The 108,439-nt window shown below is 50.0% G+C and overlaps 1 protein-coding gene across 1 annotated transcript; it reads right to left on the reverse strand.

The window, feature by feature from the left end:
* Positions 1-7,825: 7,825 nt before the first annotated feature.
* Positions 7,826-108,121, reverse strand: Dnmt3a (DNA methyltransferase 3 alpha). Its single transcript, XM_051181724.1, has 23 exons — positions 107,969-108,121; positions 80,204-80,446; positions 66,590-66,694; positions 47,627-47,894; positions 40,951-40,994; positions 40,391-40,537; positions 18,828-19,043; positions 18,422-18,580; positions 17,845-17,952; positions 17,472-17,628; positions 17,094-17,243; positions 16,968-17,012; positions 16,561-16,640; positions 16,127-16,239; positions 15,791-15,974; positions 15,486-15,570; positions 14,221-14,366; positions 13,496-13,586; positions 13,161-13,309; positions 12,276-12,361; positions 11,370-11,439; positions 10,138-10,256; positions 7,826-9,412 (listed from the first exon to the last, which is right to left on the reverse strand). The coding sequence occupies exons 2-23, from the start codon at positions 80,264-80,266 to the stop codon at positions 9,271-9,273; spliced, it is 2,727 nt and encodes a 908-aa protein (XP_051037681.1). The 5' UTR covers positions 80,267-80,446; positions 107,969-108,121; the 3' UTR covers positions 7,826-9,270.
* Positions 108,122-108,439: the final 318 nt, after the last annotated feature.

Genomic DNA, 108,439 nt, shown 5'->3' on the forward strand with positions numbered 1-108,439 from the left:
CTGAGACCTGAGGCTGAAAAGGCAGAGGAAAAATGATGGAGGGTAGGAAGGGATGGAACCAGTCAAAGGGGCACAGAGCTGCAGTCTGGAACCTTCTCCCTGGCTGCCTGCCCTGGCTTCTGTGGTGGTGCTTCATGCAGTTCTATGGGTAGTCTAAATCCCTACAATGTTGGCCACTAAGCCAGCCACATATGAAGTCTGCAGGGAAGATAGGAAGCAAGCCCTCCAAATACAGAAGCCTGCCTGCCTTCTTTGGCTGAGGTTCCTTCCTCTGCCAAGGCTGACTGGGCAGCCAGGACTTAGAGGAAGAGAGTGGAACCAGGGCCGAATTCTAGCACTGGGAGAAACAAAAGCTCAATACTAATACCAGGAGATAGTGCCCATTTTTCAGAACACAACACATTTTACACCCTGACAACCTGGGGGAGGTTCTTCATTGTGCCCATTTCACAGATGGGGAAATCTAGCCAGGCTTTGAACTGGTCTGATTTCTTCTGCTTAGTTTCACTGAGATTCCACCCACTCCTGAATCCCTGCTCCTCAAGTCTGGCCCCCACACGGGGCCTGAGCCCATCTACAGAGCAGTGGAGGCAAATGATACTGCGGTGGCGCCTGGGTACTGTTCTGGGCAGCCAACCACTAGAGTTCTCGACACCTGCAGCCTTGACCTTTTGCCAACCACACTGTTACATGGCCTGGGAACAGAGGCACTGTCACCAAGCAGTCACTAAGAGTCTCAGGTCCTGTGACCCTGGGTGGCTGCTAACTGCATCCAACTGCAACCCAGTGTCTGGGTCTCAAGGTGACATTGACTGTTCAGAGTGAAGATTCACACTGGGTGGGCATGCAGAAGTCTGGGCAGGCTGCCTGTGCTGGGGAGAGCGGGGAAATCCATCCAGGGTGACACATGCATGTGTGGGGACAGCCCTCTGAGAACCTGCCACAATAAGTCAAATAATATCATAGTCAAAGGCAAACCATCACATTATGGTGTGTTGTTTTTGTTTTTTTGACTTTTTTTGGGGGGGGGAACCTACCACCCAGCTCCCAAATAAATCACATGTGGAGGCTTATTCTTAGTTATGAATGCCCAGCCTTAGCTTGGCTTGTTTATTGCCAGATTTTCTTAACTTAAATTATCCCATCTACCTTTTGTCTCTGGGCTTTTACCTTTCTCTTCTGTAAATCTTACTTGCACTCTTACTCCGTGGCTGGCTTGCTGACCCATTGTTCCCTTTATTCCTGGTCTGTTTTTGCTATTTATCCTCTCTGCCCGCCAGCCCTGCCTATCCTTGCTCCTGCTATTGGCTGTTCAGCTCTTTATTAGACCATCAGATGTTTTAGACAGGCAAAGAATCACAGCGTCAAAGAGTTAAACAAATGCAGCATTAACAAAAGTCATACACCTTAAATATTCTACAAAGCCTGTCTTTGATGGAATGGTACCCTGAGCAAGTTTCCCTTCTGAACCATCTTGCTGACCCCACATCTGGCTTATTAATGTGGATTCTGAGAATTAAACTTAGGTTGTCAGGCAACCTGCTATCAATAGATATTTTACTAACCAAATGGCAGGCAGCTCCCAACCCTGGTTTGGATGGCACTTATTTAGGAATGGCTTTCAGAACCAAGCAGATCTACATCTGTCTTTCCCACCTCCCCGTCTTTTCCTTTCCTGAGCCTTAGGGCCAGTCTTGGAGACTGAGGCTGTGTTGTCTGTGCCTGGATTCTACCAGGAAAGAGGATTTGTTAGCCCCTACCCAGATTCTCCTTAATGTCCAGCTTCTCAAAAATAATAGTAATCCTGGGCTGGGGAGATGGCTCAGTGTGGAAGCCTGCTTGCTATTTAAGTGTAAGGACCTGATTTTAACCCCAAGAACCAGTGTAAAAAGCCAGGTGTGGCTGCATACCTGTAATCTCAGCACTAGGAATGGGTACACTGGTCACTGGTGGGTAGTGGGTAGATTGTTTATCACACCCAATGTTGTGCTGACTTCCAGTCATGCAATCTGATGTGCACATGTGCAAACACACAAACACACACACACAGTCTTCCCCATCGGGACTAACATGTGTGCCACAGGTTCTGTGTGGTTTGTTGTCTTTGTATAGCTTTGTAGCAGCACACTGGAGAGCCTTCTCAGGAGTGGCTTCCATATGAAGGAAGTGTGAACTCTTCCTTCTGCCTGTATCTGTCACAACAGCATAAGGTCCCTGATCCTGGATGCAGACTCCAGAACACTGAGCGAAGTCATTGTCTTCCTTTCTAGGTTGCTCAGCTCTGGGGATCCTGTGATGCTGTAGAGAACAGGCAGGGTCAGGGTCCTGAATTGCTCACTAAGGGCCCAATTTATTTCTTGCCAGACAGAAATTCAGAGCTGAAGCCCACAGCCTGTCTCTGACCTCTTGGGGCAAATTAGGCACCAACTGAAATGTCCACTGTAACTTTCTCCAACTGGTCTCACTTCTGGGACTCTATTTCAAGGGGGTAAAAAATACAAAAAGGGGGAAGCCAAAACATAAAGATGTTTATTGAAGCTCTATTTATAGCGAAAATAAAATATATATAAACAAACATTCAACAAGAAAATGCCATGCAGCCATTTGAAAGTAAGAGTCCACATCAACATTGAAAAACATCAAGAAAAAAGTAGAGTAAAAGTCAAATATACATTTACAATCTTGTCAAAGGGGAAAAAAAAACAAAAAACAAAACGAGAAAAAGTGCCCATGGGAAAACCTGTTCAGCAGGGCTCTCCCCATTTGCTCAAGTGCCCCAAACAGTATCTCTGCCATTCTAACCTCCCAAAAGCCTGATGGAAAGAACAGTCTGAACAACCCTTAGGAGTCAAGCCTGTGTCAAGCCTGCCTACGGGGTACTCCTGGAGATATTGTAGGACTTGCATTCAGACTGCCCCTCTTGATAGCTAGGACAGGGACACCATGTGCAAATCCACAGACCATAAGACCCTGCCAGGCAGTCTGGAAGTGCCCAGCAATAGGCCTGTTGGCCATTTGTCCTGGCCCTTGGGTCACCTGACAAGTGTTTACAAGTATCTCTTTAAATGACAAGTTCTTCCAGGATTCCCCAAGGCCCAGTTCCAGCTGTCTACCTCCCAAGGCTTCTTCCCTTTGGACCCTGGAGTAGGTAAATCCCCACTGGGTCCTCCTGCCACCTGACCAGGAGGCTGGTCTGTTTCCTGCTCTGGTCTCAAGACATCTGTTGTTTCCATAAGTCAAGCTACCTTTCTAGACACCCTTATCTCAGCCTAACTCATCTTTGAACTCGAGCCAAACTCCCTCTGTCCTTGGGTCCCAGCCCCGAGTTACCACCCACACGGGTGGCATTTTAGAAATCCACTGCTCCCCTGCAATACCTGCACCCACATGGGTACTTCAGTCCCTTGGGGGACTGGGAGCTGTCACATCAGGGGAAAGGAGACGCAGGACAAAAGGACATTTTGATGGGTGCTTTTTTTTTTCTGTTTTTCTTTTTGCACAAAAACAGTCCATTTATTCAAGTGTTCTCCAGCACAAGTACATCAGAAAGGAGCTTTATTATACTCTTCTGGGCACAAAAAAAAAAAAAAGAAAAAAAATGTGATGAAAGCGGAACTGACAGACTTTCTACATCTGCTGTACGTATTGACCTTTTTAATTATTTTATCAACAGCTATGTCACAAGCATCACGTACACAGAGATACAACGGGACACCGGGTGGTACAGCAGGCTGCATAGCCCCCACGCCATTCCTGGCCGTCCCAGAACCAGACTGTGAAATGTACATTATCACTGTCAATAAATAGAGAAGTAACCCTAATAAAAAATACAGCGGTAGAAGGATGTTGGGACTAGGAAAAAACAAACAAATGACAATTTAAAAAATAGGAAAAGAGAGAAAGAGAGAGGAAGAGGAACCAAAAAGAAAGAGGGCCAAGGGAGGAAGATTCTGGAAGGTCCTGCATTTAGCTGCGTGGAATGTGGAGTAAAAGCCACCGGGGTTAAAGCGAAATCGCCCGTAACAGTAAACGTTATTACCAAATCAGCTACGGAGTTTACTTTGCAGTATGAATACATGACTTCCCACAAGAAAGCACCCGCTACTTCGATGCCTCAGCTAAAACACGTAAAATCGCTCACTTAGTTTTCAAGTACAAAGTTAAAATGCCTTTTTAATAATAATATATCAGAGTAAAATAATAGTCTCTTTTAAACTCCACTACAAGAAAACAAAACAAAACATCATTGTCCAGACAGCAGACTTAATTTAACAATATATATTTTTAATAAAATGTGTTTAGCACCTTGTTGAGTCACCTCCTCCCCTCTGCATATTCTAAAGAATTTCAACTTTTGTTGTTGTTTCTACAGAATTCTAGGGCTGGGCAATCAAATTAGTCTGTAAAATGGGACTAGGTGATACTTTAGCCACTGCTCATGTCCTCAGGCTCAGGTGCCGGGCAGGATTTAGGAGGACCACTCTATGGGCCCACAAATACAGCTCATTCCAACAGAGGAGCCAGTTACTGGAGTTTCTGGGGTCCCCTAGAGAAGCTGCCAAGTCCCTAGCAGCTAAGGGCCTTCCGTATTTCTCCCTCTGGGCCTGCTTCTTGGTCTCAATGACAAAATTCCAGTGCCTGGGGCTAGGGACTCATCTCCAAGCAAAGGCCCCTGCCTTTAGCTAGGTCTCGGAAGCCTTATTTCCCAAAGGTCTCAGCTCTCCTACCACAAACATGCACGCGCTCACAATGACCCTCAGCAGCCCTTTCCTCAGGGGTCCCCTGACCCATGCTACTGTTCCTTTGTGTTGACACTGACTGGATAGGGAAGGGTCAAAGGGGACATCCTAACTCAACCTCATCACTCAGCAACAACACCTTTGCCAACATAGTGGGGTGAGAGGCTGCAGGGATTCCTTGCCAAGTGGGACAACTCAGTGCCACCACCTCATCACAAGCATCGAGAGCAGTCAGGTGTCAGACTCAGACCTAAACATGGGCCTGCTCGGAAACTCAGCTGGGCTGATCACGTGACTCTGGCCCACCGCAGGGGATCCTACAACAACAGCTCCTGAAGACACTGTAGAGCTATAAAAACTGCAACCATCTGAACAGAGCTGGGGATTCACTTCTACTCTCTGGACCAACTATCTGTAGTTTTCCTGTACTCACATTCTTTCAAAGTGGCTCAACTCAACTCCCCCAACTCCTAAACCAGACGCTTTACCCTGGACACAGCATATGGTGACCAGATCATAGCATCCCCAGGGCAGAGATGCTGTCAGAGGTTGTCCTGTCTTGCTACCTGTTGCTCCCGAATCCACACTCATTTGCCAAAAGCCACAGGGATCTTTACTAGCAATCTCTACCTGCTGCCACACGCAGCCCTGCTGCCAAAGTGAAGAGGTCCACGAGGCTCTTTAGGGAATTTTTGCTTTCTAACAGGGCACCTGACAGCAGAGAAACAGCCTACTGCAGGCTCCCAGGCTTACTGGGTCCTACGGGAGGAATTAGCACCAGCTTGGGACCCCGCTGGCATGTGTGCCTCCGCAAGAGGCCTTGGTTCTGTGACCCTGGCGCTAGCACCGGCTACCTCCCCTGGGCAAGGGCCACAGATCTTTGGCACGAGGCTTCACATGGCACCTGCAGAAGGGAGGCTGTCACTCAGTCCCTAGCACCTTAATTCCCAGGGAAAACAAGCCTTTTCTTTGGAAAGGGGTTCCTCCCAGGACCTGACTGGAGCCTCAGCTCCACCTACAGTGCGCTCCTAGGTGCACAACACAAACTTCTCACAACCCTACCTCAACTACCATAGCATCCTAGCGGCTCTCCTTTGGAGGTACTCCAGAAACCCCACTTAGGAGAAATGTGGAGGAAGGAAATCACAGTTTTGCCAAGCTGGCACATTCCCAAAGACCTCAAAAAGAGAAATTTGGGGGCGTCAACGGCTAACAGTATGAGCAAGCCCACAGACTGGGCTGGAAGGAAAGCTGGTGAAAGTCACCAGATGCCCCATGAGGAATCCACTCTAGGGAACTTGTCAGGTCAGTACTGGTCAGCCTGGAAGCCTCTACTCAGTTCTTTGGGAATGCCACATCCTTCCTCTTGAGCCGTCGCACTAAGCCCAGGGACTGGGGAGCACCAGCTGAGGTGGTGCTGGGCTACTGGGAAAGGCTAGCTTCTTCACATAAGCAGTGGGCAGAAGTGGAAGGTGAAGGCCCTTGAAGACAGTCCTGATAGTAAGAGCTGGGAAGACCTTGGCATTGGCTAGAGGGGGAGAGAGCACCCTGGACTGCCTAAGGCAGCCCTCCTCCCCCCCCAGTCCTCCTGCACGGTGCTGGTGGACTCCAGGTCAGAATGGAGCCCTGCTGGAGCAAGGGAGGACATCACATTTAACACAGGGACTCCAAGGGGGCAAGCATCCCCATCTTGGAGATGCTCCAGCCCCACAGCCACAGCAGGGAGAACTAGCTGGAATCTTAAAAATCTATCCAGAGAAAATGAGCAGAGGTGGGCAGGACTACACAGCCCAAGAGGTGTAACGAGCCACCAGCTGGGCTTACTCCTGAGCAGTGAGCAAGGGAGCCAAAGCCTTTGTTTGGTTTTATCACTAATTACTGATTTGCTTGACTCCAAAGGTGAGGTTCCCTGTCCCATTTTAATTTTTTTTTTTTCTTTTCCCAATGGAAGCCCAGTGGCCAAGACAGATTTCAATTTGATTTTGGTTGGGAAGAATAGGTAGGGGGAGTTGAAGGCTGACTTGACTGGTGCCTAGAGTTGCAGGTCAGTAACCACAGGCTGCTAACAAAAGAATCTTTGACATCACCAGGGGCAAAAGGGGTAGAACACAGACCTGCTAGAGGAAGCACCTGCTCGGATCAAACCTCCTCTTCCTAACTTCAGCACCTAGCAACTTCGGGATCGAGTCTACATGTCACCAGGGCAACAGAGGCGTAAGAGCGGCATGGCCAACTCCAGCATCCTGATCCTAGGGAGAAGTGTGCCAGAGGCTCCCTGGTGTGCATCCAGACAGAAATAGGTTCCTGTGCATATGTTAGACTGACTGACTGGCATGGGGCTGTCTGAGGGAGGGACCCAGGCTCAACACAGAGCCCACTCCCTCCAACCCCCACTGTGTATACATACTTCTTATACATGACCCTATCTATGTATTTATACAGGGCCTATCATAGGCCCCATCTTTCTAGGGATGCAGTCTTGGGACCATGTGCTTGACAGCACACCTCCCAGCCCCTGCTGGTCCCAGGAGGTGCCGTCCCCCCTCCCATTATAAAATATATATCTCTATATGCCACATATCTACACTCCATCCATCCAGGCAAGCTCTGCCCTATGGGCCCTCACCCTGGGGCCAACAACACCTTCCCTTCCCACCGCCAACACCAGACTGCCTGATCTGGGCAGGAAGTGGGACAAAGTGCTAGCACACGGCCCCAGGTGACACCGACTCAAGGTGAGAGCACAGCTATCAGACCAAACACTAGAAAAGAAACACACGCCAACCCACCCACACACACGAGGAGAGAGGCTGCCCTGGCCTCCCTCCAGCCCTGACACACCGGACTCATGAGGAGGGGAAGAAGAGAGAAGAGTGACTGGCCTGGAGGGGCCTCAGAACTTCCTGGCCGCCTAGCTTGTTGCTGTACTGCCCAGTGGCCCACCTGGCCCGAGGGGTGGGAGCCAGGGCACCAGAGCCACTGAGCCTGAAAAGCACCGGCCACCCCACCCCCTGCACCTTGGTTAGAAACCTAAAGGGAAGGGTGTTGGGTTTTTGTTTTCTCAAAGAAAATTTCAAAACAAACAATTATAACCAGAACCGTAAGAATAATTATAATAAAGGTGTCATCAGCCTTCCAAGTATGAAACTGCAGTCTGTAGAGATGACCAAAAACATCACATTCCAGGACCAGAGCTGCCTTGTGCAGAGGGGATGGGGGAGGGGGCTCATAAAAGAACACACAAAAGGCAACTTAGACAGAAAGCACCAGTACATTTTGTATGTTTTTTTATTTGCTCCAGGTGGGGTTAATGGCAGATCACTTTCCCCCACTCTGGATTCTTTCTGACCCCACGAGGAGCCTTCAATGTGTCTGACAAATTCAAATTCGGGGAAGTTTACTCGTGCCGTCTCACCCAGGCAGTCATTTTAGATTCTATGCAAAGGTAATTATTGCTTGAGTCTGGATAAAGGTCCACACTCAGCTTCCCCAGGTTCCAACTATCTCAGCTCCACCCCCTGCTGGGCAGGGGGGAGGTGGGCATGGGGCAGGGGATACCAAGAGGGAAGCCACCGCCCCTCTCTCCCTCAGATGGAGAGCCCTTGAGCTGCCTCCCTCCCGCAGCCTGGTGGAAACCCTTTGCACAAAAGGCCAGGCGGAAGCTGATGTTTTTACTCATCTCGCTGTTGGAAGCACCATTGTGAAGTCGGGTTGTACAGTAGTTAACAGTACCTTTATATATATATATCTCATAGCTATCATATATATATAAACTGTAAACAAGAGGTAACAGCGGCTTCTAGAAACTGGTTTTCTCCAAGGTTTCCTGTATGGTAGGCACCTGAAATACTGTAGAAAAGCTCGGTCTGGTGTGGTGTTCTCAGCGCCCTGCTGCTAGCTGGGTTCTGTTTTGCATGACCAGGAATGGTGCTGTTGAGACTGCTCAGGGCTGGGAGGGGCTCTACCTCCCAAGGGTCTCTACTCTGTTCCTGTTTGTGCTCCTATCTGATCAGGCTAGAGACAACCAAAGAGATATATAGAAAAAAAAAAAAAAAAAACCAACAAAACCAAACAAAAACCAATATATAAATTTTTGTAGAATTTTCCCTCTCTCCCTTTCCTGTCCAAGGTATTACTACTTTCTGTTGTTACTGATTTTGCTGCTATAACCCTCTTGTTTGTCAGTCACAGCAAGAAACAAAAACCCAAACAGAAAACCCCTCTGAAAAGAGCAGAAAACAAAAGGTTCACCTCCTAGGAAAAGGAGAGGAAGAAGGGGAGGGGCCCATTTTGCTTTTTAAATAGGACTGAAGATTAACATTGAAAACTCAGGAGATGATGTCCAACCCTTTTGCAAGGCCACGCCCTCCGGCATTTCCTCCTCTGGTTTGTTTTAAATTCCTTTTCTCTTCTGGGTGCTGATACTTCTCTCCGTCCTCTCGTTCTTGGTGTTTTACTGTGTTTTTTTTTTGTTTGTTTGTTTGTTTGTTTAACTTTGTTATCCTCACTACTTCAGTCTGCCCCATATCCCTTACACACAAGCAAAATATTCCTTCAGTGGAGCGAAGAGGTGGCGGATGACTGGCACGCTCCATGACCGGCCCAGCAGTCTCTGCCTCGCCAAGCGGCTCATGTTGGAGACATCTGTGTAGTGGACAGGGAAGCCGAACACCCTGTGGGAGGAAGGCAGAGAGTGTTGAGTGAGTGTGGGTGCCCAGGGTAGAAGATGTGTTAGCTCACTCTGCATCCCGGTCCTCTCTCTTCTTTATGGCCCAGTTCAGCCACGTGTCAGGCACTCTGGATTTAAAGACAGGTAATGTAATCCTGGCCGTGAAGTTCACATTCACCAGAAACAAACAAAAACCTGTATCTCTGAAAAGCCACTTGGACATGCTCTACAGATCCCCTGCAAATGAGAGGTGAGGGCTACCCACAGCCTGAGTCTGAATACACTCAAAATGCCCCTTCTGTGAAGAGAGGGGCTCCCAGAGTGGGACTGTGGCGTGAAGAATTCCAGGAATCAATCCCGTTTCTCAGGGTGTCTGTGTGAACGGCCTTTCTGTCAGGCTAAATCCAACTCAAGACCCCAGGAGGAGGCCACCAGCAGTGAGCCATCTGGTGTGGTCCACAGGCATCTGCACTGGCTTGCAAAACATACAAAATACCCACAAAGCAAGTCCAGAAGGCCATGGACTTTTACCAGGTTTCATTGGGCTCTTTGGGTGATTCCAAGATCCCTGCCATAGACTGTGCGGGTCCTCCCCAAGAACCTGGCATTCTGGGAAATATTTGCTAAAATTTACTTACAAGGAATTGGGAGAAATGAGAATGTGGTGGTCAAGGTAGTCTTCCTTCAACCCAGCCCTGGCCAGTCACAAGCACCTCAACAAAGCTATACCTTTCCATCTCAGTGCACCAGAGGATGTCCTCCTTCTCGTTCATGAAGACAGGGAAATGCTGGTCTTTGCCCTGCTTTATGGAGTTCGACCTGGTGGTGATGGTCCTCACTTTGCTGAACTAGAAGATGAAGAGAAAGAGGAATAAGCAGGCATCACTTGCTGATGACTGGCTGGCTGGTCCAGTTCATTCAGGTCACTAAGTATAAGCCTCCTTCTTGGTCCCCATTTCCCTTCCCACTCTGAGGTCACAGGGGCATTCCTGGTTTAATTGGGCTCATTAGGTTAGAGAGGCAGCAGCTGTGGCTAACTTGATCCTCAAGACTTCCAAGCACTGACTTTCTCAGGGGTGAACAACTTGCAGGCAGAAGCTGTCAATGACTCAGCAGCCCAAAGGCACACTGTGGGGATCTGCAGTCCAGAATGCTACATTATATGGGAGAGCTACTCTTTGCGCATATAGGGAGACTTCTCCAGAGAGAAACGACATTAGAAGAGGCTGCTCTCCCTGCTGCAGGCTTTCAGGTCCGAGCAAAACACCAATGAGACAGAAACTGTTCTTTCCCTTTTAAGCAAAGAACAATTTTACTAGAGCTTAAAAGAAAAACTCCAGAAATGACAAGCTGTAAATTTCAGCAGGTGCCTGGATGGGGGGAAATGGAGAAGAGAAGGGAAAATGCAAGCGTGTGGATTAGAAACATGGCAGGCAAACAACCACGGGTCGAGGAGGGAAGGAAACCCAAAGAAAAGCATACTTAAGCTCCTAGTTAGCATTTAACAAAAGAGGGGAGAAAATAGAAAAGTTGCCACTTTTCTGTGTCAGAAAGGGGTAGACCCAGCCAAACCACATAACACATAATCTAGGTAGTAGGGAGGCACCCAACTTAAAAAGCTACAAGGCTCTGAGATTAAGAGCACCAGCACTGGCTAGGTTGCCAGAGGACCTAGGTCCAATTCTCAGGACCTACACGGAGGCTCACACCTGTAACTCCAGTCCCAGGGGATTTCATATCTTTTTTCTGGCCTTTGCAAGCATACATGTGGTGCAGAGAACATGCAGGCAAAATGTCCATATACATATACTAACTTGGCCCATTCCCTGGTCAAGAGGCTACTGAGCCCACACCATCCCAAGAGACAAGCAGTGCACAGCTCTGCCATGCACCACCTTAGCCTGCCATCGACCACTCCCTCACCCCCCCACACACCCGTTGTCCTGGGTGCTGAGGCTGACCTTGGCTATTCTGCCATGTTCCAAACACTCTTGCAGCTCCAGCTTATCGTTCACAGTGGATGCCAATGGCCTAGGAAGCAAGAGGTAACTGTGGCAGCAGAAAGCAAGGAAAGCCCGGTCTGGGTACCAACCCACAGGGCTCCAGGAAGGTCTAAAGCCCTCTACCCCAGAGACATATAGCATAACCCTCTGTAGACATGCCTACCCACAAGCCAACAAACAAGCCTTAATCCTTACACACCAGGCATCTAATGCCTACCTAGGGGAAACAGCATTTAAAAAATTCATTATACTGAGCTTAGAGTGTCCTGCCACAAGTAACCTGTATCTTGATTTGTGGTCATTTATTGAATAGGTGGGTATTACGGTGGCTGGAGCTGATTGGAACATAAACCCTAAAGGTACACTTAACAACTCAAGTCTCTCCAGGAAAGCCCAGCACCAGGGAGATGGAGGTACAAAAGAGTTAGACATTCAAGGCCAGCTTGAGCTATGTAGGACAAAAGTTTTGCTCTAAAATGTAAAATTCTGTGTCAATGTGTTGTATCTCAGGGGCAGCCCAGGGAAGTGAAGACCTTCCATAGGTTAAGAGTTAGCTGGGGGCATTAACACATCATCCCAACACTCAAGATGGGGAAGGCAAAAGCATTCCCAAGTCTGAGGTCTGACTGACCACACAGTGAGACCCTGTCCCAGACACCAGGAGTGGGGTTGTAGCTCAGTGTTAAAGCACTTGTCTGCTGTGTACAAAAAAGACTAGGTTTAATCTGCAATATCCACTTTCTCAATAAAGTATTTACACACACACAGAGCAAGCAGCCTAGGCTGAGTCAGTGGCCCCCCTCCTTGGGCTTCCTGCCTGCAACCACTCCACCCATATCCGCCATGCCAGGAGTGCTCACCAACCTGTTCATGCCAGGGAGGTTACCCCAGAAGTAACGGGCCCTGTGTGCAGCAGACACTTCTTTGGCGTCAATCATCACTGGGTTGGACTGTAAAACAGGAGGCGGTATCAAGATGAGCAAAGAAGGAACAGTAATCAAATACTTCTAGGCAATTGGGCTGGCCAAAAACCTTACAGCTACAGAGATAATTTTTAGGAAGCCATACACTGGGCTAACCTGAAGGCCCAACAAAAAGCCAGAAGTAAACCTAAATATGCCCCACATGTATTTGCTAGAGCATTTCTAGATAAACCAGCACAATCCAACTGAACTTTCTGTAATGACAGGAATAATTACTCCAAAAGCCACTGTACACTATGTGTCTCATTCTTGCTAGAACAGCCACAAGGGTGGTGGCTACATCAAACCACACAGGGGCTCAGGAGAGCAAGCTCTGATATGCCCATGTATCTACTACACCCAAGGTTTTCCTGAGCTAGAGAGAACACGGCCACAGGCTGACAGCTGCCTTGGGCAGCAGCAATTCCCTGTGTGTGTATGGCTTGTACTTGGCTCAGTGCTAAACTGGGGTTCACATCACAGCAAATGAAAGCAGAGATAAACTTTGATTTCCTCTCAGGTGTCATCCAGCACCCATGAGTGCCTGTGAGGAAGCACAGGCCACTCTGGTCACAGAAAACCGGAGGCCTACCACCATGCCACCCCTTGAAGTAAGAAAGAGCACTCCCTCTCCCCGGAGTCTTCCTCAAGCTGCCCCTTGCAAACAGAAGTCCCCAGTCCCCAGCTCCAATCCCCCAGCTCCACAATGCAGACAGGACAGGGATAAAGCAGCACTCCAAGGTAGAAGCCATTAGTGAGCTAGTCAAACCAAGGTTGCTGGCTATACCTCAAGAAATCGTGAGATGTCCCTCTTGTCACTAACGCCCATGGCCACCACATTCTCAAAGAGCCAGAAGAATGGGCGGTCATCTCCCTCCTTGGGCCGCGCATCATGCAGGAGGCGGTAGAACTCAAAGAAGAGCCGGCCAGTGCCCTCTGAGGGTTTGGAAGAGAGAACCATCAGCTGGGGCTGTCTGTATCAGACAGGGATGAGGCCTGGGCATGGGGAGGGTGAGGGGAAAGGGTCCCTGGAGGAGCTGCCAAGGCAGAGATGTCCAAAGAGGACACCTAAGACCTGCCTGAAGAGCCAGTTCTGAAAGCAGGGGCGAAGCGAGCACCTACCGTAAAGTCCCTTTCGGGCAGGGTTGACGATGGAGAGGTCATTGCATGGACTGCCCCCAATCACCAGATCGAATGGGCCCCACTCCTGGATCTGGGAGGACAAAGGTATGTGATGGGCCTGCTGTTGCAAAGATCTGAGTCTAACAGTCACTGAGGCAAACAGACCCAGCAAGGAGCCCAGGAGGTGCCAAGCACAAAACAAAACAAACACACACACACACACACACACACACACACACACACACACACACACACACACACACAGAGTTTTGCCCAAGGTGGGGAGGAATGGCCCCTTGGGATTGTAGAGATAAATCTAAACAAGGGTAACTAGGCTCTAAGGAAGACTGCCAGCACTCACTGGGCCCCCTGAAATGGAGACTGACAAACACCCAGATTGCAGACACCTCCCTCTTTCCAGTCCAGAACACATTACCACAAGGAGCCCTGAAATCACCAGGGGACAACTGACCCAAACAGCAAACACTCCATTTTACACAGGGCTGGGGACTGGACCAGGGCTTCAAGCCCTCTGGACAAGAGTTCTGTCGTTCTACCTTTGGCTCCCAAATTCCCATTTCCAGTCTGTTCATCACCCTCACAAGCCACAGAAGTAAAATGGAAAACAAGAGAGGCAGGAGGAGAGGGTGAGAGGGAAACACAGGCAGAAGGGCAACACCCCCAGCTGAGGCACTGAGGTAAAACAGACAACCCTGCGAACATACATGCTTCTGTGTGACGCTGCGGACGTCCCCGACGTACATGATCTTTCCCTGGTGCCGCACCATGCCCACCGTGATGGAATCCTCACACACCTCTGAGGCAATGTAGCGGTCCACTTGGATGCCCAGGTCCTTCAGCACCAGGAGGCCTGTGACAGCCAGCAGAGCGCAAGTACTGTTATTAAGCCTTCAGCTTAATAACCTGGTCTGAAGACTCATCTTGCCAACTGCACACAGGATGTCACGTGTAGGCCTGAGTCTCACCTTGCCCACATGAAGCTCCCTGGTATCTTTTCCCAAACAAAGCAAAACGGCAGACAAGTAATATGGCTGTGATTCAGTTCTGCCTATGTGGAAGGTGGCCAAAGCCAGGAGAGACTAACCAAAACAGCAGGTGGCTTCAGGTCCAGAGAGAATGGCCACTTCTCTGTGGCCTTCTCATGCAGGTTTCATGCCCACACTGTGGCCTGACTACTACCTATTACTTCCTGTTGAAATTCTATGCTGTCACATGACACAGTGGAATAGCACCCGCTCTAAGAAGGGACCACCACTGGCCCAGCTCCCCAGCAGGCCCCTGGAACCACCTCTGTGGCCAGGCATCAAGCACTTCATACTCCTCAACCTCAGTCTGTTTTTCCAATCTTGGATTGCAAATGTCAGGGTCCCTTCAATGCTTTCTCTCTTAATTAGCTATGGTGTCTTCTTTACCAGCCTCACTCCCCCCCCCTTCTCGCCCCCAGTGCTGCCTACTGACGCAGGAAAGCAACAACACCCAGGGAGGGGACACAAAAAATGAGGGACACCACTTCTACTGCTCCCAATAGCTCTCCCCTGGGAGTTTCTATAATCTTAGGCGTAACATGATTGATGGCTTAATTTTTTTCAGACAGGGCCTCACTATATAGCCTCAACTGGCTAGAACTCACTATGTGGACCAAGCTGGCTTCAACTCAGAGATCTACTTGCCTTTGCCTTCTGAATACTGACATTAAAGATGTGCACCATAAGATCAGTTCTAACAATCAATAATCATTCTAGTATTGGTTTATTTGTGAGACATAACCCAGGGCGGCCTTGAACTAGCTATGTAGCCTACATCCTCTGATGAATAAAACCCTGACCTTCGTGCTTCTGCCCAAGTACTAGGATGGTGTGTGCCCTGTCAGGCCTAGTTCTTAAGCCATTCAGTTTTATCAGCTATACAAACATACTACTCCACTCTCCAAAGAAAAGCAAGCCAGTCCCTTAGAACCCATGCCACTGACCTGTAGCAATTCCATCAAAGAGAGACAGCACCCGGATAGGCTTTCTCTTCTCAGCTGGAACAGGTGGGTAAACCTTCGGGGGGTCCTAAGTAGTGAACACCATTGGTTAGGTCCAGGCCTGGGACTTCCCAAGCTCCCCATCCCATTTTAGCCCCCCCAGCTGGGAACTATAGCATAGGCCTTTTAGATCCAGACAACTTCACACCCTTTCTGTAGACCGCCGAGGCCCCACAGCCCACTGCAGTGCTCTCATGGAGGACCAGCCTCAGAAAGGTGTGAGACCACAGCGGGGACCCGGCACTCACAAACTCCTGGTCATGGTTATTGGCAAAGAACATCTGGAGCCTGGACGGCCAGTCTTCCCGTCTCCGCAGCAGCCCATAGGTGCCCTTGTGCCCGCACATGTAGCAGTTCCAGGGGTCTTCCTTAATGGCAGCCTGAGCAGCTCCTGGCCCCACCAAGAGATCCACACACTCAACACAAAAGCACCTGGAAGAGAGCCCAGTGAAGAGGGCAGAGTCTCAGAGCCAGCCTAAAGTACTGCAGCGGGCAGCAGTGCTGGCTGGGACACAGATGGACGGCAGGGGGCAGGCGCTGAGGACCCAGAATGGAGCTCCATGGGTAGGGACCAGGGCCCTCACCTGCAGCAGTTATTGTTCCCACACATGAGCACTTCACGGCCCCCACAGCAGATGGTGCAGTAGGACTGGTACCCATCATCGTCATACTGGTATGCACACTCCAAGAAGCAGTTCTAGGGAGAACATGAACGGTCAGAATGTGTGTGGGGGAGAACAGAGCCAAGTGTAGACAGGCCCTGAACCTGATGGCAAGGTGGAGAAGGGAACTGCCCACCAACAGCTCCGTCCTGTAGCCTTCTACACGGGTTCAGTCAGCCTGCCTCTCTGCCTCCCACCCTCACCCATCACAATCATGCCCACATAGGGCCAAGACTCATGATGTAAAGCAGAATGAGCCTCAATCTTTGGATCCTGAGTGCACACAATCCAGTCAATTGTTGGTTCCCAATGGCAAGTAACAGCGAAGAGATCACCTCTGTAGGTGACATCCCTACCTTACAGTTCTGGCACATTCCACCGATGAAGAGTGGGTGTTCCAGAGTGACATTGAGGCTTCCACATGAGATACAAATGTCTGTAAGAAACAGGATGCCATGAGCACCCTGGAATTCCTGTCCACCACGGACTCGAGCCCAGCAAATACAACAGCCACAAAGAATGGAAATGGCAAGGTTAACGTCAGTCAAGTTCAATCAAGGCCACAAGGACCACCCTTTCCTGAGTCCACTGGGACTCAGAAACCCTAAAGGAATAGGAGCATCATACGGAAGGAGGCAGTGGGGTATGACGATAGACCTCTGAGCCCACATTACTTCAACATTCCCAAGAACCCATGCCAATGCTATTCCACAAGCACAGCTATATGAGGAGCAAACCCATCCAGCTCCCCAGCAACACTCACCTTCGATGTTCCGGCACTTCTGACGCACCTCATACACCAGCCTCTCTGCAGAGGGTGAGAGCCCGAGTTAGGAGGCTGTGCAGCCCCTCAGGGCTCCCAGTTCCCTCTCCAGAGTCTGGCTCCTACCTCTTGTGCGCTCATCAATGATCTCCTTGACCTTAGGCTTCTCTGTTGTGCTCTTTCTGGGTTTCTTGGCTGGTGGGGGTGGGGCATACGCAGCTGCCTCGGGCTCAACCCACATGTCGGTGTAAACTTCCTTGTATGGATTCTTCTCCTCTGCACCAAGACACAGGTGACCACAACGGTCACAGGCTGATCCTAGCCCAGTACCCACAGTGGGGTACCACACTGCCCCAGCTGCTTCCCAAATCCTGGTTCTGGGGTTCTGGTGAGCCAATGGATGACTGACAGAAGCCTGGAATGCCATTTCTATCTACCCCACTGTGGGGCCTCTGCAGCTCCCCAAGGGTGGCCTTCCCAGTGTAGACCCATTAGCACATTTACCTTCTGGTGGCTCTAGGCCCTTAGGACCAGAGGGCTGGAAGCCCCCCAGGGCCCATTCAATCATCTGCTTGTTCTGCACCTCCACAGCCTTGCCAGTGTCACTTTCATCACTGTCATGGCAAGCTGGAAACAGCTTCCCAGCACGGCTGCTGGCCACCTAGAAGGGAACAAAAGGAGGGACAGGTTAGATGATAGGTGATCCCCAACTCAAGGCAGCAAAAGTAGACGAGCAGGGGGTAGAACTGACAGGAGGGAGAGTAAAAGTCACCGCCCAAGGGCCTCAGTCCTGGCCAACCAGGCTCCAGCTTCCAGGGACCCTGGCACCCCCCCCCACCCCCGCGTAACTCCCTGGAGCTGCTGGGGACATGCTTACCTGGAGGACTTCATAGATAGCTTTGCGATACATGGGCTGCTTATTGTAGGTGGCCTGGTGGAATGCACTGCAGAAGGAGCTCAGTGGCATGAGCTTCTCGACGCACACCTGGGGACCAAGCCACTTTCAGTTTGTTCCTTCCATGAGACATGGTCTTATTACTCTACATGTGCATGACCTGGCACTCTCTGTGTAACTCAGGTTGGTCTTGAACTTGTGATCCTCCAGCTTCAGTAGGATTACCATACCTAATTGTTCCCTAAACAGTTAAGCCATGTACCTTGTAACTGTTAAGCATGAGGAGTTACTGGGTCCTTGAGGGACCAGAGGCATTGACAAAAATGACAATTAGTAATGGAGGAGTCTGGATCAAGAGTGGGAAAATATCTGAAGGGTTCCTGGCAGCTGATAGGGCAGCAGCCTTTCTGTCCAGTTTAATAATCACTGACTCCAAATAGGAGGGAAAACAGTATATTTTCAATGCCCTTATTGCAGGCTGCCCCCAGTAGAATCTAGACCCCAAGACCAGGCCCCCTTCTTCTTCCCCACTACCTCCTGATCACCAAGCCCAACTCACCACTGAGAACTTGCCATCTCCAAACCACATGACCCAGCGAGTGCCTTCAGCTGCTCGGCTCCGGCCTGTCATCCACCAAGACACAATTCGGCCTGGCCACCAGGAGAAGCCCCGAAGTTTCCCCCACACCAGCTCTCCAATGCCAAAACCCCGGCCATCCTGGAGTCCCAAGGAACCAAAGTCATTTAAACAGCAGTCACAAGTTTAAGTCACCCTGAACCTCCAGGAGTACAACCCAAGTCTTGGGGTTGAGCGAAAGAGAAAGCCCCATGGGTAAGCAGGGGACAAGGCTCTACAAGCAGTCAGGAGGCTGCAGAAACCGTCATGAGGAAAGAGGGAGGGATTGGCTGGCAGCGGCAGACCCCAGGAGAGTTAGTCAAGGCTACTGGAAAAGCAACCTGCTCACCTCATACTCAGGCTCATCATCAGCTGCTTTGGTGGCATTCTTGTCTCCAGCATCAGCCCCCACTGGCTCAGGCGTGGTGGCCACAGTAGGGGATGCGGGGTCAGTGGGCTGCTGCACAGCAGGAGGGCTGGCCTCTTCTACTTTCTGAGGTTCTCCAGAGGCCTGGTTTTCTTCAACAGCATTCATTACTGCAATCACCTTGGCTTTCTTCTCAGCCTGGGGAAATGGGAATAGGAGAGCAAGGTCACTTGACATTCAGAGACTCTTCAAAGCTCTTCCCTCATCAGCCCAAGCAGCTCACCATGGAGAGAAGACCAGCCAAGGCTAGAAGACCTACTCAACTCTCCTCCCTGCCTCCAGGAAAACTCCCTCTTCACCATACATCTACACCCCTGGCCTTTTTTGACACAGGATCTCACATGGCCCAAGCTGGCCTCAAATGTGCTTGTAGCTGAGGATGCTGAACTCTTGATCCTCCTGTCTCTACCTCTTAAGTTCTAGGGTTATAGGCTTATACCACAGTGCCTGGCATTTCAAATATTAATTGTGCATCACTGTTCAGGCAAGGGGCTTGGCTCCAGCTCCTCCCAACTGAGAACATGAGCTTTCCATTTTCCTCTCACATTGAATTCCTTCCCACCTAGTTTCCAGACCACAACTGGGTGATGCCTCTATTAAAGAGTACAACCACAGTATCTGCTCCTACAGTGTAACAGAAAGCTCTGTAAATGCCTGGCCCCACACAGATGCCACTGAATATCATTCATTACACAACCATATGCTGTTACAGGTGCACCTTTGCGACCATCAATAAAATTGATGCTCATTCTGTTATCTGCTGAGCACACTGACCAATCAGGAGCCATCTCTGCTATGTGGCCAACAAACTACCCACTCTCACTTAGTCCCCCACTGAACACCCTCTATCACACTTCTGACACCAAGGACCTTGAGCTCAATTCCTTCTCAAACCTGCTCAAAGTCAGTCACGATGGTATATAACTTTAATTACAGCACTTGGGAGGCAGAGGCAGGTGATCCTTATAGCCAGCCCGGTCTACACAGTAAGCTCCAAGACGGCCAGTTACACATAGTAGATAGACCTTGTCTCAAAAACCAACAAACAAAAACAAAACAAGTCAGTGCTCAAAGATTCCTGTGAAGTGCAGGCTTGACACCAAGTTCTAGGAACCATCCCGCTCACCCCATCAGTAAACCTAGAGCAAAATTCAAGGCTCTGCACCTACTTTCACCAACTGGGAACAGAGAAGGGGGAGGGACCATGGACTTTCCTCTGTTGGTTGTAGTTTTGTTGAGACAGGGTTCCTCTGTGTAGCCCCTGCTCTTCCAAAATTCACTGTGTAAACCAGGATGGCCTCACACAGACATCCACCTGCTCCTGCTTCCCAATGCTGGGATCAAAGGTGTGGGATAGCACATCCTGCCCAAGCCTTTTTTTAATCTGTGCTGAGAACTGAACCCAGAGCCTGTGCACACCTACACACGTGTTCTAACAACACCCCCCCCACACACACACACACCTTATTTTCTGCACATAGCTTTCCCCAAGAACCTGGAGCTATGACAGCCAACCCACTCTTAAGATTAAAAGAGAGAAGGGGAGGGGACTAGCTAAGCAGGTGAAGGCTTCCTGACTTGAACTGAACTTGGGACTCAGGACCCACTTAGTAGAAGAACCAGCTCCAGCAGGCTGTCCCTCTCATCTCCACATTCATGCCATGGGGGTGGGAGGAAGCACACTCATAGAAGTAAATGTAGTCTTTTAAATGATCAGAGAACTCTTGGAGCCAGGTATAGCAGGCACACCTATAATCTGATCACAAGCAGCACTGCTCATCGGGAGGCCTGCCTGGGCTACATTGAAATCTCTCAAAAAAAAAAAAAAAGTTTCTAGCTTAAGAGCTACTGAGACTGCCTATGTGCCTGCTGTCGGCATGGCAACTCAGCAGCTAAATGGCTCAGTCTTGTGAGTTGTTCCAACCTATACATTCAAACTTCAAGGTTTCTGGATACCTTTCTTGACCTGATTAAGAGCCCGAAACACTCAAGTATCTAAGATCCCAATGATGCTCCCAAGACCTGTCAATGCACCACACGTGCTTAGCTGCTCATAGGGTCACCTTTTAAGTGAGTGACCTTATTCCAGCCTTCCTGTTTTTGCCTCAGGCCAGCAACCCAACCCCTTTTCTTTCCTTGATCCCTGAAACACTGAGGGTGGTGATTTTGAGTGCTTGCTCTCCGTTCAAGAAATCCCAATGATAGCCCAAGGCCGGGAGTAAAGAATGCAAGGCAATCGCTCAACTTTCCCCAGCCTCACTCTCACCTGACCAGGGCTGCTTTCCCTTCCTTCCTCCCTTCAATTAGCTATCATCACGCCCCCCAAAGAGGTGCACCAGGGCCGGCTCTGGGGTGAGGCTCCTGTCTCTTAAAAGCCAACCTCCTCTTATGGACTTACTGCCTGCAAAAGTTACACACACAGACCCACACGCCCATGCCCAGATGTTGCCTCTCTTGTCCCTGCATGCATTCCAGAACTTGACAGATCCAGCCTTTGGGTGTAAACCTCCAATGACCCAAAGGCCCGATATGCAGACCCGCTGAGGCGCCTCAGCCAGCATGAGGAACTCAGCCTGCAGAAGGAAAGGCCTGCCACCATTTCCATAGTAAGGAGTAGCTGGTAGGCGAAGGCTCCCCCGCCTCAGGCTGCCAGGTCTCTAAGGGAGCTGTGCCTGCCACCACCCTCATTATTCCCCCACAGCTCCTTTGTCTTTCTCCTCACCCCCTTCACCACAGTTCGTGAAAATTCTTCTCCCACAACTTCCCCTACCTAGTCATATGCCACTGCTGATAGCTGCACAGCACCCCCAGTCCACCAGCGCGGAACATGTGCCCAGCACAGTTTGGTCTGGCAAAGGAGGAAGGGGGCCCTCCAACAGGACCAGCACAGCAGAGGGGTTAGCAGCAGGAGGCCAGGGGAAAGGGGAAGAGGGGGCAGTGCGGCCGGTGGGGGAGGGGCTCATTAGAATAGTGAGCCTGGCAGCAGAACCACCCTCCTTCCCACGTTCACTACCCCTGCTCCCCAAGCAGACAATAGGAAAGGGAAGGGTTAACTAGGGGCTCTAGCATTTGGTCTCCCAAAGCCCCGAGTCTAAGCAGTGTCCAAGAGGGACGCCGCACCATCCCCCAATACCCATGGTTCAAAAAGCTACTTGGCCTAGAGTTCCTTCGGGCCAGGAAAGCCGCTGGTAACTACTGCCTACAGCTTCTCTGTCCAGTCCCACCTCCTCAAGGCAGCTGTATCGGCTCCACCTCCCTCTGCGACTCCAATTCCAAAGGTCAGAGGTCTAAGTGCCTCCTTCCCCAAGCCCACGCGGCTTTGGGCTATCCCAGTGACATAAGACACCAGGCTGCCCTTCTCGACCCTGAGGGTTGCACTACTCCCTACCATCAGCCACCACTTTCTGGATGCCGGCCTAGTGATACAGGAATATTGGGATGTATCGCGGGAGAAAACTCCCTCTCCAGAGTTGGAAGGGCCTTGAGGCCAACATGGTACCCCAAGAAGGCGCACACGTCATCCAGAACTGCCAGGCACCCATCTGCCAACAGCTAGGCTGCTTCCAACCCAACTCTTCACAGCCTTTAGCAGGGCCGTCTGCTCCCAGCCTGCAGCAATCACTGCCGGGGGCTGATCTTCCAGTCCCTTGAATGTGCCGGGTGACACATGAGACCAGAGAAGAGTGGGGCCTTGAAGCTCCTAAACACACAAGTGAGTGGGACGACCTAAGTGAGTACCCCCGGGGCCCAGGTGGGCCAGGCAGGCTGACTTGACTCTTCGCAACACTGAGGGCTGCGGGGACCCTCCCACCGGTCCTGCCACCTCCCCGCCCCCGGTATCCCCAGGGCTCCGTCCAGGAACCTACCCATAAGGCCAGGTGCAGCCCCTCTGCGGTCCGGCTCAGGTGTGAGCCGCGGCCCGAAGCTCGGTAAATAGCTGCCCGTCTGGGGGGAGGGGCAGGGGGCGCTGGGGCTGGGGGCGGAGGGGGCCAGAGGGAGGGGGAGGGGGCGCTGGGGGGGAGGGAGGGAACATTTTCTTTGTCTAGAACTCCAGGTCACGTGGGCCCCGCTGGAGTTCCTGGTTGGCTACGCGCGGGCCGGGGGAGGGGGCCGGCCTCCTACGCTGGCGCCGGGCCAGCCCCTCAGCCCGGCCCGAGGGGCGCAGGGGGCCTGGGGGCGAGCCTGGCCAGCCCGTTCCCAGGGCCCCGCCCCGCCTGCCAGCTCCTGCGAGCAGTCTGCCCTGCCCCCTCCTTCCCCCCAACTCTGCGGATGGGGGGCCTGGGGGAGGAGGGCTGTGTGCGGGCCGCGGGGGACCCAGAGCGGCCTCGGTGGGACAGGAGCACCGTCCTCAGCCTGAAAGCGCCAGGAGAAAGTTATGGAAAGTGAGTTTCACAGAAGTATGAGCAATGGGGAAAAAGAGAGCGCGCGTGCGCGAGCGAGTTTACAGATTAGACTTGAGGCCTGGAGTTTAAGGAAACGAAGTTTAGGGAAAGGATGTAAACACGCGTGTCAGAAGGTATCGCACGCAGGTTAGGACACCCCAGATCTGTTGTGTGGGGCACAACCCCCCTACCCTCTCCGTTCACACTACAGAGGTGAATGGAGGTCCGTGCTGTAAAAGTGGAGCAGACAAGTCAGACTATGGGTCTTAAGGAGCAGTGCCTTCATTCCCAGCCAGGAAATCTGCAGCCCAAGAGAACATTTAAAATCCTGTGTTGGTGACGTATGCCTGTAATCCTAGAAATCAGGAGACAGGAGTTCAAGGTCATCCTTGACCTAACACAAGTTCAAGACCAGCTAAAACATAAAACCCTGTCTTAGCAATTATGGGATAGAGACACACACAGGAACACACACACGTGTGATAAGGCCATTCTTGTCAAGTCACTCTTAGGCAAAGGCACTATACCCCAAGACAGACACTCCTAGCCCCCCAGTAGGGGAGTGAAGCATCAGTACGGGAATGGACACTTGTCCCTGCTCTCAGGAAGATTCCATTAGACTTGGGGAGAGGCTATTGGGGGATGGGGAGTGTGTGGGGTGTCACTGGAATCTAACCCCTGTGTTGATAACTACCAAAACCACCAAGCAGATGGCAGAAGACAACATCAAATGAAGAATGTGGGTGATAGATGAGGCAACAGATCAGAAGATAGACAGGAATCAGAGGAGGGCAGGTTGGTAACATAAATCAGGTAGTAATTAGATGGCTAGAAAGGAGAAACTCTCCCACCCTCTCAATTTTGACTGAAGCTAAATGGCACTAGGAAAAGATGAGGTTGGATAGTGGGAATGGGGTCAAGCAGGCGAATGGACGTATTTTGGAGCATGGCAGATGTTCTGAGAAAACAAGGTGAACGGGATTTTTACAAAGATTAGCCAGGATGCCATCTGCAAGATGAATTAGAACAAAGAACGGAAGTTGGGTGATCTCAGCAGGAGACTGCTGTGTGGCTGGTATGCTTATCCAAAGATCTGGGCTTGAGTTCTGATTCCACTACCATAACCTTGACACAAACCACTTAACCCCAACAAGTCTGTTTTTCACAACTGCAGTGGGGGTGACATCAGCCCTCTGCAGCCCAGGGAAATCAACACCCTAAAGACAATGAGGTCACTCCCCAGGTGCCTGGCTCCCAGCCAGTGAGCTGGCACATCCGGCTGTAACAGGTATGGGTATGAAATGAGGTGCAGGGATGAACTATGAAGGAGACCATCTCTCCCATCTCCCCTGGAGCTCTGCACACCCTTCCAAGTGAGCAACTGAAAGGGTTTTCTCCATTTAAAACTTGATGGGTCCAGGCTAGACCTGTAGTGCTCACTGTAATCCCCAGCATTTAGGAAGCAGAGAGATTGGAAGATCACTGCAAGTTTGAGGTCAGCCTGGGCTACAGAGTGAGAGTCTGTCTCAAAAAAAGAAAATAAAAACCTTAGGAGTACCAATTTGCCCTACAAGGAAAGGAGCCATTCCCTCCTGCCCCAGGAAACGCTCCAGTTCCCCTGCTGCCTAGGACAGCTTTCAGCACCATCACAGTATTTGGGCCAGCTCTTCAGCCGGCCCAAGTTAGGAGAGCTTGGGGCTGGGGTGTAGCTCCATGGTAGACCACTTGCTCAAACCATGGTTTGGTTTCTAGCTCACACCCCCTCCCAAGGAAGGAAAGAAGTCCTGAATTGGTTCCTCTTGCTGCCCTCTGACCTTTAAGACATAAAAGACTCGCTCACTGCAACCTCTGAGGCACAATAACACCCCAGACCTCTCAAAAAGAGAGGTCTCTGGCTTGGCTGTTCTTTTCAAATGCAAACTGTGCTGGCTTCTAACTCTTTATGTAGCCAAGGCTAGCCCTGAACTCATTTCCCTCCAGGTGTGCATCACATAATTCTTCATGTCTCACCTTCCCACACAATGTGGCTGACTACCTTAAATTCTACCCTGTGGACTTCTTCAACTTCCTCAGACAGACAGGCACCACATACCAGGCCCACATACAAAGCAGAATCTCTTTGACTTTTCAAGGTAGTTCCCGTGCTGTCTTTTGACTCAGATGAAGCTAGTCAACCTAAACTAGCAGCATCAGGCAAGACAAACCACGTTCTTAAAACTGCTTTCAAGGTACACTCCTGGATAGAAGATGTATGATGGCTGTCAGGAGCCTAGAAGAGGCCCTGAGACAGGGGTGGGGCGGGGAGGGGAGGGGAAGAGGGGGATCGGTCAACAGAGAAAGTGACCTCAAAACAGTGCATGTTCTGTCTTGAACGCCATCAGCTGTGACTCAAGAAGCCACCAGAGCTGATAACACACCTCTTAAAGACAGATGACCCTCAGCCCTCATCCTCATTCATCAGGCAAACTTCATTTTAATTACACTTTCCAGTGACACTCATACCAACAAACTACCAGAAAACATAGGGACAGATGTTATGCTCTGAGGGGCATTACACCACTGTGCACCACTTTCCTGGGTCACTGAAGCAGATTATGACAAATGTGTAAACTTGATGTTCCAGTCGTACAGAAAGAAGATGAGACTCCAGGCCAGATCACCCAGCAGAGAGCAGTACCATGTGGAGGTCAGTGGTCAGCAGCCACACCTGCTGACTCAGGGTCAGCCATGGCCTTGAGTTTGGTGCCTGCAGCATGCAATGCTCAGTGAGGGAGGGATTGTGGTCACTTGGTCACTTTCACATAGAGGGCAGGAGCCACTGACGACTCCTACAAAGCCACACAGAGGAAGTCACTGTATCTTTCCTCCCATACACCTATCTGCACTGATTCCAGCCGGAGCAAAGGCTATGAGGTCAGGGTGGATGTCAGCTCCGAACTTGCCCTTCAGTCCACAGAAGCCTCTGTGTGAAGCAGCCAACACTCCAAATGATATTCAAGGCCCCCACAATGCTGTTCTTTCTTCCCACAGTGCCCTTCCCTTTTAGCTTCCACCAGCCGAGACCCTAGCTAGCCTTCTATGCCTGTTTCCCAGTTCTCCTCCTCTACCAACAAAGTTCTTCTAACCCAGGGCTGTCCAGGGAAGGAGCATTAATAAAAAATGAGTAAAAATTAAGACAGCAGTTCCTCAGTTGCATTAGCCACATACAGCATGTCCAAGAACCATTATTCTGGGTTCTCGGTGTAGAATGTAGAACAATCCCATTATCTCAGAAAGTTCTGGGCAGGGCTGCCCTGACCTCCTCACCCTTATCTCCCCCTACTGCTCCTTATCTCCCAGTCCTTTCCTGCACCCTGCCATTCCACTGTAAAATCTCCCAGGCCATCAGTTTTGCCTCTTAGGAAGAGACTGGACTCATCTCCCTGAGATTACAGCTCCCTAGAGGGTAGGCATGGTATCTTCCTCAGCTTCCTGTGGAAACTATGAACAGAACACCTTGCTAACAGTGTTGGAATAACGAAGCATTGGTGGAACTGAATGCAACCCTGCAGGGGAGCATCATCTACATCCACCCCTGCATCCCAGGCTGTAGGCAGGTCCTGTCCATAGCAGGCATTCTAATGATTGCCAGGAGGGTCCTGGTTTAGGGCTCTCTAAAGCTGCCAGAAAATACTCATTTCCTATTCCCCTGCAACCCATATGGAGGCTGCAAGCAAATGACCAGGACCTGGCTGCTGGCAGTGAAGCTAAAAATAGCCTTAGAGCCAACAGCATGGAGTTAGCAGGACTTGTTGCTAAGGAGACAGCCACAGAGAGAGCAACCAAGCAGGAGAAGGTGTCAGACATTCACCAGGAGAGCAAGGCTGGGCTGGGGGACTCAAAAGTTGACAGGGGTCCAAGGCTCCCGTCTAGGGATGGCCTGCCTTCTGGCAGCTACTGACTACTGTTCAAGTGGGGGTAAATATTACCCCCTGTCCCTCAGTACCTCATCTCCATGGCAACCACCAGGACTGGGGTAAAGTACCAGCCCCTGGAAGGGAGGCCTCTGCCTGGAGCTGGTTGTTATGGCAACATCCCCCCTTTCCTGTCATTCTTTCTCTCCTGGCTTCTTCTGAGGGATGAGGTGGGGGTCAAGACTTAGCTTTAACCACTAGGACCAGGAAATACCTGCTTCCTGACAAGACTAACTAGTCAAGGGCTCCAGAAGCTCCTGGGAGCTCAGGAAGGCCAGTGGGTCCACAGCACTGGGCATCCTTTCCTTGCCCTTAGTTCTTCACAGGTGACCCTGCCAGAAGAGGCCCAGAGGGAGATTTAAAACTACAGATGTCTAGCCCCTGCTGACATGGACCAGCAGGTGTGGATGGGGGCCAGGACTCTTAAACCCACTGTAGGTAATTCAACTATCAGCCAAGTGTGGGGCCTCAGAAAGCTCAGGCTGTGGGCTTCTATCTGAGTCCTTGAGGGACTGAAGCCCACCACAAGGGGGAGGAAGTAGGGGCACTCCCTTACCTCAATGCAGGTGTCCCAGGAGGGACACCACACCTCTTAGGCCTTTCCCACAGCCCACCGTCTGACTAGGTCCTGAGCTGAAATCAAAGCAATGGACAAGTTGTTTGTTCCCTGTGGCAGAGAGCAGAGGGTGGGGTGGGGGTGGGGCTGAGAAGCCTGCTTTCCAGAGAGCACAGAAAGGTGGCAGCCCAAGCAGATGATTCAGACTAAAAGAGAGATCTATCTTCAAAAGTAAAGGGGTCACCATGGCAACCATGGGTGCCAGCCTGATTGATTCTACATAGCCAGCCCAAACCTGGGCCCTGCATCAGAACCTTGTCCCCAGCTCAGAAGAACAGCATTTGGCCTAATGCCGCACACCCTGCCCCCACTGACCAGAAGAAATCCATTTCCTGGAGCCAGCTGTGAGCTTGCCTGAAACACACCTACACCAGGGCAGTTGAGTCCGTAGCACCTGCAATAGCCTTGCAGTGGGAGGAGCTCTGAGGAATGGCGAGAAGATGGAAGAAATGAGCTGCCATGCTTTTGTTACTCATAGCCTAATTGCGTGCTCAGGACCCACCACACATAAACCACAGGCCTCATTCAAGACAGCATGCAATTAGATGGTAAATTACGTGGTGGTGATGCTTCCTACATGTGCTGAGGGAAATCAGGGACTGGCAGAGCCAGCAAAGGCAGGAAGATGTCTGGCATGTATACCAGGAATAGACACAACTTCTAAGCTTTTAGGGGAGGCTGGGCAGTGGGGGGGGAGGGGTCACCTGCAATGGCATCATCTTCCTGGTAGCGGATGCAGAGAAGATGTGAGAAGCATGCGGTTAGTCATATATATTTCTCCTTGGAGAGGAACAGAAGAGGCCTGGGGCTGCTGTACTTGAGGGAATTCTCATTAGCAGCCTCTAACAGGAAGATCAGCTAGGAAGCCAGTCCTCCCTTCTCCATGGGGCCCTGTCTCTGCACCAAGCATCCATGCCGAGTCCTCCCCAGCTCCTGATCCTCTTAATCCTTCTACACTTGAAAGACACAATCCGCCAGGCCCACCTGTGGGCTCCTGCTACCATCTTCCTCACACCACTCTGGAGCCAGTCCCCAAACCAGCCTCTCTTCCTGGTACTGTCACCCTACATCTCAAGGCCACTAGGTCTGCAGTAACACTCATGTCTATGTCTGAGGACCTGGGCAAGAGACACTGAGGAGTCTGCAGAAGTGAGGGGAGACTGTGATACAGGCCTCCCTCCCCCTCACCAGAGAAAATCAACAAGAGGTGTGTGGGGTCTGAGACTGTACAGGGTGTGGCAGTGGTAACAGGGTTCTAGTGACCACCTAACCAGCTTCTCTGACCAGTCAATGTAGACGGGAGGGATCAAGGGAAACCCAAGAGGCTGCTGACACTTGGGTAGAAAGACTCTGAGGCCAAGTTTGCTCAAGTGGTGGATGTTGTCACCCTGGAGAAAGCTGATCCAGCAGAGGTGTTAATCACGCTCAGCAGGGAGAGTAGGCCAAGAAGAACCCAGTACACTACCCTTCCCCCACCCTTCCTCCAGGAACCGGGAGTCAGAAATAGAGGCAGAGGGACCACCATTCTGATTCAGGCATGCAGACCCTCTCGAGTTTCAGGGTCCGAAGATGGGAGGGGCCAGAGCAGACTAGCTTGGCTATTGCTCAAAACAACAGGATGGCCTCCATCTCCATCCGAAAGAGAAAATTTAAATCAAAGCCTTCAGTCCTTTCCGGTCTTCCTACCCCCAGGGTTGGAAAGTGAGAGCTGCAACACCAGTGGCATCTTCCAATCACCCGGAAGACCTGAGCTGTCACTCAATTCCCCAAGGTGATTAATCCGCCCCAGGCAGTGATGTTGTGATGTTTAAGCAAACAGCTTCAGGTGACCCTAGTGCTCTGTGAGGCCTTCTCATGAGTGATACAGCATAGGGGGCTCTAGGCTAGGTTTAGTTCTGTTAGTATCAGAGGCCAAGTGCTTTTCAAACATTAGTAAGCCCGTCCTCCATGGGTTGGAACTAATACCCAAACCTGCTTAAGCAAAGCTTCAGAGACTAGAGCTTCCATGACTCAGCAAAGGTCAGGAGCCTGTCTCTGGATGCCTGCAAAGGTGACTGAGGGCAACACACACTTTAATACACTGGTCGTTGTTACAACAACACTCTCACTCAAGCTGGCCTCACCTGGGCTCAGATAACCCTCCCACCTCAGGCTGCCACTGGGCCTGTGAGATGGACAGCTGAGCTCTGGCTTCTGCCAGCACCCTCGGGAAGTTCACTGTCTGAACTCCCCACTCCCAAATTTTCTTGCAAATAGCATTGACATTTAAATATACAGAGGACTTTATTGTTTTTGTTCAAGCCCATCTGAGCTGGAATACAAATAAAGACAGGTGCTGCCTGTTGGCTAATAGAGGCAGGAAGAGTGGCAATTTCCATGGCAATGCAGAAATGCCGAGGCATGGTAAACAATTAAAACTGCATTCCTTGTAGCTGAAAAGATGTGAACCTTGATAGGTCAGGGTGAGGGGCAGGTCAGGAAGAGCTCGGAGGACAGCTGGGGCTCAGGCCGGGTGGGTGGTGGCTCACACCACTACTGCTAGCCCTTTGGAGGTGGAGGCAGAAGATCAAGAGTTCGATGTCATCCTTAGCTACATGAATTCAAGGCCAGCATGAACTGACAACAGACCCCCGCCTCAAAATACACAGAAACAAAAGAAGGAATGCTCTCTGGCTAGTCCAGGAAGTTCTTCAGGAAGCCATCTGTTGGTGATCAGCTTCCAGAAGCTTAACACTACTGTCTTTCCCTGTCTTGGTCTGTCTGCCTGTCTGTCTTCCTATTGTTCACCCATGGTCACTCATGGCTTAATGCTAGTGGCTCAAGAATAGCTTGCCCCAGACTAGGCAAAAATTACCCCTTCCTGCAAGATAATCTTCCTGACAGTGGGGTAGAAAACTGACAGGTAACCCCCAACCCATCACAGGAATGAAGGGGGAAAAATGCGTTGGACTTCCAGCCCTGAACTGGCCCTTCTTCCAGAACTCAGGACATCTCCCTAAATACCAGATTTCTCCTTTCCTCCCCACCTTTTTTGTGTTTTATTTTGTTGTATCCAGGTACCATTCTGTAGCCCAGGCTGGCCTGGAACTCACTCTGCCAGGCTGATAGTTCTCTCACTTCTGCCTTTCTTACTTGACCTTCAGTAAAGGTCAAAGTGCCCTCCTACTGGCCCGCTCCTGAACAGTCTGAGTCCCCTTACACTGCACCGAGGGTGGGCATGTTAAATGTATGCCAGGCTCTCTGCACCTGCAGGTTCTCCAACCAGCAGCTTCTCTGGTTTCATCTCGTCACACGTGCCTACCCTTAACCCTGTACTACATATTTCTTGTCTCAAATGTGCCAACCGCTCTGAATCTCCCTCTCTTTGCCCATAGTGATTCCTTTTCTGAATCGCCTTCATTAGGCTTAGTGATATTCTCCAAGGAAGCCTCCTCCCAGGAAGCCATGGTCCTCTTCCTCTAAGCTCTCTATACTGAGCACATGTCAGATCTGGTTTGCCTGACACAGCCTTGCTCAGAGCCTTCCACTGTGTCTCTGGTAGAGTCCGTGTCACTTTGTCTCGCTGGCTACCAGCACAATAAGCTGTATCTTTAGGCAATACTGAGTCTATTAACTCCCACTTCTAGAACCTGTGTCCCTTGGGGAGCTATAGAGTATGAGCACCTGTACCCTCTCCCCCCAGGAGTAAACATCACTGGGACCTCCCTGATTAGTGAGCAAAAACTTGTGGTGTTGTTTTTTCTGGTTGCTTATTTTGCTTTTTTCGTTTTGTTTTTTGATTTCTTTTTTTTAAACAGTCTCACTTGGCCTAGAACTTGAGGTAGACTAAGCTGGCCTAGAACCTGCAATGCTCCTCTTGCCTCTGACTCCTACTTGCATCACCACAACCCAGATTCTTTTTTGTTTTTTGAGACAGGGTCTCATTATGACTGTGTAGCCTTGACTGTCCTGGAACTCTCTCTATAGACCAGACTGGCCTTGAACATGGATCTACCTCTGCCTCCCAAGTACAGGGATTGTACTCATGATCCCCCCTTTAATCTGCCCTATCCATCTCTGGTCCTTTAGAATCTGTGTCTAAAACAATAGAGAGGGAAGGAGCACAGTGATGAAGATGGGAAAGCAGGGCTCTGGCTCCAAACCAAATGATTTTGTGAACATTCTCCTAAGGATGCTTTCTATATGCATCTCAGGGAGATCGTGGGCTCAGGGGCTTCTCTTAAAACTTTTAATGTAGAACTGATGTTTGCAGTAGTATAGGTAGGTAACAGAGGGAGCTGCAGATCCTGATTCCAGCTCTTCCCACCCCTGAATAATAAATGTCTGGGATTCCTAGAGTTGGGCAATCTATTTCTATCACATTATAAATCAGGAAACTGAATTGATCAACTAATCTGGAACAGAAGCTAAGACTAAAAACCAGGCTTCCAGAATTTCACTCCAATGTTATCTTAATCCAATTTTACAACTCCAGACTGAGTCATGAGAAAACAGCAAGGCAAGGGCAAGGCAAGGGCACCAGGAAGTGGTGGGAAGGGGAACAGTCTAAGTCCACTGAGATGGCCTGGAGGGTCAGCACAGATAACAGGACCTAGGCGGGCAGCAAGCTACAAGGTCTCCCTTCAGGATTTAAGCCTGAACTTGAAGACAACCCCTGCCCCAAATTAAAAAACAAAAACAAACAAACAACAACAACAACAACCCCCCCCCCAAAAAAATCCAAAACTAGGAAAGCCAGGCCAGAATGACAGACAGAAGGAACTTCAGAAAGGGAGTTGAGTTGGTTTTGGCCAGGGGACCTTCCTAAGGCCATTTATGGCTGCGTCTTAACTTGGAACATCTCTGTGTGTGTGTGTGTGTGTGTGTGTGTGTGTGTGTGTGTGTGTGTGTGTGTGTCTGTGTGTGTTCTCTCTCTCTCTCTCTGTGTGTCTGTGTGTGTTCTCTCTCTGTGTGTGTGTTCTCTCTCTCTCTCTCTCTCTCTGTGTGTTCTCTCTGTGTGTGTGTGTTCTCTCTCTCTCTCTGTGTGTGTTCTCTCTCTGTGTGTGTGTCTGTGTGTGTTCTCTCTCTCTCTCTCTGTGTTCTCTCTCTGTGTGTTCTCTCTCTGTGTGTGTGTTCTCTCTCTCTGTGTGTGTGTTCTCTCTCTCTGTGTGTGTGTCTGTGTGTGTGTCTGTGTGTGTTCTCTCTCTCTCTCTCTCTCTCTGTGTCTGTGTGTGTTCTCTGTGTGTGTGTGTGAGTGTGTGTGTCTGTGTCTGTATGTGTGAGTGTCTAGGTCAGAGGACAACTTGAAAGAGTTGGCTCTCTTCTTTCACCAGGTGCAAGTGTTCTAAGGACCAAACTCAGGCTTGATGGCAAGTCCATTTCCCTGAACCACCTTGCTACCCTGATACATTTCTTATAGAACTGGGGATTCAGTTCAGTGGTAGCACATGTGCTTGGTGTGCACATGTACACATATGTGTATTGTGTACACATATGGGACCCTGGGTTCTGCCCCAGCATCAAGCCAAACATGACCACTGTCAGGATATGCTTCAGGTCTGTGGTGACGTTAACACTCTTGGCACAGGCTGGAGGTCGCCCCTTCCCTGAGCGCATCTGTAGCTGTAGCCAGCAGCTGTACCCTGGCTACACTAACTACCCCTCACTTATTTTCTCATTACTAAAAAGTAGGGACTATTCAGAAAGCTGCTCTTTCTGTGCCCAGAAGTGAATGAATCCTCCAATGTGCAAGCTCATACCTTGGGCTGGAGACCAGCTTGGGCTATATATACCTAGTGAGTTCCAGGACAATCTGGGCTGCAGTGGGAGACCCTATCTCAAAACAAACGAACTAGCCAGAGCTAAGTCTTTTTGCACCTGTAATCCCAGCATTTAAGAGATGACAACAGGATGATCAAGAGTTCACAATCCCAGAGTCAAGTTTCAAGGCCACCCTGGATTACCTGAAACCCAGTTGCCAGTCCATTCACTTATCACAGTGGCTGTCCCCTTTGACATTTCCCACAGCCTGGTGCAAAGGCCAACCTAAGAGGCTATTTCTGATTATGGCCTTCATGGAAGCCCCTTTAAATTGCACTCAGTCTTTTGGTAATGTTTGTTTTAGGCAAAGCTGTTTTAGGTACAAATGTTCCTATCCTCTCCAAGGTAGCCAGGCACTGCCCAAAAGCAAAAGTTGGGCGTGGCGGTAAGAGTGAGGCGCATCCGGGCATGTAGCAGCAACTCTTCAGGCTGCACCATTGCACTTAACTTTATTTGTCTCCTCTACAAACTGCTCAGGAGATCACGCCCTGCCCCTCACAGGAGGACCCCTGCTCGGGGTGCAGAGTGATTGTTTATTAAATGGCATACGGCCCAACCAGAGGTGACCCTCTAGACAGTCACAAGCTGTTCTTCCAGGACACACAGGAAGCAGTCTGTCACAGCTTCAGGTTGTAAAGCAAACGGAAGCCACATTTGTTAAAGCTACCAGAAACAGCAGCAGCAGCACAAATGGTCAATAAACATATGAACAGATAACTTAGCCTCACCTGTTACTTGGGAAATGGCAATTAGAGTCATCACAAGACACTGCTTTCCTACCCCAGTTGGCTGGGGTGTAAGTCAGAATCGCTGTGGCCCTTTTCTAGCAATTTGACAGATTTTATGAAATGCAAAATGCATACTCCTTCCACTGAGATTTCTCTTTTTAGGGGTTTGTCTTATGGAAACACAGAAGCACAAAGAACAGAGAAGCAGGCTAAGGGTAGCATGCATGCAGACCTGTAAACTGGTTTGGAGGCACACAATATCACCCAGGCACCTAGGAAGTGAAGGCAGAAAAGGTTGAAGGTTACTTAATTCATCTTCAACTACCTGGGCTACCTGAGACCTTCCTCACAGATATCAACCATGTTTTACTGCTGCAGCATGCCTGGATAGCAAAATACTTTCACATAAATGGTCAACAAGTGTCTGGTTAACTAAAATCTGGCAATTCATACAGTGGAAACATAGTAGTAATTATGTAGCTAAACTGGCCAGTCTTATTGTAAGTGAGAAACCAAACTGAAAAATGAAACTACAGAATTGTTCCACTCAAAAGCACAAACCTGGGAGGCAGTGTTATATGCTTAGACACACAGATAAATAGAAAAGCTGACATGCATACACCACACAGCAGCAAAGCTCTCTAAAAGTATTTTGTTACCCATTTGTTTTTGTGTAGGGGTTTTGAGACAGTCATCATACACAGTACCCAAGCTAGCTTGGTGCTCACAAGGGTCTGAGCATGTGGTCATCCGCCTGCCTCTGCCTCCTGAGGTCTGCTCTGCTCTCTGCTCTCAGGCATGCATTATCATGTCCAGCTCTATAGCATATTAAAAGAATTAAAATGGTGTTGGGAAGACTCCTTTAAAATAAGAATGTGCTTAGGTAATACAATTTTTTCTTGATTTTCCCCCAGGAAGTCCAGGTTTCTCTGTGTAGTTTTGTAGACCAGGCTGGCCTAGAACTCACAGATATCTACCAGCCTCTGCCTCCCAAGTGCTGGGACTAAAGGTGTGAGCCACAAAAGCCAGAATACTTACAATTTTAAAGTTACTTTAAACAATGTATCTAATCTGAATATGGTAGCTCATACCTGGAATCCTAACCCTGGGGAAGGTGGGCAAGAGGACTGGAAAAGTTCAAGGCCAGCCTGGACTGTTTTACAAGGTCCTGTCTCACAAACAAATAAAAACAGGAGCCAGCAAGATGGCTCAGCTGGAGCATCTGCTGGATAAACCTAGGGCTTGTGAAAGGGTGGGAGAACAGACTCCACAAAGGTGTCCGACCTCTACATGCACTCCATGTGAACATATGTAATACATATGGCATTCATGTGTACATATATAATACATACAACATTCACGTGTACATATATAATACATATAGCATACACATATACACACTGGTGAGGTGGTGCCTGCCTTTAATCTGAGCACTTGGGAGGATCTCTGAGTTCAAGGCTAGCCTGGTCTACATAGAGAGACTGTGTCTCAAAATAAAAAAACAGCAACCGAGTTCCTGCCCATGCCAGTCCAGAAAAGAGCCTTAAATGTTGTATGTTCTTTATTAATTCATATATTTCTGTGTTTAGAATTCCTTCTTCATGCAGCCCACTCCAGGCAAGTCTGACCATGGGTAGGGCTTGGTGCTGAAGTCTGAAACCCCAGAGGTGGAATTACCGAGAACACCATTTGCACAATGTCTCCTAAGGCCTAAGAACAAAACCCTCCCTCTCCAGGAATGTGATGGTTTTATTCCTGGCTGGACAGACAGCCTAGGGTGGGGGCAGGGTGCACCTAAGGGCAGGAAGGAGAGGGGAGACTGGGATTCTCTGGTCAGACCACAGATTGTTCCTATCACAATGTAATAATATTATCTGATAACCATAAGGAGCCAAACCTTCAAGCTGTGAGTCAAGGAAGACAGCACACACCGTAGGGCCTGGAATATGGGAGGCCTGCCTTGAAGAGATTTACAGTCTTGAGGGTGAAAATGTTAAGTGAGTCCTAACATCTATCAAAGAGTCCAATACTGGGCTGATTTTTGGAGGTCACAGGGTTGAGACACTGGGAAATAGCCAGAGTCTGTATATGTCTCCTCCCTGAAATCCCATTTCATCCTCTAAAAGCCCAAGGCTGCATCTTGCTCATGTATTAGTCTGAGGCCTACTCAGAGCCCTATAGTTTCTATAGGGCATTGAATTCACAGGGCTTCTGGCAGGGGGCTCACAAAATACCCAAAGGAAGTTTTAAAGCATAGATGAGTATTACATCCCATCTATGTAGAAAATGCTGCTGGGAAGCAGGTGCAGCTGAGGCATGGAGGGTGTGGTCAGGCGTGGGGAGGACAGGTAGTTAGTGAGTCTGCTATAATAGTAGGGAAATGAGGGTTAGTCCAGAGACACACACATGTGATCCCAGTACTTTGGAAGTAGAAGTAGGAGGATCAGAAATTCAAGGTCAGCCTTAGTTACATAGCAGAGAACAAAATCAACCACCACCACCCCCGACAAACCAACTACCCAAACCAAGAAAGTGAGCCTTAGAAAGGGTTGGAGGCTGGAGAGCTAGCTTAGCAGTAATGAGCACTTGTTCTTGAAGAAGGCCCAGGTTCAGTTCCCACACCCACATGGTGCCTTATAACCATCCATAACTATAGTTCCAGGGGACCCCACACCCTCCTCTGACCTCTGTAGGTACCAATCACACATATAATGCACAGACATATATATATAGAGAGAGGCAAAGCATTAAATAAATCTAAAAGAAAAAATAATAAACTAAAAAAAGAAAAAGACAGTGGGCCCAATAGCATCAGTTCCTGCTCTGAGGTCTGGAAAGTTACCTGTGTTTTACAGCAGCTAAGCCTTCCTTGCCCCCTGGCTGGGTGTGGCAATTAGAGCTAAACTCTCTAAGATTAGAAAACCTAAACTCTTAATTGTATTCTGGTCCCACTCCCCACCTGTCCTGGGAGCTGGTGACCAGTCAAGGAACAAGGGATGTGTAGTTACAACTTAAAACGATCTGTAGGCCTAGTTGCACTAGAAGTCACAGAGTTCATTTTATTGTTAGGAAGTACATTTTGTTCTGAGATCTCCAAGCTGCAAATCATAGGCAACCCCAGCAGTTCAAACTGAATCAGTGTTTCCCACTTTTCTGTTAGCACTGAAAGACTGGTTGGGGTGAGAAAGCCAAGGCCCAAATCTAGCAGACTTACTAGGAAAAAAAAGCTGTTGATAATTGCTGAAGCAGGCGATAGACACCTGCATATATAAATATACTGATATAGATAGATGTAGATATATGTATATGTTATATAAATTTTTTTCTCATTCCATGTGTGTTCCTAATTTTTTTTATTTTCTGAGACAGGGTCTCACTATGTAGGCCTAGCTGGCCTTGAATACCCTAGGTAGATAATGCTGGCCTTGAACTCCGAGAAACCCACTGTCCTCTGCCTCTTGAATCCTGGAATCAAAGACATGCACCATCACACCTGGCCAAAGTTCCTAACTTTTTTTGTTTGTTTGTTCTGTTATTTTGCTAGTTTGGGATGTGTTACATTTGTTTATGCTGTGGAATATTTGTTTAATGATACAAAGATGTGTTGCATTTTTATGTTGCATTTGTTTAACTCTGTGAAGCTGTGTTAATTTGCCTGCCTAGAACACCTGATTGGTCCAATAAAGAGCTAACAGTCAATAGCCAGGCAGGAGAGAGGAGGATAGGTGGGGATGGCAGGCAGGGAAAACAAATAGGAGGGGAAGTCTGGGGAGAGAGGATCCAGAAGCAAGAGAAGGAGGAGGAAGACTCCAGGCACCAGCTACCCAGCTAGCTATACAGCAAGCCATGAAGTAAGAAGTATATGGGATAAAGATAAAAGCCCCGAGGCAAAAGGTAGATGGGATAAATTAAGAAAAACTGGCAAGACACAAGCCAAGTTAAAGCCAGGCATTTATAATTAAGAATAAGCTTCCCTGTATGATTTATTTGGGAGCTAGGTATCGGGCTCCCCAAAAGAGTAAAGAGTAAAAAGCCAAAAGAGTAAAATACAAACAACTACAGGGTTTCACTGTGTAAAAGCCTTGGCTGTCCTGGAACTTGCTCTGTAGATCAAGTTGGCCTCAAACTCAGAGATCTGCCTGCCATCGCCTCCCGAGTGCTGGGATTAAAGGCGTGCACCACCACCACCTGGCTTCTTACTATTTTTGTTTTGGGGGATCAGGGCTTGCTGTGTGTGTGTTGGGGGGCAGCTTGAACTATGTGGTGACACCAAGCTGGCTTCAAACTTGTATCTTCCTTCTTCAATCTCCCAAATACTGAGATTACAGGTGTGTTCCATGACACCTACCTTACATGTTCTGAGTTTAAATTTTCAAACTGTTACCTACACTTGTTTATTTGTGTGTGTGTGTGTGTGTGTGTGTGTGTGTGTGTGTATTTGTGGGTATTCAACACCTGTGTGGGGGATGGAGGAGTTGACTCTTTTCTGTGTGAGTCCTGGAGACTAAACTCAAGTTGACAGGCTCAGTGACAAGTTCTCTTACTGGCTGGGACCAACTTGACCACTCAGATCTTTTTAGCAAAAGCTTAAAATTGATTAAAAATGGAGCTTCGCTTTCTGGGAGTGGGATAAACTCTTCTTACTATGCCTCTGGGTGACCTCCACGTGCTGCTTGAGGGAGACCAGACCCAGGTAACCACCTCAGCAACTCTGACATCAGGGCTCAGGAGCAGAAGCACACACAGAGTCTTTGTAAGTCCCAGGGTCCCAGGAGAAGAGTGAGAGCAACTTGCTCCCTGAAGGTGCACCCCAGTCTCTGCGCTCAGAGCTAAAGGCGGCCCTCTTAGACCTTGACCAGACCCTTTCTCCAGTCTTTCAGGAGGATGATTTCCATCTTCCTGGATCCCAAAGGAACTAAAAACAATACAGCAGCCAGAACAATGTCCCCTCCCCCTTGTTTGGAACTTTCTCTAGGGCCAGCCTGCACACACTGTCAAATAGCCTGAGGTCAAGACCCTTCTTCTTCTCCGTCCCCATGGGAGTGGTGTCCATGACCCACCCTTCCCCCTTCCCACAGCTGAGCTTAGAGGACTGATGGCAGCCTAGGCCTTTGTCTGGCTTCCCACCTCCTTTCCCTCTGCAGTTCTCGGCTGCCTCCAGCTCCCTCCTAGATCCCACAGAAGTTTCTCAGCAAATGCACCAGCTCCCTCAAGCTTGACCAGTGTGGGGCATGCCCCCACCCAGTGCAGCCACTGTCTAGAGAAACTAGCTTTCCCAGACATACTTTCTCTTCTGGTCCCCTGTGGTCCCTCTCAGGCCCACAGCTGTAGCTCTTTTCTCGATGGCCCAAAACCTTGGCATTTCCACACAGGAAATTCTGAGATTCGGCCTCTCTGTCCTCTATGGAGTAGGTGCCACAGCCTGTCTTGCTTGCCCCTTGGGATCGGCAGGCCAGAGTCCACCTTGCTGCTCTTTGGCATTGAACTCTGAACTCTTGATCCCAACCACTATCCTTCCCAGCAGAGCAAACAGCACAGCTGCCCCCTAGTGTCTGGGTTGGCCTTGACAGTGGCCTTGCCACTGCTGTGGCAGTTTTCTGGCCTTCTTATTAACATGCCTTTGATCCCATCACCGGAATATGGCCAAGGCTGTCCCCACCTGCCACCTGCATCTGAGTCATTTCTCTCCATAAATACTGTCCACACCTAGACACTCTTGAGAATAGAAATGTCACCCAGGCCTCACTGAGCCTTCAGTCCCTCAGTTTTGTCCTTCTCGCCCATCAGAGCATCAACTGAACATGGGCAGGAGTACCATATACACAGACTACCTCATCCACAGCTAAATCCCACCTACTGCCTAGTAGCAGTTTTCTGGAAATTCTCGGAGTTAACCCAAGGGGGAAACAGTCTCAGCTACAGCCTGACAAGAGTCCCAGAGGGCAGTTAGAACTGAATTCTGGTTTGCAGATCTCCCACTTGGAACTGAGGACAGAAGACATCTCACCTCCCGTTTCCAACGTGCCAGCCACTCATCCCGTTTCCGTTTGCTGATGTAGTATGGGTCCCCTGCCTGGAAGGTGAGTCTTGGCATGGGCCGCTGACGGAGGCTGGACTCCCAGCCCAAGCCACCCCGCAGTCTGCCTCGGGAGCCCTAGGACAGAAGACAGACAAGCATTAAGGTAGGCAAAGATACCCCTGCAAGGATTCCCCTCCTGGAGGGGAAACTGAATGTGGGTCACTCATCCCAAACAGAATATAGAAATTCTGGCTCCTGGCCAGAGGGGTCAACCTCAAAATACTGAGGAGCGATTCCAAGTTGGTGGAGACACATGAACAAGGCAGTGAGGGGAAGTGCTTGGTCTCCGGAGGGGGATGAGCTGGCTGCCTGGCTAGGGGACTTCCAACCTGCACCCCCACTTCCTCTCCTCAAGAAGGGACACCAAAGAAGGGGCAGGGACCCACCCTCCGGCCCCCCTCACACACACTCGCCACAGTCCGTCAGAGAGGTGGCTTTCTTCTAGAATCAGGATCCACAGAGCCCCTGGGGGTGAGGAAAACACTTGCCTCCATTTTCATGGATTCAACGTTGGTCTGCTTCTGTTCTTTGCCTGTGGAAAAGGAAGACCAAGGAGGCTGTCAACCGAGTCGCAGGGGTGTCATCCATGCTGGCCTACCATGTGCCAGGCTGGCTCCAAGGACCCAGAACAATGGAGCAGAGGAAAGTCCTGGCCCACATTCCAGGCCCAAGAACATAGAAGAAGTAAGAGGAAAGTCGGGGGCTCGGTTTCTGGCCCACGGACCGGACCCTGGGCTCAAGTACACAAAAGGGGCTTCAAAGCAGCTATCCTCCACTGCTGGCCTCCAGCCCTCCTCCAAAGCAAGCGGGGGATGTGAGCAGCAGAGCAGGGATTGGACTGAGGAAACCAGAGTGCTCACATCTTTGTGTGAGGTAGGAAAAGGTGCCCAGACATGACAATGAGCCAGCTCGACTAGACCCCAGGGACACAGCCGTATTTTCTGTGAGTTGCTCCTCACTTTAAGTTCTAAATAGTGTGGCCTATTATTAATATGTAAACTGTCCCCCCTTCCTGGCCTATTCTCGGGTCACCAAGACCAGTCTAGATTCTAACTACCTCAGTATGACCCCCTAAACTCTGTTGTTCTCACCAACAAAGTGATGCACTGGTGAGCATCTAAAGATTGGTGTGAGCACTGAGTGCATGGAATGGGGCTTGGCATACAGTAGTAGGTGCTCAATATGTGTCAGCATATCACACCCACCCCCCAGACTCCTCCCCTGAAGCACACATTCCTCTGTTCTGGCTTTTCTCAAAGTTCCTGATTCCGGTTCCAGGGAGGGACATCTTGGGGAACAGCAGTCCCCACAGCGCCATCTTTAGGAAGGACTCTGGGCTTCCTTTCTGCTTCTGCCTGCCGGCCTGGCTCCTCTCTCAACCAGCCCCGCTGCAGCCAGCTGTATGGCTTTTCCTAGCAAGTGAGGAGAATTCAGCCGCCTTCACCTGGGTGCCGCCTGAATGCCTTTTTCTGAGGCTGAGAAAACACAGCGCTTGGACCCAGACCAGGAAGGTCACTGAGGCTCACATAGCATGGTGTGTAAGGGGAGGGGGGTCCGGAGACAAAGAGCCCCAAACGGAAAAAAACAGCCCCTGCTGCATCGCCTAGTTCAGGAACGGAAAACACCCGCAGCTCTTAGGACTCTGAATTTTTAGCCTGGACGTTTCCCTCCTGTTACCAGACATGACCTGGAGCTCCTCTCTGCACCTGTCCAGAGCGCCCGGACAGCCACATGTGCCTGGCTCCCCTCCACAGAGGTGGTAGGGAGGCAGAGCCCCTGCGGGACACCCCGTGGGCTGTGGACCCCGTGGGAGGCAAGCATGTCCCTGGGCGGGCTCGTGGAGGCGGTGCGTGGGAGGAGCGTGGTGGCTGTCACCCATGGGTGGGGGCATGCACCCTCCGAGCACAGGATACGAGGTTGGCCTTTTAAGGCATGTCTCACCCTTCACGTTTCCGGCTCTTCCTCCACCACCTCTCTGCCACCGCAATCAGCTCCCCACTTTCCACGGGGTTCTCCCTCAGGCCTGCTCTGGGCCTCCCGCCTCTGGGGCTGTCTCCTCCCTCAGACCTCGGTGCTCTTGGCTCAGGACCCAGGCAGCCAGGAGGGGGCGCCCGCCCTGGTTCGCATTCCATGCTCCTGCTGAGACTGCAACAGCTGCTGCAGCCATGCATCAAGCTGCTAAGGGTGGTGAGCGAGGCCCCCAAGCTGCCCCATGCTATTAGACTGTCTACTGGACCTAGAGTTTCCTGAATAACACACACACACACACACACACACACACACACACACACACACACACACACACACGCGCGCGCGCGCGCTTTTGATTATGTTTACCAGGAGTGATTTGTTTACTAGAATACAAGGAAATCTGAGCTGAAAATATGGTTGTTTCCTGAATGTTTTACAGGAGGAAACTGAGGCAGATGAACAGAGCTGTAATCGGATTTCAAGGCTCCTGCGCTACCACCACTATTCTACTTTCTTTGCTAGTTCCCCAGCCCCCAAGGTCTCCCGAATGGAGACTTCCTGAAATAGTTTCCAACTGGCTTCTTTCTGGAATTTTCTTCCTGACAGACTGCGCATGCCCACGTGAGTGATCATTTGCTCAGTTGCGCGTGCGCGCACGCTCTCTGTGTCTCTCTGTGTCTCTCTCTCTCTCCCTCCCTCCTTCCCTTCTTCCCTCCCTTCCTCCCTCACTCTCTCTAGCCTGGCTAGCAGAATGCTGTCATAGAATGCTGGGTGGTCACCGGCTCTCTGAGGGTTCGCTCTGCAGCCTGTCTCCTCTGGCACAGAACCAGGGTCCCAGAGCCAGGTGGCTGAATGCCTTCCAGAGTGACCCTGGAGGATAGGAACTTGGGGACTGGGGAGGTCAGGAGCTTCAAGTGCTATCCAGCAAGGAGCACCCCAAGTTCTCTTTATAATGAGACAATATCCCGGTGACAGGCCAGATGCCAGATTTTTTTTTTTTTTTTTTTTTAAAGTTTGACACCTTGACTTGGGTCAATAGCTTTAGGTTTTGTTTTCGTAATTTTTTTTAATAGGTTACTTAACTTGATTTTATGTGCATTGGTGTGAAGGTGTCAGATCCACTGGAACTGGAGTTATAGACAGTCATGAGCCACCATGTAGGTGCTGGGAATTGAACCCTGCTCTTTTGGAAGAGCAGTCAGTGTTCCTAACTGCTGAGCCATCTCTTACCCAAGATGCCAGATTTATTATAAGCATGGTTACTAGCCCATATTTGTCCCCATGCTCTGCTGACCCTCACCCAACTCCTCTGTCAACAGGCTTCACATATCCCAGCGTGGCCTCCAGTGCCTTAAGTAGCTGAGGATGGCCTTGGACTTCTGATCCTTTTGCTTCCAGCTACCATGTTCTGAGACTACAAGTGAGTGCTTGTACACCTGGCATCCCTACTTTCTTCCCTGGAAGCAAAGCAGAGCCAGTAACATCTTGCTCGCATAACACAAGGCTGAAGTCACACAGCATGAGGGTCTCTAAGGTGGAGCTAAAGAGTCTACGTCTTGGCTTCTCAGGTACAATAGACATAGCCAGCATGGACCACTGAGAGGTGAGGGTAGAGCATATTACAGTAGAGGCAGGTATGGTGGGTTTCCAGGAAGGATAGATGGGACTCTATTGTGAGATATATGATTGTACCGTGCAAAGACATGTCAATGTGATTGGTTTAATAAAAGGCTAAATGGCCAACAGCTAGGTGGGAGGTATAGCCAGGACTAGACAGAGAGAGATCTGGGAAGAAGAAAGGCAGAGTCACCAGCCGGATGGGAGGGAGCAAGGCAGGCAGGAGAGGTAAAAGCCATGAGCCACATGACAGGATGTAGATGAATAGAAATGGGTTAATTTAAAAGAGCTAGTGGGGTCAGGCGTTGGTGGTGCATGTCTTTAATCCCAGCACTCGGGAGGCAGAGGCAGGCGGATCTCTGTGAGTTAGAGGCCAGCCTGGTCTACAGAGCTAGTTCCAGGACAGGCTCCAAAGCCACAGAGAAACCCTGTCTTGAAAAACCAAAACCAAACCAAAACCAAAAACAACAACAACAAAGAGCTAGTGGGACAAGCCTAAGCTACAGGCGGAGCTTTCATAATTAATAGTAAGTTTCCATGTCATTTTATGAGCTGGTGTCCCAGAAATTTTCCAACTACAACTCTCTGAAAAGAGCCTGGGAAGGAGGGCCTATGGCTGAGCCTCTACCTTCCTCATAGTCCTCATGTGAGCACACATTGTCAGCTGACTAGTGGAGCAGGACCAGTCTCCATAGAGAACAGGCCAGAGCCTCCAGAAGCCACTGCATACCTCTCTTGGATACTCTGGAGTGAATGTCCCTAAGGTCAAATGGGAGTTGAGCCTGAGTATCTACCTATCATGCTCAGACTTGTCTGTAAGTTCCCAACTCTGCTGTTTCTTTCCCTCTTAGACTGAGGCATTTGTTCACCTCCCTCCATCTCTGTGGATCCATTTTGCTTATTAGCGCAGACTGCTTCCTCCCCGTGCCTGCAGCAGCCCCAGAATTTCTCACCCCACTTCCTAGCCCTTTCTAACCACTGTGGAATCTACCTGGAAAGTCATCTTTTCCAATCACAACCTGTTAAGTCAGCCCTGAGAAGGCAGCTAGGAAAGCCTGGCTTGGCTACCTGCCACCCACTCCCTGCCACATCCTTCCCCCTGGTGGCTCCTGTCGGGTATCCATGCCCCGTTATGTTATCTTGGAGCCATTCTGTTCCCACTATCTTCTTCCCCCAGCCCTAGTGATGGGCTTCAGCACATCCCTCCATTATGACAGAATAGTGAGGACAAGCTTAGGACCTGATGTCCTAGCTCCTCCTGACCCTGTACTTCTTTACTCCAGGAGCATTGTCCTTTGTGCACAACAGTACATTTGACTTTGTTATTATTTTGTTTTCTTTCTGAGAGAGGAGGCTTGCCTAAAAATTGGCGGGTAAAGAATGACCTTGAATTCCTGACTTTCCATCCTTTTCCCAAATCCTGAGATTTGGACACCATGACAGTTAGTGCAGTGCTGGGGGTTTAAAACCCAGGGCTACATGACTAGCTCTAATGACATATCTGAAAGGTCTGTAGCCAACTATGAGGTCCTTGGGACAAGAGCCAGGTTCTGTTCAGGATGATTTCCACAGGCAGGTATAGGACCTGGCACACACCTAACTTGTTTAAGGAACACTCATTGGTTGACTGAATGCTTAAGAACTAGAATGCAGACTGGGAAATCCTTAAACCCTCAAGGTCAAAGAGCAGTCTTGGAGCTCTGGCCCCATCCTGCCTGGCTGCAGGGACTGCCCTGGGCCTGTCTCTGGGCACCTGCCTTGATGTGATCCCTGAACGTGAGCCACAGAAACACAGCATCTGGCTAAGGACACTGAAATCTCCTGCATACCTGTAATTGTGAACTGTAGGGAGTTAACTCTCCCAACACTCCTCTTGAGGCCTGGATAGCTAAAGAACCACACAGTACAGAGCACCAGGGCAGAGCAAATGCTCAGAAGCAAATGTTTATCAATCCTGGCTAGAGGGTTAGTTTGGTTGGTACAGTGCTCGCCCAGCATACATGAAGTCCAATTCCCTGGGTCCAATCCCCAGAACTACACAAAACTAGGTATGGGCAGCCAAGATGGCTCGGCAGATAAAGGTGCCTGTAGCCAAATCTAACAGTCTGAGTTTGATCCCCATCCATAAGATGTACATGCTGGAAGGAAAAAACAGAATCAAGTTGTCCTCTGACCTCCATATATATGCTATGGCATGCTCAAGTAACACACACACACACACACACACACACACACACACACACACACACACACACAAAGTATATAAATGAACAATGGGCCTGGGGATGGATGGTTATGTGATCCCAGAACTCAGGAGGTGGAGGAAGTAGGTTCAAGTTTAAGGTTGGGGTTAGGCAGTGATGGCCCATGCTTTTAACCCCAGCTCTCAGGAAGCAGAGGAGGGTAATATTTGAGTTTGAGGCCAGCCTGATCTACACAGTGAGTTCTAGGACAGCCAGAGGTAGAACAACAACAAAGAAGTATCAGAGGCCAGGTGTAGAGGCACAAACAAGTCATTTTCTAAGAGTAAGGAGAGGAGCAAATGCAGAGTGCCTCAGAGCCTGCTTTGCACACAGCGGAACATCACAAATATTTGCTGAATAATGAATGAAAGATATTTCAAAATCAGTTTGGAAACCCCTTTACTGGAACTATTCCCTCTTCTGAATAAATATTAGGTTTGGATTCATGCAAAATAAGTTATGCCAATTAATCAATTTACTCATTTCATCATACACACTTGGAAGGAAGACTTTTTGAAATTAAAATGCACATATGCAAAACAACCTGGCAAGGCCCAGGAGGATCAAATGTGATAATGGCGAAGGAGGCTCGATGTAAACTGTGAGGCCTGGTACAAATGCTAGCTGTCCTCATTACTCACTTGTTTACAGCTTGCTTGGCCCTGAAATCTCTGGCTTAACCTGAAAGAAAAAAGTGGGCAACTTTCCAAAATTCCAGAGCTAGGCCACAAAGTCCCCAGATGGAGAGGTCTGAGCAGGCAGTGCACAGACGGCCTCCTCAGTGTCCACTGTCACAATTTACATGTGAAGGTTACCATGGAGTCAACCAAACTACAGTGTGCCAGGCAGGATCTCTGCAGTGGGATAGGTAGATATGGCACCTGTGTTCCTCATGGGCCTAGGCAGGTCATGTATAAGAGCAAGCAGGCCAGCTGGCAGTGGAGGAAAACTGAGGGACACAATCAGCATGGAAAGAAGGGGGACACTTATTACCCCAGTTTAGCATCCCTTGGCATTATGCAAACCCATTATTGCCTGCTGCCAGAGCCAGCTTCTTTTTCCCCATGAAGAGCCAAAACTCCAGATTTTCATGTGGAATTTCTTGATTTTTTAAAAAAATACTGGCAACTAATGTTTTTAACTGTTTAGCATACTAGGTAGGCCAAGTAAACATGTACATAGGCTGTATTCATCCAGTGGCTTCTAGACCATTGCCTTGGCAAGCAGATGGTCAGCTCCCACCTTTGCCCATCCTGAAACCTGCCTCAGACCCAAGTGTGTGACTCTTCGGGCTCAGAGGGCCCAGAAGAGTTTTCCCTCCGCTGGGACTCACCCTCTTCGGCAGAGGCTCCCCGGCCCTCCTTGGTTGTGCAGCAGCCATTTTCCACAGCTCGGGAGGATTCTGGTGGGGTCTCAGTTCCCTCTCCTTCAGCAGGGGCCCCACCCTTCTGCCCTGCAGCTGGGCTCCCCTCCTCAGGTTGGGGTTCACTCCGCTTTTCCAAGTCTCCATTGGGTAACAGATCTGAGGGGCCAGAGTCTTGGGCCATGGGCTGAGACTTGCTGGTCACGGCAGAGTCCTTGGGTGTGTCGCTGCTTTCCACCTGGGAAGATGAAAACAGACAACGTGAGGACTAGACCCTTGAGTCACAGACCCTGAGTTTCTAATGAAGCTGTGTGTACTGTGCCTTCATGCATGTCTCCATGCAAGCAGATGTAGTCACAGGGGTGCTGTCCACATTAGAGGCTTAAGGGAACTGTAGAAGGTCAAGCAGGTGGGCCTGGGCCACCCAGGAATACCCCTGTATCCCAACTCACTAAGACTCCTCTGGCTTCCCACTTCTAAGTTAATGATCCTGCAGCTGGAAATGTAGACCAGTTGGTGGGGTGCTTGTGTAGCATCCATGAGACCCTGGGCTCAGTCCCCAGTACTGTGTAAATGAGACATGGTGGTGCACACCTGTAATCCCAGCACCCACCAGGTAATGGCAGGAGATCAGGATTTTAAGGCCATCTCTGCTACATTCTGGGTTTGAGAGCAGTTGGGGCTATATGAAACTGCTTTAAAACTAAAAGCTGGCAAGATGGCTCAATAAGTAAAGGTACTTGCTATGTAAGCTTGGTTACCTGAGTTCAATTCCCATAGTAGAGAGAACCCACTCTGCAAAGTTATTCACTGACCTCCACACACACTGTGTGTGCGCCCTTACACAGATGAGCATAATAAATAAAACATAAGAAGAAACAAAAATTTTCCTCATGCTCCATCATTGAAACTGGACCCTTCCTCAGGAAATTTCAATGCCACCAGATCAATTCCAGAGGCCCCGAGGCTGGACTGACTTCAGTTCCTCCTACACTGTCACAGGGGCAGGGTGTCAAAGAAGTAGTCCCTAAGAAGCATTCTCTGGATCTGAGCTAGAATCTCAGCTCTCTGTCCCCAAATTCAGCTCCACATAGGTTCTCAGACCCAGGCTCACCAAAGCCCCAAGCAGTCTCCAGCCTGGGCAGCAAATGCCCTGGGCATAGGCTCCTCCATGCTTGCCGGAAAAGACAACAGGCTGCTTCATCCCTTGGGGCCTGAGGTCAGAATCCAATTAAGGCTCCAACTGGTAAAAATTAAATCAGGATTCATTCAAGCTGTCCTCTCATGTCCCTGTAAGTGTGTGTGTGTGTGTGTGTGTGTGTGTGTGTGTGTGTTTTCCAGTGTGATCTGTCTTGCTCATCAGAGACAAGTGGTCAGAACATCTTGGCGTACTGGAGGTGCTTGGCTCACTCAGGGTCCCTGTCTTAGGGAGATACTGTGCTACCTTTGCAGGCACTAAGGTGTGCTCAGCAACCCTGCAGTTAGAAAATGCTCAGGGGTAGGAAATGCAGACCAGGGGCAGAATTGGCTCAGCAAGCCCCAGGTGAGATATGAGCCAAGCATGGTTCAAACATGCCAGGAATGCCAGCACCTAGAAGGTAGAGACAAAAGGATCAAGAGTTCAAGGTCACACGTAGCTATATAGTGAGTTTGAGGCCAACCTAGCTACAGGAGACTCTGTCTCAAAAACCCAAATCAAACAAACAAAAAAGAAGGTTCCTCTCCTCTCAGGTAAGGTGACTACAGATACTTCACTTGAGCCTTTGTTGTGCTTTGTGTCATATGATCTAAGCTGGCCTTGAACGCATTATATAGGTGAGGATGACCCTGAACTACGGATCCGCCTGTCTTAGCCTCCTGAGTAGTGTGCTGTCACACATGTATCACCTTGCCTGGAGATTTTTCTATTAGAAAAGTAATAGGCTAGGCATGGTGGTACTAAGGCAGAGGCAAGCAGATTTCTTGAGTGCTAGGCCAGCCAACACAACATAGTGAGAATCTCAACAAAACAAAATAAACATATACATTTAACTAGTAATAAAAATCCGACATACATTATACATTTACCCCAGGCCAGCCTCAAGGATGTTATGTAGGTAAGGATTACCTTAAACTCTGGAGGAATGTACCAATACACCCAGTTTATATGGTGTTGGGAATTGAACCCAGGGCCTTGTACTTCTAGACAAGTGCTGTACCCACTGAGCCAAAATCCCAGCCCCATAACAATTTGAATTGCACAAACCAAAATGTTTAAATGGGCTGGCAAGATGGCTCAGCAGGTGAAGGCACTTGCTGATGGTCCGATGGCCTGAGTTTGATGGAAGCAAGATGGAAGGAGAGCACCTGTTCCTACAAGCTGTTCTCTGACCTTCACACAAGTCAATCTCTCTTCATCTCTCCCCACCTCATACACACAACCAAATAAATGTAAACAAAAAAATTTTTAAGGTTAAAACTCCAGCCTGGCGGTGGTGGAATGTACTTTAATCCCAGCACTTGGGAGGCAGAGGCAGGCAGATCTCTGTAAATTTGAAACCAGCCTGGTCTACAGAGCTAGTTCCAGGACAGCCAGGGAGATTATACAGAGAAACCCTGTCTAGAAAAATAAACAAACAAAACATTAAAACTCTATATTAACACTCCAGTTTATTTCCTCTATGAAAACCATTATTAGCAGCTTCACAAATATGCTTTTCAGTTCCCATCTCCACCCTCCAAAGAGCTCTAGCCCTCCCCTCCTGGGTGCTATGATTAGGGTAGGGAGACCCTGCTCAGCCTTTGTATACTCTGTTTCATTCACAGGCTGGAGAGATGGCTCACTGGCTAAGGCTCTTGCAGGGGACCTAGGTTCTACTGCTAACAACAACATGGCAGCTTACAACTGTAACTCCAGTCCCGGGAGTCCAGTCTCTCTTCTGGCATCCACAAGCACCAGCCATATACATGGTGTTCATACATGTGTAAGGCCAGCAAAACACTCGTATATGTAAAATAATTTTTAAAAATGAAATAGAACAAGGTTTCATGTAGCCTAGACTGGCTTCAAACAAGCTATGTGTGTAAGGCTGGCCTTGAATGAAGTCCTGGTCCTTCTGCTTTTGCATGCCAAGTGCTGGGATTACAGGCCTGTGCCAAAGGGCTGGACTTCCTTTTTAGGCTTTTTGCAGTCACATGTAAGTTACAAATTTATTCACATATTCATACACACAATGAGATCCAAGATCGTGTTTTATCATGCTACGCATAGTGTTCTACAGCTCACTTCTTCCCCATCTCTACACACCCGTGCATATGGCTCTGACTCCTGCTTGGCAGATGCTCTGTGACTCATGCCAGCCGTCAGTGAGCCCCATTACTTCCAATTCTCTATAGCCAAGCGTATCTTCAGGGCAGTCCCAGGAGGATTGGCTGGGCTGAGTGTAGAGGGAAATGCCAAACTCCCTTTTAAAAGGTTATAGCACCAGTATATAGCCTGAGGCACAAACTGCTGGCCCCTCACCTCACAGCCTCCAGTTCAGGTCTAGGATGGGAACTGTGGGCCCATTGCTACCTGGTGAGGAACGCTGAGAGGTGGCAAACAGGGACCAAGCAAGGCCTTGGGAAAGAACAGTAAACCTAGTGTCTCTGACTATGCTGCCTCCTGAGGAGCCCAGCAGCTGGCCTGGTTGATTTCCCAGTCTACCAGTCTATGCTGCAAGCTCTTCGCCCAGGAAACAGAAAGTGGTGAGGAGCTGCCTTACTGCATGGCTCAGCAGCTGGGGGTTCCGGAATGCTGCAGCATGGAAGAGGAAGTGCCTGCTGGGAAAACTTCCACTGGCCTTGCCAGGCTGCTGGGCAGCTACATGAAGGAAAGAGGAGCGTGCAAACATGGCCACCCACTTGCTTTAGCCCCCGTGCCATGTGTCCCCATCCACCCCAGGACTAAGGCTGAACCATGTACCTCCCTTGTGTCAGCCTGTCACTCTGCAAGGCTGAGGCATGCATGAGAGATGGACATGCCTGGCTGCCCTGGTAGACACTTTCCAGGAACCAGTGGTGCCAAGTACAGCAAGGCCAGCGTGCACTACACAGGTCACACTTGGACAGAGCCAATCTCTTATGATCGATCTCTTTTAGCTACTTCCTACCCAACAGGGCTGTGTGAGATCATTCCACAGAGGCTTGCTTCCTGCCTGCAGACCAACCACATGACCTCCTCACCCAAGGACTCACTTCCCGCCGGCTCCAAAGCCTGGGGAGCCAGGAGTGCTAGCTCTGAGATTCTAGAACTTAGCCCAGGGGTTCTGTGGCTGGCCACACAGTCTTTCAATCAATCACACTGCATAGGTGCATTCCACCAGTCTTGCAGGACCCCCCTCTGCAGTAGCATCAGATACACCCAGAAGTGGGAGTCAGTACACAGGTAGATAAAGGGACGGGGGACCCCACTACACAGCTGTAAGCCTAGGATCAGCTCAGTGGCTAAAGCGCCTACCCGTTCCCATTGATCCACAACCCCCCCCCCCCCCCACACACACACATCCTTTTAGTGCCAGGGATTAACACCAGAGCCTTCCGTGCAGGCATTAGGCAAATGCAGCCAATGAGCTACATCTCCAGCCTCACCACCTGCAAGCTCTCTTCCTAACCAGGCCACTCTCTATCACTTGACTCTTTGGTTCCAATTTTGTTTTGTTTTGAGATTGTGCCCACCTAATCCAGACTAGTTTGGAACTCCTGCCTCTCACCTCCCCACCACCTGCCCTACTGAGTGCACTACTGTGCTCAGTTTATGCTATGCTGGGGGCAGGAGCCAGGGCTTTGGGCATGCTAGCCAAGCACTCTACCCATTGGGCGACATCCCCCACCACACTTCTTTTCATTTTGTGGTTCTGATAAGGGATAAGTCAGCCACTGACCTGGGTTCAAGGGAACTCCTACGCCATAGCAAACCCCTGCTGCTCCTCACCCTCCAGCACCTGGGGCTAAGCACAGCCCTTCCTAAGGGCTCTTGGGATCTGGGTAACTGGGCAAAGGAAATCACCCTCAGGAACTACCCTGAGGAAGGAATCAGGTCTGCAACAGGCAGAAGAAGTTTTCCAGTTTTAGGGGAGGAGTTAGATCTTGCTAAGAGGGTCATTTCAGGCAGCCAGACCGGATTGTCTAGCCTGAGCCCCCACCTCTCCCTGTCCCTGTGCTTCTGTGCTCTTGGGACATGGGACTTGGTTTGAACCTGCTGAACCCCAACAGCGCTCCATAAATATTCCCAATTGCTTCATTAATGTCAAAGATTAGGTTAAAAGGGCAAATGCACAGCTCAGAGCCCATGTCAGATGCAAGTGTCACACCGGCTGTTTCTGTTTGCTTTAGTTTTGACAGTGCCTCTGAAGGAGACAGCACAGCCCTGATACAGACATTCCACTGGACACTGCTAGCCACCTTAGGAGGCATTGGCCACAGCTGCGGTGACAGCATCAGAGAGGCAGCAGCAGTTATTGAGTACCCCTTCTCTTCCTCTGGAGAACTGGGGTTGGGGTGACACCAAGGTTCCAGATTTCAGTCAAACTCAGTCCATTTGCCGCTGCTGGCCTCCTCCACCCAGCATGCCCTTTTCTGGGTCTTTAAGCCCTGTCCCCCCACCACAGTCCTCAACCACGTGGACACCACGTGCTGGGCCCAACCTCACCCTGAGGACTGATAGAGTCCACTGTGGCATTCGCCTCTAGAAGATTTCAGAGTTTGCTGGCCTTTGTCCTCTGCCTCAAGACAACTTTCCCCTGCTTCCTTGTTACCCAAATCCCTCTCAGCTTCTGAATTGGGCAACACACTCTGAGCAGAGTTCAGCTGTAGCTCCTGGCTAGGGAACCAGTACTGCTGCCCCTCAGGACATTTGGCAATATGGCTGGAGATCATCTTGGTGTCTGTCACATGTCACATGCTGGCAGCTAGTGGATACAGGTCAAGGATGCTGCTACACATCCTAACATCAACCACTCCTGGCCTTAAGCAAGCAATACATTAAAAAAAATAATAACAAGAAAAATCTGTGGTAGCTGGGGCTAAGGTGTTCCATATGTGTAATCCTAGCACTTGGGAGACTGACATAGGAGGACGGCTGCAAGTTCAAGGCTAGGTTTGGGCTAAGTAGGGAGATCTTGTCTCAAAAATAAAAATAAATAAAATAATCGCCAATCTATGATAAAGTATATATAAAATTTGTCATTTTAACCATTTTTAGGCATACATTGAGTATATTCATGTTCTGTGACCATCACCATTACCCACCCAGAAGCTTTGCACCCCTGAAACAGTAACTCCCTCCCATCAAATAACCATTGTTCTATTTCCCATCTAAGAACAACACAGATGCCTGGGGAGATCATGGTATAGGCCCTGATGATCTGTAATCTTTGGAGCTTTCAGCCTATGCCCGGGTCCACAGCCCTGAGGACTGGTGGAGTCCAATATGCCATTCCCTCCTCCATCCCATGGCAGGCCACACTGTTTACAGATCTCATTCTCCCATTACAGTATTCACAGTGCTGGGCCTAATGGCTTGTTATTGTATGCCTCCCTTCTGGACTGTGCCTTATTTATCATTTCCTGTCTCTCTATCCCAGCTCCCTAGCACCCAGCAAAGGACCTGGCATCCATTCACTTATAAAAATCAATAAACTTAATTATCCTGAGGATCCTAAAGCAATACATGGGGCCCTAGCTTGTCTGTGGAAGACAGGTCCAAGGCTGGCCTTGGCTCACGCGCATCCCTCATGTTCCTCAGCAAAGCCTCCAAGATGACTCAGTACAGGAGGGACATCCGAAGGACAGCCACCTCCCTGGCTGAGTGAAAATAAGCTTTACAGTGGAAAGAAGGCAGCCCTCCTGCTCAAGGAGGAACCAGGGGTCAATGAAGGAGCCTTCTGCAGGGGCCTGGCCAGACTCCAACCAGTTTGGAGCCCCCTGCCACCCACCCCTTACTCTCTAGCTAACTTTGCTACAGGGTCACTCTGACCGCCCTGCAGTGGCTCTCAAAGCAGAGTGAAGTGTCACAATCCCCATGGGGGACATAGTTTATTAAAATTGTTATTACTATGTTTACATATAAAGGCTCTAAACCAGGTTTATGAGAGGAGAGGGCAAAAATATTGGAGAGATGGAGAGATGGCGTTCACCCATGTGGGGAGATGGAGGGAAAGGCCAGGCAGTTCCTTTCCTTTCCCTCCCTAACCCTTCTCTGCGAGCCACCAAGATCTCCTTCTGCATTCTAAGGGCCTGCTGCTGTGTCTGTAAGGACTTGGCAGTGCTGGGGCCATCCAGGAACCCTGCTCAGTCATGGGTCCTTGACAATTACATACACACAGACACAGGGTTCACCCCAGCAATGCAGAACAATCATGGGCCAAATGCCTCAGCGGCGGCTGTGTCACCACTGAAGGAGTGATGGAAACAAAAGTGTACATCAAACTAGTCCCTTCCCTAATTCTGCACTGTGTCCTACAGGCCCATCAGCACAGACCTTGCCTGGGTTTCTCTAGGTTGACTCCAGTTCCAGGAATCAGTTGAATGATTAAGAGGGCAACCCTGCCCAGGGAAGCAGTGGCACTGGCCTTACTGCCACCCCCAGCCCTTTCTGCAGCCCTTTCCCTGGCCGCCCTCATCCATTTGCAGCTCCTAAGAAGCCTGTGGTAGCAGGAGGACCAGGGAGGTCCGCCCCATGCTCTTCCATAAGTTCCCAAGGTTCCCTTGCTCAACCTTCCTGGAATAAACAGTCACATGTCATGGCTTTAGAACTGGGTGTCCAACACCTCCAACTGTCTTCTATCCAGTAGAATAGCTAAAGGGGTCAGCAGTGTAGACAGGGCCAACAGGACTGGGGAACAAAGAGGGTCAATCTAGAATCCCTGGTCCAGGCCTGATACTGCCCATCTCAAGTCCTTCTAGGGTCTCTGCATCACTTCTGTCTTGCCCTGCCTCTTCCCCATGTGGACTCAGCCATGAAATAACTACGAGGCCGTCACAAGCCGTGGCGATGGGGTATGAGGACAGACATGTTCAGTGAGTGACCAACCCAGTGACATACAATTCCATCAGAGATACCTGTCCACCTGCATGAGGGCCTAGCTGGACTTGTAGAAATGGGGCTGGAGACATGGAAAAGTGGTTAAGATCACATGTTACTCTTGCAGAGGACCTACATTCAGTGCCCAAGACTCACAACCATCTACAACTCCAGTTCCAGGGGATCTAATGCCCTTTTCTGGAACCTCTGGGAACCAGGCACATATGTGGTGTACAGATATATGTGGTGGTATCTTGTTTGTACTCTAACAAATAAAGCTTGCCTGAAGATCAGAGTGTAGAGTTAGCCACTAGAGGCCAGGCAGTGGTGGCACACACCTTTAATCCCAGCACTAGGAAGAAGGAAACAGGAAGTGATATGGTTGGGTAGAGTGGGTAGAGACAGGAGCTCATTCCTTTGGTCTGAGGATTTCGTTGAGGTAAGAACTCTCGTGGCTGGCTGCTCTGCCTCTCTGACCTTTCAGCTTTTACCCCCTAATATCTGACTCTGGGATTTTATTATTAAGACCAATTAGAATTCAAACTATATCTGACATCCAACTTTTGGGCACAAATTCATGAAAAGGCCGCTTGCCTGTGGCTTTGCAGTCACTGGTACATGCCGGAGTCACCACCTCCCCAGCTAGCTTCTCTCGTTTTCCTAAGCTTCTAAGCGAGTCTGGGATTTTTCTTTGCAGCCTCTCTGCAGCAAACTCCACAGGCATTTGGGCTCCAAATGCTGTAGGAGTCAGCTGCTTTCATACATTCCCCTGTGCAGACAACAGGCTCTTTGGCTTTTCTTCCATTTAGGTTGTGGGCTTTCCCCAGAACCCCTTCTCAAGCTGCTGCCACACTAGGTAGCTGCCTTGAAACCTGCAAGGGCTTCTACATAGCATCAGTCAGCTTCACACTTCACCATCATCTTAAATACCATCGTTAGCAGATTTGGTGAGAAAATTGGAATTCTTAAAGGGAGGACTTAGTTAAAAGAGAAGAGTTTTCCCTCATTAAAACATGGGAAGCACTATTATTATGGAGGGAGTTAGGTCTCTGTATGATAATACACTGGATGATTTGAAAATGGAACAATTAAATGAGAGGATAACTCACTTAGATGGAATTTATGTAATGTCAATTATAAACATTATCATTTTTTGTTTTATCACTAAAAAAATTGGTTAATGTGAGTGCAAAGATACAAGTTTTAGAAAAACTTATTAAAACAGATCATAGAGATATTTAGACCCAGACAGAAATAAGGTTAGAGAGGAAGAGCTTAAGGTTTTCAAACAATCATCTTTAATTTATCCAGGAACCTTATAGGAATTGTCAAATGAAAGACATCCCTAACAACGTGAAAGAGCTGAAATGGACTCCTGTGGAAATGTTAGACTTAAGGAGAGTCAAGGAAAGCCAGCATGGTAGCTAATGTCTTTAACCCCAGCACTTGGAAGGCAGAGGCAGGCAGATCTCACAGCCAGTCTGGTCTAGAAAGTGTTCCAGGACAGACTCCAAAGCTACAGAGGAATCCCATCTAGAAAATTTTGGAGTCTGGTCCTCAATTACAATGGAGGACCTGGTGGAAAGACGAGGCTAGGACCACTGAACAACAAAGTACAGCTACAGGTATGGAAATCTCCCAAGACCAATTTCCTGGAGAGGGAGATTATGCTGATGTTCAAAGGCAATCTCTATATGATGACCATGCCCTGGTTTTATGCTGTACAGCTTTGAATGTCTGGGATAAAATTGGAGAAGCAGGAAAGAAAATTGAGCCATTTACTAAAGCTATACAGGGCCCAAAAGAAACCTTCACTGAATTCTTACAAAGATTGACTTCAGCAATAAATAGAATGATACCAAATTCGGAAGCCCGACAAATAATAATTGAATCTCTGGCTTTTGAAAATGCTAATGCACAATGCAAAGGGTAACTAGGCCATTAAAGCCAAGATCAGCACCCTTGGAGAAATGGATCCGAGATACAATCAATATTGAATCTCATGACCAAGATGATGCTTGGATAAGAGAAATGATTTCCAGAGGTTTGAAGAAAAATCAAATTGTCAAGTGTTTCAATTGCGGTAAATAAGGTCACCTAAAAATGGACTGCAAACACAGCATTCCTAGAAACAATATTTTTTTTCTAAGCACAATCCAAACAGAACACCCCTCCCTTCTGGTTTATCAGAAGGTATGGTAAGGGTAGACATTGTACTAATGAATGTAGATCAACAAGGGACAGTCAAAATAACCCTTTACCATCTTACCATCGAGGTAAGAACTCTAGTGGTTGGCTGCTTTGCTTCTCTCAGCTTTCAGCCCCTAATATTTGACTCTGGGTTTTTAATATTGAGACCAATTCAAACTCATGCTACAGACATATATGCAGACAAAACACTCATATACATAAAAATAAAGATAAAGCAAAACAATGTTTTCCTTCTTCTCTCTCTCTCTCTCTCTCTCTCTCTCTCTCTCTCACCTTCAAGACAGGGTTTCTCTGTGTGACAGTCCTGACTGTCTTGGAACTCACTCACTCTGTTGATCAGGCTGGCTCTAACTTAGAGATCCTCCTGCCTCTGCCTCTCAAATGCTGGGAGGTGTGCACCACTGCCACCTGGCTATAAGCAAAATTTTAAAAAGGTTTCAGGGAAACTGGAAAGTCCCTTGAAGGAAGCACTATATGTAGGACAGCTACGTATCAAGGGAAGTCCCTTTAAAACCACTTAGGGATGGAGAGATGGCTCGTCAGTTAAGAGCATCAGCTGTTCTTCTACAGGACCCAGTTCAATTAATTCCCAGCATTCACATGGTGGTTCACAACCATCTTAACTCCAGTCCAAGGAGATCTGACACTCTCTCCTGGTATCCAAAGGTACCAGGAACACACATGATATAGATATACATGCAGGCAGAACCCACACACACAAAATAAATAACTCTGAAAAGTAAACCATCGAGTTTCCCACCTCTGCTACACCATAGGTGGTGAGCCTAGAAAGGAACTACCACCCTAGGAAGCAGTATCTCAGGTCCCCCCCACCCCAGCACTGTGAGCATCCTATCCCAACTAGTATGGACTCCACCACACCCCAGCTCACAGCCTTGGTCATCCACCACCCTTCCCAGGCATCCCAGCTCAGTGATGTCTTTCCTGAGGTGCATAGAGCTGCCATGTGCTGCATCCGTTGCTTTTCTTGCTGGAAAAAAATAGGTGACAAAAGCAACTTAAGAAAGGAAAGGTTCGTTCCAGGATGCTGTCCATCACGGCAGTGTGTTTGTGTGCAGGGTGGGGGCAGCTGGCTGCACAGCATCGCAGCCAGGAAGCAGACATGGATCTGGGGCTCAGCTGGCTCTCCTTTTCATCCATTTCAGGACCTCAGCCCATGGAATGGTGCCTCCCACATTCCAACCTCAGAGAACCCAGACTAATGCCTCCCCACAGACATACCAAGAGCTTAGTCTCTCAGATGAGTCTCCATCTCGTCAAGTTGGCAGTCAATGTTAAGCATCACATGCACACAACACTGCAGGTGAGGGTGAGGAAAGGAAACCGGTCAACAGCTCCCTTACGGTCCATGTGCTGGTCACTGCAGCATGGTGGGAGAGAGGCTAGTGTGACCGGATGGCTGGGAGGACACAGAAACTGAGACCAAGGCATGTGAGAGGTTTATTGGAAATGGTCCTAAAATGTGTCACTCTGGGAAAGAGTCAAGACAAGGTACAAAGAGAAGTGGATTTTGTAATGCTTTTTAAACTCGAAGGAGTCACCCAATAGTCCCCACTGTTCTGTTTTGGTTTTTATGTCCGCTAGTGTCGGTGTGGAACCCAGCATGCTTGACGAGTGCTTTTCCACTAAGCTACACCCCAGCTATCTGTAGTAACCTTTCCTGAGTACTTCGGAAGCCCTGGTCTCTGACAACGGCCCCGGCATTGTCCCTGTTGTATAACAGCTGGTGCCTGGGGCATCTCCTGTCGCCTCTGCATCTGATCAGGGGCCTGCACTCTGTTTCTCTATACTCTCATCAGGCCCTGGACTTGCCCCATGGTCCCTCCCCCCTTCTCAAAGGATACAGAGTAAAAAACACCAGGTGTGATCATGCAGCACTTTGGAGGCGGAGGCAGGGGAAGGATAACCAGCTGCATTTAAGTCTGGGATACACAATATGACCCTGTCTTCAAAATAAAATAAAAAAAAGCTGGGTATAGTGGCACACAATTTTAATCCCCATACCTGGGAGGCAGAGGCAAGCATATCTTTGTGAGTTTGAGGCCAGTTTGGTCTACATAGTGAATTTTTAGAACACCTTGTCTCAAAAGTAAAATAAAAACTAAAGAGTAAAACTCCTCTGGCCACTATCTTTCCAGCCCAGGCAAGAAAGTTCATTTTTAAGCAACCTTCTCCACAGACAGGCTGCTAGCTCAGGGCCTGCCCTCAATCTCCACACAGCACACTGCTCCACCAGCTCACAAGGCCTCAGCAGGGCCTGCCACTTTTCCCTTGGTTTGTCCCTTCCCTTCTTTAAGGCCAGGCAAGCCCCACATGTCCCAGCAGATTTTCCCTGGCATCTATGACTCTGAAGGTTCCCACCACTGACCAAGCCCCTACGCACTGGACTCCCTCAGAATTTACTTGAGTGCTCAGGAGGGCAAATCTCCAGGGAAGCGTTAAATGCCTGGAGCTACACATCCCTCATCACAGCTCTACCTTCCACATGCCTTCTGGAAGAACACTGCTCAGTGTGACCAGGAGCAGCAGCCTGGACTAAGAGAGCCTGAAATCAAGGGGGTATCAGTCACTTTTAAAGAGCCGGCAAAGAGCAGTTGTGCTCTGGAGACAAGAAAAGCATGCTGTTGAAGCATCAAATGGCTCTGTAAGACTGGAAAAGTAACCTACACTGTGAAGCCATCAGAGTTGAGTAAAACTGCCCAGCCAGCTGAGACTCAGCCCTGCTGCGGCTCCCTGGCTTCCCCTAGCTTCTGCCCTTCTGCCCTGCAGTGCTGCCCTCTGGAACCCACTCCCTCCTGGCTGTACAGGAGGCTGCTATGGAGTAAGGAGCCCAGCCTGGCTCAGTTGAGCTCAGTGCCAGCTCCCACCCACTCCCTCTCCCGCCCTTGCTGGGTTATTCTTAGCAGGAGTGACCTCAGAATGCTCCCTCCAAGCAAAAATAACCCTGGAGGAAGTTGGTGGGTATAAATCCCCACTGATATGCATGCAGCTAGTAAACCGTATAGAACCTTACAGGACTGGTCTCTCACACACACACACACACACACTCCTACCCCAACCCCAGGGTCTGCTGGGCCAAGGCAGAAAGTGTCCCTCTGATACCCCAGCTAGAACCACCCACAAAGAACAAAGGCCTCTGCAGAGCTGTCTGGGCTTGTGACCAGGCAGGAACCAGCCTCACACAGCCCTACTTGTCACACTGCAATGTCTTCAGGAGCTGGTGAACAGGGGAAGGGCCCTTTCTTTCCACCGGGACACACACACAGAGAGGCTTGATTTCCCATGCTGATCTACTCCTCTGCATGGACACTGGCCAGGCTACAGGCCCTTGCCCAGGTGCCAGCTCCCTTCCTAAGTCCCTCCTAGCCAGGCAGCTGGCTTCCTGTTTCCTGTTCCTGGCACTATCTTGGCTTTCACCAATGCAAAGCTGCCAGCAAAGCAGGCCAGTGCCTTCTCTGAAGCGGACTTGCTTCCCAGTCCTTGGGCCACTCCTGGATTCCTGAGATTTGTGTCAAACTCCCCCCTCAATTCTAGTTCCTTTCTTTTTGTTTTTCATTAATTTTGAGACAGGGTCTCATTTGGCCCAGGCTAGCCTTGAATGTGGTTCTAGCTAAGGATGACCTTGAACTTCTGATTCTCCATATCTCAAGAGCTGGCATTACCTGCATGCTTATGCACTGCTGAGAATCAAACCCAGGGCCCTGTGCGTTCACGGCAAGCACTCTACCAAATGAACCACACCCCCACATCTCAGCTTTCTAGAACTGTTTGCACGCATTTTCAAACAGCCCTGCCGAGTATACGAGTGACAAGGAAAGAAAGCACAGGGCTTTGCAGTGTGGGGATATCCAAGTGATGAAACTTGTGAATTTTGTCATTGGTTTGTGTGTGCCCATGTGCGTTCATGCCATGGTACTCTTGTGAAGGTCAGAAGACAACTCTTGGGAGTTGGTTGTTTCCATTCCCCATGGATTCTTCAATCTTTTACCTAGGAAGTCATCCGGATAGCCTGAGGTAAACCTTTAAACCATCCTAGGCAACAAGGCACTGTGCTACTTATTGGCCATTATTCTTGGTCCTTGGAAGTAGGGTGATGAAATGAGCTACAGTTGGAAGCCAGGCAAAAGACATGGTAACAAGGGTCAAACTAATGGTGTCAAGTGGCAAGAGGACTGTGGCAAGTTCAAGGACAGCCAGGGCTATGAAGTGAGACTGTTTCAAAAGGCACTCAATACACACCCAGAAACAGCTGGTGTGGTCGTTCACACCTGTCATCTCAGTACCTGAGCGATGGTGGAGGCAATAGATTAAGGTCTACCTTGGATGCTTAGCAAGTTCCCTGCCACCACAACAAAACAAAACCCCCAAACCAAAACTAAACCAGTGGAGGGCCAAGTGCCAATCCAAGATTTGAGGGTGCTGAGATGGGGCTGGATTTTAAGTTCTCTATTTGCTAAGAAATCATATCGTTATAAAAACAAAAACAGGGGCTAGAGAGATGGCTCAGAGGTTAAGAGCACTGGCTGTTCTTCCAGAGGTCCTGAGTTAAATTCCTAGCAACCACATAATCCTCACAACCGTCTATAGTGGGATCAGGGACCCTCTTCTGGAATAAAGTAAATAAATAATAAAAAAAGAATGTTTCCTGTTTAAAAAAAAACAAAAACAAAAACAGACGGATGGATGTAATAATAATACAATTCAACTGAAGGTGGGGCAGGTAGAGGGGGTAGGGAGAAGGAGGAGGAAAGTTTCCAGGGCTGGGGGCATGGCTCGGGGACTGAGCACTTGGTGAAGATGTGTAAACTAGGTTTGGGTGCCACTAAGTGTATATATATATATAGGTAAACAAATTAAATTGCAGTTTAGAAACCTTAAGCTCCTAGATACTGATTGTGGAGCTCTCTAAGGACATATAGCAGCCATACTTCTAGGAGTGAGCCTCTGGAGCAGCAGGGATCTGAGCTCCATTCTTCTGTTCAAGGGGTAAGTGTTGGGTGCTAGTGTGGGGGTGTGACATGCTAAGGTGCTGGCAAGTCAGGTGCAGTGTTCTGGAGCCTGTCTTAGAAGAACCAGGCGTTGGTGGTGCACATCTTTAGTCCCAGCACTCGGGAGGCAGAGGCAGGCAGATGGATATCTGTGAGTTCCAGGCCAGCCTGGTCTATAGAGAGAGTTCCAGGACAGGCTCCAAAGAAATACAGAGAAACTCTGTCTCAAAAAGCCAACAACAAAAATGGAGTTCAGGGCTGGAGATATCTCAGCCATTAAGAACACTGGCTGTTCTTCCAGAGGACCCAGGTCCCAGATTCCTAGAACCCCACATGGCAGCTCACATCTTGCTGGGTTTGGTGGCACACACCACACACATTTAATCCCAGTACTCCAGAAGGCCAACATGGTTTACATAGTGAGTCCCAGATCTGCCAGGGCTGCATAGTGAGGCCTTGTGAAAAAATGGAGTCCCTGGAGAGTGGTTCTCAACCTGTGGGTTGGGATCCCTTTGGGGTCAACTGACCCTTTCACAGGATTTCCTAAGATCATTGGAAAATGAATCTTAAGATTCACAACAGTAGCAAAATTACAATTATGAAGTAGCAACAAGAATAATCTTTATGGTTGGGGGGTGGTCACCACAGCATGAGGAACTGTAATGAAAAGGTTGCAGCATTGGGAAGGTTTGAACCAATGTTCTAGAGTCTCAAGAACAGAGACCTGCCAAGCAGTGACTATGCCTCTCTTCTCTTGGACACTAGACTAGAAGATAAATTCCTTCTTGCCATGTGAAGGGTAAGAGGGAATGGGGGGAGGGGAGGTAATTCTGCAAAGTGAGCTAGCCTGGACATCCCTGGCTAGGGGACTAACACAGGAGTATCCAAGGACAGATATCTGAGGATGGCAAAGTTGGACAGGCTTGGGGACAAATTGAGGAGGAAACCAAGGGTGCATAGCCTTGGAGCTGAGGAGGAATGCTTGGTGTACTTGAACCTTTGTGCAGTGTTGCATAGTAGAGTTGCAGGAAGTGCTCCTTGTCAGTCCTGCTCTCCCTGGCTCCTCTACCTCCCCTCTCTCCTTCACAGCCCTCGGCAGGCTTCCTTGGAGACAAACTGGGTCTCTAAAGCTCCTTGGGAATCAAGCCTCAGGGCCACAGCTGCAGCAGATCCCAGAGAAGTCTGTAGAACTCCTGCTGAGAAGGAGATAGGGACCCCAGGAGAGAGGAGGAAGCCAGGATCACACCTGTCCCACCAGAGCAAGGAACTCAGCCCCAGGCCATCAACAGCAGGAACTGGAAGAATCCCCAGGTGGTCTCCCAGTTAAAAAAAAAAACAAAAAAAAAAAAAACTGCATATTCTGAGCTGACTTTCTTTGTTCCCTCCAATGTATGAGGTATCCCTTAAAATTTGTTTTTAAATGTATGAGTGCTTTGCCTGCTTGTGTGTCTGTGTTCCACATTCCAGCCTGGTGCCCTTGAAGGTCAGTACATGCATCAGATCTCCTGGCACTGGAGTTATCTATGGTTGTGAGCCACCACGTGGGTACTGGGAGTGAAACCTGGGGGCCTCTGCTGAAGCAACAACTCTCCAGCCTCTTACAATTTTGTTTTGTCTTCCTAGACAAGGTTTCTCTATGGAACAGCTCTGGCTGTGCTGGAACTCTCTCTGTAGACCAGGCAGAGATCAGCCTGGCTCTGCCTCCCAAGTGCTGGGATTAAAGTCGTGCACCACCACGCCTGGCTTTTTTTTTTTTTTTTTTTTTAATTTCTTAGACAGGGTCTCATTAGCCAAGGTTGGCTTCAAACTCACTATTTGAAGATGACCTTGAATTTCTAATCCTCCAGCCTCCACACCCAAGTGCCAGTATTACATGGTACTGGATCAAACCTGGGGATTAATGCATGCTCGGCACCCAAGCCACATTCCCAGACCACAAGGTTCCATATTCCAACACTTATCTCATGCACCAGACTCCTCAGTCAGCACCAGCTCTCTCTCTCCAGGGGCCTCTCCTCTATTTCCAGCTGGTTGTAGTGTCACCCAGGACACAGGCTGGACCACATTCACACAACAACAAGGTTTTTCATGATGTGCACTACCTCCCATGGAGGCTACTCTGAGGTCAATGTTCGAGCCCACCCCCAAAGGCCTGCACCCTGTGTGTGGACACTAGTCACTGAAATTATGCAGTGCCCATCTGGGCTTCACTTTGCAGTGTGCATGCACCCAGGAGGGATACAGGACAGGTGTTCACAGCAGCCCTGTTGCCAATGAGGAAGCTGTCAGGAGGTTATGTAACTGCACAAGGTCACATAGCTCAGGAGCACCAAACACAGGAATTGTTTCTCCTGTCCAACAGTGATCGACATGGTGCCTTGCTCGACACCAGCTGGTAAAGACTAAGTTTATCCCACCGCCACAGCATTCTAGGAGGAAGGCATCCTGCCTTCTTCTCAGCGACCTGTTCAAGCTCCAAAAGGTGGTGAATTAATTGTGAAGTTGGTATCTGAACCCAGGTCTGCTGGGCTCCAAAGATGGTATTTTCCTTTCCGTACTGAAGGCGGACCCAGGCATGGGCTGAATGACTCCCAGTCCTCATCCCACAAGTTACTTTCTTATACCCTGACCCCAGACTATCACCCCCTCAGTGCTGTGCCTTCCTTTTGATTGCAGACTGACAAATTGGAGTCAAAGGGTCACTAGCTTTTTATTTGTTACAGGTGGTGGCTCTGGGTCCTCAGCAACTGGAGTGGAGAAAGTTGCTCTGCAGATTACAGGCTGAAGCTCCTGGTGGGGTAGGGTGGGGGCAAGGATGTGCCTGCAGTCAAACGGGGCCAGCTGCCCCTTCATGGACCTTCACCCCTCAAGGTGCTGGTAGGTAAGAGTAGGGCAGAGCACAGGGGCATCTGCCAGTGCAACCTGCTCCAAACCGGAAATTCTTCTCAACTCTCATCCTTCCATTGTCCAAGTGAATTTTTCATTACAGGCCATTAAATATCCATGTGTGCTTTATTATTAAAATGTTCTAAACGGCTTACCAGCTAGTTACCTAACCTCCACTCTTCCCTCTACAGCAAGAGAACTGGACGCGGTCCCCAGGCCTCTGGCCTCCCTGGACCCACCGCCCTACCCAGCTGTGCTGCCCCCTGCCCTGCATGTCTCAATTACGGATCCGGAGCTTCTGCTCCTCCTCATCCTCCTGCTCCAAGTTTACCATTCTCTGCTGGAAGGGCTAGGAGAAAGGAACCAGCTGGCCTTCTACTGGGAACTAATTTTCCACCGAGGTTAGGCACGAGGGAGGCAGGCTTTTCCAGCCCACAGCTGCGCCACACCCCCAGCTTTCTCCATCTTGAGTGGACCCAGAGCTCCCAGGACCTCAGCAGCCTGGCTCCCCTCAGGAGAGTAGGAGCTTGTGGGCCAGCTGCACCGCACCGCCTTGCAGGCATGAGCAGGACAGGAGGGCCATGGCTAGTGGATGGCTCTGTGACAGGACCAGCAGGGGCCCTTCCAGAGGGAAGCCAGGGTTGAAAACTCAGCTCTCACAACCACCAGCCAAGGCTCCCTGGCCTCTAGTTCAAAACTGGAGAAAACAGGGAGTGTTCAGGAGCCTCAGGCACACTCGCTGCTGCCCAGGGCACAGGCGTGGGTCACATGAGACACAACACTCACCAGAGGGTGCTTGCGCTTCCGGCCAGGCCTCCCCACCTTCCGGGCCGTGGTGCTGGGTTCCTGGCGCTCTTCTTTGCCACGATTCTCCTCCTGTTCTTCTCCTTCCTGTGGGCACAGACACACCTCATAAGCCAGAGCTGACCCAAGAGGCACTGTGTTCCAGGCTGGCTGGACTGGCACTGACCTGTTCTACTTCCACAACAGTCACACGTCCAGGGCTGTGCCATGCTGTCCCTCCCCACCCGTCCTGTATGGTCAAGGAGCCCCATCTAATACAGCTTCAGTAGTAGAATTTGCCCTGCAGGCAAAAGATCCTAGGTTCAACCCCAAGCATTGACCAAATAAAAAAGTTGTTCAGGGACCCTGCTCCGTGTGTGTGTGTGTGTGTGTGTGTGTGTGTGTGTGTGTGTGTGTGTGTTTTATTTTTGAGCCAAGGTTTTTCTGTAGCTTTGGAGACTGTCCTAGAACTCACTCTGTAGACCAGGCTGGCCTTGAACTCACAGAGATCCTCTGAGTACTGGGATTAGAGGTATGCATCACCAGCACCTTTGAATTTTATTATTTTTTAAGATAGGGTCTCACTATATAACCCTAGATGACCCTGAACTTGCTATGTAGGCCTGGCCTCAAAAGAAACCATCTGCTTCTGCCTCCTGAGTGCCAGGATTAAAGGTGTTTGCTCCATGTTCAGAGTCTTTTTGATTTTTTTTTTTTTCCCCAACAGAGTTTCTCTGTATAGCCCTGGCTGGCCTGAAACTCACTCTATAGACCAGGCTCAGCATGAACTCAGAGATCCTCCCCCCTCTGCCTCCCAAATGCTGAGATTAAAAGTGTGTGCCACCACTGCCCAGCTTCTTTTTCATTTTTAAGACAGGATCACATTTAGCTCAGACTATGCTCAAACTCCATATGTAGCCAAGGATAACCCTGAACTACTACCTTCATCTCTGGATGCTGGGCATGAACCATCATCCTTGGCTTTAACCATACTCTTTTTCTTTCTTTGTGTGTAGGTGCATGTGTACATATATGTGCACGTGTGTGGAGACCTTCAATATTTTCTTCAATTGCTCTCCACCTTTAAAAAAATAATTCCAGAGTTATTACATATAGGGCCAGGTGGTGATGGAACATGCCTTTAATCCCAGCATTCAGGAGGGAGAGGCAAGTGAATCTCTGTGAGTTCAAGGCCAGCCTGGTTTACAGACTGAGTTTCAGGACAGTTAGGGCTACAAAGAGAAACTCTGCCTCAAAACAAAACAAAAAGTTACTCCATATATTATTTGTACGAACATGTCTACAGTGCACATGAGGTCAGAGACCTTTCAGATGACTTTCTCTATCATGTGTGTCTACCATGTGAGTTGAACTCAGGAGGTCAGGCTTTGGGCCAAGTGACTTTATCCACTGAACTATATTGCCAACTCTAAACCTTATCTTTTGAGACAGGATCTTTTCACTGAATCCAGTGACCTAGCTAAAATGACTGGCAAGCACCAGGGTCTTCCTGACTGTGTTTCCTGCCACTGGCGTCACAGACATGCACCCCCCCCCCCACTCAGCTCTGGTAATGGATTTATTTCTGTATCTCTTTGGTTTGGGTGTTAGGGACTGAACCCAGGGGCTTCCTTTCTGCTAGGTAAGTGTTCTACTTCTGAGCTATAATCTCAGACCACAGTAAGTTTTATTTATATGAAGAAAAAAAAAAATCTACACAGGTACAAACATCCAAGAAGCAAGCTATTTAATAACATGAAAAGAAATAGTCAATTAAGTGATGTTGCTTTAAAATGTATGAAATACTTGAAATGCAGCCCCCTGTGCAGAATGCAAGACTTTCATTCAGGCTGTACACACCTCTACCCTGGCCTGGTCCATGTAGCCCTGACACTGATGGATCATCACTCCACAGAAGTGGCTTGGAAACTATGCCACCCCTTGACCCTTCTCATTCATAAAGTTCTGTTTGCTTTGTTCCTATTCATCAAAACCTACTCAGTGCTGAGATCTCTGAGCTTTACGTCCTGGGACAGAATCTCTTACCTAGAAAGTCCTGCCTCACTGCTCCAGCCTGGCCACAAACCACCCACAAGTCCCTTTTGACTCAGCAGACTCCAGCATGACTAACCTCTGGCAGAAACAATGTTGGGGAAGGGGAAAGTGCCCTGGACCCAGCTGAAGGGTAGCAGGTTGCTCCCCAAGCCACACATGATGCCAGTAGCTTTTCAGATCTCACAGAAGGAGCAAGAGCAGAGACAGTGGTACCATGGACAGAGAAGGTGAGGGCACCCAGGTTTCCTGGAGATTTGAGATGGTCCTCCACATCCCACTCAACTTTCACTTTCTGTGATTTCAAAATAGTCTGTGGTTCACCACATTAATTTCCAGGTATTGGTAGGGCATGCAATGAAGACCTACTGTGACCAATCACAGGCATCTGATGACAACAAGAGATCACTGGCCTTTCTGTCCATTTGCCCATCCATCCATCTACTCAAGACATGTCTTGGAAGCAGACAATCACAGCTCAAGTTCTAACAGCTCTCTGAAGAGGTGTGAGTGGAGGTGACAGGCAGGCATCCCTCAGCACCCACTGGGGGGACAGTCTAGCTTGCAAAGGAGACTGAATAGACAGAGGCACAGACAAGGTCTCCAGTGCACTGTAGGATCAAGGAAGGGCAGCTGCTAGGCAAGAGATCAGATGCAATGAGGTCAAGGAGATGTGGCTATGGGTCATTGGACATGGCTTCAGAGGGCACTGCCACTGGGCAATGAAGAATGGATGAGGGGTTGGAGAAGGGCTGGAGAGGACCATGTAACGAGTCCAGCAATAAAGCTTCTCCAGGGGGAGTCAGCAAGCAGAGGAGGCTCCAGTGTGGAGAGAGAGAATGGCTTCAGGACCACTATTCTCTGGGGGCTCCTTTTAGGAGAGGCTGACAAAGAAGAGGTGATAGAAGGGTCCAGAAAGACAGGCAAAAGAAGGAGGACCCAGGGGACCTCAAAGGATCTGCCAAGGATAGCCCAAAGACACAAACCCAAGGGAAGCTAGGCAACATGCTGGCTCTAGCTGTCTCCCAGGGTCCTAAGCATGCCCTGGCAAGAAAGGACTACTGGGGACACACAGTCCAAATCTGACCCATGCTGCCTAGAGTGTGAGGGTCACTATGGGATGGCAACTTTGGGAGTGAGGTTTAATTCTACCACAGCTTGTTTCTGTCTTCATAAAACCATGAAGAGGTCGTAAAGACTAAAACAGGTCCAGTTCCCTCATCATGGGATCCTCCTCTGGGAGCCTCAGTTCCTTCATTCACAAGATGAGGTGAGAACATGGCCATTCTGCATGCCTCTTGGGTTTCTAAAGTGAACAAATGGAAGGTCCATTGTCTGCTTCACTCACTGTTTCTACCTCAGAGCCTAGGATGGGCTTTATAAGAACTACACTACCTGGGATGTGAACTATTTCTTTAGGAAACTACATTTATTAATTACTTGTTTGGGATTTGACCTTCTAGATTTCACTGGGAAAATCAAAGAGTAAAAGCTAATCTGGCCTTTAATCAGGTAAAATAAAAGATGGCCACCACATAGCAATGATCAAAAAACAAAGCCACTTTGGCTAGACTGGTAGAAGACTTGCCCAGCATGCTGGAAACTGTGTGCTGGTCCCTGGGTCTGCACAAACCAGGTGTGGTGGATGCCCCAAACCCCAGCCCCTGGGAAGCAGAAGTGGAAGACCTTGAGGTTACCCTTGGCTAAATGGAAACCAAAACCATGAGCATCCTTGACCAAAACAAAAAAGGAAATTGAACCAAACCAAAGACACTGGCCTCTCTGTACAGCCTGCCTCTCCCACAGAAAGGGTCTCTGACAGTAAGCACTACGCTACGTGGCTTTGGTCCCCTGCTTCACTCATACATGTAGTCCAGGCATGCTACACACACTCAGCACACTTCTGTCCCTGCCAGATTCAGTTCAAGGCAACCTAGCCCAGGAGGAAGGGTTCACCTATCTAGGACCTGGAGAGTGCCAGGCAGGGAGCTATGTGCCAGGCCCAAACTCCACACCCAGCATGGAACAAGGCGTGCATAGACCCCCCCACACACACCTCCACCCCAGGATTTGCATCCATGGTTGGCTCCCACCTTCCCATATGGCTCAGAAGAACAGCTCTGTGGAAAGCAAGTTACCAACACACCATTCTAAAATGGAGGGCATGCTTTCTGCTCTGGGCCAGTCTGTGGTTCATGCCACCAGGCAGGGGGCTGATACACTGAGTGAGGTGAACAGATGGCCTGGGCCATGCCCTCAGTGACTCTAGGGACATGTACCAAGTGGTTTATTCTCACATCTGTCAGGGGCCCATTTAACACAGTGTCTGTGCCAATGGGTTACGCAAAGGAATGTGGGCTATGCTCAAATCTGCAAGCAGCACTGACTGAATGGGCATCTCTAACATTGAAATGCTAACATCTGACCTGCAGTAACCTAAGCACATGGAAGCAGAGAAACATTTAGTGGGAAGAGATTAGAGTTCAGGTTGGCCTCCTCATCTGTCAGGTTAGGAGACTCAATCAGTTAGCCACTTCAAGAGCTGTTGGAGAGGGGGCAGAAATTATAGATAAAGAGTTTGGAAAGAGCAGGGCTGGGTGAGCAGGGACTTCCACTGTGTTCTGTATTTACTAGTCACTTCAAACTTACTATCTTCTCTGCAGCTTGCTTTCCTCATCCATAAAATGGGGATCATACTTACTTCACAGTGACAGCATGAGCATAAGTAAGGGGACAGTGAACACTGGCACGTGACAGTCACTGGGGAACGGCTCACTTCCTCCTGCTTCCATACAGCCTGACTAGAATGTTTCACACAGGCCAGCATCTCTAATACCCCACCTCCACCCCTCCTGACCTCCAGCAAATCCCAGCTCTCTCCCCTCCATGTGCAGCCATCACTCACAAGCAGACAGAGCCCAACATCTGGCTGCTGCTGTTGCCATGGTGAGCTATGCAGATGCTGGGGCTCCCAGACTTTTTCAAATTGCAAGGTGGATTATGTCATTCTATAGGTTTTAAAACTTCTCTGAGGGGAACCCCAGGGGCCTGCAGCATCAAACCCAGATCCTAGTTCTTGCAAAGGTTCCCTGGGCTCTTGCTAGGATGCCTGTGTCTCCTTGCCATCTCAGGAACCCAACATAGGCAGCAGGAGCAAAAGCAGCTGCTTCCCCAGGCATCTCAGCATAGCTATTCCTTCTGCCTAAGCCACCTTTGTGAAGGCTTCCCAGCCTCGCTTATGGGCTTGCTTCCCTTGGCCCTCCTCCTCTTGCCCCCTACCTAGACTGATGGGTATGTCCTGATAGACACCATCCCCTGTGATGCCTACTACTCAGGAGTCCAACCATGGGCTGACTAGGATATGAGCTTCTGGAAGGAAGCACCCAGGGTTCTTTGTTTTTGCTTTTAGAGGCAGAGTCTCACTGTGAATTTCAGGCAGGTCTCAAACTTGCAATTCTACTGCCTCAGCCTCCCAATGCTAGGATTATAGGCATGCACTACAGTGCTAGGCCTCCTTGGGAGGTGGAGGTAAGAGGATTAGAAGTTCTAGGCTAGCCTAGAGTACATGAAAGCCTGTTTCCAAACCCTAAAACAAAAAAGAATAAAAGTCTAGACTGATGTACCCAACAAGATAAGACATTGGAAACCCTTGGATGAGTGACTACCACATAATGGATACTCAGTAAATAGTAGAGTCCACACACACAAATGAGACACATACACAAACCTGCAGACCTGAGCAAATACACAGTGCACAGGGCTCCAGAGTCACATACATCTTTGTCTCCACAGTCACAAATAAGATTATGATGGCTTTAGGACAGCCTGCTCTAAAACTCATTATGTAGCCTAGGCTGGCCTCAAACTTTCAACAGTCCTCCTACCTTACCCTCTCAAGTGTTGATAATAAGCATGAACCACCACACCTGTGTTCTTTTTCCTACCTTATTGATTGTTGAGGAGGCCCGCTAGGTATGACTCATTTGTCCATGAGTTCATGATCCCTCTGCCTTCACCTTCCAAATGTCAGGGTTACAGATATGTGCCACAACCTCCAACTTAAAATATATCTTCTATACCTTAAACCCTTATAGCACCTTCAGCAAGGGTGGCCTGTTAGATTAAGTGGCTCCAACCAGCCTCTCTCTAAACTTCAAGGCAATGATATGGCCTACATTTTAGCGATGCTCACTGGATGGATTATTTTAAGCCACCCACAACTTTGCCTCTGACAAGCTTGGCTATGCCAACAGTAATGGCTCACATTTGCACAGTATGGCAGAGCCAACAGAGCATTCCCACACATTCTTTTTGTTGCTGGGTTTTCAAACAGGCTCTCAAGTACCCGAGGCTGGCCTTGAACTTCTGATCCTCCTGCCTCTACCTCCTAAATGCTGGAATTACAGGCCTGCACTAGCACGTCAGGGTCTATTTCATTGTATACTTATTTATAGGAACCAGAGCCGGTGTCATGTTTTCCTATGACACAGGTAGTAAACTGAAGCTCAGAAAGACTATGAGATTCTTGAAAGGCAGAGGCAGTCGAGGAGGTTCCACCTCACTCCCAGTCTGTGGGTCTTTCCAGCATAGCTGCCTCTATATCCCCATGCCATGTTCTACACACACATGCAAGCACACACAGTGAAAACACAAGCAATGCACACTGAGAGCACACCTAATATTCACTGGCACACTTTACATACTTACTCACGCTTGCATCTCCATGCCTGACACAGATGTCCTTGCCCCACAAAGATATTTTGCTGGAAGCCCTTTCCATGCTCCCATCAGTGCTTAGACCAGAAACCACTGATCCAGAATCTGCTGATCAGATGCCTGGAGTTGGTATTTGAGTCAAGGGGATGAATTGCCAAATCTAGCCAACTACCTGCCCAGGCCTCCCAGGACAATAAGCATGTATATTGCCACCTGGCTGCCTCTCAGGGGCTGTCTGAGGCTGTGGAATTCGATGAAAGCATTGTCCTCAGCAGGAGGTGAAGCCCTGCAGGGCCACTAGGGCACCCTACTGCAGGAGTCCTAACAGGGCATCACAGACCTGCACAGCTCTCACTGCACGCATTCACATGCAGACATGCCTTCCCCCCCCCCACACACACACACAGAGGTGGTTCTTGCTACACAGCAAGGGGCAGAGGCTGAGGACCTGGTAATAAATATGAATTACTGGAGACACTTCCAGTCACCCCCAAAGCTCACCAGCCCTCCATCAGCAAACATTTGGTGGCTTCACAGGATAATTACTGATGGAAATTGTCCCTCCTAGCCAAAGACCACATCCCTGGAGACAGGAGCCATGTCTTGGTAACCCTTTGGGGTCCCCTACAGATCACAGTTATTTGTACATTAGCAGTGCACCATAAATGTTAAAGGGTTAGAAATAGTTTATCCATCCTGCCTCCAAAAGCTGCCTGCCTCACCTAATTTTGGAACAAACATAAACACAGGGCTGGGTCTCACCCCGCCCCCCCATGGCACACGCACACACCAGCAAGCCAGGCAACAGGGATATGATAAAAATATCCACTGAGTATCTACTGTGTACTAGATACAAATGGAACTCAGTCTCGAGCGAGAGATGACATAGAAACAAGCCTGTGGATGATGCTACACTGAGGGCTAGTGTGAAAGGCAACTGCTCTGCTGGCAACCAATCCTGTGGGCACAGAGCCACTCATCCCTGCTCCTTCAGCTGCCCACCAGGGCCTGGACTTATCCTAATTTACAGAAGGAATGAGTCTTGATGAAACTACTTTGCAGCCACCTGACCTTTGCCAAGTTCCCTAGCCTCCTTTGTTCCCACCTGAGGAATGGAGATAAAGGCAGCAGGCATCTCCCAGGTTACTATGAACAACTGTGTATAAAAGAGATGCCTGGATAAGTTGCCACACCATACCATGAAGTAAGACACTGATGGCTGACACCTTAACTGTCCTGTGGATCTGCAAAGGTACAACCAGGCTTCTTGGGTCCAGACCAAATGCCAGGACAGAAGGGGTCATTTCCTGTCCTGGGACACTTGCTAAGCTTGGCTTTCCACATCCCCTCTACACTGTTGCAACCAGTCTTCTCTACACTTACCCTAGAGAAGCTGCTTCCCTAACAGGGCTGAGCTCCAATCCTTCCCTTATCATACACAGCAGGAAGGACCCACATGACTTTAGTCCCGGCTGTAGCCCCTGCTCAGACTCCTGGAGCTATGCACTATCACACTTTCCCTTGTGTTCCATGTATACAGGGACCTCAGGCCTTTTGTGCCTGCAGACCCGGAGAAGAGCTTTACTTCACGTGCCTGGCTTGACGAGAACTCTAGGCCACATGCAACACATCACACCCTGGCTTCCTCCTTCACAGCCCCAAGTGGTCTACCCCTAAGAGGAACAGACAGACTGGTAGGTATGGAGGCAGGGAGGCAATGAGCAGAGGGATAAATGGTAGCTACCCAAAATCTAGATCAATTAGGCTAGCTTACTATGTAGCAGGTCCCTAAGTTAATCAATCACTCACACGCACCATTTCACTGAAGCATCCCAGGCAGGCAGACAGGGTGCTGGCCCTACCGCTGAATCATACAAAAAAGCCCTGATGCAAACCCAGGTCTGTCTCTAGGGCCTGGATGACCTACCCAAGGCCTTTCTGACTGCATGGCTAAACTTGACGCTTCATAGCATCTAACTTTAAAGAACTTTAGACAATATAAGCCAAAGCCTGGGTCCTGATCAGGTCTAGTGGGCCACAAAGTAGAAATGTGCATGCCATTACCATGTAGAAAAAAAAAAAATCAGCTTTTCTCTATTTAAAAATCCTCCAGGGATGGGGTAAGGGGTTGGAGAGATGGCTTAGTGGTTAAACGTGTGCATTGTTTTTTTTAAAGAGGACCCGAGTTCTATTCCCATCACCCACATCAGGAAAACTTACAACCAACTGTAACTCCAGCTCCAGAGGATCCAGCATCTCTAGACTACACACACACACACACACACACACACACACACACACACACACACACACACAATTCAAAATAAATGATTTTTTAAAAAAAATTAAATAAAGGGGGCTGGAGAGATGGCTCAGTGGTTAAGAGCACTGGCTGCTCTTCTAGAGGACCCGGGTTCAATTCCCAGCACCCACATGGCAGCTCACACCTGTCTGTAACTGCAGTTCCAAAGGGTCCCACACTCTCACACAGACACACATGCAAGCAAAACACCAAAAACAATTTTTAAAGTGAAACTATAAAAGTCCTCTGGAGATATTCTTTTGAGGACCCTCTGATGACCAGCCCACCCTAAATGAGCATGGAGGGGAATCTAAATGCAATAAATCAGAACCCCCAGAAGGTCCCTGTTCCTGAAGACCTGCAGGCTTTCAAACATAGCACTGGGATTTGAGGCTGGCAGAGACCTCACCAAGGAATCCTGTACTTGCCAGGCATCTGGGCTGGACTTGGAGGAAGGAGGTAAGGAAAGAGCCCCAGTCTTAGTCCCATGCACATGTACACACCTACACCACACACACACACACACACACACACACACACACACACACACACTCTCTCTCATGCACATTCTTTTGAACTCTCAAGCCAAACCTGTACTATATAGTATGTCTCCTCCACCCCACAACAGGAAGGGCAGGAGGGGCAAGCTGCCAGAGGACCAGCCCACCCAACATGGCATGGCCTTACCATCTTTATACCCTTCTACCCCTGTCCTTCACTAATCCAGGACCATCAGGTTCATCTTGCAGACAAGAGGGCCCAGGAAAAGTAAGGAAGTCTGAAGACAGAGTAAGGGATGAAGAGAAGTGAGATGCCCACTGTAGTGTCTTCAATGAGCAAGATTTATCTGTCTCTGTGTGTGTGTGTGTGTGCACGTGCACACACATGTGCATACATGTCCCCACATCTGCAGGAGCAGAAGTGCCTCTGATGTCCACAAGGAAAGAGCTACACATACATCCAACTTTCATTCTAAATAAATACCCTTGAACCTGCAGCACATGCAACACATCTGGGCAGCACAGCTGGAAGCTGCTGTTCTCTCCACCCCCTTTACCTGAGAGGACCCTGAACAGCACCCTGAGAGACTTCAGACCAGTGACTTAGCATCTCCTAGATTCAATTTAGTCCTTAATAAGAGAATATCCTAAGAATCCCTGTGCCTTTGGGGTAACTGTAAGAAATAAAATAATGCATGTAGAGTATCTAGCAAACAGCTCATGCTCAATGCATCCTGGCCACAAAGTATCTGAAGCCAGAGAAAATGGCAGCTTGGAGTTCATGGAAACAGCCTGGAGCCTAGACCCCGGCTGGCTCCAATGCACATTCAGGGGTCTGAGAAAGCTCCTGAATGTTCTGTTCCTTCCCTCCATAGGGATAGCATGTAATTTCCATTTCCCCCTCTGAGTTCCTTGTCTCCCTACTTGTCTCTCTGTGCCCTAGCCCTGTGCTGTAGACTCATTTACCAATGCACTGCCCCCAATCCCTCCACCATCCCTCTGGTCTCAGTCTCTCCAAGCTGCAATCCTTGCCCAGCTCAAGCATGGCAGGCGGCAAGTATGGGGCTCACTTCCATTGACCCCTCTGTGTACTCCCAGAGGCACTGTGCACAGCCCCTTTTGTCTGTCACCCTACCTGCACTCCACCTGCCTGGCCCTGGGGCTCCCTGGTAGAGTTTGATGCATTTTGGCTCCCATCCAAGGCATTCCTCCTACCTCATGCCACTGCAGACCCTGGGGAATTGTGTGCAAGAGAGGGGTTGCTGACTTTCTGGGCTGTGGGTGACAGACCCTCAGGAGCCCTTCCCCAGAACTCTCAACTCTGTAGGTCAGGCAGGGGCTTGCGCCTTGCAGTTCTAACATGTTGACCTGGAATGCTGATGTGGTTGGCTTGGGAGCCACATATGAATCACAGTGGTCTTCTGAAAACTGTAATCCATGAGAGTGCACCAGGGCTTTCCCAGAGAGGAGGGCAATCAAGCAAGTACCCAGCAGGAGAGGGAAGGCAAAAACAAGGCCTAAAGCCAGGAAGGGCACAAATGGTATCTGGAGGCAGCAAGGATAAGGCTAGACAGGCAGGTGGGGCTGGTGAATGAAAGGGGCCAGCAGGAGCCTCACCCTTTTCTCAGGCTCAGCAGATGGTTCCCCGTGCCAGGTGTCTGTGGCACCTCTGTAGACTCTTTGGCTAAAGAGCAAAGTCCATGTCCCCCATTTGCAGCTACACAATGTCCCTGCCCCAGGCTGGCTTTTAAGGTCCATTACGGCAATTGTCAGTGTCTGTACCTGCCTTTACCAGGTGGCTCTGTGGTGCTGCTGGAGGCAGTCCACGGGTGCCAGGGAGGGGTGCCAGGTGAGCCACCATATGTGCTGTGGGTGTAGGTGGTTAGAAAAGAGGACCAGCTAGGCCCCAGCCTTTGTCTATCCAGACTGCTGTCATCTTTTGGTATAATGGTCTCTGCCAGTATGTGAGCATGCTTTCTCTATCAGTCCCGGGATCTGGGGCTGGGTGTGTGTTTGTTACTATGGGGAGATAATAATAGCAATCATAATCCCTCATAATTGGACCAGACTTTGCTGTCTGCAGGGCACTTCCCTGCCTGTGACCTCATCTGACTTTGTAAGACAGGCAAGGCTAGAGTCACTATCCCCATTTTCCAGCTGAGCAAACACAGACCTAGATGGCTTGAAGTCAGATCCCCCATAAGTGGCAGCCCCAGGGCTGGGACCTGGGACTTATACAGCGTTTCTTCCTCTGCTTCATACAGGTTGTCACAATACAGAGACCACCTGCCTTGCTGCTATGCAGGGTGAGGCGCACAGTCCGACAACAGGGGTGACTGAAGAGTATGTGAAGGAGTGTCAGCATCTATAAGAACATAGAGCCAGGGCAGAGCAGGCTCAGAGTCACCCAATCTAGCACAGAAACAAAGCTAGGTCCAAGGCAAGGAGGGAATTGGCTATAGCACAGCTGCCATTGCAGGATCCAGGAGACTGTAAGCATCCCCAGCACTACAGCCAGGTCTGTGAACTGCTTGAGCTCAGAGCAAGAGGAATTCAGAAGGCCTACGGGGAACTTAAGACTGTCTAGTCATTTCCCATGGGATTTGAAGGGAGAGGCTGGAGGGCTGGGGATGTAACCAACACACGCTAGGCTGGGTTTGAATACTCCATAAGCCAGTCGGGGCAGTACAAGCCTGGTCCAGCACTCAGGGTGGAGTGGAGAGGATCAGAAGTTCAAGGTCACTCTTTGCTACACAGGGCATTAAGTCCAGCTTGAACTGTAGCAGACTATGTCCAAAAGGGGGAGGTGAAATGAGCTCCCAAGAACCCAGTCCAGGGGTACACATGATTCTCACCTTGTGAGTACACACACACACACACACACACACACAGAGAGAGAGAGAGAGAGAGAGAGAGAGAGAGAGAGAGAGAGAGAGCACTGTGCAGGGTTGCATGCTGGACCCCTGGACCTTTTGTGTGCACATCTGTTTACATGTGTATACTGGGGGTGGGACTCACATCAAGACTAAGAGTGGTTATGGGAAGGTAAGACCCAGGCAGCAAGTAACCAGACTCACACCTGGGCTTACCACCAAGCTCAGCGACCCCTCCTGTATACCAGGGCCACCTGCCTTACCTCACCGGTTTCAAGGGTTGTCACCAGAACAAAAGGAACAATGGTATATTTCAACATACCAAGAACATAGAAATGCACATTAAGGATGAGCAAAGCAGGAAGGAACCGAGTGTGGGTGGAGGGCTCCCAGCTGCTGCCCTTGCTCAGGGGGCTCAGAGACTCCACACCTGAGCCATATGGCCATCCCTTGTCAAAAGAACAAACTTCACACCTCTCTCAGTGGCTCAGATAGATAGGACAGTGACAGCCATACACTGACAGAGGGGACAAAGACTCCAGTGTTGGAGTCTGTGGTCACAGGTCCGTTTTTGAGGCCCCACTAGGGACTCCTACCCATCTGATGAAATCCCCCTTTTACTGACTTGATCCCGAACTGGAGTTCAGTTAAAGGGTGAAAGGTCACCTCTCATGGGACTCTGAAAACACAAAGTCACTGGTTCCGTAGCCCAGAGCCACATCAAGGGTTACCCAGTAACACTCACTTTGGAGCCTGGGTGGGTAGTGACATCATTATCTCCAATGGTTGCTCCTGAACATCTGAATGCAGCCACGTGTGTGAGTGTCTGTGTGGGCAGAGCACCTCATGTCTATAATGCCCAGAAATCTACTGAATACAAGCGGGAAACAGGCAGCTATAGAAACAGAGGTACAATGGCTTATCTGACATTTCACAGCTAGCATAGGGCACATCCAAAAAGAAATCCAGGTTTTTGGGACTCCTGCAGGGATGGCCCCTCAAAGCCTGTGCTCAAAGACCACAGTGGCTATGGCTATAGCTAAGGTCCTGGAACCAGACTACCTAGGCTTGGGGTCCTGTCTCACCTCAGAATTTAACCTCTCATTATGTGGGGACAGGCCACTCTCCCTCCCCTAAAATTTTGGTCCCTTAAAGAGCAGAGCCGGCTGCTTACCTTTCGATCATCCTCCCGCTCCAGAGTGGAGCTGCTGGTGTCCCCTGGGCCGCTGGAGGGCATTGCTGGCAGCTGGGCAGTAGGAGGCAGGCTGGGGCTTTGAGGGCTTGGTGGGGCTTCAGAGCCGGAGTTCTTGTGGTCTTTGTAAACAAGATCTAAAACTTAAACATCGATACAGATGTCAAGCCCCTGGGACAGTGCTGCCTCAGTGCTGCCTCAGTGCTGGCCTTCAGGTTGTTCTGCCTGTGGGGAACAGAAGTTGGTCAGCAGGGCATAGCTCAGTCCCTCCCAGGACAAGCCTCCAGCCCAGGGTTAGCCTGGCCTCTGACCTCTCCCAGTCTTGCCAGGCTGCCAGAGTGAGAGAAACCAAGGCAGCCTCCACCTCCTCTGAGAGCCTGGGGGCTATGACAATCCTGTTTAGAAACTCGAAGGTGTACTGTGTGCCACTTTTGGAACTTCCAGAGGCCTCCTGCTCCCCGCTTCTCTATTCTTCCCTCTGAACATTTCCGCAGCCCTCCCTCCCACCCCAGCCAGTCCCTGGGAAACCCCAGACACCAGAGGCCCCTAGCCCAGCTACATTTTCCTTCTACTCTGTCCTCGCCGAACACCCCCACCCCCACAGCGCTCCTTGAGTGGAGGAGGAAGTGAGCAGCAGCCACAGGATGTAGTGAAATGAATGTCACTTTGATCAGCCTGCCCGGGACCAGCACCCCACTAACAAAGCTGAGGCCCTAACCCAAGCTGTGCTGCTGGGATACGGTTTGCTGGACTCTGGTTTCGAAGGGTGAGGCCCAAAGCCATAGCCTCACTGAACAGGCATGCACGCCGCTCTCTGCAAGCCCCTCTTGTGGCCCCATTTGCTGTCAGAACTGGTGGGCTTGAGACCTTCCAAACCCACACGCAGCTGTATTTTAGGGGCTTTTCTTCCTCCTCCAGGTGTGGGCCTCGAGCCAGTGAAATAACAAAGCCTGAGCCTCAGGCCACAGCTCAGGGTGGGTGTGTTACTGCGACAAATCAACCCCCTTCACTCCGAGAGACACACAGCAGTTCCTGCTCCCCCCACCCAAGAGACAGCGCCAAGCCCCTGCCTTGAGTGTGTGCCTGCCCGGGAGGGGATTGGCAGCCACGGAAGAGTAGGAGGTAGGCTGGATCGGAGCCCACCCACACCCTTCCCCTTCCAGTTCCCTGCTCTGCTTCCCAGCTCCCCTCCCTGCTGGGCCTTTCCTCCCAGCCCCCTCTGCCAGGGCTTCCTGGAAAACCAGGAGCGGGAGACTGCCCAGGCTTGGGTTTCCCATGGGCCCTATTCCTTCCCCAGGGAAGTGACAGCTTGGGAGGTGGGCTCTGCACTGTTAATGGTGGGAGAAAGCTGAAGCTCGAAGGGGCCATTGCAGAGCTGGGAGAGAACATGGGCCTCAGAAGATAGAAACCGAGGCTTGCAGAGGAGGCAGCGATGCCCATCTCAGGCTCCAGGTAGGAGGTACCTTACTCCCTGCAGCATTGAGCTTGGCTAGGTACAGGGTTCTGTGAAGGCTGGCTGCCCAGTGAAGACAGTAGCCCCACACACTGACGGAAAGCTCCAAACACTTTCTTAGTTTACTGTTAAGGCTAAGACTCAAACAGTTGGGACATGACTGAGGTGTGAGCCAGATCTCATGACTGAGCTCAGAGGGGCTCAGTGCTCTTGGAAGCTAAGTCCCCCTTATCCCCAAGCCCACAGAGACTGCTCTCCACAGCACAAGAGGAAAACTGGTCCAAGTCAGAGCTCCCAGAGGCTTTCCCTGATCCTACTGGCCAACGAGTCCTCCAAAATCCCAGAGTGCCCTTTGTGACCACAGTCGTTTCCCACACATCAAACCCTGAAAAGAGGATGATGGAGCAGAGGTGCAGTCGGTAGAAAAGAATGTTGGATCCAGAGCCAGCAGATAAGGCCCTGGCTGGGTTAGATGGCTCCCAGGATGTCATCTGGCCCCCACCTGCCCGGCTGGTGGGGCCTCACAGGCAAGAGGAGAGCTGCCAGCAGACTAGAGAGACGCCTTCAACAATGGACAGACCAGGCACAAAACAAGCCAAGGCAAGGATCTGTGCCACAGTCAGAGAGACACGGGGAACCTGTATTGACCCCAGAGGGGGAAGGGAGGGAGGGAGTGGGCAGAAAAAGTAACACAGCAGAGGTCACGGCCACAAGGGCAGTCACCCGGGAAAGGGAAGGAAGGAAATGCCTCTTGGGACATGTGAGCTTCATGAAAAATCATCACAGAAAACAGTGGTCCTAGGTCCAACCTAGGTCCCTTTGTTTCTCCAGAGACCTCAGAACCCCTGGGCATTATCTGGGCATTATCATTAGCACGTGACCAGGCAAGGTCCCACTCAGTGGTGAAGGTCATGAGCTTAGACACAGCAGTGCCCACTGCTCCCTAAAGCCACACTAGTCTCTCAAGGTACCCTGGCTACAGGGAGCAAGCTAGCAGCTGGCACCGCCTCCACCCCACCCCCCACACTCCCCACACCCTGCACCTACAGCATCCTCCTCACCCAAAGCAAGGCTACCCAACAGGAACCCTTACTGTGAACCCAACCAACACCACAGCAGTCTTTATTTTCTCCTCACTAATTCTTCATGCCCATAATGACCCTGAATAACACGTGTAACACCATAAAAATCCTCCTCCTTAGGGCTGGAGAGAGGGCTCAGTGGTTAAGAGTGCTTGCTGCTCTTCCACAGGTCCCTGGTTGCCAGCACCCACACCAGGTGCCTCCAAACAGCCTGTAACTCTAGTTCCAGATCTGACATCCTCTCCTGGCCTCCACAGGCACTGGCACACACACACATGCCACACCCACACATGGGCACACACCTGCTGGGATTTATCAGCCTGTCCACCTTATCTGATCTCTGTGGTGCTAAGGATAAAACCCAGGGCCCTGTGCGTGCCAAGGACCCCACTAACTGAACTACTCTAACAGCCACTTTTGCTGTGGCTGTTTTGTTTTCTGAGAGGGCCTAACAAAGCACAGGCTGCCCACAAATTTGCTACATAGCTGAAAACCCCTGATCCACCTGCCTCTACCACCCGAGTGCTGAGATTACAGGCATGTGCCACCAAGCCTGGGGAGAACTGCAATACCAACTAGTCTCCACGTTTTACCACCTTCTTCAACCTCCACACAGGGAAAAGACATCACCAACAAAAATTCAAGACTGGGAATGCAACTTAATAGGCAAATCAGAGGCAGGGATGGGAAAGCCGATTTCAGCATACAGTCCTTAACAGATACTTGTCGCCATGGCACCAGGCACCCATGGGACTAGACTGAAGAGAATATGTGTGTGCCGATAAAGAGGCTGGAGCAAGAACCATCCTACATCTGCTTTTCCTGAAGATGCAACTTCAGATTCTCTGGAGGACAAAATGGTGGAGGGAGAGGTGGCCAGGTAGCTCATTTAAATGCTGATGGGAGTTCTTAGGCTCTTCCCCCCCTGGGCTGGGACACAGTGGCTGCCCTGCCCAGATCTGAGGATGCAGCACTCACTATAGTGAGGCCAGGGCTGCCTGTTTGGTCCACCAGTGTGGATCTGAGAGTTGACAAACCTTCAGGGCCAAAGCTTCCAACAACTTCTCTGGGTTAGTTGGTTTCAGTTGTTTGTTTGGTTTTTTGTTTTATTTTTGAGACAGGATAGCACTGCTCTGGAACTTTCTGTGTAGCCCAGAATGGCCTCAAACTAAAGATTTTCCTGCTTCTACCACCTGAGTGATGATTTCAGGCATGGACCATCACACATGGTCCCCAGCTCCTTGACTATTTATTAAGAGAAAGGGTCTCACTATGTAGCCCTGGCTGGCCTGGAACTTGCTACATAGACTAGGCTGGCTTAGAACTCACAGAGCTAGCCGGGCATTGGTGGCCCACCACTTAGTTCCAGCACTTGGGAGGCAGAGGCAGGCAGATCTCTGAGTTCCAGGTCAGCCTGGTCTACAGAGTGAGTTTCAGGACAGCCCCCAAAGCTACAGAGAAATCCTGTCTCAGAAAAATAAAAAACAAAACAAACAAACAAAGAACTCACAAAGCTCTGCCTGCTTCTGCCTGCTGCAATCCCCTGTTCTTAATCTAGAAAGATCAGCCAGAGACCAAAAGATGTTTTAGGAAAGCATCTGACTTGGAAGATAGGGACCAGAATAAATAACATCAAACCAAGTGGAACAAAACACGAAGGTGGTAACAGGAACTTGGTGAAACAAATGTTAGACACACAGAAGATGTTTCTGTAGCCACAAAACAAGAATATGATGAGACTGAAAAAGAAAAGGTAGAGAACAGAAAAGAACTTCTAGGGGCTGGAGAAATGCACAGCTGTCAAAGAGCACACTACTCTTAGAGAGGATGGAGTTCTGCTCCCAGCATGCCGTGGAACAATCTTTTTATATTCTGTGAATATCTGTTGCTCTCATTGATTTAATAAAGGCGACATGACCAAGAGCTAGGCAGAACTTTAAGACAAAGAGAGGCTGGGAAGAAGAGTGGAGTCACCAGCCAGAAGCAGGAGATGAACAAGCCATGTCGAAAAAGTACTGCCACATGACAGAGCATAAATAAGAAATACAGTTAATTTAAGGTGAAAGAACTAGTTAGTAACAAGCCTAAGCTATTGGCTGATCATTTATAATTAATAATGAGTCTCTATGTGGTTATTTGGGAGCAGGCTGTTGGAACAGAAAACCCTCGCCTACACATCACTCATGTCAACTGGCTTACAGCTACCTATAATTCTAGTTTCTGGGGATGTGACACCACTGGCTTCCTTGTGTATCCACATTCACATACAGACACACACATACACATACAGACACACACATACACATACAGACACACACATACACATACAGACATACACAGACACACACATACACATACAGACACATACAGACACACACAGACACATACAGACACACACATACACATACAGACACACACAGACACATACAGACATACACAGACACACACATACACATACAGACACATACAGACACACACATACACATACAGACACATACAGACACACACATACACATACAGACACATACAGACACACACATACACATACAGACACACACATACACATACAGACACACACAGACACACACAGACACACACATACACATACAGACACACACAGACACACAGAGACACATACAGACACACACATACACATACAGACACACACAGACACATACAGACATACACATACACATACAGACACACACAGACACACAGAGACACATACAGACACACACAGACACATACACATACAGACACACACATACAGACACACACATACACATACAGACACACACATACACATACAGACACACAGACACATACAGACACACACATACACAGACACACATACAGACACACACATACACACACAGACACACACATACACATACAGACACACACATACACAGACACACACATACACATACAGACACACACATACACACACAGACACACACATACACATACACACACACATATAGACACATACACACACATACACACAAATACAGACACACACATACATACATACACATACACATACAGACACACACAGACACATACAGACACACACAGACACACACACACATACATACACATATAGACACATACACACACATACACAAACAGACACAAACACACATACATAGACACAAACACACATCTCTAAAAAATAAATGCATCTTTTATTAAAAAAGGAATGTCTAGAACTATAAAATCATAGTAGTAAAAACACAAAACTCAGTGCCTGACTAGAAATACAATGATTTATTGTATGGTCCATGATCTCACCAGCCTATCATACCTACATATCTTTTGTAAGCCAAAAGAAATGAAAGATGTCAAAGACACCTGTACTCCCATTTTTACCGAGGTGCTGTTTGCAATAGGGAATCAACCAATGAATGGCCAAATAAAGAGAAGATGTGTATGCCCAATTGAGTATTGTTCAGTTATAAAACACTGAAAACTGCCATTTGCAGCCACATGGAAGGGCTAGGAGCACCTTAGATTAAGAAATAGATCACTGGGGTTGGAGAGATGGCTCAGTAGTTAAGAGCACTGGCTGCTCTTCCAGAGGTCCTGAGTGCAATTCCCAGTAACCACATGGTGGCTCATAACCATTTCTAGTGGAATCTGATGCCCTGTTCTGGCATAAAAGTCATAATGCAGCTAGAGCACTCATGCACATAAAATAAACAAACAAATACATAAATAAATCTTTATTTAAAAAAGAAATACATTGCAGGGCAGTGGTGGCTCATGACTTAGTCCCACCACTTAGGAGGCAGAGGCAGGCAGATCTCTGTGAGTTTGAGGTCAGTCTGGTCTACAAAGAGTTTCAGTACAGCCAGGGTTACATAAAGAAACCCTATCTTGAAAGAAAAAGGAAGGAAGGAAGGAAGGAAGGAAGGAAGGAAGGAAGAAGTCAGGCATGGAAAGACAAATACCACATAACATTATTTACATGTAAAAGTTTGGCCACACATGGTGGCTCACACCTTTAATCCCAGCATCTGGGAGACAGAGACATGTGGATTTCTGTGAGTTTAAGGACAGTCTGGTCTACATAGCAAGTTCCAAGCCTGCCAGAGCTACATAGTGAGATCCTGACTCAGAGGAGGAGAAAGCTGTTTTATATGTCAGTCTCATAGAAAAAAGAACAGACTAGCAGTTACCAGAGGAAAGGGAGAGACATATAAGAGGATGAGAAACGATGGTTAATGGGTACAGGGTACAGCTAGATACAAGTAACAACTTAAAAGGAGTAACTTCCATGTTCTGCAGAACAGGAGAGCAACCAGGAGTCTGACTGATCCTAACACAAAGAAATGACTGACATTTGAGGTGATGGCTACACCAACACCCTGACCTGATGACCACATCACACGGAAGTACTAAAACATCACAATGTAGGCAGGAGAGGGACTCTTCAGGTCGAGCACCTGTTGTAGTGGCAAGGCAGGGAGTCAGATCCCAAGAACACATGCAAAATCATGGCAGGTACATGTCTGTAACCCGAGCACACTCCTGTCCCAGAAGATGGAGGTAGAGACCAGAGGCTTGCTGGTCAGATAGCATGGCACATATACAAACACAGGTGCACACACATGCTCACACTCAAACACACACACATGCACCCACATGCACACCCTTGCAAAAACATCTGACAATGTGCACCAAAACCTGTGTATAGTAGAAAAAGTAATATCTGTCATTTAATAGAAATGGTTCATTAAAAAGAAAAACAGATGGACACATTGTGCTGTCATTCCAGCTAGTTGGGAGGCTGAGACAGGTGGCTTGCTATGCGTTTACAGGCAGCCTGGTCAATATAGGAAATTTCAGGTCTGTCAAGGCAACATGGTAAGATGCTGCCTGAGGAAATAAAGGAAAAGAAATAAACCTCACCTCTCCTGGTAGAGTGATTTACCCTGCCATTTCTTCATTTAAGCGTGAGACTAGAAAAAAAGATGCTTCCAGCCACACAAGGTCTCACACTCAATCCGAAGGAAGCTGGGAAAAATATCTATAATACAGGGAGCCAGCACATGAGGGCCTGACTCAAGTCACAGGCCAGCCAGGCCCTGCCATCTGCCACTGGACTAGAACCCAGGTGCTGCCTGGCTTTGAATACTGCACTCAGGGGAATGAACTGAGCAAAAGGAAGGCACAAAAACAGTCACAAATAGCAGATAGAGTTGCAAGGACCACCACAAAGAAACATCACAAGTATCAGCTATCACAGCCACATGCCTAGAGAATACACAGTGGACCCAAGGTGAGTAAGTACAGACCTGAAAAGTGGACAGAAATATTTCAACCTGCTGTTATTGTCTGTATTCAAACCATTCTGATAGCTATCAGGGCAATAGAAGGAATTAGCAACAGGTACAAAGAAAACAAGGCAAACTGGGTGGTGATGGTACACAACTTTAATCCCAGAATTTGGGAGGCAGAGGCAGGGGGATCTCTGAGTTCGAGGCCAGCCTGGTCTACAGAGTAGGTTCCAGGACAGCCAGGACTACACAGAGAAACCCTGTCTCTAAAAACCAGGAGAGAGGGAGGGAGGAACTTGAAAAACAAGATAACTACTAACTACAGGGGAAAATGAAAAGGAAACTTACTAGGCTCAGCTGTGAATACTTACATTGGCATAGTAATGCAAATATTATTTTGGTTTAACAAAGGTGCTTACACATACACACATTGCACAAACATTTTATGTAACACAAAATGAGTGGCTTAAAAGAACAGATTTTGGGGCTGGAGAGATGGCTCAGAAGTTAAGAGTACTGGCTTCTCTTCCAGAGGTCCTGAGTTCAATTCCCAGCACTGACATGGTGGCTCACAACCAACTGTAATGAGATCTGGTGCCCTCTTCTGGCCTGCGGGGATACATGCAGGAGGAATTATATATAAACACTAAATAAATAAATCTTAAAAAAAAAAAAAAAAAAAAGAACAGATTTCTTATCTGACAACCTTGCACATTAGAAGTCATAGTGGTTCTCCGGAGGCTAAGGTCAAGGTGCCTGGCAGGTGTGCATTCTTTCCTACAGATTCTAGGGGCAACCCACTTTTGTTCCAGCTTCTAGAGGTTGACCACTTTCCTTGGCTCACAGCCCCTTCCTTCTCCAAAGCTATCCTTTGTGTTACTGACAACCTGCTCCTGCCTTCACTTTTCATTTCTTAGGGCCCTAGTGTTTACAATGGTGGGTTCAGAACATCCAAGATAATCTCTCCATTTCAAGGTCTTTAATTTAATCACATCTGCCAAGTTCCTTTGACCACATGAGATAACATACCCATAGGTTCAGGGAATTAAAATTTTGTTATTTTTATTATTCCTGTTAGAAGCAGACATCGATATACGTGAACACAAGCATAGTAGACATTTCTCAATGAATATTGGAAGGGTACTGTTAATAGTAAGCCTACTGCAAAAACTATTCAGGGTGGCTCAGTGAATAAAGGCGCTTGTCGCCAAGCCTGATGGCCTGAATTTAATACCACAGTGGAGGGAGAGAACTGACTCCTGAAAGATGTCCTCCAACCTCTACACACATGCCAGGGAGTGTGCATGTGTGCACATACTCTTGCACCCACCACACACACACAAATAAGATGAAATAATGCTTCAAAAGAAAATCTATTAAACAGGAAATCAATGGAAAATATCTATATAGAAGGATCAAAAAAGTCTTCATTATGTACAGATGTAAATAAAGATTGCTGGAGAACACATCTAAAAGAATCAAGAGTGGCTGCCTTTGTAAGGCAGTGGTGTAGGCAAGGGCCGCCTGTGTCATCTTTGGTAATCTCCTGCTTCCTAGACCCTCTGTATGTACTACTGTTAGGAAAGATGATTTACCAGGAGGGACCAGGACTAAGCAAAGGGCCTTCAACTCCATCGTGCCCACTGGTGGTGTATGGCCTGTCTCTCCTCCAGAAATAGGAGAGGAGCTAAAGCCATTCCCCCTCTGTTGTTCAGAGAAATCATCACATCCCAAAGAGTGAGCAACCTCAGCTCATCACTCCCACACATTTCTATCATCAGCTACCTCCTTCCCAGCCAGCACCTTGGCCTTCCAAATGTTTAAGCTCCCAGTCCAGCCCATGGTATCACCTCATTTTCATCACTCCCAAACTGGGGGTGTCGATGCCAAATATATCCCAACCACAGCCCCCCTCATCAACCACACCTCAGATCAAAGTCCCACAACCCAGCCTCCTTCTGGGGCTTCAAGCTGGTCCCACCCACTGTCCCCAACACCATCTCCATCTTCTTCTGCAGGCTCAACTTTCTCAACAGCTCAGAACTGATGCCTTAGGTCTCAGCTCCTCCTCACTTCAGTGAGGGCCTGTGTATCACTCAAAATAACCCATCAGCACCCACAAACCTGAATCCTTACTCCACCCGAACAGCCCAATGTCAGAGTCCCAAAGCACCTCCCCCCCCCCCCCCCTCCAGTCTTCTGGGGATTTCTGAAAGTTTTGATTGTGCTTGCATTCTCCCACAAGACCCATCCGGAGTGTAGAGTGAACATGTGACCCGACACAGCCAATCAGAGGTGTTACCTGGAACTTGTTTAAACCGATGCTACAGCGAACAGCCAAAAGTGAGGCAGGGGGTTGCCAGTCACTGTCTGGAGGCCACATGGGATAAGTAAAGCCCAGGACAAAGAGCCAATGATAAAAAGAAGGAATGAAAGCTGCCTGGGTGGTGCACTGGCCCACCTAAGGTGAGGGTGCTTCCTGTACTGTGAGCGAGCCTGACTCAGGAGCTGATGGCAAGCTCTGGGAAGCCCTCCAGGAAGCCAGGCTCGTCCAAACCTTGACCTTTTTTCTTTGAATCGGGTTGGCCTCAGGTTCTTCAACTGTAAATTGAAGGAATAACAGGACTCGCCTCACAAAACTATGGAGGCACTGAAAAAGTAATGAATTAAGAATGCTTCCTAGAGTGCCTGGCACTGAGAAAACATCGATACATCTTCACAATTATTAGTCTGACTCATCCACCCACAGATTTCTCTCCTTTCTCAAAATCCCTGGAGTGCCCACAAGTGGACGTCGCTCAACCGGAAGCCGTGCTTATTAGGCTCCTACACCACGCCACTCCACGCTTGTGAATAGAGCTTATGATGTCAACATCTCATTAACGCTCACACAACAGCCCACCATCTGGAGTGAGTACTATTTTTATCCCCATTTCCCAGATGAGGAAATTGAGGTCTAGGAAGGTTCTTAAACTGCCCCAAGGTCACAGTAAGAGGAGCAAGGTTCAAAGGCCATCCTGTCCATCATCATCTCTAGCGATTAGCTCAGGACTTTTGCAGCTATAGTCACTTAGTCACATAAAGGTCAGGAAACAGTTTCCAGGCTGTCTTACTCCTGGTTTAGTTGGGGGTTGGTGGGGGTGGGACACAACCAGTCTTCTAAGGTAGTGCTCTGCCTGATGAGGAGTTCACTTATTCATTCTGCTTTGTTGAGAGCCGGCCTGGTGACAAGCACTTGCGGGTGTTAATTGTTGCAGTCTGTCCTTATAACAAATCTAAGAAGCAAGGTCTGTTGTTATCCATGTTTTTAAAGAATGGATAGAGGCTCCTAAGGACCATAGTTGAGCCAGTCCAGTGCAGATCATAAATCAAGTCCAGCCCACTCCAAAGCCCTTAAAACAGGATAGCAGCCAGTAGGGCATGCTAAGCATAGACTCCAGTGTCAAAGGTGCCTCCAGTGACCCTGAGGGACCCCAGCTCCTGCGTAATGGCTGTATGGCTGAGTTTCCTGTTTGAGCTGTAAAGAGGTAGAGGTGATTCTTGTGGGGGGGCTTATCCCCCCCACTATCACACCATCATCCACAGAGGTGGTCCAGAAAGCCGAGTGGGGCATCAATCAGGGTTTCCCCCACCTCCTGTCAAAGCCTCTCTGGGTCACAAGACTGAGACTGGGTAGAAGGGACAGGAGGAAGTCTTGTTCCACTTCTGAGTAAGATGACATCATCATCCCATTTGCTCCCACTTTCAGAAGTGTCGCTTGCACCATCCCACCCACTGCCCACAGAATACCAAAAGCCTCTGGTGATGGGCCAACAATCCTGCCATCCTGTCCTCACTTCAGAGCCCAGCTGACTCAGAAGTCATCATGAAAGCATCTCATACCCCCCAGAAACCATAGCTCCACCACCAGAAGCATCCATGAGCATGCTACACCTCCTGTCACTATGGCAGCCACAGGGGAGGGGAGGAGTCTGAATCATAGACTCCTTTGCTTGCACTAATGGTTACCATGACACAGCCCCTAAAGCAGAGAATAAAAGGGCTATGCCCAAAATAGATGCTGTGAAAGAGCTGGGATTGTTCTCAGGAGTCAACAGGAGCCACCAGACTTCCATAAAGGAGCTCCCGGTGTGGAGCATGGGGCACCAAAGACCCTCTCCTTGAACTGAGCATTGTGGCAACCCAAATGGGCTTCCCATGGTCTGAGTAAGGACCACAGGGTGACCAAGCTTGAAGGCCCATGTGGGACTCAGCATGTAGTCACTTCTGAGTTCTGTGACAGCTCCTACCAGTTCCTGAGCCACAGCTGTGTGTTCCTCTCAAGGATGGGCCACACTTGCCAAGCACAATCCTTGTTACTCGCTCCCTTTCATCTGGCTCCTGCTCCCTCCCCATCCCTTTCAGCTCACTGGAGACACACTTAAGCTTTTACCAGGAGGCCTCAAAATGGGTCTGTGAGAAGGTGAGACATCTGCCTGGCTTTTCTGTGCCCCTGGGGCCATTGACTCAGCTGTCTGGAAATAGTTACTTCATTGTCTGAAGTGACTGGTCCTATTACTAAGAATTGCTGGTGCACAGGACCCCAGGAAGACTAGACTAGAAGTTAGGGAAATCCCTCCAATGGATTCTAGAATTTTCTTGCTCCCAAGTGAGGGCAGTGGAGGATTTGGCTCCTTCAATAAAAGTGACAGAGGCTCTCCAGGGTATTGGTTATTAGGAAGAAACCAGAACTTTTATGTATTTTCTGTAACCTGGGCTATAGGCAATTGTGAGCCACCTGATGTGGGTGCTAAGAACCAAACTCAGGTCCTCTGGAAGAGCAGCAAGTGTTCTTAACTGCTGAGCCATCTCTCCAGCCCCTGGTCTTGAATTCTTGATTTCCAGCCTCTACCTCTCAAATGCCAAGGTTATAGATCTGTGTCACCATGGTTAGCCAGGATTAGAACTTTGCAAAGATAAGTCTGGACAGGTAGAGAGATGCTCAGTTATTGTGTTGCTGTGTGAGAGGTCAGATGGGGAGGAAAGGCGCACATGGAAGCCATGTAGCCAAAGGACTAACTAAACAGTACCATCTGTGAAAGTATGTATGGACCATTTAAACATTTTTCCTTTGCTAGCTGGTACAATGTAAAACTTAGGAGAAGGAACTTGCGAGCCAGGTGGTAGCGATACACACCTTTAGGCCCAGCACTCAGGGAGACAGAGGTGGGTGGATCTGAGTTCAAGGCCAGCCTGTTCTACAGCTAGCACTACACTGAGAAACCCTGTCTCAAAAAACCATGAGGAGGCAGCAGCCCCAGAGAGACAATCAGAAGGAATCTGACCCCTGGGCCCAGTGTGCTGTCTTCAAGGTTCCTTTGTCATCTAGACCGTCTTCACCATCCAGATCTCACAGCCCGGATGCTTTCTAGCATCAACTCTCATAGCACTCAGCAATCAGCTCTTGTGCTGTCGCAGCTCCCTTCTCTAGCAGTTGTCTCAGCAAGGCATGAGAACCACAGCTGGCAGCCTCCCAGCATCCCTTCAGGGAGGTGAGCTGCGTACCTCCAGGAAGATGCCTCCTTTAGACCCAAATAATGCAGAATGCAGACTTCTGCTAAGATTCATCCACACAGCACAAGTGACACCTTTGCCATCTAGGGAGCCATGGCCACACCCTCTCCATCAAGGACTGGCTCTCAGCCTTGGGGGCAGCCTCCTCCCTGGTACTCTGGCAACTATAAGGGCAGGAGCTGTTCTCATAGCCCCTACTTCCACATTCAATGGAGTTCTTTTTTCTGGTTGACCAACCCCTATTATCCCAGTCCCGTTATAGTTAATAGTTCTTTGTATGAAACTGTCCTTGTTCAAATCACCATGTGGTTTCTTTCTATCTCCTGATGGACACAGACTGACACAGCCACTCATGTCAAGGGCTTTGTCCTCTCTTAAGGTCTTGGATTATCAGCAACCTTGCCAGCTAGCCACTCCCTGACTCAAGCACTCTTCCTCAGCAATCATATATGTATGTGACACCATGGTTGAGTTGAGCTACAGGGCCAACAAGAGCCCCTGCTTCTGGAAGTTCATAGACCCAAGGATCATCAGTGTTCTGGGTCTGCCACCCTGTCTCTGCACTGTGTCCAGGGCTAGTAAGGGGCCAGCCCTGCTTTCACTACTGTAGTTTTTTTCTCCTAAAACCCCCAGGCTTGATTCACACAGACCTCCACCTGCAAGGCTGTCTGTCTGTCTGTCTGTCTGTCTGTCTGTCTGTCTTTTCTCTGCCTGCCCCCCTGGATGCACGGGTGATATTCCACTCTTGAGAACCAGGGCCCTAGAGCGACCCTAGCTCCTCAGCAGAATGTCCACACAGGCTTCCCTCAACCCAAACCTGATGTCTACAAGAAGTTTACGACTGATTATGGTGATGGACGCAGTCCTAGAGGCTATTCAAGACAACCCCACTGTACACTTACATGGGTGGACTGTGCAGAATGCAAACTCTATCTCGCTAAAAGCTGACTCCCCCAGCTGTGAGGTGCCAATAGCTTTCACACACGGTAAAACCTTGCTGATCTGCTCTTACACTGGCAGCTGGCTACATACGCTTTGATGCTTGCTCTGACCTCACCTCACCTCTCCCATCGCTCCATGTCCGGTCATGTCCCCAGCTGATATCCTGTTTCCACAGTCTGTTCACACCATTCTCCTCTGGTGGGGGGGGGCTCTCGAGCCTCCTGAGGTCCCCTCACCCAATCCTTCACACTGACATTTCTCTTTCCTTTACCCCTGCCTGATCACCTACCCAGGGGCTCTAACAGTGTCTGTGGGTGGTCATGCAACACTGCACACGTATATAGATGTGTCGAGTTTCCCAAACATAAGAGGTCAAGGTTCAAGCCTTGTTCTTTCTCATCCCGGCAGCACAGTACACAGTTGGAGCTGGCCTCTGCCCTGTTCTAGGGGACCCTTGAGCAGAGAGGACTGTGAGAAGTCACTTCCAGGCAGCTGAGACATCCCCAGCATCATGCCACACTGCCTAGAGTGACCCCCATGACCTTCATTTTAGGGGTCACTTGGCAGAGTCCCAAGGCATGGAAAAGTCATATGGGGCTGAGGCTCTAGTCCACCATCCCCTGGCCAAAACTGCCACCTTCCATGGGATTTGCAAGTTTTTCTGCCCCCACCCCAGGTGCACAGGTGCAGGTGAAGAGATCATAAGGGATCCAGGCCTCCACCCCTTGGGACCCTTGGAAACTGGCTTGCCTGCAACTACTCTTTACCACAGCCAAGCTTCCCCCAGGCCCACTCTGTTTTCCTCTTTCTCCACAGAGCATGCCAATAACTATGGAGCTGACTACTCCTAGGTCACAACTGGGAAGTCCCCTAGGATCTTCAGGACCTGGGAGGTATGGGTGGAGTCAACTCCTCCTCAGTTCTTACACCTTTCATGCGTCCGCTCTGTCCACCTACCCTCCACATTGGTGGAAAGGGTTGAGGAGAACAAGAGGAAGCCCACATCCCAGAAGCTCCAGCCCCTGATTCAGTGGCTCACTGGCATTTAGGTGTGGGGTGTAGCTTCCTAATCTATGAAGTGGGGTAATGAGAATCCCCAGCTTGTATGTCTACCCCGAGCTCTGAGAACATTAGAGTCAGATGGTTAGTGTGGTGCCTGGCTTATGGGAGATGCTCAGCAGATGGTCATTTCAAAAACTACTCTGTGGCTCAGGATAAAGAGCCAGGTCACCTTGGCTGTGTGCTGAGTCCCACTCAGAGCAGCTAGCTCACACTCCTAGGCGTCTGCTGCAGCCTGATTCAGGGTCACAACTTTCTTCCTTCTAGGGTAGCCTTAGAAATTTCTCTTAGTCACACAGGCCCAGACAGACAGTAAGCACACAAAAACTCAGGTGCACACATACATACACAGAGAAAGAGACATACAAATACAAAACACAAATACACAGGCACCAACATAAGCACGTACAGAAAGAACCACAGAGAGTCATGGATGTATATACTGGGACACACAAACACACATCTACCAACATAGATACACGTCCAGAGGTACACAGCACAGACATAGAGACAGTGACACAAACGAGAAACATACACAGTCACATGCCCACAGACACCCAGATGGAAGCACAGAGTGGCAAACATAAACAGTCACAGATGAGCACACAGGAACACACACAGGAAGGCTTGAATGATGACCCACAGGCAGTGGTCCTCCAGGAGCTACAGACCCCAGGGGACACCTGGAACAGGGGACCCGAAGCCACCCCCACACAGACGGGAGTTTGCACATTACACCTACTGTGTGGGCCAAAGAGGCATTTGGAAACCAGCTTGGGAAGCTCATAACCACTAACAACATTGCTCTGCAAGAAAATATAAAACATTGCCCTAGAAACAAACGTTTGCAATAGAACCCTCCAAAAGCTGGGAAATGCCTGTACCAGAAAACTAACAGAACAAGAAGAGAAAAAAACCGCATAAACTTGGTTTGCCTCTGCAAAATTAAAACTAATTACAAAAACATTTATGTGAACTGCTTACCATTTACACCTAATTACCATGCAGAACAATTATGCATATCATTAAGAGCACACAGGATTAATTATACTGTATGTTTCATGTGATTACACCTCCACACCCTGAGCACACACAGGCCCAGCTTCCCCAGGGCCGGGCCAGGGTCAAGGCCTTGCAAGGTTCTGCAGATGATCCATGGCAAGCCACACCCAGCCTCACTGCTGCTGGCCAGGGACAGCCTGAGGCTTGCCTGGCCCTTCTAGTCAGCATCATCAGCACGCACCCCTAATGAGAAGCCATCTTTGGCCAAAACCAAAGGATACAGAAGATCTTCATTGTCTACCAACAGGCATAGCTGAGGTCACAGGTCATCACACAGTCAAATGGCCCCAGGGGTCTGCTCTGCAAGAAGGGCAGCCCATCCAGGTCCATACCTCATCACCTGAAGTTCACCTGTAGCCCGTGATTGTCAGTACTACTCTCTCTCTCTCTGATCCCCTCAGTTCCCACACTCAGTAGCCTCTCAAGTGTACTGGGGTGACCCTGGCTTGTGGCAAAGAACTAAATGCAAGGAGGTCACTGGCACCTGATAGGGACCGCCACAGCTACAGAGAGCAGGAGGTGCCAAGTCGGCCGCTCAGCTCACGATACGGAAGGGGAAGCATGCATGTGCAGACATGCTTTCTCTGTGCCAAACCAAGAACGCACATGGCTGAATTTAAATCCTCCAACACCTGTGAAGCCAAATGCCTAAGGAGTCTTTTAAAAAAAACGAGTGAAAGGAAATTGCCAGGCTCAGAGCAAGAAGCACACAAAAGGCAAACAAACAAACAAGAGTGAGATTCTTGACAGTATATCCACTCTGCAGATGGCAACACCAAGGTAGACAGAGGCTGGGTGATCCACTCAAGGACACACACCAATAAAGTAGTAGAGCCAAGGTCAAACCCCATCTGCCCAGGGCCAAGTCTGGTGGCCTTGGCACCCTGCCACACCACCTCTGCCTGCATTCAGCAAAACCAACATGGTTCTTGTCCTTATTCCTAAATGCTTTGGGAACAGCCTTTTGACCCTACCACGTGAACAGGGAAGACTCCCTTTCCTCCGACACTTTGTGTCTGTATCTTTTCTGTTCACTTACCAGAAAGGCTGGTCCCAGCTTCTTCCCTCCTACCTTGGCAGACCTGGCCCTGATGGAGAGGGGCAGCTTTACTCAAGTCCAAGGACATACATTCTCAGTGACACTTACCCAAATGGAGCAGAGGACTAGGCCTGGCAGCTCATCTCTAGGAGTGGGAGCGTTACCAAGAAGCAGACAGCTCAGTTTAAATCCCCAAACACAGCTTCACTGATGCCTGTGACACAAGCCTGTGAAGTCACCGACTCCCTCACACATCTGCAGTTCAAAGCACTGGCCTTGCTTTTTTCACCCATCCCACAGACGCCCCCTTCAGGCCTTCTGACGCAGGCTCTCACCTCCTTCTGCAAGCCTCTCCTAAGGCCCAGGCTCTCCTAAGGAAATAAAGTCAACTTCAAACCACAGCTCCAGTGCCTCCCAGGAAGCAATACCCCACAGGCCTCCACTGGCAGCCTTCAGCACACAGCCCTTGGTACAGACCATCCTCCTCTGCACGCCTACCCCCGACATTTCTACACCAGCTTTCTACCAGCATTGCTTCCTTGGTGTCCCAGAATGACCTTTCCTGGATGTCACTGGGGGCCTTTTACTCCAAGTCTAACACTCACCCTCATCTGGGGATAACATCACAGCTTTCCATAACCTGGCCAGGCCCAGCCCTCTAGCCTCACTGAGTTGAAAATGCCCTTGACCACCTCACTAACTGCTCCATGCCCTTCCACTCAGTTTACGTGTGACCTTTGTCACATCTATCAGAAATCCCTTCAGAACATTCCCTCCTTGTGACTAGGTTTCCCTTACCTAGCCCCAGTAAAGACATGAGCCCCTGTTTTTTGTTTGTTTGTTTTAGGCTTCCCACAGCTGCCAATTCACTACCCATTTCCCACCTGAAGCTGCAGGGTCCATAGGTCTCATCTGTGTAACCAACACATGGCACCCTGGAGGCTTTTCAGAGATGAACAGGGACACTATGCATCTGGAGCAAGAAACCTCCAGAGAAAAAGCTGAAAGACTGCTGGACCTGCCTGCCAGGCTATTGGGAGGGTGTTGATGGGAGCAATGCAGAGCCACTGCCCATCCCCATTTGGCTTTGTAGATGATCCTTCCAGCACAGGCAGGGCCCTCAGGCCACCACAGCAAACTGGGAACCATAGGCCTCTGAATGGATGGCAACAAGCGCTACACTGTTGCCGGCAATAAAATCATTAGAAGCCATTGCAATGCCAGTTGCCAAGCTGGTTATGGTCTGAACCCTCCCATGCTCTAGGCTATGGGGAAAGCCAGTAGTGCCAGCAAGACTGGGACCATATAACTTGGGCAGGAGCCTCTACAGTCAATTCCTGGCTTTGCAGTGGGAGTAACAGAGACCATCAAGGTAGCTCAGGGAATAAAGGTGTCTACTGCCAAACCTGTGATCTGGAGTTTGATGCCCAGAACCCACACAATGGAAGCAGAGAATAGATACCTCACAGGTTGTCCTGACAGCCACACATGTGCCTGCCATCCACTATATCTACATATCTATATCTGTCTATTGACCAAGATCACCCTCTTCCCTTCATCCTAAGGGTGATGAGATAGGCATTTTGTAATGCTCTCACACAGTGCCTCCATGACAGCCCTCCTTATTCATGGACCATTGTATAATGATCCTACTTTAAGAAAAGGGGCACATCCTTCCTAGGCACCCACTGTGTGCAGCTGTAAGATTAGGACTCTATCCTTCCCAGTTTACTGAGAAATTCTGCAATCAAAGCTGCTCACAAGCTAGGCAGCCAAGGAGTCTTAGCAGCTGAGATGCTACCCCCCCAGCAGGGGGCCTGCCTGACTTCCCAGTTTCTTTTATCCTGCACAACTGTCCCCAGGAGCTTGGAACTAAGGGTCTGATTAATAGTGGGACAGATGAGCCCTGGGCTTACCTCCAAGCTCAGTTCTTTTTTCTCCCTGACTCACCCCTTCCAGCCTTGTCTCCCACAGGATCAGCTAGACTCAAGAAGCACCCGTGGCTAGTGATGGAGAAAGAGCTGAGGAAGACAAGGTGGGTGCCGTACTATTGCCAAACAACTGACCCTGAGCTTCCCAGGGTGAGCAGGAAGAGAAACGTGTATGTTCCCTTCCTTACCTGTCTTTCTCTGCTGCCACCCAGCTTACTGTCACCCACCTTCTCAGGACTCCTGGATCAAAACTGGACACAGCTGTAGCCCACATGCCAGGCGGAGTCTACAGATATTCCTTCCTAAGGTGGGGCCTCCTGAGGCTCACTCTCTCCTGCTTGAGTGCAGCTCCACATGGACTTGGGCTGGGAGACCTGCCCTCCACCCCTGGCTGGATCTTTAGCTATGTCTTCAACTCCCACGGAACAATCCGGGTGACAACAATCCAAGGGATTTCCAAAGATTTTTTTTTTTTTTTTAAACCCATCTTGGTCCAGTCATGCTTCTATAAAGCTAGCCTGTCCCCTGTCCCTGGAAGCCAAGCACAAAAAGCTCGTCGGCAACCAGCCCTTACCAATCTGGCTTCTGCACACAGTGAGTCACATGCTCCTGGTCTTTAAACCACTTTACTACCATTTATTTATTTGTAATTGTGTTTTGTTTGTTTGAAACAGTCTATGTAGCTCTGGCTGGTCCTGAACTCATAGAGTTCTTCCTGCCTGTTTCCCAAGAGCTAGTATTAAGGGCAGGCAGGAGCATACATTTATGTGGGTTCCTGGGGATTATTAAACCCTGATGGTCAGGCTTGTCTTGTATGCATGTTTACCCACTGAGTCCTCTTTCTCTCTGGCTTTTATTTTCTTGTTGTCTGTAGATCATTTTTGCCTGGACAGGGTTTCTCTGTGTTGTCCTAATGTCCTGGAACTCACTCTGTAGATCAAGCTAGCCTCAAACTCAGAGATCTACCTGCCCTGCCTCCTGAGTGTTGGGATAAAGGTGTGCACCACCACCATGCAGCTCCATAGTCTATCCACAAGTTTTCAAGTATGATTTTCCTTTGTTAGCAGAGCGCTCTCAAAATCTCATCCAGTCCCCCTGGCCTGCCTTCATCAGGATTTCTATTAAACCTGCCCAGCAAAAGCCCCATGCCTGAGGGTTCCTTTTAGGGACCTGCCTCTCAGCAGTTTCACATAGTGCAGGCTTCACTCAAATTTACTATGTAGACGGAGGATGCCCTTGAACTCCTGACCCTCCTGCCTCTACCCCTCAAATGTGCACACTACAAAGTCCAGCTGTTTGTTTTGTTTTGAGATAGGGTCTCACTATGGAGCCCCAGTTGGCCTTAGGCTCTCAGCCAATTTCCTGCTTCAGCCTCATGAGTGCTGAGTTCATGGGTAGGAGCCACCATGCTTGGCTAGTTAGTTTTCATTCCTGACCCTAAAGCCATGCTCCTCGGCCTGGCTCCCCATTGGTCCCAGCCACAGAGGATGAAGCCCTCCACACTGCAGTCTACAAGGGTTGCTAGATAAAACATGGTTCTACCCCACCCCTTTAAGGGATGGCTTTATCCTTTTGTTGTTGTCATTACAAACAAACTCATTTACATTTGTTCAAGGAATATAAAAAATATATGAAATAAGAAAGCCATGTTCTCCATGACAGGCTGGTGTGTATCCTCAGAGTGAAATCTTTTCTATGCATCCACTAATCTATAAATATGGATAATTTTTTTCCTTTGAGACATGTAGTCCTGGCTGTCCTGGAACTCAAGTGTGGCCTAGACTGGCCTTGAAGTCACAAGAGAGTTGCCTGCCTGTCTCTTGAATCCTGGGATTAAAAGTGTGCACAACCACACTTGGCTTTTCTTTTTTCCTATCTTTTTTTTTTTTTTAATTAAATTTGACCCTCATGGTGGGAGGAAGACTCCTACAGTTGTCCTTTGACCTCCACACACTCATAATAAAATAAATTTCTAAAGAGTTTTAAAAAGTGAGTTATACCTCTAGCACTTGAAAAGCAGAGAAGGAGAGAACTCAAGGTTAGCCTGGTCTACAAAAGGCAAGAGATTACATTAAGCATACTGCATTTTGGGTAACCCAACAATACCTCATGACCACTCAGCCAATCAGAATAGATATCCTTACCAGCTCATAAGCTCCTAGGGAATCCATGTAGCTCTCCTTCATTTGTAAGTTTAGCCATTCAGACTCTATTAATCACATAGGCCCCCTCCATTAGTAAGCTGCCTCTTCATGGCTTCTGCCAACTGGAATGTTAGAGGGTGTCTCCACTTGGCATGGGCAGAGCACACTGTCTGGCACCTCCCAGAGTCTTTTGGGAAATGGAAGTCATGCTTCAAGGTCATGGCCACTCACAGACAATCTCAATGATACAGTCCACATCCAGCCAATAGCTGAGCCCACAAGCCTGACCCCTCAATCCCACCCCCACCACCCTAAGTATCTCATTTTTCAGAATGGTTTCCTGTCAGGTCTGAACTGTGTTCTCCACCAGCCAGGGTAAGAAGATTCCTGGGGTCATGCACAGAGGTTCACATCTGCAATCCCAGCACTCTACAGGCTAAAGTGGGAAGATAGATTGCCTTGAGTATGGAGCTAGCCTAGGATAGTGAGATGATGCCTCTAAAATCCAACCAAGTCAAAAAGGATCACTGGGTTAAGTTTCAGTCCCATCACTGGCTGTAAGATGGTCACCTGTCCATCCCATCTGGGCACCCAGACAGGCCAGTTAACAGGGTCAGAATTTTTTTTTTTTAAGATTTTTATTTATTTATTTATTATTTACACAGTGTTATGTCTACATGAATGCCTGCAGGCTAGAGGCCAGAAGAGGGCACCAGATCTCATTACAGATGGTTGTGCACCACCATGTGGTTACTGGGAATTGAACTCAGATCCTCTGGAAGAGCAGTCAGTGCTGTTAGCCTCTGAGCCATCTCTCCAGCCCCTAACAGTGTCAGAATTAAAAATGACCTTGGCATTTGAAACAGAGAGGCAGGATCAATAGGGATGACCACAGGAAAGAGAATGGGAAACTGGTCCCGCATCTGGATAAGGGGTCAGAGAGGACCACAGAAGGACAGAGGGCATACAGCACAGAGCAATAGCCACTGCTGAAAAAATAATCACTTCCTCACTGACCTGTTTCCCAGAGAGGCTGGTGGCCTGCTGTGATCAGCAAGGACTGTGTCCCCACTGACTGCAGAGCAGCACACACACCTGTTGGAGTTGAACTTGCTGTCTAGGCATCTGTCTCCTTGGTATAAGGGAAGGAGGGGAAGGCAAGGCAGAGTTTTGAGGCAAAAAACCCACTGAAGGGTGTCTAGCTGGGGCATGGGCAACAGGGCATGTGGAGGCCTCTGGAACACCAGAGCAGGGAATTCTGCCTGCTATCCTCTTGGCTGTTGCCATTAGTGGCAGCATTGGGGGACCTTGGCTTGTCCTTCCCTTTGTTGCCAAGACCCCCTGGGGCTATGCAACTGAACCCTTGTCTTCCTATCCAGAGTCTGAGCTCTTAAGCCCCAGTCTACAGACTGAAGCATCAAGATCCTGCACCACCTGGTCTCAGCTGGCCCAACCTCCCCGCCAGTCCCCCTTGACACCAGCAGTTCTCCATAAACACAGGCAGGAGTTACCAAGTGCAGGGACCCTCTCCCCAAACAACTGGGAAGCCTTAGCTGAGACTCCAGCACCACCCAGGACACCCCTTCCCCCCGCCCGTCCACCTCCCCAGGCATCCACCATATTGCAGCTGCCCCAGGTCATTTCCCACTCCCCTCTGGTCCCCCCAACCCCCCTTGCACCACTCCTGGGCTCTGAGGACACTCTGGTCCTGGTCCTGCCCCTTCCTCCTAGAAGCCTGTCCAGACCCCTCAGTTGGCAGTGACCTCCCTCTCCAGCACCCTGAAGTTGTTACTTAGCTGGGTACTCCACAATAGAGCTGCCCCTCAGAGTGGGCACAGGAAATGCCCACAAATAAGAGCTCAGACAAGTGGGAGTAAACACAGGGGGAGAGTGCTACCAGGCTCAAGGCAGGGTACGGCTAAAAGGCTGGCTGCACCCACTCGGGACTGAAGGTGCTCATACAACCTGTTGACAAAGCCATTTGTGAGACTGGTAACAGGCTGCCAAGATTTCCAAGCAGTGCTAGCAAGCAGTGCCCTCAGCAAACCAAGGTTTTGTAAAAAAAAAAAAAAAAAAAAAAAAAAAGGGAGGAAAGTGGGTGGGGCTTCTCAAAGTGCCCCCTCCCCCAACCCACACATTCACTGACCCTGGGCAAGGATGGTGACTCTTCCCCACATCCTGGGAGTCCTGAGGCTAGGCTGAGTCAACAGACACCTCCTCCTAACTCCAGGACCCTTGCTTACACAGCGCTGTAAATTGCTCACATAAAGCAAGGCTGTCTGTCTGTACACATCTATGCAGACACACAGTGTGGACCCCAACTTACCCACACCATTAGCCAAATGGAGGCAGCTTGAACACAGCACAGATCTCAGGGGGAAAAATCAACTTCATTTCTCAGGGGGAAAGCAGTATAATCAACAAGACAAATGATACAAGGGAGTCCCAGGAAGGATGGCAACCTGAGTGCAGGAGTTTGAGACCAGTGTGGGTTAAGAGTGATTTCAAAAATAAAAGAAATTTAAGACAAATGACTCAAAATAAGCCCTTAAAGTTTACAGAGTAGCCTCCTTATAATACCAGTACTTGAGAGGCAAAGGCTGGAAGATCCATCCAAGCCCAGCCTTGACTACAAAGCAAGACCCTATCTCAAGGGGATCGGGGTGGGAAGGGAACCTGGCGCTTTTAATTTACTATCAAAGCCCTGGTCCAGAGCAGCAAAGTCCTTGCAGAAACCCAGCCTTACCGAGAAAGCTGATGGCTTCTGGTACCCACCAGATACAAAAATGGAGGTAGAAACAACTTTCCCAAGACCCACACTCTGGCTCTAACTTCTACAAGACACACTCAGCCATCCGTGGGAAGGAGGTAGTGAAGGAGAGACCCTAGGCCAGCAAACTGGAGTAAGTGCCCCAGGCCCTAAAGTGTCCTCTTCCCACCCACAGTCCTAAGGCCGGGGACCACCCATCTGAAAGGCAAGGCTGTGCTGGGACTCCCCTTTCTATCTGGTCCCCTAGAGCAGGTGTCATGAGGGAATCTGGGAAAGAACGTAGGTCTCCAGGTGACCTGTAAGCAGACAATGACCACTGGACTAAACCACCAACAACAGAAGGGGTAAGAGAGAGAAACCATCTGGGAGAGAATGGGGAGTGTGAGATCAAGCTACTTTCATGAGAATGTCCAACAGAACACCCAGAATTCCCCCAGAGGGCAGATCACCCTCAATTCCTCCCACCCAGAGAGGCTGGACAGGGATCCTTTGGCTCATCTTGTCCCTTGCTGGCTTGTTACGAAGCAGAATGGCAGAAAGAGGCATAAAAATGATAGTGAACTACCATTAAGGACAGAGGGACTTATACCAGATTGGACTGGGAAAGACCCTTACCCTTGCAAATTATCCACACACATTCCTACACACACACACACACACACACACACACACACACACACACACACCTACCTACCTTCAGGAGAGCACCAAGTGTAAAGGCTGCATGGAAGCTGTGTTTTACACCCTCTGCAGTCATACCAACACACCGCCCTGCCTGTCAGTCTCAGCCAAAGCCCACCCCGATAGGTCCTTACTCTCTCCCACCACCTCTACTAAGAAACCTTCTCCATCACCACTATGGTGTGTGGGGGTGGGGGAATGGGAAGAATACCTTATCCCTATTCTGGGTCTGAAATTCCACAGAATCTCAAAGTTGGAATGGGCCTTCAAGCTTCATCAACCCCCACCCACAGAGGAATCCCGCCTGCAGACACACTGACAGATGGCCACTGGCGCCTCTCTAGGCTCCTCCAGTGTAGAAGGCAGCCCTTGTATTTGGGATGTGCATTCCTTGAGTCTAAAGGGGATTCACCTTTTCTCAGGTTAGGCTCCAGGCAAGCAGTAGGGCCAGGTAACAAGGAAGTCTGGGCCATCCTGAGCCCAGGAATCAGGAGCTGCAGATTTAGTGGGGGGAGGGGAGCTGCAGATAAAGCACCAGGAGGCACCATGGCTGGAGAAGGGGCTGCAAGGCAAGCCTGCAGGTGCCAGACCTATGACAAAATTTGGCCTGGGGCCCCTACCTGCCTCTGCCCCCACCACAAATGCACACTTCCACATACTACGTGTCAACAGTTCAATCAGGGCCTTAGTGGGCCCCAGAGGCAGAGGAGACTAGTTAGCTTGCCCCCAAAGCCCACAGGAACTTCCACAATCCAACTATGGAAAGTCAAGTGACTGCCCTAACAACCTGCAAATGGCCCCTGCCAACATAGGGGCTAGTCCAAAGAGGTCCGCCTGGCAGCTGGGCTTCCCAAATCCCACAGGCCAGTCCTAACATCCCAGCAACGCAAGAACAGCCAGCTCCCCAGGCTGCAGCTGTCACATCTGCCTGGGAGGGAGGAGGCACAGTGGAGCAGCACCTGATCCCAGAATCCCTGCGCAGCTTGCCCGCCTGCCTGCCCAGGAGGAGGTTCAGCCGCTGGCAGCTCAGGGTGAAACATGAAGACCAAACTGTCCCTGGGGGATGCTGATGGCAGTCTCTGGGCACAGCATCGAGGGGCAAGCCGGGTCACCCGGCTGAGAATATTCCTTCCCGAAGGCTCCTGTCCCCTCTAGTTTGCGAGGGTGCAGTTGTGCGGTCCCCAGCCCGCCCTTCCTCCCCAGCCCTAAGCAGGCCATAACTGCCCAGCTGGGTGCAAGACGCCATCTTGGGTCAAGGTGCAGCCACAGAGAACTCCCCCTGGGAGCCCGGGAAGGGAGCACTGAGACCCAGTGGGAACCTACTCCCACCCAGGGTGCCCACACCTACTCAGCTGGCTTTGCAGGAGAAGAGGAGAGGAGGGGATGCAGGGATCGGAGGTGGGGGGAGCAACTGAGAAGGGAGCAAAGGGAGAGGGTGCCCCCAAGAAGGCTGGCTCCAGTAAAGCAAAATGAAGTTTGGCAGCCATAGGGCCGCGAGCCCGAGAAGAGGGGTTGGGGGAGGCCGGGGGCGGGCCCTGGACACTCGCCAGCTCGGTCCGCGCCAACGGGGAGGGAGGGCATGACGGCCTGGAGTGGGGAGTCCGGGTGAGGGCGGGACACGGGCCACGGCCCGCACCGGTGTGAGGCTCGGGGTCTCCTGAGATGTGGACAACGTAGGGACCGAGACCCCCGATCTGCAGCCTCCGCGAGGCCTCGTCCTTCACTGTGCAGACGCGAAGCTTTCAAGGACACGTCTACACCGGCCCACCGGGGGGTGCGTGTGAGTGTGTGCTGGGGGAGTCTGCTGCGGGGGGCGACCCCAGCATCCCCACCGGAGTCGTTTCCAGCCTGGCCGCCCCCGCACCTTCCAGCCCTCCTCGGCCGGGCCCGGGGATCCTCGCCCACTCCCGCCCCGCCCCCACACTGCGGCGCCGCCGCCACCGCCGCCCGGCTCCCACGGCCCGCAGCGGGGGCAGGGAGGAGCCGGGCTCGACGCCCCCCCCACGCCGTTCCGCCTGGCCTCCGCGGGAGCGTGCGCCCCCCGAACGGGCACGCTCCCCACGCGCGCGCCCCTCCCAGGCCCGCCGGTGCCCCGCACCCCCAAGCCACAGGTGGCCGCGGGAAGATCGCGACGCCGCGCTCCCCGGCGCGGGCCCCGGCCGCCCCTCGGCCCTGCCGGGGGCCTCCAGGGTCCCCCCACCGCGCGGGGCCTCCAGGCCCGGGGGAGGGGCGGGGCGGGGCGCGGGGCCCGGGTCGTGCCAGGCTGCCATTTTCTGCCGTGGCCACGGCGCTCCCCGGCCGCCCGCCCGCGCCCCCTCGCCCTCCCCTCCAGCCGCCCGATTCCGGGTCGGGTCCGCACCCCGCAGCGCACGATCGCGGGCCCTGGCAGGGCCCCGGGGCGGGGGCAGAGCCCGGAAGGCGGAGGCGGCGGGGCCCTGCGGCAGCGCGCGTCGGGGAGCGCGCAGGCCGGCGAAGGCCCCCCGCGGCATTGTACGGACTTGAACTTGAGCCCGGGCCGGGCGGGGGCGCCGAGGGGCGTCCGTGGTGGAGGCGGCGCGCAGGACAGGGGTGGCGGGCGGGCGAGCCGCGGGGACATAAACAAACCCTCGGCCCGGGTCGTCCGCGCCCGGAGCGTCAGCCCCCGCGTACCGAGTTGCGGGATCCGAGCCGCGCTCCCCACCACCCCGCTGCGCCCTCCCGCCCGCCCGCCCGCCCTCCCACTTCGGCGGCCGCGGGCCGCGCTAGTTACCGTGTGGCCCGGCGGGTCGGGCGGCCCGGCTCGCCCTGCTGCCGCGGCGCCGCGTCCCGGCTCGTCCTCTGCTCGCGCCGCCGCCCGCGCCGCCTCCCGGCCCGCCCGCTGCCTGCCGCGCTCCCTCCCTCCGTCGCTGTCGCGCTCCCTCTCTCCGCCTCCTCCGCCGGGTCCCCCCCCGCCCGCCCCTTCTCTCCGCCTTCCTCCTTCCCTCCCTCCGGCCGCCCGCCGCCCAGGCCTCCGCCCGCCGCTCGCCCCCCGTGGCCGCGCTGGCTCCGGCCCCGGCGCTGCGGAGCCGCCCGGGAGGCAGCACCGGGGGCTCCGGGGCGCCTCGGCGGGAGCGGCCCGGCCGGCGGGCGGTCCTAGCGCCCCCGGCCGGAGGAGCGGGTTCGGGACCCCGCCGCGCCCCTACGGCACCGCTCCGGGCCGGGCACCCCGCCGGGGCTGAGCGCCCGGCGCCCCTCAGCTCGC

Source organism: Phodopus roborovskii, unplaced genomic scaffold (assembly GCF_943737965.1).
Source record: "Phodopus roborovskii unplaced genomic scaffold, PHOROB, whole genome shotgun sequence".
NCBI lineage: Eukaryota > Metazoa > Chordata > Mammalia > Rodentia > Cricetidae > Phodopus > Phodopus roborovskii.

Excerpts from the sequence above, each read along its gene's own strand:
- Dnmt3a (XM_051181724.1), bottom strand. The coding sequence starts at position 80,266 with ATGCCCTCCAGCGGCCCAGGGGACACCAGCAGCTCCACTCTGGAGCGG. Across the intron at positions 17,629-17,844 it reads CTATCTATGAAGTCCTCCAG|GTGGCCAGCAGCCGTGCTGG; the intron begins GTAAGCATGTCC and ends GTTCCCTTCTAG. Across the intron at positions 14,367-15,485 it reads CTTTGATGGAATTGCTACAG|GCCTCCTGGTGCTGAAGGAC; the intron begins GTCAGTGGCATG and ends TGGCTGTCACAG.